The sequence below is a fragment of the Delphinus delphis genome, chromosome 13, assembly GCF_949987515.2.
Source record: "Delphinus delphis chromosome 13, mDelDel1.2, whole genome shotgun sequence".
NCBI classification, from domain to species: Eukaryota; Metazoa; Chordata; class Mammalia; order Artiodactyla; family Delphinidae; genus Delphinus; species Delphinus delphis.
In genome coordinates, this window is record NC_082695.1 from 25,603,330 (window position 1) to 25,715,494 (window position 112,165).

The window sequence follows — 112,165 nt, forward strand, 5'->3', positions numbered from 1 at the left end:
TACTATAACTGTGTTTCTATTAGTTGTATTGTATTTCTAAAGACCGTTTCCTGGTTTGTGTTACTGTATAATTTGGTGCATTTGGTTTCACAATGACTTTTTATTCTGTGTATTTTTTGCACATCTTTTCTAATAACATTACATATTCAGAGTTTGTCCTTTGATCTGATCTGAGATTTTCATATTTTTATATAGGAATTTTAGCTATTTATGTGTTTCTTATTTATTTACATTTCCCTTATTTGCTACACTTAGTTTCACTTTCCATCGTCTAATTTTCTTGTATTTTGATGTTGTTTTTTAATGATTCCTTGCCATTTCTTTTTTATTTACAACGTGAAGAAAGTGTCTAGCATACTTCTGGTTACATACTCTTGATTTTTGCTGTATGAATTACCTTCTTCCTTTTATCTCTTGTAATAATTTATAAGGTAGACATACAGCATTTTACACTGAAAAAATATCTGAAATTATATATATATTTTTTGATGTGGACCATTTTTAAAGTCTTTATTGAATTTGTTACAGTATTGCTTCTGTTTTATGTTTTGGTTTTTTGGCCGTGAGGCATATGGGATCTTAGCTCCTCGACCAGGGATCGAACCCACACCCCCTGCCTTGGAAGGTGAAGTCTTAACCACTGGACCGGCAGGGAAGTTCTATAATTTTTTAAAATAACCTTTTTCCTCATTTTATGTAAAACAAAGACTTAGTACCTTGCTCTTTCTACCCTCTTTCTTCCTATCTGATTGCATTAATCTGAGGTTAAACCCCCCTATTTTATTTAATTTTAATTTTTTTTTTTTTTTTTTTTTTTTGTGGTACGCGGGCCTCTCACTGTTGTGGCCTCTCCCGTTGCGGAGCCCAGCCGCTCCGCGGTATGTGGGATCTTCCCGGACCGGGGCACGAACCCGTGTCTCCTGCATCGGCAGGCGGACTCTCAACCACTGCGCCACCAGGGAAGCCCTAATTTTAATTTTTATTTTATTTATTTTTTTTCTTTTGCGGTACGCGGGCCTCTCACTGCTGTGGCCTCTCCCGTTGCGGAGCACAGGCTCTGGATGCACAGGCTCAGCGGCCATGGCTCACGGGCCCAGCCGCTCCGCGGCATGTGGGATCTTCCCGGACCGGGGCACGAACCCGCGCCCCCTGCATCGGCAGGCGGACTCTCAACAAGTGTGCCACCAGGGAAGCCCAAACCCCCTATTTTAAAAAATCGCTCTTTCTCAATTTTTTTCCTTTTGCATTTTGTTTGTTACTATAGCAACAACAATTATTTCAACTTATCAGCATCGGTCTCTACTGAGTGTTTTTATTCAGTTATCTCTCTATCTTTAGCTAGTTTCAAGGCTCATTGCCAGTTCTTTTCTCTTGTTTCATCATTCATGAGTTTCTGATTCATGTCCCGGTGATTTATTGTATGACTCTGAGCAATTTTTGCAAAAAAGGGAGTTAGTTGGGTCGTGTATTAGTCACAAACTCTTGTGGTTTCAAGTGACAGAATCCAAATTCAAATTGATTTCAGTTAAAAAAAAAGAGAATACATTGTCTCATGAACCTGTAAAGTCCAGGCTCAACTGAATACAGCCTCGAACTCTGTCATCAGGAAACTGTCTCCATCTCTGGACCCTGCTTTCCCCATCTCAGCTTCATTCTCCGAGGGCAGTTCTCACATGGTGGCATGTCTGGCCCCAGACTCGTACTCCCTGCCCTGGCACCCAGGCAGAAGGAGAGCACTCCTTTCCCAATTGTTTCTGCAGAAGTCTGGGCTGAGGGATTTCCCTGGCGGTCCAGTGGGTAAGACTCCACGCTCCCAATGCAGGGGGCCCGGGTTTGATCCCTAATCAGGGAACTAGATCCCGCATGCCGCAACTAAGAGCCTGCATGCTGCAACTAAGAGTCAGCATGCCACAACTAAAGTTCCCGCACATGGCAGCAAAGATCCCACCTGCCACAACTAAGACCCGGCGCAGTCAAATAAATAAATATATATTTTTAAAAGTCTGGGCTGGGCTTCCCTGGTGGCGCAGTGGTTAAGAATCCGCCTGCCAGTGCAGGGGACATGGGTTCGAGTCCTGATCCGGGAAGATCCCACATGCCGCGGAACAACTAAGCCCGTGCGCCACAACTACTGAGCCTGTGCTCTAGAGCCCGTGAGCCACAACTACTGAGCCCGCATGTTGCAACTACTGAAGCCCATGAGCCCGTGCTCCGCAACAAGAGGAGCCACCACAATGAGAAGCCTGTGCACCGCAATGCAGAGCACCCCCAGCTTGCTGCAACTAGAGAAAGCCTGCGTGCAGCAACAGAGACCCAACACAGCCATAAATAAATAAATAAATAAAAGTCTGGGCTGAGTGTCAATGGCCTGGATCAGGTCTCATACCTATCCTTTAAACCAACGTCTACGACTCTGATTGTGGAGCCCTGGATCACATTCTTACTCTTGACTTGGGGGTGGGGCCAGCCCTGCAAACCACATAAGGGTGTAAAAGGGACAGTTCACCAAAAAAAACCCCGGATTGTTGCTACCAGAAGGAGAAGGGGTCAATGCTGGGTAGGCAAAAAATAACAGATATCCATTGTTTTCTAAGATTCTAGATCTGTGAACTGTCACCACTCTAGAGAGACAATAAGGAAGACATCCAGGTGGCCAGCTGGCCATCTAAGCAGGGTCTTAGGCTTAGATAGTGGTTTAGCATGGTCTCACAGTGTTCCAGTGCCTCGTTCTCAGGTTCTCAGGTCTGTGCTTCTGGAAATCTGTTGTTGTCAGTCTAGCTAGATGATTGTCCCCTATGGGCCTGTCTCACGCCAGCCTGACTCAGCAGAGACAGATGTATATCTAAATCCCATCTTAGAGGGAACAGTAATTGCCAAAGGACCTAAACAGGGCTGTCTCCTGGTCAGTGCATTTTCCCTGTCAAAAACCACAAATGAAGCCAAACTCTAATCATAAGGTAGCTTAGTGACCACAGAACCAATCAAGAGAAGTTCTCTGGAGAAAGGTTATTGGCCAGATGCATCATGCCATGATAATATGGTGACTTTAAATGTCCATAAACACTGGAAGAATGAAGAGAGGACATATTACAAGGCTGAAAGGTAGGAAAGAACTGAGAGCTGCCTGGTCCGGCTGGAGCACAGGGGAGGGCAGGTGAGGACGGCAGGTAATGTTGTGTGTCAATTATACCTCAACTTAAAAAAAGCGAATAAAACAGTGCTTTTCAAAGTTTAATATCCATATGAACCACTGGGGAATCTTATTAAAATACAGACCCTGAATCAGTGGTCTGGGGCGGGGCCTGAGATGCTGCCTTCCAAACAAACCCCACATGATGCTGATGCTGCTGGTCTGGAGACCACACTTTGAGCAGCAACAATTTCCAAAATATTAAGAAATAGAATTTATAGGTGTTTGTGAGGGTTGGATGGGAAGAGGGGTTGGGAGCAAGGAAAAATGCATTGTTAAGGACCATCCCCAAACTTCCAGCTTGAGTATCTGGGTGGTGATGCAATCCACGAGTACAAGACGAGGAACAGGTTTGCGTGGGGTCGATAATAATGAGATAACATTTATTGGGTATATATTATGTGCCAGGTTCTTTACATATGCTGTCTTATTTATTCTGTACAATAGGGAGGTAGGTGCTATTATGATTTTCTTTTTTTTTTTTTGCTGTACGCGGGCCTCTCACTGTTGTGGCCTCTCCCGTTGCGGAGCACAGGCTCCAGATGCGCAGGCTCAGCGGCCATGGCTCACGGGCCCAGCCGCTCCATGGCATGTGGGATCTTCCCAGACCGGGGCACCAACCCATGTCCCCTGCATCAGCAGGCGGGCTCTCAACCACTGCGCCACCAGGGAAGCCCCCCTATTGTGATCTTTAAGAGTGAGGAAACTGAGGCCAAGGTCATACAGGTAGTAAGTGGAAGAGCCAAGATTCAAACTCTTTCTGGTAGTCTGAGGGCAGAACTCCTGCAGTTAACCATTGGCAGTTTGGAAATGTAAAGTTGAAGCCCCTGTAGGATGTCACAAGATGTCCAGGTGGACAAGCTGACCACATATTCTGACAGTTAAAGACCTGGGAGGAAGTGAGGCATCAGTGGGAATTAAACCATGTAAGAACGGCAACAACCTACCCTCTCAGAGTGCTGCCAGTCTTGTTCCATTTTCCTTTGGCATTTAATTATTACAGAGGAGGACTCTGAAGAAAACCACCTTTTAGCTCCTTAAATAAATAATCTTTCTTTTTTTTTTTTCTGATTGGATACTGTGTTCTTTATCCCTGAAATTTAAGAACTTTTCCAGGTTATGTCTTGAAGTTGGTTTCTGCTTATTAATTTTTCTGGATTCAGAGAACTCACTCAATTTTCCACTTCTACCTCAGATCTTTTTAGACCTAAGGCAAGTTTTCTTTTACTATAATTTAAGTTATTGTCTCTAATTGATTTGCTCTGTCTTCTTTGGGGGGTGCCTATAGTTTGACTCTCCGTGGTATTCTCCTGTACATTTTTTTCTCTCTTAAAGAATTTCATCACTGACTTTTTCTTCTATACTGCTGATTTGCTCTTCTACATTGTTAAGTCTGCTTTTTAGTGCTCCAACCATTGCTTTTACTTTGGCTATCATGGTTTTAATTTCATGGAACTCTCCATTTATCTTGGCCTGTTCTTTAAAAGATGCAATGTCCTCTTTTAGTTGAGAGTAAGAATTAGGTGTTTTCTGGAACTGGGCTCTGCTTCATGGACTAAATATATTGCAAAGGAGTAATTTTTGGCTCTAGCACTTTATTTTTCTCATATGCCACATATTTCTCTCCCCAGAGGGTTAAATTTTTTTTTTTTCCTTATTCACCTTTGATATTGTCTAGTTGATCTTTGTTGTTGATGCCTGGACGTCCAGGCTTACAAGATCACAATGTTGGACAATCAGGATGCAGGGTTCCCCACCTTTACTCCCCATCCAGAGATGGCCCGGGTGTCGGTTCAGAAGCAGTGGTTAGATCATCTTCTGTCTCATTGTTAGCTATTCTTGGCATTCACTTGCTTCAAGATTCCGACTTTTATTTTTCAACCTCTGGTGTCTGTGACTATTTCTGAGGCTCAGGGTGTTTGTCTCATATTCTCTAGATCTTGATGCTTTGGACTTCAGTGTTTCTATCTTTGCGTTTCTATTTCAGTATGTCCTATGTCTGAGACGCTGTCCATCTGTACCAATCTGAGTCTCAGTCTCTGAATCTCAATGTTTTTTTCAGTGTCTCAGCCCCGTACTCCCGAACCCCTTACTGATCTTTATATTTCATCATAGCACTTATCACAACTCGAGTCTCTCTCCCTCCCTCCCTTCCTCGCGACCCATCCATCCATCGATCCACATCTCCTTCTGCTGGAATGTAACTCGTGGCAGAGTGGACGCACAGGATCAGGGTAACTTGTTGAACGAGCCTCTGTCTGATCAGCGGGTCCCGTCCTGGCCTCTTGTCTCGGCCTCCACCTCTAGGTTTCACACTTTCTCAGGATGCAAATGTCTTTCTCGGTCTCGGTCACCCTTCCAGTTTCTGTCCGTGTATAGAGGACTCTAAGTCCGTGTGGGCCGCGGACTCGCACAGGCATGGCCAGGGCGCGCGGCAAGGTATGGTGAAGGTTCCTTTCCTAGGCCCCGCAGGCCCACTGGCTCAGCCTCCGCGTCCCCTGCGCCTAGGGGTCCGCCTCCCGCGAGTGCACGTGACCGCGTCCCGCAGAGCCGCCGCAGTGCCCCGCCCCGAGCGCGCGGCTTCCGCCGGCCGCGCAGCCCCGCCCCCGTGCGCGGGGAGCCAATCCGAGCGCACGTCTCCCGGCCCCGCCCGACGCCCTCATCGGCGCGCGCCCCTCCCTCCGCCTGCCGGCCCGCCCGTCAGTCAGTCAGGCAGGCAGTCGGTCCGAGCGGCTGGCTGCTCCTCGCTCTCCCGAGCGGCGGCCTCCCTCTTTCCTCCCGGCCAGCGGCGGCGGCGGCGGCTGCGGCGGCTGCAGCGGCGGCGGCGCGGTCCCCCGGGAGGCGCGGCGTGGGCCGAGCGGCGGCCGCGGAGCGTCGAGCCCAGCGCGGCGGCTGCGGCGGCCCGGCAGCCAACATGGCGGCGGCGGCGGCGGGCGCGGGCCCCGAGATGGTCCGCGGGCAGGTGTTCGACGTGGGGCCGCGCTACACGAATCTCTCTTACATCGGCGAGGGCGCCTACGGCATGGTGTGGTGAGTGTCCGCGCCCCGCAGCTCGGCCGCCCCTGCCTGGGCCTGGCGGACGCAGCCGCGGTCTCGCCCGGGCTTTGGCCCGGCCCCGGCCCCCGACCTCGGCCTCCACCTGGGCTGCGCCGTCGTCCGCGAGCTGGGGGCCTCGGGCCGGGCCGGGCCGTCGGGCCTGGGCGTTGCTCCTCGCTGGGCCCGAGGGGTGGAGGCTGGGGCCGGGACCCCGGGACCGGCAGCGAGGCGCCCCCGCCCCCAGTGTGCGCACAGCGCGGCCTCGAATTCCTTCGGATGCTCGTCGCGGCGTGTGTGCACAGCTCCGAAATAATCATATGATTTTCCTCCCCTCGCCTGCGTTTTCCGCGAACGGCTTTCGTTAAGTGCCTTCCGTGGTGCCAGGCGGGCTCTCCTACGCAGGCTTTCTAAAAGGCGTTAGTGGCACCAGTGTTCGTTGTGGAATATTTCAATCTTGAAGTCTTCAAAGGGTTTTTAATACCGTACTGCTAGCGTTTCAGGAAGGATAAGCCAGTATTGCTCTTTTGGTTTATTAAGGAGTCATTTGGAGTTGGGCCTAATTTTACTTGTTTTTCTCTTGCCCCGCGTGGGCTCTCTTACCAGCATAAAGGCATCCAGACGTTTTAGCACAATTACTGTGAACTTTCTCTGTTAATGCTTTAGTGGTCAGTATGTGTGTAGCTCTAATGGAGTTCTTGCAGAATCACATTCAGGCTCTCTCGTCTCGATCCAGCTCACCGAAGCGTTTGTGGAATCGGGGTGACAGTCTTGTTTTTCATTAGAACCACCTAGCTGTCGTGTTTTGTGCTGGTGAAGACCTGTGCAAGTGTAGACTCCCTTACACCGAAATTTTCTCGTGAGTGTGTCTTTTCTGTTGAACGAAGGAAGCGAACTAATATTTATTGAACACTTCGTGGCAGGTACTGTGCTAGGTCCATTATCTCATTTGAACAAACAGCTGGAGGGAGGGGAACGCGGTGATGTCTTTCAGATGAGAAAGTATTTCGAGGTGAAACCAGTTCCTAAGGTCATACAACTAAAGAGGCATACTTGAGATTGTGGACTGAGATCCTGTTTCAGTTGCTGCAGTTCTTTTCATTACACCCCACTTTCCTTAAATAGTGTTATTAATCATATTAGAATTTTAGGATGTTTTCCTCTTAGCATTTCTATTTCAGAAATGTATTCAAATTTGAATGATCATAATTTTAGAAATACCATAGAGCGCATGTTTTGCCAAGTGTTAGTTAAAATTATTTTTTAAAAAAAGACTTTAATTGAATCTTGAATATTTTCATACTCTTTAGGAGCAAAATGTTTCACAGTGCACAACTGTGAAAATTAACATGAACTCAGAGGCTTAGGAGCCAAAAGAGAAATTAAATTAGGTCAGGCCTAAAAGAAATAAGGTCCTAGAATGTAACGGAGAGAAAGAACTGCCCGCAGCATCACTTCTGTTGCACCTGCTGGTAAGTATCCCAGTAAACATGTCTCTGTATGAGAGGTTCAGAATTGCCCATCACGTCCTTCAGTCCTTTAAAATATGTACTAAAAAAAACTAGTTTTATGACATTTCAGTTGCAAGTTTTTTTTTAATTTCTTTTTAATCTGAAGCTGATTTAGATAATTTTCTGGTAATTTTCTGTCACTGCTGTAGGCTTATTTGACCTTCTCAGTCTCTGTCAGGTGAAATATCAAGTCCTCTTACTATGATGTTCTTTTCTTAAGTAAGATCCAAGTACAAATATTATTGGAATTAGAATCTGGGTCCAAATTATAGCTTTTTATCTTCAGGTTGATGATATTTATTTAATATAAGAATTTAATCTATGTTGTATGCTATTAGCATTTAGTAAATGTTGGTTAACAATGTTGAGTTTATGGAGGATTTCTTGATTGAAATGTTAATATTTGAATAGTGACATTTTTAAAAAATTAATGCTTCCAGAAGGATTTAAGGATTTTCAGGAAAAGAGGTTTTTCTTTTTTAATTTCCTGAATCAATTCATTAGGAATTTGCCTTTTTCTTGCAGAGTCCTTTCCTAATCATCAAGTGGAGGATATAAAGATGAAAAGTGGGGTTTGAATTGGGTCTTTAGGAGTGAGTGTGATTTTGATAGAAAGATAATAGGTGAAAGTGACAGTTTGAGCTGTGGAATCTAATCCTGGAAAAGTATTTAGGTGACAAACTTGTAGAGGACTCTAAAGGCAAAACTGAATTTGTTTGTATATTTGTGCAGTGGAGATGCATGAATGTTTTTGAAAAGAGGCAGGCACATGGTCAGTTTTGGAATTTGGTGGGACGATAGACCAACACTGGTGGAAATGACAGGAAAAAAAACAGGTGGGGAATCACCTAGGCTGTTGTAACCTTCTAGAGGTGAAGTAATATAGTGGGCATGGAAAATAGCAGATGGAGATGAGAGCCCTTATAAAGATAGAATCAATAACAGGGGCTCTTGTCAGAAGAGTGATGGACTTCTAATCATGGCAAGTGTGGGATGAAGCAGAGGATGATGAGTGAGGTCTTAATGGGTAAGAGGTGAGAGAGGTGGGATTTGGATTTGAGAGGGATTTCCAGGCTTGATGATATGGCATGGACATGGCTGTTAATTCCAAGGCTTCTAGCGTGGGAGCCTGGGAGGATGGTGGTGCTGTTATAAGAGAAGGAATACCATATAGGCAGAGGAGGTTTGCTGAGGAGAAATAGTGAGTTCTGGTTTGGACTTGTTAAGTTTGTGATGCCTTTAGGCCATTTAAGCTATATCCAGAAGGCATCTTGAAAATAAGAGGGAAGTAAAATCTGGAGATGAAAATTTGTGTAAGTGATAGTCTTGGGTGGAGGAGCACAGATTCTTTTTTTTAATTAATTAATTTTTGGCTGTGTTGGGTCTTCGTTGCTGCGTGCAGGCTTTCTGTAGTTGCAGCGAGCTGGGGCTACTGTTCGTTGCGGGGCACGGACTTCTCATTGCAGTGGCTTCTCTTGTTGCGGAGCACGGGCTCTAGGCACACTGGCTTGAGTAGTTGCGGTGCATGGGCTTAGTTGCTCTGTGGCATGTGGGATCTTCCCAGACCAGGGTTCAAACCCGTGTCCCCTGCATTGGCAGGCGGATTCTTAACCACTGTGCCACTAGGGAAGTCCAGAGGACAGATTCGTACTTGAGGTCATTGGTTAGGTGAAATTGCATGCATATGTTCTGTATGTTTACCTTTTTAGTGACACAATCCACAGCATTCATTAGATTTTCAAAGGGTCCATTATCCCAGAAAGGTTAAGAACCAGTGAGACAGAAGAGAAAGACCAAAGAGGTAGCTCTGGCAAACAAGTGCTTTTAATAGATGAGCAGAGGAAGAGGAAGCTCTGGACTGGTGAGATGTATAAGAATCAGGAAAAAAAAAAATAGTATGAAAGAGGAGAAATTGAAGCTCTTTGCTTGGTCATCTAATTAAGATAAGTATTTTGGATAAGTTCAGTTTGAAACACTTTCTAAAATGTGACTGAGAGGTCGTGGGGTCATCTCCATAGAGACACTAATTGAAGCCTTGAGAGTGGACAAGATGAGAAAAATGTGAGAGCTGAGCCAAAGGAATGCCTGACTTCAGGTGTCAATAGAGGGCAAGTTACAGAAGAGGACGGAGGAAATGTGGTCGGAGACCAGAGAACCAGAGTTCACACTATCAAAGGAGCCAAGGGAGGTCGTGGTCATTAGGGATTGGTTTAAATACTGTAGAGAGCACCATGCAGCTGGAAGAGCAGCTGTTAGATTTGTTAACTTTCAACTCTTCTAACAGATGGGCTGTCTTCTCTTCTCTGCCATCCTGTGTGTGGTTGAGTTTGCTCCTCACCATGCCTTCTCACAAGACTTCAGGATCAAGCGATTCTTGGCCAAGAAACAAAAGCAGAATCATCCCATTCACCAATGGATTCCAGTGAAAACTGGTAATAAAATCAGATACAACTCCAAGAGAAGACATTGGAGAAGAACCAAGCTGGGTCTATAAGGAGCCTTGCATATGAGGTGGCACACATATTTATGCTGCATCTTACCATGTCACTCTGAGAACATCACTACTGTCTGAACAGCTGGATGTGTTTTATTGCGAAAATGATTTTTCTCTTTGTGTGTTTGTGCACTAGTGCTTTGGCTCAGTAATAAATGTGTGAGACCTTAAAAAAACCCAAAAAACCAGATGGTTCCTACTAAAATTTCATTGTGATCACATTCCTGATGGTATAATATCCTGTCCTGTGAAGTTTTTTTGTCATTATGGCAGACTAATAGAACTTTTGTTACGTTTTGTTTTTTAAACATACATACATTAATTAATTAACATACATTAATTAATCCTCACACTGTCAAGGTGGTTACTTTAAGTAAGTGGGAATTTGAGACATAGAAGGGTTAACTTGCCCATGGACACCCAGCTCGCAAGTGATAGAGTATCCTAATCTGGTTCCTGAGTGATACTCAACCAAAGACCCAAGTTGAGAAAATACATGTTTTCAGTAACAGAAAATATCTGTTGTCTGCTTTTTGCTTGTGTCATGTTTTATTTTTTTTTTAATTAAAAAATTTTTTAAATTTATTTTTTGGCTGCCTTGGGTCTTCGTTGCTGCACGCAGGGGCTACTCTTTGTTGCAGTGTGCGGGCTTCTCATTACAGTGGCTTCTCTTGTTGCGGAGCACGGGCCCTAGGCGTGTGGGCTTCAGTAGTTGTGGCTCACGGGCTCTCTAGAGTGCATACTTAGTAGTTGTGGAGCACGGGCTTAGTTGCTCTGCAGCATGTGGGATCTTCCTGGACTAGGGCTCGAATCCATGTCCACTGCATTGACAGGCGGATTCTTAACCACTGTGCCACCAGGGAAACCCTGTGTCACGTTTTAGCTTTTTTTGTTTGTTTTTTTTTTTACATTTTAGCCTTTTAAAAAACCTTTCAGGGCTTCCCTGGTGGCACAGTGGTTGAGAGTCCGCCTGCCGGTGCAGGGGACACGGGTTCGTGCCCCGGTCCGGGAGGATCCCACATGCCACGGAGCGGCTGGGCCCGTGAGCCATGGCCGATGGGCCTGCGCGTCTGGAGCCTGTGCTCCGCAATGGGAGAGGCCACAGCAGTGAGAGACCCACGTACCGCCAAAAAACCAAAAACCTTTCATACGAGGTTATTCACTCAGAAAACTTTAACTGAGCACTTGTTATATGCTAGGATGCACATGGTCTCAGCCTTTTAGTACCCCTTAGTCCAGATAGTGGGATGGAGTTGGGCAGTAATGCAAAGAATGTACCAGTGTCATACAGAAGGGACGTGTGCAGTATTGTGAGGAAAAAAGAAGGCCTGAGTGACGGGGCTGTCTTTGTATGGCTTCACAAATTTTTGAGCTGGATGTTGATATGTGACTGGAAGTTTGCCTTGAGAAGTGCATTCTAGGTAGAGGAAGACGTACATGCAAAGGCACAGAAGTATGAAAACAGCACATCAGGTCAGGAAAACCAGGAGTTCTTTGGGAAGCTAGGGGTATGGGTTGAGTGCCTTCGGAAGAAAGCTGGAGTTGAGACAGTTGGGATGGGCCTGGCCAGATTCTGAAGGACATTGTTTACTGAGTTTAAACTTGATTTTTTAGGTGAAAGTCATTAGAGGATGCCCTTTTTCTGCCAGTTCCTCATCACATTTTGTGTTCCCTTCCTTGTCTCTCTTATGCTCTCTACCTGCTTGTGCTTATTTTCTCTTCTTTCTTCTTATCTAGGGGTATTCAGTGGGTGTGATTTTTACCCCCTCTCCAGTGGCATTTTGAAATGTATGTGGGTTAGGTTTTGTTTTTTGGTTGTTAAATTGATTGGGGAGTGTTATTGGCCTTCGGTGTGTGTATGGTCAAGGCAGATGTGCTGAACAACCTGCAGCTCACGGTGTAGTCCTGCACTGGAGGACCATCCTGCTAAGAGGCCAGCAGTATTTCCCTCCAACCCATCCCCAAGAAACACTGGGCCCTGTTCAAGTCCAGTTTTCCTCTAAGGTTCGTCTCCTCTGTAAACTTGTGCTTATTACTCTCTGCTGTAGTGCTCCCTCCTGCCCTCCCTGGAGCTCTGCTGGGGGTATTTGTACCACCTGTTTGAAAGGCAGGGCCAGCAGTAGTATATATCATCTATAAAGGCTCGAGACCTGGAAATGCATCTGGATTCAGATTCATAGTTTTGCTTGTTAACTGTTAATTTAACTTTTAATAAAAATGTCTCTTCTATGCTTTTTGGAGCTCAAAGATGTGAGGAGACCAGCTTAGATGAGCAGCAGAATATCCAGAGTTTCTGAACGGTTTTGAGTGCAGGTAAAACTCAAACAAAATTAAATTTATATTAATAACAGCCTGGTGGTTAGCTCTAAATGATAGGCCATTCCCATGAATTTAATGGGAATGCTCTCAATTCTCAAGTATTTATAAAAAGAGTCTCATGAAAAGCATCCAAGTTGAGTTTTCCCAGGAATCATCTATAATTTATTCCTCATCTCACATTAACATATCTACTAAATAAAAAACAACTGATTCCCCAACAAACATCTAGAGCTACCTCACCATTATGCATCCAGCCTGTTCCACCTGCCTAACCCAGAAATGCTTTTTCTCCCCGTTTGCTTCTCTTGGGGCTCCCATACATTGGAAAGTCAACAGGATAGACATTCTCCAAGATTTCTCTCAGATGCTGAGTCTTAGGGCAGGCTCTGGGTTCTGAACCCATCCACAGCTAGTAGGAGCTGGGAAGTGGAGTGTATGTATGGGTGGGGTCTGCATGGGATATGCCATGACCAACTGACTAACATTAGTTGATCTTGAGCAACTTCCTCTCCCTTTTTTTAAATTAATTAATTTATGGCTTCGTTGGGTCTTTGTTGCCGTGCACGCAAGCTTTCTCTAGTTGTGGTGAGCGGGAGCTACTCTTCGTTGTGGTGTGTGGGCTTCTCATTCTGGTGGCTTCTCTTGTTGCGGAGCACGGGCTCTAGGAGCACAGTCTTCAGTAGTTGTGGCACGCAGGCTCAGTAGTTGTGGCTCGTGGTCTCTAGAGCGCAGGCATAGTAGTTGTGACGCAAAGGCTTAGTTGCTCGCGATATGTGGGATCTTCCTGGACCAGGGATCCAACCTGTGTCCCTTGCATTGGCAGGTGGATTCTTTTTTTTTTTTTTTTTTTTTTTTTTTTTTTGCAGTATGCAGGCCTCTCACTGCTGTGGCCTCTCCCGTTGCAGAGCACAGGCTCTGGACGCACAGGCTCAGTGGCCATGGCTCACGGGCCCAGCCGCTCCACGGCATGTGGGATCTTCCCGGACCGGGGCACAAACCCGTGTCCTCTGCATCGGCAGGCGGACTCTCAACCACTGCGCCACCAGGGAAGCCCCTGGCAGGTGGATTCTTAACCACTACACCACCAGGGAAGTCTCCTCTCCCATTCTTTGATTTAACAGAGCATCTCCTGTGCCTACCCTGGTCCATGTTCCTGCCCTCCCTCAGGAATGTTGCAGTGCATTGTTGGAGACAGACTGATAAGGAAATAAATTACTGTGTCGTGTGGTAAAAACACTGTTCTGAGATCATTCTGGACAGAGCAACTAACTCCACTTGGGCTTCCCAGTTACTAATTAAATCAACAAATAGTGTATGTGTACACCAGGCACGCACTAGTTGTTTCACTACATTGGTAAACGAAACATCTAGCCCTCATGGTCTGTGGGTGCCTGGCTGAATGGGAGTGGCTTGAAGAGAGGATTAGAAAGGTTTGGTCAGGCCTTGGCTTTAGGTTCCTTCTAAGGAGTTTCCTTTTGGGAATTCCCTGGCAGTCCAGTGGTTAGGACTCCACGCTTCCATTATAGGGGACATGGGTTCGATCCCTGGTCAGGGAACTAAGATCCCACAACCCGCATGGTGTGGCCTAAATAGATAAATAAATAGTTTCCTTTTACTTCTTTTTTTTTATAGTACTTATCATAGACATGTCTAAGATACTTTTTTCAGTTTATTGATAAATCATTTAAGCCCAGAATTAAAGCCTTGAGGAAAATTATTTTCTGTACTATAAAGTTAAAGAACTTTCTAATACTGTTGTTCCAGAGTAATAGTTTACCTCGAGTGATTAGGTTATTCACGTGTGTTTGGCTAAGAGAGAGTTTTTAACTGAGTGGCTGGAAGGAATGTTCTTTGTTTTTCTTTTTTTAAAAATAAATTTATTTATTTTTGGCCGCATTGGGTCTTCATTGCTCCACGTGGGCTTACTCTAGTTGTGGTGAACTGGGGCTACTCTTTGTTGTGGTGCGTTGGCTTTTCGTTGCGGTGGCTTCTTTTGTTGCGGAGCACGGGCTCTAGGCACGCGGGCTTCAGTAGTTGTGGCACGTGGGCTCAGTAGTTGTTGCTCGCGGGCTCTAGGGCACAGGCTCAGTAGCTGTGGCGCATGGGCTTAGTTGCTCTGTGGCATGTGGGATCTTACTGGACCAGGTCTCGAACCCGTGTCCCCTGCATTGGCAGGCGGATTCTTAACCACTGCGCCACCAGCGAAGTCCTTAGACCAAATGTTAATGTTGCCACATTGTCATTGGGAATATTGGGAACACTGTCATTGGGGAATGTATAGTGAAAAATGTAGAGTTTCAGAGATAGGGAAATTCTTAAATAGAACTGATTAAAAGTAATTCTGGGGAAAAAGTAAGTACAGTCTTATTTATAGAACAAATAGTTTTAGCTGCATAGCTAAGGAAAATAAGCAAAACCATTACATTTCTCCAATTAGTACCTAAATTGCCACTGATCACAGGTCAGGCTTGCTAAGTAGAGAGTAAAACCTATAGAATGTACCTTGGTCACAAGGATTTATCTTGAGTCAGTAGCTAAGTTCAGGGTACTGTTACTTATTGCTTCAGTAGATATGTAAAAATGTTTAGTTTGGGGCTTATTTGAGATTTCCTTCCATTTTCAGTGTATCAGTGCTGAACCCATCCTCAAACTTGTATTTCCCTCATTACATCATCTTTCTGTTTCATGGTTGAAACAGATACTTTTTTTTTTTTAAAGGATCAATATAATCCTTTCCCATGAGTTAATTTTTACCTCAGGACTATATAGACATATAAAAATATTTGATGTTATGTTTCAGACCAGTGAGAAACCATTTGATAGGAATGCTAAGTAATCCATTATCTATTACCATTTCCAGGTATGTTCATTGAGCCATTCTACCTGTTGTGTGTTTTGCTGTTTTCAAGCATCCTTTCATGACAACTCTTATCCCTTAATTCAAGTGATGGTAAAAGTGGTATTCCCTTAAGAGTGTTGTAAATTATTTCTTTAGTCCAAAGAGCTGGAAAGAAAAGACTTTTTTTTTTTTTTTTTTTTTTTTGCGGTATGCGGGCCTCTCACTGTTGTGGCCTCTCCCGTTGCAGAGCTCCGGACACGCAGGCTCAGCAGCCATGGCTCACGGGCCTAGCTGCTCCACGGCATGTGGGATCTTCCTGGACCAGCACACGAACCCGTGTCCCCTGCATTGGCAGGCGGACTCTCAACCACTGCGCCACCAGGGAAGCCCGAAAAGACATTTTTGATTCTTTGTCCACTCTGACATAACTGTTGGAAAGAGCCATTTGTTTCCTGCCACAGAGAAAGTATAAGACAGAAATTAGTCATAAGAGGGCTAAAGTTTTATAGAAACTTTAGGAATGCTTCTGGATACCCCAGCAGGCAGAATGTAGCATTCAAGAACTGGTAGATGTTTATCTAGCATCCTAGAATGTAGTGCTTAACTATAAAAATGTAAATTGGAAAATATTTTGGCCTTATGTGGTTTTTGGCTTTAGCAGGAAAGCCTCTATTAAGATGCTGGCATTAGGCTGAGGTATATTTTATTTATTATATTTACAGAAATATCCATCACTTCTATTTTGTTTTTTTTAACATAAATAAGTGAATTTTCTCAAATGTCTTTTCTGCCTTAATGGAGGTGATCATATGGTTTTTCTCTCTTTAGCATTGAGGATCATACTAATGGATTTCCTTATATTGAATCTTCCTTGCGTTCTTAGAGTAAATCCTAGTTGGTTATGTTGTATTTTTCTTTTCAATTTTATTTTATTTATATTTTATACAGCAGGTTCTTATTAGTTGTGTATTTTATACATATTAGTGTATATATGTCAATTCCAGTCTCCCAATTCATCCCACAACCACCACCACCCCCTCACCACTTTCCCCCTTGGTGTCTATATGTTTGCTCTCTACATCTGTGTCTCTGTTTCTGCCCTGCAAACTGGTTCATCTGTACCATTTTTCTAGGTTCCACATGTATGCGTTAATATACGATATGTGTTTTTCTCTTTCTGACTTACTTAACTCTGTATGACAGTCTCTAGATCCATCCACATCACTACAAATGACCCAATTTCGTCCCTTTTTATGGCTGAGTAATATTCCATTGTATATATATGCCACATCTTCTTTATCCATTCATCTGTCGATGGGCATTTAAGTTGTTTCCATCACATGGCTCTTGTAAATAGTGCTGCAATGAACATTGGGGTGCATGTTTTTGAATTAAGGTTTTTTTGAATTATGGTTTTCTCTGGGTATATGCCCAATAGTGGGATTGCTGGGTCATATGGTAATTCTATTTTTAGTTTTTTAAGGAACCTCCGTACTGTTCTCCATAGTGGCTGTATCAATTTACATTCCCACCAGCAGTGCTAGAGGGTTCCCTTTTTTCCATACTCTCTCCAGCATTTGTTGTTTGTAGATTTTCTGATGATGCCTATTCTAACTGGTGTGAGGTGATAACACCTCATTGTAGTTTTGATTTGCATTTCACTAATCAGTGATGTTGAGCAGCTTTTCATGTGCTTCTTGGCCATCTGTATGTCTTCTTTGGAGAAATGTCTATTTAGGTCTTCTGCTTTTTTTTTTTTTTTTTTTTTTTGCGGTACGTGGGCCTCTCACTGTTGTGGCCTCTCTGGTTGCGGAGCACAGGCTCCGGACACGCAGGCTCAGCGGCCATGGCTCACAGGCCCAGCCGCTCCACGGCATGTGGGATCCTCCCAGACCGGGGCACAAACCCGTGTCCCCTGCATCGGCAGGCGGACTCTCAACCACTGCACCACCAGGGAAGCCCCCTTCTGCCTATTTTGTGATTGGGTTGTTTGTTTTTTTAATATTGAGCTCCATGAACTGTTTATATATTTTGTAGATTAATCCTTTGTCCATTGATTGCTTGCAAATATTACCTCCCATTCTGAGCGTTGTCTTTTCGTCTTGTTTGTAGTTTCCTTTGCTTTGCAAAAGCTTTTAAGTTTCATTAGGTCCCATTTGTTTATTTTGGGTTTTATTTCCATCACTGTAGGAGGTGGATCCAAAACGATCTTGCTGCTGTGATTTATGTGAAAGAGTGTTCTTCCTATGTTTTCCCCTAAGAGTTTCATAGTGTCCGGTCTTAAATTTAGGTCTCTAATCCATTTTGAGTTTATTTTTGTGTATGGTGTTAGGGAGTGTTCTAATTTCATTCTTTTACATGTAGCTCTCCAGTTTTCCCTGCACCACTTATTGAAGAGACTACTTTTCTCCATTGCATATCCTTGCCTCCTTTGTCATAGATTAGTTGACCAGAGGTGTGTGGGTTTATCTCTGGGCTTTCTATCCTGTTCCATTGATCCATATTTCTGTTTTTGTCCAGTACCATACTGTCTTGATTACTGTAGCTTTGTAATATAGTCTGAAGTCAGGGTCCTCCAGGTCCGTTTTTTCCCCTCAAGACTGCTTTGGCTATTTGGGGTCTTTTGTGTTTGCCATACAAATTTTAAAGGCTTTCAGTTATGTAAAAAATGCCACTGGTAATTTGATCAGGATTGCACTGAATCTGTAGATTGCTTTGAGTAGTGTAGTCATCTTCACAATATTGATTCTTCCAATCCAAGAACATGGTATATCTCTCCATCTGTTCGTCATCTTTGATTTCTTTCAACAGTGTTTTATAGTTTTCTGAGTACAGGTCTTTTATTTCCGTGGGTAGGTTTATTCCTAGGTATTTTATTTGGTTTGTTGCAATGGTGAATGCAATTGTTTCCTTAATTTCTCTTTCTGATCTTTTGTTGTTAGTGTATAGGAATGCAAGAGATTTGTGTGCATTAGTTTTGTATTCGCCAACTTTACCAAATTCATTGATTAGCTCTAGTAGTTTTCTGGTGGCATCTTTAGGATCTTATGATGCTTTGTATTTGTGCAGTATCCGTTATAACTTCTCCTTTTTCATTTCTGATTTTATTGATTTGAGTCCTCTCTCTCTCTTTCCTGATGAGTCTGGCTAATGGTTTATTAATTTTGTTTATCTTCTCAAAGAACCAGCTTTTAGTTTTATTGATCTTTGCTATTGTTTTCTTCGTTTCTGTTCCATTTATTTCTGCTCTGATCGTTATGATTTCTTTCCTTCTACTAATTTTGGGTTTTGTTTGTTCTCCTTTCTCTAATTCCTTTAGGTGTAAGCTTAGATTATTTTTTTGAGATTTTTCTTGTTTCTTGAGGTAGGCTTGTATTGCTGTAAATCTCCCTCTTAGAACTGCTTTTTCTGCATCCCATAGGTTTTGGATCGTTGTGTTTTCATTGTCATTTGTCTCTAGGTATTTTTTGATTTCCTCTTTGATTTCTTCAGTGATCTCTTGGTTATTTAGTAACGTATTGTTTAGCCTCCATGTGTTTGAGTTTTTTACCTTTTTTACCCTGTAATTGATTTCTAACCTTCCAGCATTGTGGTCGGAAAAGATGCTTGTTATGATTTCAGTTTTCTTAAATTTACCGAGGCCTGATTTGTGATCCAAGATATGATCTATCCTGGAGAATGTTCTGTGTGCACTTGAGAAGAAAATGTAATCTGTTTTTGGATGGAATGTCCTATAAATATCAATTAAATCTATCTGGTCTGTTGTGTCATTTGAAGCTTGTGTTTCCGTATTAATTTTCTGTCTGGATGATTTGTCCATTGGCGTAAGTGAGGTGTTAAAGTCCTGCATTATTATTGTGTTACTGTCAATTTTCTGTTTTATAGCTCTTAGCAGTTGCCTTATGTATTGAGGTGTTTCTGTGTTGGGTGCATATATATTTATAATTGTTATATCTTCTTGGATTGACCCCTTGATCATTATGTCGTGTCCCTCCTTGTGTCTTGTAACATTCTTTATTTTAAAGTCTATTTTATCTGATATGAGTATTGCTACTCCAGCTTTCTTTTGATTTCCATTTGCATGGAAATGGAAATCAAAAGAAACCATCTTTTGGAAACCATCCAAAAAACCATCCCCTCACTTTCAGTCTGTATGTGTCCCTAGGTCTGAAGTGGGTCTCTTGTAGACAGCATATATATGGGTCTTGTTTTTGTATCCATTCAGCAAGCCTGTGTCTTTTGGCTAGAACATTTAATCCATTCACGTTTAAGTTAATTATTGATTTGTATGTTCCTAATACCATTTTCTTAATTGTTATGGGTTTGTTTTTGTAGGGCCTTTTCTTCTCTTGTGTTTCCCACTTAGAGAAGTTCCTTTAGCTTTCGTTGTAGAGCTGGTTTGGTGGTGCTGAATTCTCTTAGCTTTTGCTTGTCTGTAAAGCTTTTGATTTCTACATCGAATGTGAATGAGATCCTTGCTGGGTAGAGTAATCTTGGTTGTAGGTTCTTCCCTTTCATCACTTTATCATGCCACTCCCTTCTGGCTTGTAGAGTTTCTGCTGAGAAATCAGCTGTTAACCTATGGAAGTTCCCTTGTATGTTATTTGTCATTTTTCCCTTGTTGTTTTCAATGATTTTTCTTTGTCTTTAATTTTTGTCAGTTTGACTACTATGTGTCTCAGCATGATTCACCTTGGGTTTATCCCGCCTGGGACTCTCTGCGCTTCTTGGACTTGGGTGGCTATTTCCTTTCCCATGTTAGGGAAGTTTTCGACTATAATCTCTTCAGATATTTTTTTGGGTCCTTTCTCTCTCTCTTCTCCTTCTGGGACCCCTATATTGCGAATGTTGTTCTGTTTACTGTTGTCCCAGAGGTCTCTTAAGGTGTCTTCATTTCTTTTCATTCGTTTTTTTCTTTATTCTGTTATTCTGTCTTCCAGGGCACTTATCTGTTCTTCTGCCTCAGTTATTCTGCTGTTGATTTCTTCTAGTGGTATTTTTCACTTCAGTTATTGTATTGTTCATCTCTGTTTGTTCTTTAATTTTTCTAGGTGTTTGTTCTTTAATTCTTCTAGGTCTTTGTTAAACGTGTCTTGCAACTTCTTGATCTTTGCTTCCATTCTTTTTCCAAGGTACTGGATCATCTTCACTATCATTATTCTGAATTCTTTTTCTGGAAGGTTGCCTGTCTCCACTTCATTAAGTTGTTTTTCTGAGGTTTTATCTTGTTCCTTCATATGGTACAAAGTCCTCTGCCTTTTCATTTTGTCTGTCTTTCTGTGAATGTGGTTTTCCTTCCACAGGCTGCAGGATTGTAGTTCTTCTTGCTTCTGGGGTCTGCCCTCTGGTGGATGAGGCTATCTAAGAGGCTTGTGCAAGCTTCCTGATGGGAGGGACTGGTGGTGGGTAGAGCTGGGTGTTGCTCTGGTGGGCAGAGCTCAGTAAAACTTTAATCCACTTGTCTGCTGATGGGTGGGGCTGGGTTCCCTCCCTGTTGGTTGTTTGGCCTGAGGCGACCCAGCACTGGAGCCTAATGGCTCTTTGGTGGGGATAATGGCGACTCTGGGAGGGCTCACACCAAGGAGCACTTCCCAGAACTTCTGCTGCCAGTGTCCTTGTCCCCACGGTGAGCCACAGCCATCCCCCGCCTCTGCAGGAGACCCTCCAACACTAGCAGGTAGGTCTGGTTCAGTCTCCTATGGTGTCACTGCTTCCCCTGGGTCCCGAAGCACACACTACTTTGTGTGTGCACTCCAAGAGTGGAGTCTCTGTTTCCCCCAGTCCTGTCAAAGTCCTGCAATCAAATCCCACTAGCCTTCAAAGTCTGATTCTCTAGGAATTCCGCCTCCCATTGACGGACCCGCAGGTTGGGAAGCCCGGACATGTGGCTCAGAACCTTCACTCCACTGGGTGGACTTCTGTGGTATAAGTGTTCTCCAGTTTGTGAGTCACCCACCCAGCAGTTACAGGATTTGATTTTATTGTGATTGCGCACCTCTTACTGTCTCATTGCGGCTTCTCCTTTGTCTCTGGATATGGGGTATCTTTTTTCGTGAATTCCAATGTCTTCCTGTCAGTGACTGTCCCGCAGCTAGTTGTGATTCTGGTGCTCGCAAGAGAGAGTGAGTGCACAGCCTTCTACTCCAACATTTTGAACCAATCCTGTATTCTTTTTTATATGTGCTGTTTAAAGAATAAGTTAAATATACATAATCACTGTGCAAATTTGAAAATAGAACACTGTCAGGACCTTAGAAATGTCTTATCAAATCCGCTTCTAGAGTTGACCACTATCCTCAATTTGGGTGATAATTGTTCTTTTCTGCCTCTCCCCCTTTTTATTTTTTACTTATTAAGAATTTTTTTTTAATTTTTTACTTTTATTGAAGTATAATATACATACAGAAATGTGCGCATATCATAAGATTACAGGTTGATAAATTTTCACAAACTAAGCACACCTATATAACTAACCAGTGTTCAGATAAACAGAACCCCAGCGCCTCAGAAGCTCCGCTTGGACTCCTTCCAGTTGCCATTCTCCAGGGGGAAGCTCTATCCTGATGTGTAACAGCATGGATTCATTTTGTTTTGTACTTCCCATGAATGGAGTCGTATAATATGTTTGTTCTCATTGGTAGCTGGCTTCTTTTATTCAGCATCATGTTTGTGTGGTTGTGGATTATTCATTCTCATTGCAGTATTGGTATTCCATGGTGTGACTATACCATAATTTATTTATCTGTCCTACTGTGAATATGCATTTGGGTTGTTTCCAGTTTTGGGGCATTATTATTAGCGCTACTATGACCATTTTAGTGCATGTGTTTTAGTGAACATGTGTGCAAATTTCTGTTGGGTGTATACCTAGGAGCAGAGTGGCTGCATCACAGGGTATGCATACATTCTACGTTAGTGGATGTTGCCAAGACATTTTCTGAAGTGGTTAAATTGTATTCATGCCCACTATCTGTGTATTAGAGTTCAGACTGCTCCGTATTCTGATCAACACATCATATTTTCTATCTTAGTTTTAGCCATTCTGGGGGGGCATGAAGTGGTATTTGTTGTGGGTTGGGTGTTGTTTGCATTTTCCTGATTATTTTAGCTCTGTTTTATATTAGCCTTTTGGCTATCTTGTGAAGTGTTTAGGTTGTTTGCATTTCTTTTCTATTGAGATTTTGGCCTTTTATTAAATAATAGGAGTTCTTTCTAGATACTGGACATGAGTCTTTTTTTAGGTTTATGTATTGCAAATACCTTCTCCACTTTGGGAGTTACCTTTTCATGCTCTTAAGGGAGTCTCTTTGATTCTGTGTCACAGATTTCAGTTCTCTGGTGAACGTCATCATTTTCTCAACTGCTTTCTGCTGGCAAGACTGGCAGGGTTCAGAAGGGCTGTTGGTGGGAGGAAGCTCCAGGGAAGCAGTAAGGAGCAGGCCCCTGGCCTGTATTGTGCCTGCATTGTGTCTGGTGCAGTTGTGCATGTTGTGAGATCACAGTTGGGAAGGTTAGAGGAGGTCTTTTCCCTTAGCTCAAGGGAAGGAAAGTAAGGGCACTAGAAGAACAGACATCACTGGAGAAACCATGGCAGACTGAGGGTATGTGACAGGTTTTTTTGCCAGGTGGCCTTAGCTTCTGAGTCAAGTAGGAGGTTAGGTCGGACATCTGCCAAGAGTGCATTGCCTGGAGGATCGAAGGCTTGGAAAGCATGGCGAAAGTTTGGGACAGCTCTCGTGTGCTTGAAAGTCAACCAGAGATGAAGCAAAGGACTGACCCAACTCCTTGAGAGTGAGGACTCTGTTCACTGCTGTCACCACAGTACCTAGTACACACATTGCACATAGTAGGTGCTCAGAAAATATTTGTCAAATCAGCCAGGTGGAATAGTACCAGTGATGGTATACTGAGGCTGAGCTAGCTAGCTGAGGCTGCTAGCTCTGTGCTGTCCTCACATTTCCATTTACTTCCCTATATTATTTGAATACCTGAATGAAAGAAGAAATAAAGTTCCTCGTGCCCCTTAGGCCTCTTTAAGAGCAGCAGGAACATATCTCTTTTATCAATTAGAAACTGCATTTAAAAATCTCATCTCTGGCACTAATAGCTGGGTGATTGACAGCATGTCATTTAACTTCTCAGAGTCTCATTTCACTCTTTGGTGAAACGGGGATCATGCCTTTTGAGTGCTGAAATGACTACATCAACTAAACCACTGTAATCCTGATCCATCTCAATATGGGTTTAGAAGATAAAGCATTGAAATGAATGATTGGGTGCAGGCTGAACACTGATGTAAGTAGGTAACTTGTGGAGCTTGTTTTGGGGTTTTAAAATTATTTTTTAATTGCAGTAAAATGCATATGACAGAATTTACCATCTTAACCATTTTTGAGTGTACAGTTCAGTAAAGTACATTCACTTTGCTGTATAACAGATCTGTAGAACTTTTTTATCTTGCAAAACTGAAACTACCCATTAACAGCTGTTCATTCTCCCCTCTCCTCAGCCCCTTTCAACAACCATTCTGCTTTCTCTGTGAATTTGACTACTCTAAGTACCTCATATAAGTGAGCATTAATGTCCTCAAGGTTCATTCATATTGTTGCAAATGGCAGGATTTTCTTTGTTATCCATTCATCCATTAATGAACAATTGAGTGGCTTTCACCTCTTGGCTGTTGTGAATAATGCTGCTATGAACGTAGATGTACAAATATCTCTAACACTCTGCTTTCAATTCTTTGGCTATATACCCAGAAGTGGAATGGTAATTCTGTATTTAATTTTTGGGAGAACTACCGTACTTTTTTTTTTTTAATTATTTATTTTTTGGCTGCACCAGGTTTTAGTTGTGGCATGTGGACTTCTTAGTTGTGGTGTGTAAACTCTTAATTGTAGCATGCATGCAAGATCTAGTTCCCCTAACAGGGATCAAACCTGGGTCCCCTGCATTGGGAGCATGGAGTCTTACCTACTGGACCACCAGGGAAGTGTCCCCTACCATACTGTTGTTTTTTTTTTTGGGGGGGGGGCTGCATTGGGTCTTTGTTGCTGCATGTGGGCTTCCTCTAGTTGTGGCGAGCGGGGGCTACTCTTCGTTGTGGTGCGCGTGCTTATTGAGGTGGCTTCCATTGTTGTGGAGCATGGGCTCTAGGTGCACAGGCTTCAGTAGTTGTGGTGCACAGGCTTAGTTGCTCCATGGCATGTGGAATCTTCCCGGGCCAGGGCTCGAACCTGTGTCCCCTGCATTGGCAGGTGGATTCTTAACCACTGAGCCACCAGGGAAGCCCTACCATTACTGTTTTTTAAAGCAGCTGTACCATTTTACATTCCCACCAACAGTGCACAGGGGTTCCAGTTTCTCCACATCCTCACCAGTACTGCTTTTCTGTTTTTTGATAGTTACCATCCTAATGTGTGTGAGGTGGAGAGTTTGTTTTGATGGGTCCTGTGCTCTGTGTGTTTGGTGTGCTGTCTGTCAGCACTAAATATTTGGAAGCTAAAGTGGGAGTGACTCTCAGCAAATATTGTGTTAAGCACTTGCTGGGATAAAAATATGAATAAAACACAACCCTTACCTCAGAGGAGCCTTTAGTAAATACAGTAGGGCGCTTACAACTTAGAAGTCTGTGTGTATATACACGTGTGTATGTATTTTCTCTTTGTTCCTAGACAATTATAAAAGTACTTCTTAAATCACATGGTCGTCTAGTATCACCATTGTTAATGAATTAATGATGCCAAGCATTGAAAGTTAACATTTATTTATTTATAAATTTTGTTTATTTATTTATTTATGGCTGTGCTTGGTCTTCATTGCTGCACACGGGCTTTCTCTAGTTGCAGCGAGCAGGGACTAGTCTTCGTTGCAGTGTGCGGGCTTCTCCTTGCACTGGCTTCTCTTGTTGTGGAGCACGGGCTCTAGGCGCATGGGCTCAGTAGTTGTGGCTCTCGGGCTTAGTTGCTCCGTGGCATGTGGGATCTTCCTGGACCAGGGCTTGAACCCATGTTCCCTGCATTGGCTGGCAGATTCTTAACCATTGGACCACCAGGGAAGTCCCTTATTTTATTTTGTTGCCACACTGCGCAGCTTCTGGGATCTTAGTTCCCCAACCAGGGATTGAACCCAGGCCCTCTGCAGTGAAAGTACAGAGTCCCAACTACTGGACCACCAGGGAATTCCCTATTTATTTATTTTTTAAATTGAAGTTTAGTTGATTTACAATGTTTGTTAGTTTCAGGTGTAGAAGAACATTTTATTTTTATTTCGTAGGTTTTCAGTGGAATTTTATAAGTCTTCAAGATGAGTTTTCCAATTAGACTAGACTTCATAAGTACTCTGATACCCATAATCCTGCAGGTGACTTTAGGAGACTCCTCCGTTTTCCTCAGCCCTGGGATGGGGCCTCCAGCGTCTGTCTGTTAGTTGTACTTATCTCAGGTGGCCTCCAAGATGAGGCTTACGGCCTCCCTGAGGGGAGAAGCTGGGCATTGCCCTCAAGTTCTCCATTATCCCTTGATGGAGCCAAGTGAGAGTCCCCAAAGGATAGTGTGTGCCGAGAAGGTGGGGAGAGCCCAGCCTGCTTCATCTGTGGGGAGTGGCCGGGGGGGCGGCAGGGATGAGAGGTACTTTCTCTGTTAAGTGGTCTCAGAATTGTCTGCATAGAAAGCATTCTTCTTTGTTCCTGGAGTTAGTATGAATTGTATTTTTTTTAAATGGTTTTAATGCATATGATGAAACTACCTAATTGCTTTTATGGTGGTCGAGTTTTTTTTATGAGAGGCCTTAGTTGAAGAAAAGCACTAATTATGGGTTATTATTCCTAATAGCAGTAATAAATAGTACTTTATCTTTAAAAATATTTCATTGAAATATACATTTAGCCAGGTACACAAATCTTTAATTGTTCAGCCCAGTGAGTTTTCACAGACTGAACACACCTGGGTAATTAGTACCCAGATCAAGAAGCAGAAGTGATAGGCATTCCAGAAGCCTGCTGTGTTCTTCCTTTTAGTCACTACCCACCCCTCACCCACCAGAATAGCCATTATCCTGACTTCTAACATGTTTGCCTGGCTTTGTATTTTATATAAATGGAATCATAAAGTATGTATTCTTTTGTGTGTGGTTTGTTTCACTCAACAGTTGTGAGAATCATATTGTGTGTATTTGTGGTTTAAAATTACTTTTTAAAGTATCCTACTTAACAACCTAGGAAAGGACTTTACCCATGGCTTTGCCATGCTCTTGATGCTCCAGTTCTGGAAGGAAGATGTTTTTAGGTGGTCTTCACATTCTCTTCATTCCTTTTCTAGACCAAATGACACCTACAGAGTTTTCTGTAATCTTGTTTTTCCTCATTTCATTTGTTGTAGTACTAATCTATTGCTGTGTAATAAATGCCCTACAACTTCGTGACTTAAAACATCAATAAACATTTGTTTTCTCACACTTTCTGTGAGTTAGGAATTGAGTGGGCCTAGCTGGGCAGTTCTGGCTCAGGGCCTCATGAGGTTGCAGCCAAGATTTCAGCTGGGTCTGGGGTATCTATCTGCTTCCTAGCTCACCCAGCTGACACACTGGCGCTGGTTGGTTGTGGTGGGGAGATGGGGAGTTAGGGCTCAAGTTTCTCTCAGTGGAGCCCTCTGCATAGGCTGCTTGAGTATCCTCACTACATCGTGGCTGGCTGTGCTCTTCCCAGAGAGCACCTTTTTATGACCTAGCCTCAGAAGACATACAGCATCACTTCCACCCCATTTTACTTGTAAAGCAAGTCACTAAGTCTGGCCTATATTCCAGGGGGAGGAGAATTAGGCTTTTGGAGGTTAGGGAAGTCATCTGCTATATAGACTCATCTAGTGGAACTGTAGCTAACACAGCTATATTTGGCTTTTAAACTCTCTAAAATAGAATAGAGGTTTTAATGAGATAGTTGGAAACTTAATGTCCCCTACCTTGAGTGGATACCACGTAAGCTGATCGCTATAGTGTAAGGTGGAGCTCAATGTTAAGTGTTGCTATCTTCTGTAACCATTTTACTGCAGTGTCCATTTCACATAAATATCACCTGTTCTTAAAAATGTGCTAATAATTCTTAGGGTTTTGACTCTTTACTGTATGAATTTATACAACTAAGCTTTAAAACTATAATACTTTTTTGTATAAAATACATAACATTTTAATACATTCTGACTAGATCTCCAAGGCTCAGCAGAGGTATAAAATGACACAGTTCAAGTAAATTATCAGGTATATCAGAAGTACAAATTTAAGGGGCTTAGTTGAAATATAGTGATCCTCAGAGGGCTGCTTGGTGACCCCTGTGCTCTGCCTCTGACAGGAGAGCTCTGCCTTGCCCTTTGCTGCAGCAAGTTCTATGCAACTTCTGCCTCTCTTGTCTCATCTCCAAATAACGGTCTGTACCCCCTCACACTGGCAACCCCTGAGTTCTTACTTCAGCAGAGCCAAGAAGGGAGGGGCCACGACCACTGGAATTGGTTCTAAGGGTTGGAACTCATCCCTCGGTCAGATATGTACAGGTCCACAGTCCACTTATGAGTGGGATTAGTGCTGTTTATAAAAGAGACCCCACAGAGCTTCCTGGTCCCTTCTACCATGTGAGGGTACAGTGGGAACTCTGCAAACCAGGAAGAGGGCCCTCACCCAACCATGCTGGCACTCTGTTCTCAGACTTACAGCCTCCAGAACTGTGAGAAATAAATTTCTGTAGTTTATAAGCTACCCAGTCTGTGTCTTTTTGGTTTTTTTAGCAGCCCAAATGTAAGACAATCCCTGTGTTTTCTTTAAAGAATTTTGTAGTTTTAGCTCTCACATTTAGGTCTTCGATCCATTTAGAGTTACTTTTTGTATATGGTATGGGGTAAGGGTCCAACTTCATACTTTTGCATGTGGCTATCCAGTTGTCCCAGTGTCATTTTTTTGTTTGTTTGTTTTTCGCGGTACGCGGGCCTCTCACCGCTGTGGCCTCTCCCGTTGCGGAGCACAGGCTCCGGACGCGCAGGCCCAGCGGCCATGGCTCATGGGCCCAGCCGCTCCACGGCATGTGGGATCCTCCCACACCGGGGCATGAACCCATGTCCCCTGCATCGGGAGGCGGACTCTCAACCACTGCGCCACCAGGGAAGCCCCAGTGTCATTTGTTGAAAAGACTGTCCTTTCCCCACTAAGTGGTCTTGGCACCCTTGTGGAGTATCAGTTTACCATAGACAAATGAGTTTATTTCCAGACTCTCCTCCATTCTGTTTGTTTATCCTTGTGCCAGTACCACACTGTCTTGATTACTTTCTTGATTACTTGCTTTGCAATAAGTTTTTTTTTTTTTTTTTTTTGTGGTACGCTGGCCTCTCACTGTTGTGCCCTCTCCCGTTGTGGAGCACAGGCTCCGGACGCGTAGGCTCGGCGGCCATGGCTCACAGGCCCAGCCGCTCCGCGGCATGTGGGATCCTCCCGGACCAGGGCACGAACCCGTGTCCCCTGTATCGGCAGGAGGACTCTCAACCATTGCGCCGCCAGGGAAGCCTTGCAATAAGTTTTTAAATTGGGCAGTGTGAGTCCTGTCACTTTGTCCTTCTTTTACAAGATTATTTTGGTTATTCTGGTTCCCTTGAGTTTCCATATGAATTTTAGGATCAGCTTGTCAACTTCTACAAAGAAAAGGCTGGTATTGTGATAGAGATAGTGTTGAATCTTTAGATCAACTTTGGGTATACTGCCATCTTAACAATATTTTGTCTCCTGATCCATGAACATGGGATGTTTTTCCATCTATTTAATTCTTTCAGCAAAGTTTTATAGTTTTAAGAGCATAAGTTTTACCTCTCTTTTGTTAGGTTTATTCCTAAGTATTTTGTTTTGATGGTATTGTGAATGGAAGTGTTTTCTTGATTTCATTTTTGTTTTTTTAAAAATAGATTTATTTATGTATTTATTTTTGGCTGCATTGGGTCTTCGTTGCTGTGTGCAGGATTTCTCTAGTTGCAGTGAGCGGGGGCTACTCTTCGTTGCAGTGCGCGGGCTTCTCATTGCGGTGGCCTCTCTTGTTGCGGAACACGGGCTCTAGGCGCGAGGGCTTCAGTAGTTGTGGTGCTCGGTCTCACTAGTCGTGGCTCGCGGGCTCTAGAGTGCAGGCTAACTGGTTGTGGCGTATGGGCTTAGTTGCTCCACGGCATGTGGGATCTTCCCGGACCAGGGCTCGAACCCATGTCCCCTGCATTGGCAGGCGGATTCTTAACCACTGTGCCACCAGGGAAGTCCTTTTCACTATTTTTAAATGATGCAGCTGTAAACATTTTAGCACAAACAGGACCCCACCCCCACCCCCTCTGAGTAACTTTCTTAGAACCTATTCCCCGAAAATGATTGACCAGGTCAAAGATAGGACTTCTGCAGATTGCTCTCCAGAAATAGCATTTGAATTTGTGCTGTCCCTGTTAATCTTTTTTTCCCACCCACATCCCCCCCCCACCCAGGCACCTGTCCCTGTTAATCTTTAAAAGTCCCTCTTTGCTCTGTGTCCCCCCACCCCAGCCCCGGTTCCCTCTTGCTGTGACAACATGGTATTATTCTTTTATTTATATGTAATTGAATAGAAATGAGATAAACCTTTTAGGTGCCTTGTTTTTGGTTATTTGTGAGGCCAAACTTTTTTCTAAGTTTTACTCACTTATCTGATGTTTGAACTGTATTCAAGTTATGGAACCGTTTATGCACTAGAAGCTAAGCATTAATGTTCTGAAAGCCTTTAAATTTTTTTCTGAAAGCTTTAAAAATATTTGTATAATCAAATTCATCAACTAATTGTTTGCTGTGTTCTTTTATTGCTTCAGAATTGGTGAAATACATGAAGGCCTTTAACCTTTAATTTAGTCTTTTAAGCTGTGTGGAAATGATTGCAGAGAAGAATGCTGCATTTATATGCTTTATGTATTTTATTCCATATTAAGAGTGTAATTTTAAAAGTATTAGACACCTTGTCTAATTTCACATGAGTTTTCATATTAAACTTAGAGGTATTTACCTGTGTCTTTCTGGAATCTGTTTGTTCCATTGGTCTAGTTTATTATTTTTAACTATAACCTGGTATTATAAGGCTTTTTACTCTTGTTTTGCCCAGATGTCTGCTCTTTAACTTCTTAGCAGGGCTTCTACCTTGAATCCTTGTCAGTTTTCATACTCTGGTGGAGTGGGTTGGCCAAGATAAAACGTATATATCATCAGGATGCCTTTTCTCTCCCTCTTCCCTACTCCCAGAACTCAGAGCTAGTTTTTCTCCTTGCTCTTGTGCCTGGTCTTGGTTGCTGGTAGCTCTCCAGAGTGAAGAGATTTTTCAGGTTGAACTCTGGGCCACGCTGTGCGGCTCTCGGGATAGGGATTGAACCCAGGCCCTAGTCAGTGAAAGCGCCAGTCCTAACCCCTGGACTGCCAGGGAATTCGTTGAACTCTTTAAGTGTTAGCCCCTGATATACCGATTTGAAAAAAGAATTTTTTTTTTTTTTTTAATGAGACCATGCTTTTTTTGAGGGGCGGTGATATCTAATTCCAGAACGTTTTTATCACCCCAAAAGGAAACCCTGCACCTAGCAGTCACTCCCCATATTTTCCCCAGTAATCAGCCCCTGTGCAGAAAGCCTCCTGCCAACGTGGAGCTGGGGGAAGGGGTGCCCTTTTACATTCCGGCTTCTTTTCACATGCATTTTACATTTTACTATTTTGTTAAGTTGTCAAGATTTACTTTTCAGAGTCATTAGTTGCTATTTGGCATTGGCTCTGTAAAATGAACTTGGCGAATAACCACCTTCACTTATTTTACTTCTCATAGTTGGGCCTGGGTGTGCATCATTTTCTCGTCTCTTTCTGCATTCTGAGATCTTCGTTTTTCCTCCTTTTGCCACTGGTTATTCTTCCTTTTTGAGCCTCTTCCTCTTGGATTTAACCCTGATTGGTAGGCACACTATTCTTTTATTCTTGCCAATGATATCTTTTTTGTTTTTAATTCAAAAAATATTATTTGATTATTTTCTCTCTGATTTTTATTTATTTATTTTCTAATTTTACTGTCTCTCTGATCTTAAACAGTTAATCTTAACTCTTTTTGTGGGCCTCTGTTATTGTAGCTTAATTCTTTTATTTTTATTTTTTGACCGTGGTGTGCGGCTTGCAGGGTCTTAGTTCCCTGATCAGGGATCAAATCTGTGCCCCCTGCAGTGGAAGCACAGAGTCCTAACCCCTGGACCGCCAGGAAAGTCCCTAATTCTTTTTTAATCTGTTTTCCAGCTCTGATGGTATCATCTGCACTCTCTTCCGTCTATTTAACTGATTTCTGTTATTGTTACCTTATAAATTATTATTTTTTAATTTACATTCTGCTTGACTTATTCTTTTTTTTTTAAATCCTGATTCTGCTATTTGCAGAATTCTTTTTTTATTTTAAATTCTTTTGTAATATGTCACGGTTCTGCGGAATATATTCTGGTCTGTTTTTATTTAGCATTCCCCTTGTGTGTAACACTTTAAATGTGTTTATGAGTCCCATTCTGTCTTTATCTCCATTCTTAGAGATGACTCTGCTAAGCCTGCTCCTTTTCTCCTGGACCTGTATTGTTTGTGCTTAGTGGCCACTCCCGCTCCTGGTTGCCCTTTAAAATTTGCTTGCTGTGTTCCTTCAGTTGAGTCTTATCTTTGTTCTTTGTTTATAACATGTTTATTTTGTTGAGTTTTGAAGGAGGCGGCATTCTGTACCACTTCTCACTTAGTGCTTCCCAAAGTTCTGTTGTGTAAGACTTTCTGGGCACATTTTTACATAATGGAAAGAACATAGAATTCAGAGGAAGGACCAAGTGTTAATCCTAGCCCTCGCATTGGGTAGCTTTGGCTAAGATATTTAGACTATATGGTAGGACTTAATTCTTTTAAAGTTTTATATAGTTGTTGTGTTCTTAAAAATTAGCACAATTTTTATATCTAATGGGAATATAAGGAAAATTAAAATAATACAGTGTACAGTGATGAACTGAAAATTGATATAATTATTAACTGATTTATTTTAAAATGATAATGAAATAATTAAAACATGAGATTGTTGGGCTTCCCTGGTGGTGCAGTGGTTAAGAGTCTGCCTGCCGATGCAGAGGACACGGGTTCGTGCCCCGGTCTGGGAGGATCCCACATGCCGCGGAGCGGCTGGGCCGGTGAGCCATGGCCGCTGAGCCTGTGCATCCGGAGCCTGTGCTCTGCAACGGGAGAGGCCACAACAGTGAGAGGCCCGCATACCACCAAAAAAAAAAAAAAAGAGAGAGAGATTGTTGGGCTGGAACTCTGATAAAATTGTTGTCACGTAGGTGGCAGTGGTATTGTTTGCATTTGTATTGAATTTATGAAGTGAGTTCGCAGATACTTATTCTTCCAAATAAGCCTATATATGAGAGATAAGTATTCTTTCCATTTTATGGGGGAGATATTGAGGTTCAGCAAGGTTAAGAGAATTGCCCATGGTTACAAGCACAGAGTTGTGACAGTGCAAGAACTTGAATTCAGATTCAGGACTTCCAAGACCAGGGCTTTTGTAACTTGACCCAAAATAAAACTTGATTAGTTTTAAGGTTGTTTCTTCAGATACTTGACAGTCTGTCACATGGGTAGATTTTTCGGAGTACAGGCCCTAGTTTCAGCAGTTGTCCTGGAGATCAGCTGTCACTCTGAGTGTGCGGAGGATCAGTGTTGGGAGTTACCTGGGGGCAGCCACTGTCTCTGGCAGTGTTCCTCTCTGTCTGGATCTTTGATTGTGTCTGGCAACAGATATATTTATTGGTCAAGGGCAAAAGTGAAGAGATAATATGGGGAGAAAAGAAAAGAAACTGATTTCAGAAATAAGATTTCCACAGTAACTTGAGCAATGAAACATTTGAGAAATTCTTGGTTGTGCTGACCAGGATCCTATGGAATTCTTGTCGGTCTCTGTTGTAGTTTCTTAGGACAGGGCCGAAACTAAGCTCATCACACGAGATGAATTGTGCCAAAGCACAGCAGTAGAGGGCTGCCGCTCGCTCAGGCAAAACAGCGCCGTCTGTCTGCTGTGGTAACTTTTATTAAAGCATTATCTAGATTTACACTTTAAGACTTGTTTTCTTAACATTTCAGAAGTGCCAAAGCAGCATCCTATGTTTTTATTAATTATACGAGCAATAATTGGCTTTCGTGAGCACCTGCTGTGCTTCCTCCTTGAGCGCAAAAACAGCACAAAGTTCCCACCATTATTTTGATTATACTGAAGTAGCACAAGGACATTTCCTTGCGTTCCCACCACTCTGATTATACTGAGGACATCTCATGGATCAGTGCCCAAAGCACTCAGTGCTTCTTTTGCAGGCCCCCGGTTTGCCGGGGCGGGGGGGGGGGGCGCTCGAAGCATTCAGAACTGTTCACAACTCTGGCTTATTCGCATGCCCCCCGGTTTGCCGGCGGGGGGGGCTCAAAGCAATCAGGACTGTTTGCAGTTCTGGCTTATTCGCCAGCCCCCAGTTTGCTGGGGGTGGGCTCATGGGTCACGTCTCCTTTCCATGTCCTCAGTTATCCCACTACAGTCTCTGAAGTCTTTGGGGATCCTTTGTGTACACTCTCAGATTATTGAAACACAGGGACTCAGGCCAGGACCTAAGGGAAGGAGGACTCAATTGAGGAATTGGGAAATTATCAAGAATCATGGCAGTGGCTCCATCATTCTCTCTTTTCACATTCTTCTCATTCTCTGTTCTCTTTTTAAAATCTTTGTTACACACATGCACACACAAATATACATTTATGCATATAATTTTAACAAAAGGATGTAATTTTTTATTTTGAGATAATTTTAGACTTAGAAAAAAGGTGCAAAAATAGTCTAGAGAGTTCCCATGTAACCACCTTTTCCTAATGTGAACATGGTGTATGTCTGTAGGAATGTCATCAAAACCAAGAAATTAAAACTGGTACAATACTAGATGCAGACCTTATTCACAGTTCCCATTTTCCCCTAATGTCATTTTTTCTTCCAGGTTCTCATTTTGCATTTAATTGTTGTGTCTCCTTAGTCTCTTCCAACTGTGACATTTCTTCAGCCTTCCTCTGTCTTTTATAACCGTGACACTTTTAATGAGTATTGGATTGTTGTTTTTGTAAATTTATTTATTGTATTTATTTATTTTTGGCTGTGTTGGGTCTTTGTTGCTGTGCGCGGGCTTTCTCTAGTTGTGAGCGGGAGCTACTCTTGGTCGCGGTGTGCGGGCTTCTCATTGCGGTGGCTTCTCTTGTTGCAGAGTATGGGCTCTAGGCCTGTAGGCTTCAGTAGTTATGGCACGCAGACTTCAGTAGTTGTGGCGCTCAGGCTTAGTTGCTCCACGGCATGTAGGATCTTCCCGGACCAAGGCTTGAACCTGTGTCCCCTGCATTGGCAGGTGGATTCTTAACCACTGCATCACCAGGGAAGCCCTGGACTGTTATTTTTGTAGGCTGTCCCTCAGTTTGTGTTTATCTGATGGTTTTTCATGCATGGAATGAGATTATGCAGTTTTAACAGAAGTGATGTGCCTTTCTTGATACATCACATCAGAGAGTTGGTGTTGTGGAGATATTTTATCCTTAGGGATGTTAACTTTAATCACCCGGTTAAGATGGGGTCCATCCATTTACCCCTTTGTAATTAATAAATATCTTAGAGGATGTACTTTGAGACTAAGCAGATGCCCTGTTTCTTCTCAGATTTCTACTCACTAGATTAAGCATCCATCCATGGACCTTTTTCTGAAAAAATTATTGTGGTATTTACCTAATGACAGTTTTTCTATTTTCCTCATTCCATCTGATTGGAGTGCCTCTGTGAGAAAGAGCTGTTCCTTCTCCCCACTGATTTATTCACTTACTTATTTGTGTCAGTATGAACTCATGGGTATTTGTTATATTCTGTAGGTTTGTAATCCAGTATTGTCATTTTTTATTTCAAATTGTTGCAACTTCGACCTTTGTTTGCTCCTTCAGAGTGACTGCTTTCAACAAACCCCACCCTTGTTTGAGTACCTTTTTAAGGGCAAAGTGTGCTCGTTGCTACTGGGGTGTAGTTGCTTCTAAGTCTTCTTAGTGAACAGAGCTGGGAAAATAGATGTGTGTACACCAACCCACACATACACACATCTGTATTTCTCTGTCTGTGTATATGTTAAAAACTATGAGTTCATACTGATGTCCCTGATTCCAATCCAACACCATGTGGTTTATTTTAGCCTTTCCTCTTGCTTGTATTCTTTCCCCAGCCTGGCTCTCATTATCTTCCATTTTGTTTGCTTATTTGTTCAGTCCCATTCTGTTTATACATAAAGTAGATGCAGAATTGCTAACCCATATCCTTGTGAGAAACATGTTCACTAATTAGATTACAGGATTTGTGTTCAGCCCTTTCCTGCTTTAGCTTTACAGCATGCAGTTAAAATACTGTTTTCTAAAGTTGCTTAGGCTGGTTTCTAGTTCCTCATGCCCTTCAGTGTGGTTATGTCATTGATTTGTAATACAGTTAGGTTCATTTGTTACTGTTGGTGTTCCATTTGGGGTTCTTCCCGTATCCTCATTCTTGTTTCTTTAGTTTTTTGAATATGTGATATGACTGTGACTTTCGGAGTAAGAGCTACACACAAGGTATACTCAAGGAACAGTCCCTCCCTTCTCATCCCTACCACCCTGTTCCCATCCTCCCCTTCACCACTTTCCCACTCATCCCCTGTATACAGTCGATCTCTTTAGTTCTGGGTTTATCCTTTCTATATTTCTGCTATACAGATAAGCAGATACATTTATGTTTTTTTATAACTCTTCTTTCTTATATGAAGGGTAGCATAGTATAAATCTTTTATACTTTGCTTTTTTACTTAACATTGTATCTTGGAACCACTCCGTGTTAGTTTGTAGATCTTTTTCATTCCTTTTTTACAGCTGCATAGTACTCCACCATGTGAGTGTATCATAGTTCATTCAGCCTTTCTCCAGTGTATGAGTATTTAGGTTGCTGCTAGTATTTTGCGGTTACAAATAATGTTGCGGTGAATTACCTTGTGCTTATGTATTTTCATATCACTGGAGATGTATGTTTAGGGTAGAATCCTAGGAGCAGGATTGCTGAATCAAAAGATAGGTGCAGATGTTTGATTTTGGTAAGGACTGTCCTACCAACCTGTCCAGAAGGGTTTATAACCTGTCTTCCCACCAGCAGTGTTTGAGAGTTAATTGCGTATATTTTATGATGCATACATATGAATGATTATCAGATTTTGTTCAGGGTCTTCCTTTCCTTATCTACTTCCTCTTCTATCATGATGGGTTGGGGAAAGAAAAAAACAACTCCAACTGTAGAAGGTTTTTTATTGGAAAGAAGTAAAATTAGTTTTCCAGCTCTGACTGGAGATTTTTTTACTGGTATTTTAGAGTTATGATTGTATGTTACAGTTTTCTACTTTACCTAGTTTAGCATCTGTTGTGTAACATCTCACTGTCTGCTTAGTTGTGCGGGCAGTTCTTTTCAGTTTAGATAATAATGCTGTTTGCTTCCAGTTTAAACACTTTTCCGTCTTCCATAGGTCTGGGTGGGTGTTAATATTTCTGACATTGGGGCAGTTCATGAGAAACTTGCATTTCTTGACTGACCTAAAGTTTCCATGATGGGGATGATCATCCGAGCCTTTCTTTCTCTGACTTGACTCATTGGGGTACAGTTTACAAAGGTGAGCAAGGGTGGCCTTACGAAGTAGATCATCCTCTTTCGGACTGTAGCTCCCTTTCCTCCTGCTCCTTCTCCCCTGTACCCCCACTTGAGATCCTCACCTTTATGGTTTCCTAATCTCCTAGTCCTGTCTGGCCTGGGTCTGGATCTGTCTGCTGACCTCTCCTCTCTTTTGACGACTCCACTCCCATTTTACGAGAACCCAACTGTTTATTTTGTCTGATCTTACAGGCTGATGGTATATGCTAAAGAAAATTACTGGATTGTCACGATCGACACTACTAAAAATCTCTGGATTCTCATTCCTGCTGGTCTCCAGCATATCTTGTTACTTGTCCCCATTCAGACCCTGATCTCACCTCCCTCCCCTCATGTTTGGTTTGCCTTTTCATCTCCTGCCTTCAGGTCTGCTCTCCCACACCTCATTTACAGGACATATTTGCCTCTTGTTTCAGAGGAGACAGGTTTTAGGTTTTGGCTTATCCTGATGAAGAAGATCTAAATAGCCAGATCCTTCAAAATGGATCGGCTCCCTTGGGAAGCAGAATGCTTTCTGTATCGTGGTCAGTACGATGATTTTTGTTTTTGTCCTCATTGTCTGCTGTCCTCAGCTTCTTTACAGTTGCCCCGTCAGAATCATGAGCCAAACCTTAGTTCATCACCAGCAAAAGGGCATAGCCAGTGGAGGACTACTGACCCTCGCATGGTGTAGTGGCTGAGAAACAGGGGTTTTGGAGGTCAGCACGCCTGGGATTAAATCCCAGTTCTGTTGGCTGCTGGTTGTGTAATCAGAGACAAGTTACTTGACTCCTCCCTTCTGCCATAGTTTCTTCACCTGTAAAGTAGGGGCTGTGCTTTACCGCCATAGGGTTGTGGTGAAGACAGCAAGTAAAGGTTTTTCTGAAGCTCTCAGCACTGTGCTGAGGGCTCAGTAAGCGGTGGTCATTATGGTTACTGAGGTCCTCTCTCAGTGTCTCACTCAACTTCAGGGCCAGAGGTGCGCAGAGCTGCCTGGGCGGCTACCCGGAATGCATAGCACTGGAGGAGACTCGATGCTCTTAGTCTTGGTTCAATACATATGGCTGTTCTCAGAGCTCACCGCGAGCCAGCCCGACCTGGACCGTCCTAGAATTCTTGGCCAGTGAAGGCAGAAGAGAATATCTGAGGAGGAAGGAAATGTAGGGGGATGATCCACAAGTGAGTAGTAGCCCATCTGCTTCATCAGGGTCTCTCTCATGACAAGTTCAGAGCATAGGTGAACTCCAAAGGTCATTTCTAAAGAGGAGTGCTTGGATTAGAGTACTGATTGGATCTGTTGCAGAGTACTAACTCTGACTTTGTGCTGCTCTAGTGTGCTTCAAATAACAGAGTTTATGGTTGTGGGGTTTTAGGATGATGATAGTCACGGTACTAAATTCTGATGGGGTATCTTAGATCTAGTAATAGAGACGCATTTTTCCTATTAATCGGAGAGAAATGTTTTTCATACTTTTTCCTTTAATAATTTGTGTACTTGAGCCCACCAAAAATTTGTAGAACCTTTACTGAGTATAAGTCACTACAAGTCTTCATCTTTCTATGGCTATATCTATGCATATATATGTATGTATGTACATTCAGTCATATAATTGGGTGTGGGTTTTTTTCCAGTCTCTTGTATACATATAAAAAATTTTTAAAGAAGTTTTGCACTTATGTTTGGAAGAAGCCTGAACACAGAATAATGGTATCTTCTTTTTGTAACTTGGCCAACACTATCAGGGCAGACATACAGGGCATAGCCAAGCTAGGACTAAAACTCAGACCTCCTGATTTGAAGTCTAGTTTTTTTTTCTGATGTTACTTTCTTTTTATGGTTTCATTGGATAAATTAATAAAAAATAATAAAGTAATTAAAAATGACTTCCACTTTTTTGGGGATGGTCTAATATCTTTCAGGCTTTTCATCTGCTGTTTTTGCAATCTTCATAACCCCATAGGCTTTCTTCATTTTTGAGTCAAGCAAATGGTTGCTCAGAGGTGTTGGGTAGTTCAGTGATGTCTCAGCTAGTAAGGGAATGGGCCAGAATTGGAACTCACCTGACTCTTTGGCCCCTGTTCTATTACTGAAGAGATTTAAAAATGCATATGTAGACAACCAAATTTGTTCAAGCTCTGGGCTGTATGGAGCACCTTTCCTAGAGAGGGTGCACATGTGTTCATGATATCAGATTTTAAGTTGCAATATCTGAAGTATTATTGGAGCACTCAGTCTTAAAATAATGTAAAATTATGATGGTTTTACAGCTAAAATGACTTTAGCTTTTATTTGCTCACTGAATGGTTCACACACTCTAAAGAAACCTTTGCACTGGCTTTCTTGGTTAGTAAATTATGAGAGAATCAGGCTAAAGGAACGAATACGTTTTCTTTTAAAGCTGTCATTTGTATTATCTACCTACTTACTTTTGGAACATTAATTTGGATCAGTCTAACTTACTTAGCATCTGAAGACAAGTTAATTTTTATCTGTGAAACAAAGTACTGTGGTTTTGTGTTCAGATAATTAAAGTGCACCGAAATGGGTAGCTTAGAGAACAGCTTAATAGCTTTCTCTAAAAATAACCCATTAACAGTTGATAGCATTTTAGTTGCTTAACAACGTGTACAGTATGTGGTGCTAATGCATGAGGAGATAGCTCCTTCATTAGACAAACTTTATTATCCACAAATATTATTGAGCCTCTGCTATGAAATGACTGTAATGACAGGGGGCTGGGGAGGATGGGGAGAAAGCCTGAATGTACCAGAAATGTTATATTTACGCCAAAGCCTCAGAAATGACTGTGGAAGCCTGGGCATTTATTCTAATGATGTTGCCATTGCTCAAAACCTGTTTGTAACACTTCCTATGAAATTGTCCTCAGTATGAGCATATGAACCATGAGAGAAAATCAGCCCCACAGTTTTGTAGCATAGCTCAGTTTTTAAAAATCACCTTTTGAGGTATAATTTTTTTCTTTTTCTTTGCGCTACGCGGGCCTCTCGCTATTGTGGCCTCTCCCTTTGTGGAGCACAGGCTCCGGACGCACAGGCTCAGCGGCCATGGCTCACGGGCCCAGCCGCTCCGCGGCATGTGGGATCTTCCCGGATCAGGGCACGAACCTGCGTCCCCTGCATCGGCAGGCAGACTCTCAACCACTGCGCCACCAGGGAAGCCCTGAGGTATAATTTATATACAACAAAATGGACCTTTTCTTTGTGCAAAGTTCAGTTGAGTCTTGGCAAATATATACCCTGTGTAACCGCCACCACAGTGGAGATATGGAACATTACATAACCCCAGGAAGAAGTACCCTTGTGCCCTTTGCTGTCAGTCTTCAGCTCAGGCAACCATGGATCAGTTTTCTATCACTGTAGATCAGCCTCAGCTTACCCAGCGTTTCAGATAAATGGAATTTAGAAGTCTTTGCTCTTTTTTGCCTGGCTTTTTCACTTAGCATAGGGTTTTCCAGGTTCATCCTTGTTGTCGCATGTAGTCATTTCCCTTTTGTTGGCTCAGTGCTCTTCCATTGCACGGTGACACACAGTTTGTTTACTCTTTCCTTGTTGATGACTATTTGGGTTGTTCCAAGTTTGTGACTGTTATGAATAAAGCTCCTACAAACATTTGTATACAAGTCTCTATGGATGTATATTTTCTTTATTTTTTAATTGAAGTAATTTGACATACAATATTTTATTAGTTTCATGTGTACCACATAGTGGTTTGACATTTGTATACATTGTGAAATGATCACCACAATAAGCACAGTTACCATCTGTCACCATACAAAGTCAATACAGTATCATTGACTGTATTCCCTATGTTGTATGTTGCATCCCCGTGACTTAATTATTTTATACCTGTAAGTTTGTACCTCTTGACCCCCTTTACCTGTTTCCCCCCCATCCCTACCCCCTACCCCTCTGGCAACCACCTGGGTTTTGTTTTGTTTGTTTTGTTTTTTAGATTCCATGTATAAGTGACATCATGTGGTATTTGTCTTTCTCTGTCTGACTTATTTCACTTAGTGTAATGCCCTCAAGGTCCGTCCATGTTGTGGCAGATTTCTTTCATTTTTACAGCTGACTGGTATTCCATTGTACACGTATACTACGTCTTCCTTATCCATTCATCCATTAGTGGACACCTAGGTTGTGTACGTATCTTGGCTATTGTCATAGACATATATTTTCATTTCTCTTGAGTAAATAATTAGGAGTGGAACTGCTGGGTTGTATGGTGAGTGTGCATTTAATTTTTCAGAAACCACCAAGCCTTTTCATAGTGATTGTACCATTTTGTAGTTCCACCTGCAGGGTATGAGAGTTCTAGCTTTTCTACAACCTCATCAGCACTTGGTATGGTCATTCTTTTTCATTTTAGCTATTCTAATGGGTATGTTATGTGGTTTTAATTTACAATTTCCCTTATGACATCATTCATCTTTGTGTGTGTGTATTGTCACACAAAAAATGTCTGTTCTTTTGCCTATTTAAAATTTTGGGTTGTTTGTCTTATTTTGAAGTTGTAAGAGTTCTTTATATACTCTAAATACAAGTCCTACATGTTGCAAATTTTTTCTCCCATATGCACAGCTCATTTTTGACCTTGACAGTATTATCTGGCCTGTTCACCCACCTTGCTCACTAGATCCCAGTCAGCACCTTTCCTTTTCAATCTCAGTAACTCCTCCTGTCTCCACTGTCGTCATCTTGTACATTCCAGAGGCTTTACCACTGCCCTTAGAGGTGTGCTGCTTTTTCTTTTTGTGAGTATTTTACTGATTTGAGAGTGCTGCTGGTTCACAGTGCCCTCGAGTCTGGGACGCCGAATGTTCTGCAGTGGGCGGCATGATTTCGTACAATGAACTGACTGGCTTAAAATGCCAGTTATGTGCTTGTTGCTTAGTCCAAGCCACTACCATCTCTTACTGGTGCTATTGCAGTGTTTCAAATGGTTTCTTTTTTCACTCTTTCCTTTTTACAATTTATTCTTCATATCACAGCTGGAGAGAGCATTTACAAATATAAATTGGGTACTTTTAGTCCTTCCTTAAAGTGGAAGTGCACTTAAGATGAGTCTTAAACCCTTAGCACAACTTCCAGGTCACAGCCTCATCCTGAGCCATGTGCTCTTGGCTTGGTATGTGCCCGCCACCAGTAGCCTTCTTTGGGGTCCACAGATTCACCTGCCTAACCTCTCTCTGTTCAGTAGAACACTTGCCTTCTCAGCTACCCGTCACCTGGCTAATTCCAGCCTGTCCTTCAGGTCTCTGTTTTAAATGCCACTTCCTTAGAGAGGAAGAGCCTTCCCTGAGCCCCTAATTTAAACCAAGTTCTCTAGTTATCCATGATGATGTTAATTATAGCATTTGCATTTTTTCTTAGTATCTATCATAATTTATCTATTTTTAATATATGTCTCCTTACCCCACCCCCCCTTTTCTTCCTTTGGCCTTGCCACGCATCTTATGGGATCTTAGTTCCCTGACGAGGAATTGAACCTGTGCCCCCTGCTGCACTAGACCACCAGGGAAGTCCCCTAATACATGTCTCTTTATATTTCCCCCATGTTGTATAAAGTTTATGAGAGTAAGGAATTTTCTGTTTTCGCTGTAGTATCCATAGCGCTTAACAGTGTAGACGATTAATGAATACCTGATAAAATTGATTTTAACATTTGAATGGTTTTAAGTTTATTCATCGTGCCTCCTTCAAGATCCCAACTGACATTTTTTATCTTGAGTACAAACTTCTATGTACTAGTTTTCTGTCTCTGCCATTTGCACTGAATCTGTAAATTGCCCTGATAATAAGAGTTCTTAATCTTTTTTGTGTCATGGATCTTTTAGGTAGTCAGTGAAACCTGTGGCTCCTTCTCAGATTAGTGGGTTGTTTTTTGGTTTGGTTTGGTTTTTTTAATCCAAAATATGTTTATTGGGATCGTTTCCCATTCATCTTGATTCAGGGTGCTTTTAGTGCTGCTTCCAACTGAAGGAGCATCCTTCTGTAAGCCTTGCTTTTTCCTCCTGTAGGCTGGCAGAGGACATTAGAGCAGCCAACACACAAAACTACTGTTTGTGCCTGGCTAGAGATGGTGGTGGTTTTATAGCATCCTGGGCATTTCACATCCATGAAGTAGGAGGTGGGGCTCTGCAGCAGGTGCTTCTTGTGTGTCCTATTCTGGCGAGCGATGCAGGAAATCCTTTGTGAGAGGCATGTTCTCCTGAGGAGGTCCTCACTGCCAGATCAGATTAGTGGTCTGAAATGAATAGAATAAATTATGTAAGGTTACCAAGGAAATCGGTTATGTTGAAGTACTGGTTTTTTTTAATATTAAGAAAATACATCTTTAATGTGTGTGCTTCTTTATTAATTCCTTAAATAGCAAGATCAAGCAGCAGATGTGACAACTACTGTAATTTCAAAGTAGTGAGACATATAAATATTTCGAGAATTACAACTGTAGGCTTTTTACTGGTCTTAATATTTCTCTGTTTAGCCTCCTTCAGTGTCTGGAAATACCTGTATTTCTGATAGTGTCACTCTCGTGGCTGGAGAATTCTTTCTGTTATCAGAATAAAGTACAGATTTGGGAATTGTCTTTACTAAAGGAATTTAGAGCCTGAACCAAGATGGCGGAGTAGAAGGACGTGCTCTCACTCCCTCTTGTCAGAACACCAGAATCACAACTAGCTGCGGGACAGTCATCGACAGGAAGACACTGGAACTCACCAAAAAAGATACCCCGCATCGAAAGACAAAGAAGAAGCCACAGTGAGACGGTAGGAGGGGCACAATCACAGTAAAATCAAATCCCATAACTGCTGGGTGGATGACTCACAGACCAGAGAACACTTACACCACAGAAGTCCACCCACTGGAGTGAGGGTTCTGAGCCCCACGTCAGGCTTCCCAACCTGGGGATCTGGCAACGGGAGGAGGAATTCCTAGAGAATCAGACTTTGAAGGCTAGTGGGATTTGATTGCAGGACTTCGACAGGACTGGGGGAAACAGAGACTCCACTCTTGGAGGGCACACACAAAGTAGTGTGTGCATTGGGACCCAGGGGAAGGAGTGACCCAAGGGAAGACTGAACCAGACCTACCTGCTAGTGTTGGAGGGTCTCCTGCAGAGGTGGGGGGTGGCTGTGGCTCACTGTGGGGACAAGGACACTGACAGCAGAAGTTCTGGGAAGTACTTCTTGGCGTGAGCCCTCTCAGAGTCAGCCATTAGCCCCACCAACGAGGCCAGGTAGGCTCCAGTGTTGGGTTCCCTCAGGCCAAACAACCAACAGGGAGGGAACCCAGCCCCAACCAACCAATCAGCCAAGCAGATTAAAGTTTTACTGAGCTCTGCCTACCAGAGCAACAGTCAGCTCTACCCACCACCAGTCCCTCCCATCAGGAAACTTGCACAAGCCTCTTAGATAGCCTCATCCACCAGAAGGCAGACAGCAGAAGCAAGAAGAACTACAATCCTGCAGCCTGTAGAACAAAAACCACATTCACAGAAAGATAGACAAGATGAAAAGGCAGAAGACTATGTACTAGATGAAGGAACAAGATAAAACCCCATAAAAACAACTAAATAAAGTGGAGACAGGCAACCTTTCAGAAAAAGAATTCAGAATAACGATAGTGAAGATGATCCAGGACCTGGGAAAAAGAATGGAGGCAAAGATTGAGAAGATGCAAGAAATGTTTAACAAAGACCTAGAAGAATTAAAGAACAAACAAACAGAGATGAACAATACAATAACTGAAATGAAAACTACACTAGAAGGAATCAGTAGCAGAACAACTGAGGCGGAAGAACAGATAAGTGACCTGGAAGACAGAATGGTGGAATTCACTGCTGCGGAACAGGATAGAGAAAAAAGAATGAAAAGAAATGAAGACACAGCCTAAGAGACCTCTGGGACAACATTAAACACAACAACATTCGCATTATAGGGATCCCAGAAAGAGAAGAGCGAGAGAAAGGACCAGAGAAAATATTTGAGGAGATGATAGTCGAAAACTTCCCTAACATGGGAAAGGAAGTAGCCACCCAAGTCCAAGAAGCGCAGAGAGTCCCATACATGATAAACCCAAGGAGAAACACGCCGAGACACATGGTAATCAAATTGGCAAAAATTAAAGACAAAGAAAAATTATTGAAAGCAGCAAGGGAAAAATGACAAATAACATACAAGGGAACGCCCATAAGATTAACAGCTGATTTCTCAGCAGAAACTCTACAAGCCAGAAGGGAGTGGCATGATATACTTAAATTGATGAAAGGGAAGAAACTACAACCAAGATTACTCTACCCAGCAAGGATCTCATTCACATTCGATGGAGAAATCAAAAGCTTTACAGACAAGCAAAAGCTAAGAGAACTCAGCACCACCAAACCAGCTCTACAACGAAAGCTAAAGGAACTTCTCTAAGTGGGAAACACAAGAGAAGAAAAGGCCCTACAAAAACAAACCCAAAACAACTTAGAAAATGGTCATAGGAACATACATATCGATAATTACCTTAAACATGAATGGATTAAATGCTCCAACCAAAAGACACAGGCTTGCTGAATGGATACAAAAACAAGACCCATATATATGCTGTCTACAAGAGACCCACTTCAGACCTAGGGACACATACAGACTGAAAGTGAGGGGGTGGAAAAAGATATTCAATGCAAATGGAAATCAAAAGAAAGCTGTAGTAGCAATACTCAATATCAGATAAAATACACTTTAAAATAAAGAATGTTACAAGAGACAAGGAGGGACACTACATAATGATCAAGGGGTCAATCCAAGAAGATATAACAATTACAAATATATGTTTACCCAACATAGGAGGACCTCAATACATAAAGCAACTACTAACAGCTATAAAAGGAAATCGACAGTAACACAATTAATAGTGGGGGACTTTAACACCTCACTTACACCATTGGACAGATCATCCAGACACAAAAGAAATAAGGAAACACAAGCTTTAATTTAAATGACACAAGAGACCAGATAGATTTAATTGATAATTATAAGACGTTCCATCCCAAAACAGCAGATTACACTTTCTTCTCAAGTGCGCACAGAACATTCTCCGGGATAGATCACATCTTGGTCACAAATCAAGCCTCAGTAAATTTAAGAAAATTGAAATCGTATCAAGCATCTTTTCTGACCACAACACTATGAGATTAGAAATGAATTACAGGGGAAAAAACATAAAAAACACAAACACATGGAGGCTAAACAATACGTTACTAAATAACCAAGAGATCACTGAAGAAATCAAAGAGGAAATCAAAAAATACGTAGAAGTCTTCCCTGGTGGCGCAGTGGTTGAGAGTCCGCCTGACGATGCAGGGGACGCGGGTTCGTGCCCTGGTCTGGGAGGATCCCACGTGCCGCGGAGCGGCTGGACACGTGGGCCATGGCCGCTGAGCCTGCGCATCCAGAGTCTGTGCTCCGCAACAGGAGGGGCCACAGCGGTGAGAGGCCTGCGTACCGCAAAAAAAAACAACGAAAAACAAAAAAACCTAGAGACAAATGACAATGAAAACACAATGATCCAAAACGTATGGGATGCGGCAAAAGCAGTCATAAGAGGGAAGTTTATAGCTATACAAGCCTACCTCAATAAACAAGAAAAATCTCAAATAAACAATCTAACCTTACACCTAAAGGAACTAGAGAAAGAAGAACAAACAAAACCCAAAGTTAGCAGAAGGAAAGAAATCATAAAGATCAGAGAAGAAATAAATGAAATAGAAACAAAGAAAACAATAGCAAAGATCAATAAAACTAAAAGCTGGTCCTTTGAGAAGATAAACAAAATTGATAAACCATTAGCCAGACTCATCAAGAAAAAGAGGGAGAGGACTCAAATCAATAAAATTAGAAATGAAAAAGGAGAAGTTACAACGGACACCGCAGAAATACAAAGCATCCTAAGAGACTACTACCAGCAACTCTATGCCAATAAAATGGACAACCTGGAAGAAATGGACAAATTCTTAGAAAGGTATAACCTTCCAAGACTGAACCAGGAAGAAATAGAAAATATGAACAGACCAATCACAAGTAATGAAATTGAAACTGTGATTAAAAATCTTCCAACAAATGAAAGTCCAGGACCAGATGGCTCCACAGGTGAATTCTATCAAATGTTTAGAGACGAGCTAACCCATCCTTCTCAAACTCTTCCAAAAAACTGCAGAGGAAGGAACACTCCCAAACTCATTCTGTGAAGCCACCATCATCACCCTGATAACCAAAACCAGACAAAGATACTACAAAAAAAGAAATTACAGACCAATATCACTGATGAATATAGATGCAAAAATCCTCAACAAAATACTAGCAAACAGAATCCAACAGCACATTAAAAGGATCATACACCATGATCAAGTGGGATTTATCCCAGGGATGCAAGGATTCTTCAGTATATGCAAATCAATCAATGTGATACACTACATGAACAAATTGAAGAAGAAAAACCATATAATCATCTCAATAGATGCAGAAAAAACTTCTGACAAAATTCAACACCAATTTATGCTAAAAAACCCTCCAGAAAGTGGGCATAGAGGGAACCTACCTCAACATAATAAAGGCCATATATGACAAACCCACAGCAAACATCATTCTCAGTGGTGAAAAACTGAAAGTATTTCCTCTAAGATCAGGAATGAGACAAGGATATCCACTCTCATCACTATTATTCAACATAGTTTTGGAAGTCCTAGCCATGGCAATCAGAGAAGAAAAATAAAAGGAATACAAATTGGAAAAGAAAAGTAAAACTGTCACTGTTTGCAGATGACATGATACTACGCATAGAGAATCCTAAAGATGCCACCAGAAAACTACTAGAGCTAATCAATGAATTTGGTAAAGTTGCAGGATACAAAATTAATGCACAGAAATCTCTTGTATTCCTATACACTAATGATGAAATATCTGAAAGAGAAATTAAGGAGACACTCCCAGTTACCATTGCAAAAAAAAGAATAAAATACTTAGGAATAAACCTACCTAGGGAGACAAAAGACCTGTGTGCAGAAAACTATAAGACACTGATGAAAGAAATGAAAGATGATACCAACAGATGGAGAGATATACCATGTTCTTGGGTTGGAAGAATCAATATTGTGAAGATGACTATACTACCCAAAGCTATCTACAGTCAATGCAATCCCTGTCAAATTACCCATGGCATTTTTTACGGAACTAGAACAAAAAATCTTAAAATTTGTATGGCGACACAAAAGACCTCGAATAGCCAAAACAGTCTTGAGGGAAAAAAACGGAGCTGGAGGAATCAAGAGTCCCTGACTTCAGACTATACTACAAAGCTGCAGTCATCAAGACAATATGGTACTGGTACAAAAACAGAAACACAGATCAATGGAACAAGATAGAAAGCCTAGAAATAAACCCATGCACCTCTGGTCAACTAATCTATGACAAAGGAGGCAAGGATATACAATGGAGAAAAGACAGTCTCTTCAATAAGTGGTGCTGGCAAAACATGTAAAAAAATGAAATCAGAACACTTCCTAACACCATACACAAAAATAAACTCAAAATGGATTCGAGACCTAAATGTAAGACGGGACACTGTAAAACTCTTGGAGGAAAACATAGAAAGAACACTCTTTGACATAAATCACAGCAAGATCTTTTTTGATCCACCTCCTAGAGTAATGGAAATAAAAACAAAAATAAACAAATGGGACCTAATGAAACTTCAGAGTTTTTTGCACGGCAAAGGAAACCATAAACAAGATGAAAAGACAACCCTCAGAATGGGAGAAAATATTTGCAAATGAATCAATGGACAGAGGATTAATCTCCAAAATATATAAACAGCTCATGCAGCTCAATATTAAGAAAACAAACAGCCCAATCCAAAAATGGGCAGAAGACCTAAATAGACATTTCTCCAAAGAAAACATACAGATGGCCAAGAAGCACATGAAAAGCTGCTCAGCGTCACTAATTATCAGAGAAATGCAAATCAAAACTACAATGAGGGATCACCTCACACCAGTTAGAATGGGCATCATCAGAAAATCTACAAACAACAAATGCTGGAGAGGATGTGGAGAAAAGGGAACCCTCCTGCACTGTTGGTGGGAATGTAAATTGATACAGCCACTATGGAGAACAGTATGGAGATTCCTTAAAAAACTAAAAATAGAATTACCATATGACCCAGCAATCCCACTACTGGGCATATACTCAGAGAAAACCATAATTCAAAAAGACACATGCACCCCAATGTTCATTGCAGCACTATTTACAATAGCCAGGTCATGGAAGCAACCTAAATGCCCATCGACAGACGAATGGATAAAGAAGGTGTGGTACATATATACAGTGGAATATTACTCAGCTATAAAAAGGAACGAAGTTGGGTCATTTGTTGAGACGTGGATGGATCTAGAGACTGTCATACAGAGTGAAGTAAGTCAGAAGGAGAAAAACAAATATTGTATATTAACGCGTATATGTGGAACCTAGAAAAATGGTACAGGTGAACCGGTTTGCAGAGCAGAAATTGAGACACAGATGTAGAGAACAAACGTATGGACACCAAGGGGGGAAAGCTGCGGGGGTGGGGGTGGTGAGATGAATTGGGCGATTGGGATTGACATGTATACACTGATGTGTTGTATAAAATTGATGACTAATAACTTGCTGTATAAAAAAATAAATAAAATTTTAAAATTAAAAAAAAAAAGAATAAAGTACAGATTTCTCAGCTTTCTTTGTGTGATGTTACCTTTTGCTTTTCGCCCAGATGAGCTCTAAACTCCAGCTGTACTGGACAACTTCGCACTTGTACCCAGCCTTCCATGCTTTAGTTCCTGTGGCTACTTCCTTCTGCAAGCCTTTCCTCATAGACTGCCTATTAAACCCTGCTGTGCTTTTTAACCCACCTTAAATAAATACCACCTTCTGAAAGAGGTTCACAGATATTAACATAGAGCAATGTCTGACACATAGTAAACACTCAGTAAGTTGTAGATATTATTAAATAAGAATTGTTCATAAGATTTCTTTTTATTATCACTACCCAACTATAAGTATCTTGAGTGATGTCCATATGAGAAACAAGACAGCACAATATATCAATAATTGTGAGTAAACATGATGTAAAGTGAAAATATGCCTCATATGTAATATACATCAAAAATAAAAGTCTTGACCTGGGGGAAACAAGACTTGAAAGTGCTGCATCAACCCTGTTAACTGTTGTTGCTGTTTGCACTGTAGTAAGTATGACTTTGAGAGGAGGAGGTGTGATCAGGAGTCGAGGGTGTGAAGAATTGGCAGTACAAGCCAGCCCTGTGGGCGGCTCCTCACACCCCACAGCCTTGGAGTGTGTGTGAGAATGCAGTAGCCGAATTGGAAGTGGAGCTGGTGTGGGCACCACCAGCACTGGAGAGTAGTGACCATGCTGAGCACCCTGCCATCAGGGCCATGGACAGACCCAGATATACCTAGAAAAAAAGCAGGAAAGTTCAGGATGGCGGGGGAAGGTCAATTTTATGAGACACGATCAGAGAACTTCTAACAGTGAAAGGAACTATACCACAAAAGTAAAGCTATTCAGATGAATAAAGTCTTAGGAATAAAGGTTCTTTCCTAAACTCTAATAACCAAATAACTAGAAATCCTGAAATTTTGGAATAATGCTTTTTTAAAGAATAAAGGGTACAGCTTTCATGGAGCAATTTGGAGCAGGCCTTTTTTTTCCTTCACATGCAAGACTGCTGTCATTCCAGGTGGCAAACGTAGTAGATTTGAAATGGCTCCTCTGTTTCTCAGAGTCCATAATATATCAAATTATTTCTGTATGTCCAAGTGGGAATCCGAAAATAATTCTTTTATAATCTCAGCTTAATACCATAGGTATCTGAATGCAGCTTCTCTCAGCTAATACTTGGGCATCAGCATAAGTTTTCACTCTCTGTTGTAATGACAGTCTCAGCTACTAAGTGGTGCCTGTTGCTAAGTTGGAAACCAGTGTAGAGAGAGCACTTGTATGTTTCTTTTTTCCTTGACATTTAGCACTTTTCTAGAAATATTTACTTTCCCTCGGATTTTGTACATGTGAAGTTGTTAGACTCCAATTAAATGTATGTTAATCTCCTTGACCTTGTCCCACAGCTCGCTGGTGCTCTGTTTCCCCCCGATGTCTCCATTGCATTACATTTTGGCTAGATTGTACTGCTGTGTCTTCTAGGTCACCAGGTTTTTCTTCAGTGTATAATCTCTTGCTAATTTCAACCGTTGTATTTTTTTCATCTCTAGAAGTTCATTTTGAGTCTGTCTTATACCTTCCACTTCTCTCTTTATATTGTGCTGTACATTCACGAACATATGGAGTATATTTATACCAGTACACATGATTGTCTACTAATTCTATCATCTCTACTTCCTAGGTATGTTTTTTTATTGGCTTTTCTCTTCATTATAGATTGTATTTTCCTGCTTTTTTGTTTTGTGGCTGTTGTTTTTACTGATTTACAGTATTTCAGATGTACAACAAAGTGATTCATTATATTCAGTATTTATGTTTTTTTCAGATTCTTTTCCATTATAGGTTATTGCAAGGTATTGAATATAGTTCCTGGGGATTTTTTATTTTTGGGGGGGTGGTTTGGATGTTGATTGGATGCAAGACACTGGATTTTACATTGAGTGCTAGGGCTTTTTTTGGTATTTCTTTAAATACTTTGGGACTTTTTTTTCTGGGATGCAGTTAAGTTACTTGGAACACTTTGATCCCTTGAAAACTCTCTTTTAAGCATTTTAGCTCTCTTTTAAGCATTTAGTCCAGAATAGCCTTTAGTCAAAGGCTAATTTAGCCCCAGTACTGAGTCAACACCTTTCTGAGGACTCAGTTTTTTGTCCTGGTGTGAGGAGGTCTTTACTGGAAAAGTGGTAGAAGAGGAACTGTTCCCAGCCTTGTTCCACATGGATTAGTCCATCTGCTCCTCTCTGGTGGCTCCTTCCCCAGCCTTGGAATTTGATCATGCACAAGCTCTGATCATTATCAGCTGGACACTCAGAGGGAACCCTCTGTGGATCTCCCCAACCTTCTCTGAAGTTCTCCTCTCCTGTACTCAGCCGCAGAAATTCTGAGTTGGACTCTCCAGATCTTGAATTCTGTCTCAACTCAGGGAGACTACCAGGCTCCATTTGGGTTTCCCTTCTGTTTACTGAAACCTGGAAACTCCAGGCAGTAAGCTGGGGCAGTCACAGGACTCAGCTTGCTGGCCTGTGTTGCCTGTTGCTGGGTGTCAGAAAACTGTTATTTCATAAATACTGTCTGGTTTTTTAAGTTAAGAAGCAAAAGCCTGTGAAGGTATTTAGAACTTTAGGAACTCATTTAAAAACTCAAGTTATTTCCTTCAAGCTGCCTTATCTTATATTACCCACCCCTCACTGGTTATTTTTTTCTCCCAACAGAATAGACAGAAATAGTAAGACAAAAATACAATTTAAATTACGTTTTAAATCACTCATGGTCCCATCATCCTAGCTTGTTCTGTATATTGCCTCTTCTAGATAAATATTTTTAAGCTGCAGTCCGTTGGTTTATTTTGAATCTCACCTTTAGTTAATACGATCTTCATACTTAGTTTAATGGCTGCATAGTGACCTGTTATATAAATATTCCATAATGTATTAATCCTTATGTTTGGCAATACAGGTTTTGTTCTTTTAGGTAGTTTTGCAGTAAATACCTTCAAATATCATACCTATTCTTAAGGATGCTCAAAGGGAGAAAGGCAGGTGGGATGATCTATTTATTTCAATCTGTAGTGAGATTTAGCCTATATTGGGTATTTAGTAAATGTTTGTCAAATGATTGAGGTGGAACATAACTTAAAGTTCAATTAGGTAAAGTTTTCAGTTACATTTTTAGGAATATTTTTGTTCCATTGGGCATTCATTTTTATTTTTATGGGGGGTTAAAGTAGATAATTATGAAATGTTTATGTTTCCTTCTACTTATTAAATTAAGCCCATATTTTCTACATGTTAATTATAATTATGTCATCAATTTTGGAGGTATAATTTAGTGGAAGACCTTCTTCAGATAAACTTTTATGTTGGAATAATTTTAGGTTTACAGAAAAGTTGCCAGGATAGTGCAGAGGGTTCCCGTAAGCCCCCACCCAGTTTCTGTTTCCCTTGATATTAACATCTTACATTACTGTATGCGCTTATCAAAACTGAGAAACCAGCATTGGTATAAAGAAATTTCAGACTTTATTTGGAATTTGCTTTTCCACTGATTTCCTTTTTCTGTTCCAGGATCCAATCCAGGATACTACATGCATTTAGTTGTTATGTCTGCCTGTCTCTCTGTGACTGTTTTCTCACTTTTCTTTTCATGACTTAAAGAGTACTCGTCAAGTATTTTGTAGAATATCCCTCAACTTGGGTTTGTCTGATGTTCTTCTCACTATTAGCCTGGGGTTACAGGTTTGGGAAAAGAATATCACAGAGATGAGCTCCCTTTCTCGCCTCATCCTATCAGGGAGTCACAGTGTCCACATGACGTCACTGGTAGTGGTAACTGATCGCCTGGTGGAGGTGGTATCTGCCAGGCTTCTCCACTGTAAAGTTACTGTCCTTCCCTCTTCACATTCTGTTCTTTTGTTTTTGTTTTTGTTTCTTGCGGTACGCAGGCCTCTCACTGTTGTGGCCTCTCCGGTTGTGGAGCACAGGCTCCAGACGCGCAGGCTCAGCGGCCATGGCTCACGGGCCCAGCCACTCCGCGGCATGTGGGATCTTCCTGGACCGGGGCACGAACCCGTGTCCCCTGCATCGGCAGGCGGACTCTCAACCACTGTGCCACCAACCAGGGAAGCCCACATTCTGTTCTTTTGAAGCAAGTCTCTAAGTTCAGCCTGCCCGCAAGGTGTGGGGGCTGGGAGAGATTGAGTCCCACCTCCTGGAGGGGAGAGGATCTATACATATTACTCCAAGTTCTTCTGTTAGGAGGATTTGTCTCTTCTCCACTGTTTGTTTCTCCCCTGTGAATTTGGTTACAGCTGCTAGAAAGAAGACATAAGTGATTTAGAACGTATAGTTCTGCCATTGAGGAATATAGTCTAATTGAATGGAGAGCATTTGAACAGGACCAAGCTAGGAAACATGAGGTTTATGAAGTAGGCACTACTTCTTGAGTTGCCTGTGGCCACTTTCTCCAAAGCTGTGGCTCCACCATCGTTCCAAGTTGGCTAAGACGGCTCCTGCCTGGTGCACTCCCCTCCCCATTCCATTCCTTCAATAAACTACTACCTGAGGGAACTTCATAAAAATACCGCCATGCTTAAAATCCCTGCCTAACATCTTTTGGTGCCTCCCCAGGGTAAAATTGTAGATATTTAAGCATGGCCTGGTTCCTGCTTATGCCTCCGGCTTCAACCCCATCCGTGTCCCCTTGAGTCCCACTCTCTTGCCACAGGTTCCCGCAGGCCTCTGTAGCTTTGCATGCACCTCTGCTTTGCCTGAAGTGTGTGCTGCCTTCTCACACCTGCCTAGTTTTGGGGAGTCTTCTTTTCACCCCACCTGGTCCGCCAGCCTTCGACCCACCCACTGCTTTCATAACAGCGTGTGCCTTTTGGTTGTTCCCTTGGATTTGCCAGTCATTCTCCTCCTCGCCTTCTTTAAAAGTAGTCACCTGTGCTGCTTCCACTCCTGTCCCCACTCCCCTCCACTTACTGCCACCCAGGGTACCACACATCAGCTGATTGCAGATTCATTGAATGCTTTCCAATTGTTGTGAAGCATTCCTGTTTGGAACTCTTTATAATCTTGGCTTCTGAAACACCACTCTCTCCTGGTGCTCATAGGTGCTTCCTCACTCTCTAGCTGGTTCCTCCTCCTCTGTCTGCTCCTGAGTTCTGTCATCAGACCTGTTTTCTCCACTTATCTCTCCTCAGTAGTTCAACCCTCTGTGGCTTCCATTAAAAATTCCCATATCTTACGCCTAACCTTGTTCTCTCTCTTTAATGCTGCTAGAAGCGCAGAGCCATCCGAATCACCTGCAAGCCTCCTCAGATCTTTAAATCAGGAAGTACAAGACTGTCATTGTCTTCCCCTACCCCCATCTTCATTTTGTGCCTCCCAAACCCAGGCCTGCCCCTCATGTTTTCTTTGCAAGGCCTGGGTCAGGAATACAAATGGAGCATCACATACCATATAAATCAAACTAAGAAACAAGAAATGTATTCTCCCCCCCACACCCCCGAGACATAAACTTTCTTAAAGACCTGGAAGATCAGGTTCAAATTGAAAAATCTTGGGCTTTTTAGAGTTGGGTGTCAGCAGTTCGAGGAGAGCAGGCCTCCAGCATAGCCCTCTTCTCTTCCCAGCCAGTGCTGTGCCCCCCCAACCCCCATGAGCTGGAGCTTGTGGACCCCCCAGCCCAACAGTTCACGCACCGTGTATACCCTGCAGATAGCTCCCCTTGGCCACCGCTTGTGGTACACACCCTGGAGGAGCATTCTGCTCGCTGCCTTGGGATTCTGGGGCTCCTGATGGCACATTCCCCGGACCCAATAATCACCACTGGGTGAGGAGGTGCCTGGTTGGGTGAGGTCCAGCTGTCCCCAGTAGATGGCCTGATTGTTTTCCTCTCCACATGTTGCCTCTCGCCTTCTCTGTGCCCTTGCTCCTCTTTCGAAAGCCTGCTCATCTTTCAGGGTATGGTTTCTACAGGCCTCATCTTCTTTTAATCCTCTCTTTGTTGCCCTTATTTGGACTTAATCTACCCAGCTTCTCCTTGGGTTTCAGAAGTGCTTTACTGTGATAAAAGCAGTGCATGCTGTCTGTTCCTGTCTCCTTCCCTCACTAAATTGCCAGTTTTTTAAGAGCAGGATCGCTGATTGGCTTTGCCCCCAGTACTAACACGAAGTCTCAGAAGTGGGAAGTGCTTGACAAGTGTGGCTTGAATCCACCACAGCTCTGGCGTCACCCTCCTGTTGTTGTGGTAACCCTGTCAAAACAGGAAATGAGGTTAGTTTAGCATGACTTGTTCATAATTGACTCATGCTGGTTCCCTTTTCTTCCCTAAGTGATCACAAAACATCTGTTAAATAATCTACTCCAGAATTTTGTGGGCTTCTACTTCCACATTAACTGGTCAAATATAGTTCTGGAATCTCTGTTCCCACCCACCCTGGCCCTGGAATTCACCATGCATTTGGAGAGCCCTGGCTCCTTTTTTTAATTGCTCTCTTAAGAATTGCTTGATGAACAATATACCAGTGTACAGTTTAAGTTTTGACATATTATACACCCATTAAGCTATCAAAACAATTAGATAATGAACATTCATTGCCTCCAAAAGTTATCTAGCTTCCATTTCCATTTGTGTAATCCCTCCCGCCCAGCAGCCCCAGGTAAACCCTTCTGACGTGCTTTGTGTCCTCATAGACTAGTTTGCATTTTATATAAGTAGAGGTACTTTTCTTTTGGTCTGGCTTTACTCAGCATAATTATTTTGAGATTCATCTGTGTTGTATATATCAACAGTTTGTTTCCTTTTATTGCTGAATAGTAGGAATCTACCGTTTTAAGAATTGAATGTGCTCACCTATTGGCCTGACCTCCCATTCCCCACCATTTATGTATCTTAGGATAGGATTCATCTGGGACTTGAAGCTGCATTTATGTAAGATGATTGGGTGCTCTCAATAGCTTGAGCTCAAGGGCACAGTAATAGTATAATCTTTGTATCCTGTTAATATAACCAAATGGCTGGATAAAAGTTCCCTCCTTTACTTAGGGGTGTGTGTGTGTGTCTGTGTGTGTGTGTGTCTGTCTGCGCCTCTCTCTGTGTTTTATTTATTTATTTACTTTAAATTTATTTATTATTTATTTTTGGTTGCATTGGGTCTTTGTTGCTGTGCGCAGGCTTTCTCTAGTTTCAGTGAGTGGGGGCTACTCTTCGTTGCGGTGCGTGGGCTTCTCATTGCAGTGGCTTCACTTGTGGAGCACGGGCTCTAGGTGCGCGGGCTTCAGTAGTTGTGGCACGCAGGCTCAGTAGTTGTGACTTGTGGGCTCTAGAGCGCAGGCTCAGTAGTTGTGGTGCACGGGCTTAGTTGCTCCGCAGCATGTGAGATCTTCCAGGACCAGGGCTCAAACCCGTGTCCCCTGCATTGGCAGGCGGGTTCTTAACCACTGCGCTACCAGGGACACCCTCTCTCTGTTTTAAATAACATACCCAGTTCCAATTTCATCACTGAGTGTCAGTCGGTACTGTTGGAGGGGCACATTGACCATAAGCCCCTCTCCCCAAGCAGTCTTATTCTCAAAGGCAAGTTTATGCCCGTGTTTGTTTGACTACCATGCTTCAGTAAAACTGGATATTTATTTATTTATTTTTAATTTTTAAATATTTATTTATTTATTTTTGGCTGCGTTGGGTCTTCGTTGCTGCGTGCGGGCCTTCTCTAGTTGCGGCAAGCGGGGGCTAGTCTTCCGTTGCAGCGCGCCGGCTTCTCATTGCAGTGGCTTCTCTTGTTGTGGAGCATGGGCTCTAGGCGTGTGGGCTTCAGGAGTTATGGCATGAGGGCTTAGTAGCTGTGGCTCATGGGCTCTAGAGCGCAGGCTCAGTAGTTGTGGCGCATGGGCTTAGTTGCTCCACGGCATGTGGGATCTTCCCGGACCAGGGCTTGAACCCGTTTCCCCTGCATTGGCAGGCGGATTCTTAACCACTGCGCCACCAGGGAAGCCCTGGTTATTTATAATGTTGAGTGTAAACCAGTATTTTATAACTATTTTAACCTGTGTTCTCTTTTGTTGAACTCAGGCTCTAAAATCTGAATTACCAAAAAAGTTTTGATTTCTAATAGTATTTACTCCCAGTGTTGAATAAGCTTGCTTGAACGACATATCCCTTTGCCTGTCTACCTAAAAATCAGTGGTTTGGGCCTTCTTGCAGCAAACCAAAGCAAAATAAGATTTGAGTAGCTATTCTTTTATTTAAGGAAATAGACGTCATTTCAAAGTGTTGGGGTACCCGAGTGCAATGTATAAATGGTGTGAGAAAGCTGAAGCTGAGTGAGACAAGGTCCCTCCTACAGCATAGTTTTGTGGTAGAGTCAGACAGATGCATCAGTAATTCTCAGTATAAGTAGACTGATAGATATCATTGTAGAAGCACAAACTTGAGAATAAACTTATTTTACTGTTTCCTGTTTCTAGCACTTACCCAGAGGAGACCAGAAGTAATGTCTTACTGCCCGTCCGTGTTCTTTCATTGCTTCGGTCAGTGGACCAGATGTTGATACTTGTTAATATGAAAAGCTCTTACAGAAAAGATTCAATAGAATATTGTTCATAAAGATAGTAGTAATATTCAAGATTCAAATTCATCATAAAATTGAAGATAAAATTATTATTGCTTCTGCTTGGAATTCTATTAAGTCAGACCTTCAGGACAACTTGGAAAGAACTGGGCCCTATGTTATGGCTGTGAAGGTATTTTTTGAACAATACTTTTTAGGTTTTGTTATAAGACTACCCAAACATCTTGATTAAATTTCTTGTGGGGGGGGGGAGAAATAGTCATGTCATTTTGCACGTAAGACAAAGTTGTTGCAAGCAATCAATGCATCCTCCTGCCCCACCTTTTTTTTTTTTTCTGCCCCACCTTTTAATTGAAGTATAGTTGACTTACAATATTAGTTTCAGATATACAGCATAGTGATTTAGTATTTTTACAGATTATGCTCCATTAGGAGTTATTACAAGATAATGGCTATAAGTCCCTGTGCTATGCAGTATATCCTTATTGCTCTCTTGGGTGCATTTTTGTTCGGGTTGAAGATGTGGTTGATGGTCAATTGATTGTTTCTGCTGAGTCAGTGGAATCTAATCCAACAGTAGGAAGTTGTTTTGGAGGCAGAAATGATTGCTCTCACCAGAATGCAGTTGCTGTTAAAAACAGTGGGAAAATGGCTTATGTGTGTCATACGCCCATGTTCCTGGATTTATGAAAATGGACATCTGTACAGTTCCCAGGGCCAGGCCCTCTGTTAGTTTTGAGATTCTGTGTGTGCTGCGTTTTGCCAGCCGCATCCTCCCTAGTTTAAGGCCTCTTTGTGGATTATACACATGCTGCCTTCACGTGTATGAAACAAGTATTTGCTCAGAGTGCTAAACATTTAATACTTTACCACCTTGTTCTGAGAACTGTTTTTAATGCCATCTCCCCTCCTCCCCTCCTTTTTTATTTATTTTTTTAGCTCTGCTTATGATAATGTCAACAAAGTTCGAGTAGCTATCAAGAAAATCAGCCCTTTTGAGCACCAGACCTACTGCCAGAGAACCCTGAGGGAGATAAAAATCTTACTGCGCTTCAGACATGAGAACATCATTGGAATCAATGATATTATTCGAGCACCAACCATCGAGCAGATGAAAGATGTGTATCCTTTTCAGGCAGCTGCTCCACTGCTCCGTCACCTGGTTGAGTAATGTAACTGGACGTGTCTGCACTTATAGGGGTGGAGGAAAAGTAATAAAGCACATTTAAGGGGAAACTGTACTTTGCTTGTCATTTACTGTAATACTTGCATCATTTACATTTTTTCTCTGATTCATTTTTTCATTTGTCAGTAACTGATTTTAGTATCTTTTTGGCAAATCCAATATTTTCTGTCAGTTTCAGTAAAGATTTCCTTTAAGTGTATAGTGGAAAATTTTGGAGAACACCTTTTCCAGTCACGTGTTTGCCACTCAAGGTATGGTTTGTTATGATGGTGAAAAGGAAAGAGCAGTCGACTGTGGAAGAGGGTGCCCTGTACAGCACCTGGTCAGGTCCAGACTGTCCTGATCTTAGCGCCATTTCACATTTGGGTCCAGTTTTCTTGTTTTTAAAACTGGCGTGCTCGCCCTCATGATCTACAAGGCTGGCTCAGCTCTGAAGTTGTGTGATTAACTATGACAAACATTTAGAAATCTGGACTAAGCAGGTAAAGGCTTGGGTAAAGGAGGCTGCCTGGGTAAAGACTGTGTTTGAAAGGTACAAGTGTGAAGTGTGCTGAGGAGGACCTGATGGGAGAAGGTTCCGGTTCTGGCCGCAGCAATGTTCCCACCAGTTTGCCCACTTTGCATTCTGCCCCTCCAGGGAGAGGCAGCTCACTATCTCCAGGCAGCCTTTCCATTTTTATTTTATTTATTTTTATTTTTATTATTATTTTTTAGCCTTTCCATTTTTAGACAGCTCTGTCACTAAGTTCTGATGATATTTTAAGTGAAATGCCTCCTCCTGCCATCTGTTGTCCTGCTTTACCTTTTGCCTTGAAAATCACATCTCTGTCAGATGACAAGTTTTCCAGTCATGTTTCCTTCAAATTCTGTACCATGTCTCATCTAGCATGAATCTGTAGATGTGTAATATTTACACAGAAATGAATAAAAGAAATGCAAAAACACTAATGAAATAATATCGTGGTGAAGTTAAAACCTAGCCGCTTTTATAATTTATTTTCTGTGGGAATGAATGAAGTTAGCCATAACTAAAATTTTATATGCTGAGAGACACGGATAGGCAGGAAAACAAGAGGAGCTCAACCAGGACAGGCCCCTTCCTAGCACAGCTTCCTACAGTCTTACACACTTATTTATACTCTTAACCTTAATTGAAGAGTGAAGCAAATAGACTGAGGGTTGAGTTTAGTAGCAAATGTGTTCTAGGCCTGTGTTTCCAAAAGTTTTATGGTTGATTTTTGTCGAGAAGGAGGGGGACAAGAAGGGAGGTAAAAGAACAGTGACGTTTTGAGTTGTTGCTAGGCCAGAGAGGAGGGAGTGCCTGGTGCTGGCCCCCACCCTCCCCCAGCCCTTTCCAACAACCCCAGAGGGCGTCTGTTGATGGTGGACAGCTTGGAGACCAGGACTCATCCACACCACCTGCGTCAGGTCTCCGCTAGCGCATCACTGCGCATATCAGGCAGGTGTGGTGCCTGCTGTCTCACAGGACCTAAGAAGGAGTTCACGACTTTCCGATTCCTTCTGTTGAGGTGTACCAAGTTTTCATCAGGTCCTCATTTCCCTCCCGAGCCTCATGATGTAATAATGGACCCTTTGGCTTCGTTTTGTTTTCAGTGCTTTGCTAAGTGTGACCAGCTATTTTGGTGTGTTACCTTAACCTTTCCAAACAGATATATAGTACAAGACCTCATGGAAACAGATCTCTACAAGCTCTTGAAGACGCAACACCTCAGCAACGACCATATCTGCTATTTTCTTTACCAGATCCTCAGAGGGTTAAAATATATCCATTCAGCTAACGTGCTGCACCGTGACCTCAAACCTTCCAACCTGCTGCTCAACACCACCTGCGATCTCAAGGTCAGCTTGGTTATTTACTCTTAGGGTGATATCTGTTGAAAAACTCATGTTACTGGGGCATGTTTATATTTATTGTTATTCAGATTTTAAATTACACCAGAAATACATGAAAACATTTATGGCAAAAAAAAATGCAAGTAAAGGGTGCTAGTTCTATTTTTCTTCTCCATCCCATTGCTCCTCCTTCTCCAGAGGTAACCACTGTAACAAATTGGTGTATTTTCATCCAAAGTTTTTTCTATGCTCTTACATACACATGTACTTTTTAACTTATATATGTAAATAGGATTATGTGTACATTAAAAGATCTATTTCATTGGTCACCTTTTTCTTCGATAAATTTTATACAGTAAACAGAAAACAGCAGAAAAGTTGACCTTAATGATTTCGATTCCTAAATAATGCATTCCCAATAAATAGGAAAACCCTAGATCCTTTATAGTCCTTAGAGTTCTCTTAAAAATGGACAGCATTGGGCTTCCCTGGTGGCGCAGTGGTTGAGAGTCCACCTGCCAATACAGGGGACACGGATTCGTGCCCCAGTCCGGGAAGATCCCACATGCCGCAGAGTGGCTAGGCCCGTGAGCCATGGCTGCTGAGCCTGCACGTCCGGAGCCTGTGCTCCGCAATGGGAGAGGCCACAACAGTGGGAGGCCCTCGTACTGCAAAAAAAAAAAAAAAAAAAAAAGGCAGCATTTATATATATTTCTATTTTAATACGTGGCAGAGCTAAATAAGGAGGGAGGTCTACAGCTGTCTCCGGTATGATGAAGGGAATGTGGATTCAGTCTAGTAAAAATGCATGTGAATTTAAGACCTAGATGAATGAAATGACATCCCATGTTCATGGATTGGAAGGCTTAATATTGTTAAGATGGCAGTACTTCCCAGTTTGATCTACAGGTTTAATGCAGTCCGTATCAGAGTCCCAGGTGGCTTTTTTTGCAGAAATGGGCAGGCTGATCCTGAAATGCATATAGAAATTCAAGAGACCCAGAATAGCCAAAACAATCTTATGAAAGAGCAAAGTTAGAGGACTCACACTTCCTGATTTTAAAACTTATTACAAAACTATAGTAATCAAGACATTGTGATACTGGCTAGGAGTAGGCATATAGCTCACTGGAGTAGAATTGAGTCAATAAATAAACCCATATGTTTTTGTTTTTTCATTCATTCATTCATTTATTTTCGGCTGCATTTGGTCTTTTTTTTTTTTCCCCGATATGCGGGCCTCTCACCATTGTGGCCTCTCCCGTTGCGGAGCACAGGCTCCGGGCACGCAGGCTCAGCGGCCATGGCTCACGGGCCCAGCCGCTCCACGGCATGTGGGATCTTCCCGGACCGGGGCACGAACCCATGTCCCCTGCATCGGCAGGTGGACTCTCAACCACTGTGCCACGAGGGAAGCCCTGCGTTTGGTCTTTGTTGCTGCGTACAGGCTTTCTGTAGTTGTGGCAAGTGGGAGCTACTCTTCATTGCGGTACACAGGCTTCTCATTGCAGTGGCTTGTCTTGTTGCAGAGCACAGGCTCTAGGTGCACGGGCTTCAGTAGTTGTGGCATACGTGCTCCGTAGTTGTGGCTTGCGGGCTCTAGAGCACAGGCTGAGTAGTTGTAGCACACAGGCTTAGTTGCTTCGCAGCATGTGGGATCTTCCCAGACCAGGGCTCAAACTCGTGTCCCCTGCATTGGCAGGCGGATTCTTAACCACTGCGCCACCAGGGAAGCCCCAACCCATATGTTTATGATCAACTGATTTTTGACAAGAGTGCCAGGATCATTCACTGGGGAAAGAATAGTCTTCACCAAATGGTGCTGGGACAATTGGATAACCACATGCAAAACAAAATGAGTTTGGGCCCCTCCCTGCCTGTACTATGTACAAAAATTAACTCAAAATGGATTAGAGATCTAAGTTTAAAGGCTGCAACTAGAATGCACTTAAAAAACACAGGAGTAGGGGCTTCCCTGGTAGCGCAGTGGTTGGGGGGTCCGCCTGCCGATGCAGGGGATGTGAGTTCGTTCCCCACGGCGGGAGAGGCCACAGCGGTGAGAGGCCCGCGTACCGCAAAAAAAAACACAAAAAACACAGGAGTAAATTCTTGCAAACTTGTGTTAGGCAGACTTCTTAGACATGACACCAAAAACACAAGCAACAACATTTTTTTTTTATAATGGATTTCAGGGAGTTCCCTGGTTGCCTAGTGGTTAGGACTCAGTGCTTTCACTGCTGTGGCCTGAGTTCAATCCCTGGTCGGGAACTGAGATCCTGTAAGCTGCGTGGCGTGGCGTGGCGTGGCGTGGCGTGGCATAGCCAAAAAAAAAAATATTTCATCAAGATGAGAAGCATGCACTACAAAGTAAATCATCAAGAGAGTGAAAAGACAACCCCCAGAATGAGAGAAAATATTTGTAAATCATATATGTGATAAGAGATTTATATCTAGAATATATGAAAAACTCTTACAGCTTAACAACTAAAAGATAAATGGCATAATTTAAAAGTGGGCAAAGAATCTGAAAAGACCAAGGATCTAACGAAGGTATACAAACAACCAATAAGTACATGAAAAGATGCTTGACATCATTAGTCAGTGGGGAAATGCAAATCAAAACCACAGTGAGATACCACTTCACACACACTACGATGATATAATCAGATGATAAGTGTCAGCAAGAATTCGGCCCCAGGTGTATACCTGAGTGGAATGAAAACATGCATCTGCACACAGACAGATATAGAAATATTCATAGTGGCGTAATAGCCCAAAGGAGGAAATAATTCAGATGTCCAAATGACAATGGATAAATAGAATGTGGTGGATCCATACAGTGTAATAAAAAGGAATGAAGTACTGATATGTGCTACAATATGGATGCATCTTTTTTTTTAATGGATTTTAATGAGTTATTTATGTTTTATTTTTGGCTGCATTGGGTCTTCATTGCTGCATGTGGGCTTTCTCTAGTTGCGGCTAGTGGGGGCTACTCTTTGTTGCAGTGCGCGGGCTTCTCATTGTGGTGGCTTCTCTTGTTGTGGAGCACGCATGGGCTCTAGGCACACAGGCTTCAGTAGTTGTGGCACATGGGCTTAGTCGTTGTGGCTTGTGGGCTCTAGAGCGCAGGCTCAGTAGTTGTGGCACACGGGCTTAGTAGCTCCACGGCATGTGGGATCTTCCCGGACCAAGGCTCGAACCCATTTCCCCTGCATTGGCAGGTGGATTCTTAACAACTGCGCCAACAGGGAAGCCCAATGTGGATGCATCTTGCAGACATTATTAAGTATGTGAGGGAAAGAAACCAGTCATAAAAGATCACGTATTGTAGAATAGATGTGTCTGTAGAGATGGAAGGTAGATGAGCAGTTGCTGTGGACTGGTGGGATTGGAGAGGCATTGGGAGAGACTGCTGATGGGCACAAGGTTTCTTTTTGAGGTTATAAAAATGTTCTAAACTTGGATAGTGGTAATGGTCATATAGCTCTGTGATATAATATCAAAAACCATTGAACTGCACACTTTAAACGGGAGAATTGTGTAGTATGTGAATTATATCTCAATAAATTTGTTTGAAAAGTACATATAGATGAATAGCAGTGATCATTTTGTGGACCTCACTTCCACAGACGTTCCTGTGGGAAGCTGTGTAAGGTATACCTGGCAAGGGAGGTGAGTGTCTGTCCCTGCAGTCTGAAAACTGATAGGTCAGGGGTCTGATAAGCAATAGATGATTGCAGTACTGTCTGCTGTAACGCACACAAAGGAGAGAGGTGAGTTGGTTCTGGCCAAGCTGTGAGGCATCAGGAAGGAGGATTGTCGTGCTGTCCCTCTCAGCATGTCAGGCTTGCAGTGGGCGAGTGGCTGTGTTGGGCGCAGGCAGAAGGAACAACAGAAATATAGTAAGAATAAGAAGTAAGGGACGAGTGTACCAACACTGAGGCCTGCGCTGTGTGGCTGCAGCTTTGGTGATCACTGAAGTGTTGATCATGAAGAGCCTTCTGGAACTATCTAAAAAGGCAGTGGGGGGTTTCCCTGGTGGCGCAGTGGTTGAGACTCTGCCTGCCAATGCAGGCGACATGGGTTCGTGCCCTGGTCCGGGAAGATCCCACATGCCGCGGAGCAGCTGGGCCCGTGAGCCATGGCCACTGAGCCTGCGCGTCCGGAGCCTGTGCTTCGCAACGGGAGAGGCCACAACAGTGAGAGGCCCGAATACCGCAAAAAAATAAAATAAAATAAAAAGGCAGTGGGTCCTGTCATCAGGCAGTCATCTTATCCGCTGTCGTTGGGTGTTTAAAGCAGGATGGCAGATGTCCTGTGAGACGTTGTGGAGGACAGCTTCCTGCATCAGATATGACTCGGTTGGACTCTGTCACCTCTTAGGATCCTTCTGAGTTAAATTCGTGTACTTCCTACATAGGGTGTAGCCAAATCCCTGTGCATGGATCTGTGCAAATGAGAGCCAGGTTGGCACACGAGGAATGGCCGTACTTTGTCGGCTCTTAGTGATTTTTTTGAAAAATTACAGTGAAGAGCGGCCAGGCAGCCCAGCTTCGTGAAGGCTCTCGGCGCGCCGCGGCCCCCAGGCACCCGGCACGCGCCCGCCCCACCTCCGCTGAGGGGGCGGCGAAGGAGGAGCCCAAGAGGAGATCGGCGAGGTTGTCAGCTAAACCGGCTCCTGCAAAAGTGGAAACGAAGCCAAAAAAGGCGGCAGGAAAGGATAAATCTTCTGACAAAAAAGTGCAAACTAAAGGGAAAAGGGGAGTGAAGGGAAAACAGCCTGAAATGGCTAACCAAGAGACTAAAGAAGACTTACCTGCAGAAAATGGAGAAACTAAAAATGAGGAGAGCCCAGCTTCTGATGAAGCAGGAGAGAAAGAAGCCAAGTCTGATTAATACCACACACCTTGTCCTATCAGTGGTCCGTTTCCCTTCTTGTACAATCCAGAGGAATATTTTTTATCAACTATTTTGTAAATGCAAGTTTTTTAGTAGCTCTAGAAACATTTTTAAAAAGGAAGGAATCCCACCTCATCCCACTTTTTAAGTGTAAATGCTTTTTTTTCAGAGGTGAAATCATTTGCTGATTTTATTTTTTGGTACAACCAGAAAATAGTGGGATATTAAATATGGGAGGCTTTGATTGTCTTGGGTGTCAGCTTAACATTCCACAGATGGAGGGTAGCTTTTATATCCTATAATACAAAGCATACTAAATGGCAGTTTGGAGTCAGTTGTCCATTTAATGTCTTAAACACTTTAAATTACTTCTCTTCCCACATTGTTTTTGGTAGAATTGTTTCCTAAAGCAAACCACTCACCCCTTGATCGTGACTCTCCTGGGCAGAATTTTGTGCACTCTGTAACATCTTTGGTCATGGTAGTCCAGTTCTTCTAGTAACTGTTAATGTGCTGTGACGATTGACAATTTGAGTATGTAGTGTATATGACATTAAATTGTGAATTAGTGGGACTTACGATGTAACAGCATATCAATATTTGAAGATATTGGTACTTGATATCCTTTGAAGGAAAATTTGCCCCCAAATTTTAAGCTGGAAAGTCACTGGAATAACTGTTCAGAAAAGAATCACAACTACATGATTTTTTAGGTTTTTGGTACATATGTTGAGAATTGTGTACAAATTGAAATGTCTGTGTACTGATCCTCAAAACAGCCAATAAAATCTCAATTATGAAAGAATTTCTTGAAGCACATGAAAAAAAAATTACAGTGAATATTTTTATGTCTCCTAGTGCTTTTTTTTTCTTTCTGTTTCTTATCACAGTCCTTTTATGGCAGATTGCTTTTGTTTGTTTTTGGAGAGCCATTGTTAATATTTTAAGTATGTAATATTTCTGGGAAAAGATGACTTTTACTTTGACTTGAAAATGCTCGTCCTTAAGAAGAAGCACAGAACTAGACTACTTTGTCTGTTGTCTCTTCACTGTTTGTGGACTTGTCTTTACCTCGGGCCATTTTATTCACTGCTCACCAAAAGGGACACCCACACTGATATATATGTCTTGTTGGCCGTCTGCACAATCCAGGCATTGTTTTCAAAACGCAATTTTAACACACACTCAGAAACACAATAGGATGTTTTAGATATTTACAGCAGTGAAATTCACCCACATTTCAAAATGTCCATGTGGGGTGTACATCATCCACATGGGCATGAATATTCAGGAGAGACTCTTATTCCAGAGATGAGTGTGGTATGTCACCGAGTCACCAATTTGCCGTGGGAGCGTGTCCAACAGCCAGGGCACGTGCACGTGGGAGGGTGGAGCTCTGGACTCACCGAATGCCCATCACATCCTCAGACCTTGCGGTGACCGTGATGCTGTCCCACGAGCCCTGTACCTAGAAAGTTTGTGACCAGTGGCCTTACTGACTTGTTATTTGGTCCTTTTTGAATTTTCAAGTAGGTAATGATGTCACATTTTCCATTAGCTTCTGTGTTACTAAGTATTTTCTAGTCTTGAGCCCTCAGGATATCAACTCTTCTCAGTGTCTTAGACCTTTAGTTTTTGGCTCTATAAACATGCTTTGTACTTGTTACCTGAAGCCCAGAGACCCAGCAGACACCAGCCTCTCAGGGCCCTCCTGAGACCCTCTCCTTGTAGGCTTCCTCTTTATTTCTGAGGGCCGCAGAAAAGCAAGGGCTGTAGACCCTATTTCGAGATTCTGCTCACATATTTTTAATGAAACTGCCAGGGGAGTGTGGTCTCCAGCAGTCCGTGTCCTCGCCGTTTGCGTACTGAGCCCCCAGCAGCCCCAGGAGGAGTTCCAGGCTGCTAGGCTCACAGCACATGTGGTTCTGGGTGTGCATGGGAAGGAGGACTTTGAAAGATACAAAATGAAACGTCTTTGGGGCTGGCTTTTGTTTTATGAGAATTTGAATTTGCTCAACCCAAAAAGTAGCCAAGTAGGAGTGATAGGTCATTTTATATTTCTTGTACTGTATCCTGGTTGTCTACCTTCCTTCTTATGGAATTGTAATGAATTTTATTACTTTTTTATTTTGAAGCCTTGACAGTTTTTTGGTTAATGCTGTATTAGCTTTCAGTGTTGTAGTGTTAAAGGAACTTTAAAGAATCCCATGAGCTTTCCATTGATGACCATGAGTGGAGTTGTGAAATCTTTCTTTTTTTTTTTAATATTTATTTATTTGGCTGCGCCGGGTCTTAGTTGCAGCACACGAGATCTTTGTCGTGTGCAGGATCTTTAGTTGCAGCATGTGGGATCTAGTTCCTGGACCAGGGATCGAACCCAGGCCCCCTGCATTGGGAGCGTGGAGTCTTAGGCACTGGACCACCAGGGAATTCCCGAGTTGTGCAATCTTGTAGAGGTCTAAACCCTACATCACCCTCTTTATTTTTTAAATTATAATCAAAAATTTTGAGAACCTGCTGGTTCTGTGCCTTATACTAGGAGTGGAGGATACAAGTAATGAAACACGATCCTCCTTATACTAGCTCACTATTCTGAAAATTGGTAACTAAAGGGAAAAAAGGATTAAACATTTTCCCTGTCTTTCCAGTGAGATCTGGGCATCAGGGTAAGAAAATAGCCCCAGTTGATGAATGATGGCTCTTCCTTAAAATAAATGCCAGCTAATAAATGCACAAGGAATAATAAAATTAGAGAAGTCGCCATTTTGCAGCCTCCAGTGACGTAATTGATTTGTGCCATATAATCCCTGGACCCTCTGCTCAGACTCCAGTCCCCTGGGTGGGCTGCCACCGCCTCCCCATGTGGACTCCCTGTTCACCTCACACCTAGACCGTGTCCTGATCTGAAGCCCTCTCTCAAGCCCACCAGGCTGCTGCGGTTCCTCCCAGCCCACAGTGACCCTCAGGCCACAGGACCCCTTCTGATGGCTTCCAGACAGGAGGAGCGACTGCCGCTTTAGTTCTTGTTTAAAGAAGGAGCTGTACTGCAGCGTTCCGCATGGAGAAGGAATGCTGCTAATTCTAAAACTTGGGCTTCCCTGGTGGCACAGTGGTTGAGAGTCCGCCTGCTGATGCAGGGGACATGAGTTTGTGCCCCGGTCTGGGAAGATCCCACATGCCGCAGAGCGGCTGGGCCCGTGAGCCGTGGCCACTGAGCCTGCGCATCTGGAGCCTGTGCTCCGCAACGGGAGAGGCCACCACAGTGAGAGGCCCGTGTACTGCAAAAAATAAAATAACTCTAAAACTTTTTCTTCTTCATCTTGCCACTCTGAACAATGCAGTTTTTTTTAACATTATTAAGTATTAATGTAAGATTTTACATTAATGGTAATGGTGTACCCTGGTTTTTACTTTTAAGAGATAATCAGTAGTTCAGATACTGTGAGAAGTGGTTAGTACTAGAGTCTCTTGCCAGTTAATCCACCTGAGTTGCTATGCTTCCTATAAACATTTGAAATAAGGCATTTATTCACCTGATGTTGAGAGCCCACTCCACTTAGGGATAAAAAGTTAGTTGAGTATTGCCTTTTTCTAGGGACTTATATTCCAGCTGTGGGGATGGGCATATATCCAGCTGTCATGGATTGTGGGTATGTGCTTACATATAATACATGTCAAACAAAGTATTACCGGAGTTCAGAAAAGTGAGCTGTTCGTGGGATTGGTGTTGGTTCCTGGGAAACCTCTCACAAGAGGTCACTTTCATGCTGGTATTTAGGGTCAGGCAATGGTGAGCATCAGGTCCTCAACTGAGAGGGCGTCACAGAGTCAGGAAGGGCATGGAACTGTTGGTAGGAGCAGATGTGGCACAGAGATAGATGGTGGTGGGAGACACCCGAGCAGACAGTGTGTGGAGGGTCTTTGCTTAAAGAATTTGGGCTTTATTTACTAGGCAGAGGGGATTGGTTAAAAGATTTTTGAGCCAGAAAGGTGATTTATGTTTCAGAAATAACACTCAGGCAGGAATTTCAAGGAGGAATCAGATTGCAGTCAGGTAAAGTGAGTCTCCCTAATTCCAGACAGACTAAGGCCCTTTCAGTTGAGATGTTGGAGGGGCAGCCAGTTGAAGAGCCACTTGGGGAGGTTTCAGCTGTGGGGCCACCCTTCCCTCACACACCCCCAGGCAGTTGCTCTGGTTTCCCAAGGTCTTCCTGTGGCTGGCATCTCTTCAGTGTTCCAGTGTCACTGCACGTGGGTCCTCCTCAGAGAGGGCTGCTCCGTCTTAATACGCACGCTGTCCGGCACCACTATGTTAGCTGTGTCTCGCTCTATAACAATCACCTCAAAATGTAGTGGCCTTCCAAAGAAGAAGAAATAGAGGATAAAAAGACCAAGTGAAGGCAGAACACAGAGGGTTTTTTGGGCAGTGAAACTATTTCTGTATGACAGTGTACTGGTGGATACATGTCATTACACACTTGTCAAAACTCATAGAATGTACAACACCACGAGTGAACCTGAAGGTAAACTGTGGACTTCAGGTGATAATGATGTGTCAGGGTAGGTTCCTCGACTGTAACAGATGTCCCGCTCTGGTGCAGGATGTTGATAGTAGGGGAGGCTCTGCCTGGCGGGGGAGGCAGGTGTACATGGGGAACTCTTTGTACTTTCTGCTGAATTCTGCTGTGAACCCAAAATGGCCCTAGAAAAAGAAAATCTGTTATTAAAAAAAAAAAAATGTAGTGGGCTTAAACAACAAGAATCATGTTTGAGTTCATAGTTTCTGCAGGTGAGGAGTTCAGTCAGGGTGCAGTGGTGGGCAGTGACTGGTCTCTGCTCCAGCCTCTGGGCCTCAGCTAGAAGATATGTGGGTGGAGCCTCAAGTCATCTCCCACAGGGCCTGGCAGTTGATGCCAAGGAACGGCCACGTGTAGCCCACGTGGCCTGGTGTCCTCACAACGTGGGCAGAGGGTTCCAAGTACCCCAGTGGAGAGAGCCAGGTAGAAGCCACATTGCATTTTATGATTTTGCCTCGGAAGTCTCACAGCATCACTTCCACTATATTCTGTTGGTTTAGGCAGTTACAAAGGTTTGGTCAGATTCAAGAGAAGGGAAGATAGATCCTGCCCTCTTTTTTTTTTTTTTTTTTTTTTTTTTGCGGTATGCAGGCCTCTCACTGTTGTGGCCTCTCCCGTTGCGGAGCACAGGCTTCGGATACGCAGGCTCAGCGGCCATGGCTCCCAGGCCCAGCCACTCAGCGGCATGTGGGATCTTCCCGGACTGGGGCACGAACCCATGTCCCCTGCATCGGCAGGCGGACTGTCAACCACTGTGCCACCAGGGAAGCCCGATCCTGCCCTCTTGATAAAAATTCAGCCAAAGATCTTGAAACAGGAGCGTGGGTAAGGGTTGTATTGATGATCCTCTTTAGAAAAATCCAGTCTGCCACAGCTGTGTTTAAAGTTACTCACACCACTTATCCTGTCTTTGTGTTTAAGAATCTCATAAAGCCTCCCAAAGTGCGGCTTCTGTTACTTTGTCCACGCTCCCAGAGGTGTGTGGAGACGTCAGCCTCGGTACTTGGCCTCACTGAGCTGGGAATTTCCTATATGCTGTTTTTCTTTTAATCTGGGATTTGTTTTGTGGTTCCACTGACCCACAAAAAGCTGTGGATGAAGTCTGGACCCATCCACGCTGTGTGGGGCTGAGTGTAGTAGAGGGCAGTGAAAGATCTGGGAATCCTGGTCAGGGACTTGCGGTGCATTTACTCTGCTGCTGAGATGCAGTATTTCTTCTCTGAGCACATGATTCAGAATATGGCTTCAAGTGTCCATTTACATGCAGAAGGCAGACCAAGTGCTGAGCTTTGATTGAACTTGAATCAGAGGATGAGGTGTTAGCCCTGAAAAAGAGAAACTGTGGGCTGTATTGAAAGTTGAAGCCACACGGAATTGACGTGAATTGGTTGTAGTCCAGCGTGGCAAATGGTGACTTCTGGATGGCTTAGAGGACCCACCTTTGCATGTAAGGAGAAATCGCTCCTCTCTTGCTTCCTGAGCTGGAATCACGCCTGCAGGGATTGTACTGCTAGTGAACTGAGTATTCCTGCAGTTTGTTTCATGGGACTTGGTAGAATAGGCTCTAAGGAAACAAATAGGGTGCAGGTATGTCGAAAGCCTCAAGATCAGTCAAGCTGAGGTTAGAGCTTACCACGGTCCCCCTGTAAAACTTATGACCCTCCATCAGCCCGATCCTCTGACAGGCCCGGGACTGTCGAGGGTGCGACGGCATCAGCAGGCTGGCCTGCTCGAGAGGTGAGGCTGGTGCTGGGGGGCACGGGGTGGTGATGAAGGCCAAGAGGGGACTGTCAGCTGCAAGAGGGTCCAGACAGCCTCACCATGCAGCTCTGTTAGGGTGCGCTTAGAGCGTAGCCTGTGGAAGAGCAACTGGGGAAGCAAATGTGGCATTGGCTCCTTTTGAAGATGCAGTGACAGTATGTCAAAAGACAGAAATTGGGCAACACAGATACGTCACTTCTCTTGAATGCTGCGGTCGAAGCAAGCAGCAGGGCCTGTGGGGTCAGAGGTGCCACATGGGGATGCCAGTGTCCAAGGCTAGAGAGAGACACTGGTGAAGTGGATGGGAGCATTCAGAATCTTTCTGAATTGTCGAGAACTTCAACTATGGGATATCTGAGCAGAGGTTGATGTCCATTTACGTCTCATGAGTATCTCTGAGGTGTGTCCCTTCCTCCTTATCCTATTTTTATGGCCTGAGCTCAGACCCTTTTCACTTCTTAGGTGAATTAAAGCAATAAGCCTCCAAAGTGATCTCTGTCTTCCAGGCTGCCTTCTGCTAGACTCTGGCCTGTCTTTGTTAACATCTCTCTCTCTTTCTCGGGTTAGTTCCCCAGGAGCTAGGAATTAAAATATCCTGCAATTGTACGAGATTAAATATGTTATAGTTACTTTCCTTATACATTGGAGCTGGAGTAGCACCAAAGCATTGAATGGTGAAAGGCCAGCACGTACTTTTGTGAGTCAGGAGAAATTAGAAGCTGGGTGTTTGTTTTTTTAAAAAAGATTCATCTTCAATATGTGAAATATCTTTTAAAGGTTTGGGAGTGGGTTTGGCTACGTGGAGGGGGAAGGAGGTAGGAAGAGCAAGTGGAGGACCAGCAGGAGGTCAGGTCTGCGGGGAGAGGAACTGATCCCATGGTGATCACCCCCAAGCGTCAGCAGCAGAGGTCTGGTCTCCTAGTTTCTAGTGGGTAGCCTTATTTTCTGAGCAGAACAGTTTTTGTCAAGTGGCCTAAGCAAGGTTGCTGTGGGATAAGCAGATAATGAGAGGTGAGGATACTGTCCTCTGAAGATGTGTTCTGTTCAAGGCTCCTCCAGCCTGTTCCTGTCTGATGCGCGGCAGCTGCCTTTCAGATCGTGGTGAGGATTAGGTAAGAGTGAGTGTGTAGAATTCCAAGAAGCATCTGCCACATAGGAATGGTAGCAGTTACTTGTCATCATTACTGCTGTTGTCTTTTTTGTGTTTATGATGTTTTGATGTTAAATTGGTTAGAATCTCTAAGAACGTGTCCTGTTATTTTCTCTCTTAGATCTGTGACTTTGGCTTGGCCCGTGTTGCAGATCCGGACCATGATCACACAGGGTTCCTGACGGAGTACGTTGCCACACGTTGGTACAGGGCTCCGGAAATTATGTTGAATTCCAAGGTAAGGACCAAGTTTGCATAAAAAGAAAACCAAGAGGCAAAAGAACTTTGGACGTGAGTTGCAGTAAGCCTCCCACTCAGTAAGTTTCTTTCAGCCTGGGTTGAGGCCTAGCCTGTCTGGTCAGAACCAAGGTATGTCTTTGTCTCCCATTCAACACTGAACTTCTGGGCCCTCGGCTGGGGTAGTGCTGATGTGTTACAGAGTTGGAGGGCCCGCCTCCCTAGTCACTGGTACAATGAATGTTCTGTGTCCCACCCCCTGGTCAGCTCTCCTGCAGTCCTACCTGGGGCAGCTTTCACTCCTGTGGCTGCCACTGCCAGGGTCAGGCTGGCTCTGTGTCAGAGATGAGCTCTGTATACGGTGTGTGTTTCTGTGAATGCGGACCAGAGCTTTTCTGTAAAGGTCAGACATACCTGATAATGAAGAATGCCTCTTTAGCAAAATTATAGTATAATTGGAAGAAAACATTGGTGTGGAAAAAATTGGAGCTGCTATAATTCTTTCAAAATTATGTGATGGTCCTGCTTCCAAATGGTAGTCCCTGCATCTGGATCAAAAGCACACTTCTAACAAGGTCTTTGTCTGGGTCATAAGGAATGATTGAAAAACTTACAAAAGCAAGAGAAAGTGAAGTACAACATCCTTGTTAGGTATATGAGCAACAGTGGCAAACAGTGAGGGCTGCTGTGGGGATTCAGTTTTGTTTTTTATTTGTTTTATCTTTTGGGCATGCCACACGGCATATGGAATGTTAGTTCCCTGACCAGGGGTCAAACCCGTGCCCCCTGCATTGACAGCACAGAGTCTTAACCACTGGACCACGAGGGAGGTCCTGGAGTTTCAGTATTTTTAATATATCATTTGAAAATAGTATTTGAATAAGGTGTCACATTTGAGAAGTTAAGTGCACCTGACATCTAATATCTAATCCTGTATCTCATATCTCAAGACAGATTCTTGATCTCAGTTCCATCTTCCATAATGTAACATTAATATACATGAAGAAAAGCTATAAAAATAGGGACTTCCCTGGTGGCTCAGTGGTTAAGACTCCACACTCCCAATGCAGGGGGCCTGGGTTTGATCCCTGGTCCAGGAACTAGATCCCTCATGCATGCCGCAACTAAGAGTTTGCATGCCACAACTAAGGAGCAGGCAAGCCACAACTAAGGAGCAGGCAAGTCCCAACTAAGGAGCCCGCCTGCCTCAACTAAGACCCAGTGCAACCAAAAAAAAAAAGAAAGAAAAAAGCTATAAAAACAAACTTTGGACCCCGTGTTCAGGTGTAGGAACCAGAAATCATCCTGAGAGGCTTCTTGGGAATGAAAAGAACAGGTGTAATTAGCCCATAGGCTGCATTCTCTTCCTCCATCCTTTACGAGTCAAAGGGCTTGGGATGTAGGTTGCTTTTGTGAGGAAACGGAATTTGTTTAAAGCAGTTAGTTATTCTTGATATCATACCTGTGTTTAGTTTAGCTATGGAAATAAAATTTCATTAAAATAAATTCCGTTGTAAAGAAGGATTTGGTGTAACAGATGTTTCAAAGGAGAAAATGTTGTGTTGATTCTCTCATAATTCTGTACGACAATCCCACACAACGGGTTCTTGCTGTGGATAGATGGGCCACGTGACAGCCTATCCACGCCAGAGGTGCCCATGTGTGCAGCAGTGCCTGCCACCTGGAAGGAAAGCTGTCCTTTGCGTCCTGGGGCCTTGTGGTCTTACAGCATCCGTCCCCATTTGAGCCGCTCCCCTGTCTTCACTTCTTGGCCACCCTCCAGGGGGAAGTAGCCAGGAGGGTGGCCTCTGTTTTTGCAGTTAACTGTAGTCAAAACTGAGTTTGAATCCTTTTTTTATTTATAGCACCTCTAGCCTGAGAATGTTACTTTTAGCAATGTATTCAGGATTTTCTTTTTTATTGATTTAGAACATTTTCACACCCACAGAAGAGAGTCCAGTGAACACCCATATTCCCCTTACAGCACGAGATGTTGACATCCTCTGCCTCCCTCTCTCTCCCGTCTCTTCTCTCTCTTCCCTTGTGTCAAACCCTCTGACACTTCACCAACATAAACCAGCACTGCACACCTCGACTGATGCTAGGAGTTCACTAATACTCCCGAAAAGGTGGTGTGCTTCCCCACAGCCGCGGTACCATGCGAGTGCCTGTGACGGCCGGCGCTCATTCAGTGCCATCCCAGTTGTGTGTGTCCCCCCCCATCTGGGACAGTCCTCCCGCCTTCCTGGCTTCTCCATGACACAGAATACTTGGCAGAGCACAGAGGTGGTGTTGTGCCCAGCGGGTCTCTTTCTGAATTCTTGGGACTGGCTCCTCCTGATTAGGTTTAGGTAACACGTTTCGGGCACAAACCCCACAGAGTCTTGGAAGCCATGTGTGTGGCCCCTCTGTTTCCTGGCAGCCTCTCCCCCAGGGGTGCGCCCTTGAGGACCATTGTCTCCATTGCAAAACGTGATTTTCTAAATTGATTATTTCTTTTACATTGATGAGCTGGCATTCATCTGTGAAGAAGAGGTTTCCCCCTTTTCTCTTTCTCTTCCTCTGACCCCTGTCTTTGTTTTGAAAACATGATTGTGGACTCATGGTGGCTGTGGGGGTTTTTTGTTTGTTTGCTGTCCATTATCTTTTTTTTTTAATATACTCATTTTCCCAGCTTTGGCCAGCTAGAGCGCTCTGTGTGTGTGTATTTGTAACATTTCATTTTGATAGAATTTTCAATTCGCAGAAACATTGCAAGAAAAGAAAAGGCAGGGGTTCTCAAACATTCCGTTCTCAAGACTCCTTCAGTGTCTGAATGTCTAAAAATTTATCCAAGACCCCAAGCAGGTTTTGTTTATGTGGGTTTTATTTATCAATATTTACTATATAGAAATTAAAACTGAAACTTTTCTTTTTTTTTGGCTGCGTTGGGTCTGTTGCAGGCTTTCTTTAGTGGCGATCAGGGGCTACTCTTCATTGTGGTGCACGGGATTCTCATTGCAGTGGCTTCTCTTGTTGTGGAGAACAGGCTCTAGGGCACATGGGCTCAGTAGTTGCAGCTTCCCAGACCAGGGCTTGAACCCATGTACCCTGCATTGGCAGGCGGATTCTTAACTGCTGAGCCACCAGTTTGGAGCCCCAAAACTGAAACTTTTTAAAGTATTTATTAATTTTTAAATTTATTTTAAAATAAATGTTAAAAAGTTAGATAGTTCTCATTTTAAAAATGTTTATTTTCCACAACAAAAACATTTTAGTGAGAAGAGTGGTGTTCTCATCTTTGCAAATCTCTTCAGCGTCTGGCTTGATTTGAACACTGCTGGATTCTCACCTGGTTCTGCATTCAGTCTGTCAAATATGTTGTTTTGGTGAAGTTAGCAAAGAGTTAGTGAAGAGTCTTCGCACGAAGCTCGGAAAGAGAGAGTTAGTAGTCTTTTCAGCTACTCTTGGCTCATCATTGATACCACACCAAAACCCAGCAGAGGAAAGGCTAATTGCCACGTGAAATCTGAAACCATGGCATCCATTGCTCTTCCTGACACCGACACCCATGCGTAATTCTGTAACACTGAGCGTTAGGGAAGCACGGTTCACTGTTGTCACGTTTCACGTATAATATCCTGTAATGTCATGTAACCTCTAGAAAAATCTCCTGTACACATGTGAGAGAATGAGTGAAGAGGAAAACAGAATCACAGTCGTATTATAGCAGAGGGAAGCCGCCTCACAGAGCTGATGGCTGGAACTGTCCACCCTTCACCTCAGATGCACACTCACCAGCTCTTTATGTTTTGTCCCATTTGCTTTTTCATTCTCTCTCTGTGTGCCTGTTTTTGTGAGTCATTTGAGAATGGATTATAGATGTGCACCTTTAGCACTAAGCATTTCACCGTGTGTGTCCTTAGAACAGTAGTTCGAATGTTCCCTGAGGACATTTGGTTGTGTTTAGAGACATTTTTGGTTCTCACAACTAGTAGGGGAGGTGCTGCCGGCATCGAGCAGTGAGAGGCCAGAGCAGTGGTGAGCACCCTGAGGTGCGCAAGCTGGCCCTCCAACAAAGACTTGTCCAGCCCAGAGCGGCAGCAGTGGAGGTGAGAAAGAAGGGTGTTCTCTCCCATGACCATAGTACAGTAATCAAAAGTGGGAAAATTAACAGTGATCCAATAGTAATGCCCCGTTTATATTCAGATTTTGGATATTGTCCCAATAATAACCTTTATAGCTTTTCTCAATATGTGTGCAAGGCTCACACGTTGCATTGTTGCTTTAGTTGCCTTTAATCTGAAATAGTTCCTCAGCCTTTCTTGACCTTGATGTTTTTGAAGGGTGCGGGTCAGCTACTTGTAGCACGTGCCTCAGTTTTGTGTCATGCATTTGGGGCGTGAATACCACAGAAAGAGTGTTTTCTTCTCAGCGCATCATCTGTCACATCAGGAGGCACACTTGGTTTGTGTCGGTATCGGTGAAGTTCTTGTTGATCTTTTGGTTAAGATGGCGTCCTCCAGGTCTCCACCATCATTATGGTTATAGTTACCGTTAACTATAGTAATAATAATTACCACGTTGGACTTCCCTGGTGGCGCAGTGGTTAAGAATCCGCCTGCCAATGCAGGGGATACAGCTTCGAGCCCTGGTCTGGGAAGATCCCACATGCCGCGGAGCAACTAAGCCTGTGCGCCACAACCACTGAGCCTGCGCTCTAGAGTCCGTGTGCCTAGAGCCTGTGCTCCGCAACAAGAGAAGCCATTGCAATGAGAAACCCGCGCACGGCAACAAAGAGTAGCCCCCACTCGCTGCAACTAGAGAAAGCCTGCGTGCAGCAACAAACACCCAACGCAGCCATAAATAAATGAATGAATGAATCAATCTACTAGGAAATTGTGGGAAGATACTTTAAATCTCTGTAATTTATTGATGAGAATTGTTTTGAAATTCAACCCATTTTATCAGAGCTGTAGATCTGATCATTAATTCTTTGATTTTCAAAAAATACTTTGCTATGTTTCCATAAGCTTTAATATTTGGATAAATTTTTTTCCCTCTAGCTTTTCTCCACATTTCTTCTTCTATTTATCACTATGCCTAAGCATTCCCCATAAAACTCAACTTATATAGTAACATCTTTTTTTTTTTTACTGTTGTATGATAATTCTTCCATGTCTTTTCACTGAACTCCTTTAAAAGAAAAAATATACCTGAAAAATCAATAGAAAAAGGAGATAAGCAATAGGGATCAGTGAGACATGATGGAGCCAGCACGTGCTTCTTTTCGGCAGAGATCATGGGTAATTGTTGTGTTTTGTTTTTAATGATTTTCAAAATGGATAAAGATATTCTGGAAATGTAGCAATGCCCCCCCACCTTTATAATTAATTTATTTGTTTTTTATTTTTATTTTTTGGCTGCTTTGGGCCTTCGTTGCTGCGCGCAGGCTTTCTGTAGTTGCGGCAAGTGGGGCTACTCTTTGTTGCGGTGCACAGGCTTCTCATTGTGGTGGCTTCTCTTGTTGCGGAGCATGGGCTGTAGGCGCCCGGGCTTCAGTAATTGTGGCTTGCGGGCTCTAGAGTGCAGGCTCAGTAGTTGTATTGTAGCACACGGGCTTAGTTGATCTGTGGCATGTGGGATCTTCCCGGACCAGGGCTCAAACACGTGTCCCCTGCATTGGCAGGCGGATTCTTAACCACTGCACCACCAGGGAAGTCCAGGTTTCCAAAATAAGTGGGCCACAAATGTCCTAAAGCAATCAGTGGTTGTTTCTATTTTTTTCTTTTTCCAGCTTCAGCTTACAAGGATTCTGATTCTTTCTCTCAAATCATTTGAAAAAAGAAATGAAGTAGGGCTTCCCTGGTGGCGCAGTGGTTGAGAGTCCGCCTGCCGATGCAGGGGACATGGGTTCATGCCCCGGTCCGGGAAGATCCCACATGCCGCGGAGCGGCTGGGCCCGTGAGCCATGGCCGCTGAGCCTGCACGTCCGGAGCCTGCGCTCCGCAACAGGAGAGGCCACAACAGTGAGAGGCCCGCGTACCGCAAAAAAAAAAAAAAAAAAAAAGATATAAAGTATACTGCAGAAATTCTAACTTAACAAGTTAATCAACTTTGAAGAGAGAAATAAAATCAAGCAATCTGGGTTGTTTAGTGTCTTATAAGAAAGTCAAATGATATTTGTCTCTCCATGGTCCCTTATTTCTGAATTATAGAGCCAGAGGAGAAGCTGACACTCCAGCAGCCCTGTGTCTGTCATGCAGAAAGGTCTCGTTGTGTCATGGAACAGCAGAGGTCATTCTCCATCTTTTCTCCTTTCCACTGCAGGGCTACACCAAGTCCATTGATATTTGGTCTGTAGGCTGCATCCTGGCAGAGATGCTCTCCAACAGGCCCATCTTCCCGGGGAAGCATTACCTCGACCAGCTGAACCACATTCTGGGTAAGGTTCGTGAGCATTCTGGGGACCCACTGTGTACATCAGAGTACCCTCAGGAAATTAAGAAGAGTTCCAGCAACTCTTCAGCCTGTGATGGACATGAGCTTTTTTTAAATCTTCCTTGATTTAAAACATTAAGGACTTTGTAAAAAGCATTGGGAGGTAGTGAGAAGACATTGAATGTCAGTGCCCATTCTGCCCCACTGCTGATGGTATGCAGTTGGTTTACCTTGGTCTTGATAATTAACAGCTGATTATTTTATCTGATAGGTATTCTTGGATCCCCATCCCAGGAAGACCTGAATTGTATAATAAATTTAAAAGCTAGGAACTATTTGCTTTCTCTTCCGCACAAAAATAAGGTGCCATGGAACAGGCTGTTCCCAAATGCTGACTCCAAAGGTAAATGTGATTTCATTGATTATTTTTCTTAGGCTTAGCTTTTATTTGTTTCTTTGTCTTATTCATTAAAGCAGTAGGTCACTAGTCTGTGGCTGTTGGATAATGCCTTATTTGGTGCTCACTCTTCATTGCTTTCTTCCCTCTTATTTAGGAGCGGTAGCCATAGGGTAAGGGAGTCTGGAGGTGACTGTTTAGTTTTCCACGTTTTAGTTTCTTTGCTACTTTTTAACTTGGATTAAGTTCAATTTTTTAAGGTCATCTTGTCATTTGATCATTTTGAAAGTCAGGTTTATCACAGAATAATTCACATACAGTAAAATTCACCCTTTCTAGTTGTGCAAGTCTTTGAATTTTAACAAACATATGCAGTCCTGTAACTTCACCACAGTCAAGTTTTGGAGCATTCCCATTGTCCCGAAAAGTTGCTTTGTGCCCCTTCGTAGTCAGTTCCCTCGCCTAGTCCCTGGCAATCAACATCTGATCTGGTTCCTGTCCCTATGGCTTTACCTTTTCCAGAATGTCATAGAATTGCAATTATGTAATATGTAGCCTTTTATGTCTGGATTCTTCCAGTCAGCAGAATGCATTTCAGATTTAGATTTATCTGTACTGGTGCCTATGGCAGTCTCCTCAGCAAATGATGCTGGAACAATTAGACATTTGTGTGCAAAAAATAAGTAACATGGACCTAAATAGAAGGAGTAAAGCTATTAAGCTTTGAGAAAAAACCAGGATAGAATCTTCATGGCCTTAGGTTGGGTGAAGATATCTTAGATATGTTCCAAGAGCATGTTCCATAACAGAGAAAGGTCATACATTCGATTTTAGTCTTTGATATCTTTTTTGTTTTGTTTTGTTTTTTTGTTTGTTTGTTTTGCGGTACGCGGGCCTCTCATTGCTGTGGCCTCTCCCGTTGCAGAGCATAGGCTCCGGACGTGCAGGCCCAGTGGCCATGGCTCACGGGCCCAGCCGCTCTACGGCATGTGGGATCTTCCCGGACTGGGGCACGAACCCGTGTCCCCTACATCAGCAGGCGGACTCTCAACCACTGTGCCACCAGGGAAGCCCCTCTTTTTAATTTATTTTATTTTATTTTTTGCAGTATGCGGGCCTCTCACTGTTGTGGCCTCTCCCGTTGCAGAGCGCAGGCCCAGCGGCCATGGCTCACGGGCCCAGCCGCTCCGCGGCATGTGGGATCTTCCCGGACCGGGGCACGAACCCGTGTCCCCTGCATTGGCAGGTGGACTCTCAACCACTGCGCCACCAGGGAAGCCCCAGTCTTTGATATCTTATAAGTTAATTTTGTTTAATAATTATATTATCCTTCATTCCTGCTTAACATGTACCTGTTAAATATATTAGGCAGCTATTTTTTTTTACCTTTATGCTGTCATAAAAGTGTGGTAGGCAGAATAATGACCCCATGCCCAAAGATGTCCGTGTCCTAATTCCCGGAAACTGAATCCATGTTAGGTTACATGACAGAGAGGAGTAAGATTACTCATCAGCTAACTTTAAGGTGGGGAAATTAGCATGGGTTGTCCAGGTGAGCCTGTTGTCATCACAGGAGTCCTTAGAGTGGAAGGAAGAGGTCAGAGGAGGGAACCCAAGAACAGCTTGCTGACATGTTGGTGCAGTGATATTACAATATTTACATCCAGTCTGCTGTTGACTGAATTTTAGCTTTTTCTAATATGTGTGTATGCATATGTATGTGTGTGTGTGTACATATGTGTGTATTTTTTAACGTTAACAACGATTTACTTAGATGTTAAATTTGTTTTATGTGTTGACCTGAGCCAAGTTTCAGAAGCACTTGGTTTAAAATTGAATTTCTTTTGGATATAAGAGGAACTGTCTTTTAAACTCTCTGATATAAAGGTAGTGTATGATTATGGTAGACAGTTTGGACATATAGAAAAAATAAGTCAGAGAATAAGAAATAGTCTTAATTATCAGAATCCCAAAATAACCTTTAATGTTTGCTCTACCAAAGTGTGCACAGCTTCTACCTATTTAGTTATAGTTATATAATGTATTCTAGTTGCAGAATTTTCAAAATTAGAATTTCCCATGCCTTGCACATGTTGCTGATTAGATTGGCTTGTGTGCTGTATCGTCCATCCCAAGCATGTTACCTAGATCTGATTTCCTGAGTTGCCTTTTTTAAGAGGTGTGTACATAACAAAACTGTATAATTAAGACCTTACAAGAAACAGAACTCTTAGGCTTTTCTCCTGTTTGTTTCCTCATTCTTTTCTCTAGTTAGTCATAATTTGCATCAAATTATTTGAGGGTTTTTTAGCTTATTTTCCTTAGGTTAAGGTCATGAACTTTGAGATTGGTTCGTTCAGGTAATAATTAACCCCACTAAAATCCAGTTAAATTTGAATTGTAGGTATTGGGTGAATATAATGAAAAAGCGGGGAAGAACTATACATAGAATCAAGTGGAAAGATGGAGTTTAGTGCTGAAATGGGCATAAAATATCATGTGTCCAGAGCACAGGCTTTACAGCCAGACCTCCCTGGTTCAGTCCACAGCCCAGCCGCTTACCAGCTGAGCATCCTTTGGACGAACTACTTAACCTCTCTGGGCCTCTGTTTTCCCATTTATAAAATATTAGTACCTGCATCACAGGGTTGTGTGAATGTATATACTACTGGTTTTGGTAGGACTAGGTTCTGAGATCTCAAGACAAAGTTTTTCATTTATATATCTTGGGTCCTTTCTATGTCTCTGTAATAAAGAATGGGTACATAACATTCCCTTGTGGGTGGCCTGTAGTGTCTTTCACAACCTCATGTTGGACATTGACATTTACATCAGTTATCTGTTGCTGTGCAACAAACCTCTCCACAACCCCGGGCCTTCAGATCACCCCATATGATGCTGCACACCTGAAACTTAGAAACAGTTCAGTCAAACCAAACCAAACCAAAACTAGGTTAATGTGGCACCTTGTGAAATAAGATATAGAAGAGGATCTTACTAAAATTGACCCTTATTATCAAAAATTTTAAAAACCCGACCAGCACATATTTGTTCCAAAGCCCACGGGGCTTGGTGCAGCTGGGCGGGTCTGCTCGGCTCGCCTCATGCTGCATGGCCTAAGGGTGCCTCACAGCACCTAGCACCCTGTTGGCTCTCGTCCTGCAGTGGACCAGACTGGGTTTCTCATGCTGGCAACAGCATTCCAAAAGAACCAGAGCAGGAGCTGCAAGGTCTCTCCTGGCTGGGTCTCAGAAATGGACATTTCTGCCACAGTCCGTTGGTCAGAGCACATCACAAGGTCAGGCCCGACTCAAGAGGGGGAGAAATGAATCCACCCCTTCATGGGAGGAGCTGCAAAGAAATGGGGGCCATATTTATATGCCACCAGGTTGCTTCTGGTTTCTTAGTACAGCATTGGTAAATGTATTCATTTAATAAATAGATGGGTGTCTGTTCTAAGGCCCTGGACATAGAACAGCAATAAGACAGATTTAAGAACCTGCATGCAGGTAGCTAATAGTCTAGATTTGCATGAAAATAACAGGAAGAAATGAATGGAAGACCTCGGGGATCTCAAGAAATTAAAACTTTCAAGCTGAAACACTGGCGCTTTTAAGTCTGGTCAATAGTATTGGGTTGGCCAAAATGTTTGTTCACATTTTTCCATAAGATCTTATGGGAAAACCCAAGTGAACTCAAATAGTTCACAGAAAAGGAAATGTAAATGTCTCTTAAATATAGGAAAAGGGACTCATTGTTATTTATTATATGAGATATGAACATTGAAAGGTCAGTAATTCCATTTTTTTCCCACTCATCACAGTAGCAAGAATCACAGAGTTTGATAATCCACTGTGTGGTCAAGGCAGGGGATCTTCTCAGAGGCAGCTGGTGGAGTGTGAATCTGTGGAGTCTCTCTGAAAGGCAGCTTGGCAATTCTGTCACATGTCTTTTGTTCCAGCAATTCTGGGTATTGCACTTTTGGGTTTGCCAACCAAATGGGGGGGAAGTGACATTTTAATTTGTTTTTCTTTAATTAAGAGTGAGGTTGAATATTTTTTCACATGTTTGTTGGAAATTTCTGACTGCTGAGTCCCTTGAACCAGTAGTATTGTAGATTTTTCTTCAAAGGAAGCTAGCTTAGGATTCTCTCCAAAATTACTCCTGTGAGGGGGAAGAAATGATTATTCTTCAGCAGATGGTACTGGGCTAGTTGAATAGCTGTTTGGAAGAAAACCAATTTAAATCACTATTCACACATCAAAGTGAATTCCAAAACAATTGATGAGCAAATACTTTTAAAAAAATCATACTATTAAAAACTAGCGATATTTAGAGCATTCAGTATTTTTCTGATCTCTGCGTGGGGGAAGAATATCTTCCTAAGCTTTAAAAACAAACCAAGGTGGCGCAGTGGATGAGAATCTGCCTGCCAGTGCAGGGGACGCGGGTTCAATCCCTGGTCTGGGAAGATCCCACATGCTGCGGAGCAATTAAGCCTGTGTGCTACAACTACTGAGGCTGCACTCTAGAACCTGCATGCTGCAACTACTGAAGCCCACGCACCTAGAACCCGTGTTCCGCAACAAGAGAAGCCACCGCAAGGAGAAGCCTGCGCACCGCAATGAAGAGTAGCCCCACACTCGCCACAACTAGAGAAAGCCCGTGCGCGGCAACAAAGACCCAACGCAACCAAAAATAAATTAATTAATTAAAAAAAAAAAGACAAACATAAATGAAAGGTAGTAGATTTAAAAGTTTAAAATTTAAACTAGATTAGACCAGGTGTGGACAAATAGGTATAATTTGTTCTAGATTGAATAACATCTAAAGAATCCCTGTCCTGTTTTGTTGATGGCCACACACATGGTGGTTAGGTCCTGTGCTCTACAATTGGCCTCCTGAGTGCAGACTTGTGACCTCACTTTTTCACATTTTCCTCATCTCAAAATTGGGGCAAGTTTTACCTACCTCATAGGATAATTGGGAAGGTTGAGAGCTAAGAATATTAGGCAGGGTTAAGAGCAGTAGTTCTTAATGTTAGACTTCTCGTTAATGTTATTAGTGTTTAAAGAGCAGAGAGAACTCTAAGACATCAGTGGATAAAATACATGAGCCAAAGGACAAGAACACACAACTTCCACGAAGAGGTACTGAGCCGAGGGTCACTGTGGGAGGAGCCAGTCGGGAGTTAGCAGTTGCGAGTTTAGTCTGGGCCGTGTTAAATTGTTAGAAACGGCTTCCCTGGTGGCACAGTGGTTACGAATCTGCCTGCCAATGCAGAAGACACGAGTTCGAGCCCTGCTCCGGGAAGATCCCACATGCCGCGGAGCAGCTACGCCTGTGCGTCAAAACTACTGAGCCTATGCTCTAGAGCCTGCGAGCCACAACTACTGAGCCTGCGTGCCACAAGTACTGAAGCCCACAGGCCTAGAGCCTGTGCTCCACAACAAGAGAAGCCACCACAGTGAGAAGCCCACACGGAACAATGAAGACCCAACGCAGCCAAGAATAAATAAATAAATTTTTTAAAAAATTGTTAGAAACAACCTCAGCGCTAACTGTTCATTGTTCATGGATCAGAGTCAACTGATACATCTACTCAAAGGAATATTATATCAAGTCCCTAAAAGTGATTTTTACAAAGTTTTTGTAGCATGGGAAAATACTAATGAGCAGAGTTGACTGAGGAGATAACACAGCCTTTGTTATGTATAATATGATCTTAACTGTGTGAAAGAAGATGCACAGGGAAATTCTACAAAATGTGTCCAGAGATGAGCAGTGGTTCCCACTGAGCAATGGGGCTGTGGGCGTGGGGTGAGTCATCACAGACTGGAGGGTCGGCTCTTTGAGGCCTTCTCTGTCCACTTCATGAGAACCCACTGGGACTGGCCTTGGCCTGAAGAAGGACTTCACCGGCTCTCGGAACCGACAGGCCCAGCCGGGCTTTGATTCCAGGCGTAGCTCCTTTGGCCACAATCTGGACTTTGTCATTCAGCATTGCCTTCCTCTGTTCCATCTTTCTTGTTAACCAGCCTCTTTTCTCATGGTGACACGATGGCCACCAGCATCTCCAGGCTCACGCTGACCTGTTTCCTGATAGTTTTAGCCCAAGTGTGGGGCTGACACTCACTGCCTCTGTGTCCACACCCTTGACAGTCACCGTGGCCAAGAGAACCTGGTGAATGTGGCCGAGCTGGTGTCACCGCTCCCACGGGCAATCCTGAGAGCTCCCCCATGGCAAGTGCAGCTCCGTGTGGTTAGAGGTCAGGTGCGCAAAGCCAGCAGACGGCTGTCAGCGCGTAAAGAAAGATGAGGAATTCTGTTCTCTTGGTCCCACTTTTGTTTTTCGTTTTTTAGTTTTTGGGGGTTTTTTTTGGCCATGCCATGCAGCATGCGGGATTTTAGTTCCCCGACCAGGGGTCAAACTGGTATCTCCTGCAGTGGAAGAGCGGAGTATTAACCACTGGACTGCCAGGGAATTCCCCTATTTTTTGAAATTTTAAAAAATGCCGTTCTTGTGAGAAGTCTGTGTCCATTTCTCAGATAACCTGGTATTTGAAAAGCCTCCAGACTTTATTACTGCTCCTGTAAATGCATATACATATATATGTTCTCAATGGGATAAGCTGTATTCTATTTCATTACCTACAGAGAGTCTCTGTATACAGAGAGTGAGAGTCCTGAGCTGACAGTAGATTTAGGAGTTTTTTAACAGATGGCATTTGAAATCCTGGAAGAGGCTGGGGAGGTGAAGAGTGAGATGTGTAAGGAACTGGACAAGAATCTTCCCTGGGCAGTGCAGGAGGGATGGGGATTCTCGCAACCTGTAGAGGAGATGGACACAGATAATGCCTTGTGAGAATGTGGCCGAGTTCAGCACCTCCACATGGCATAGAGGCCTCCAGTTCAGGTCATGGGTGACCACATAAGAGGAATGGGAACATGGAGACAGAAAGGACTGGGCCAGGTGAGGGCAGCAGGGAGGATCGGCTTTGGGTGGGGAGAGGGTCTCCTCTTTGAACAGAAGGATGCATGTGGATCTGGTGGAGGAATGCCCAGGAAGGTCACCCCTGGGGATATTGATTTTCTCAGAAAGTTGTGCTGAGAGGAATGAGGGCCGGTGGGCAGGAAGGGCATGATCCACCCATGTGAGTAGAGAAGGGCTGACCAGGGCTTTCCCCGAGCTCTTGGGGACCATGATAAGATTAAAGATCTTGAGTTTTTGTGGCTCAGCAGTTCTTGGTAGTATGCTCCTTAGACCTCTAAGGTCCCCAAGATCCTTCCAGGGGGTTGGTGAGGTGAAAACTCCTTTCATGATGACACTGAGGCATCCTGCACCCTGTCCCTTGTGCTGCCATCTGTGCTCAGTGCAGGGCGAGGCGGCAGTGCCAGCCTCCCAGCTAAAACCAGGGCAGCTGCGTGTGAGGTGCCTTTGGTTAAGCAGCACAGAGAAGTCGCTTTGTTGTGTCCTGTCCTTTGTGCCAGTCTTTTTAGTGTTCCATGTGACAGCGCGGGATAAGTGCACGCAGAACACATCTGCCACGTACTGAGTGCAGTGGTTTCCTCAAAGGATGGTGCTGTGCAGTTGTTTGAATTGTGAGTTGAATTCGCTGCTTTTTAATAATTGATCCTCAGTTTTCAAGAGTAGGGCTCTGAGATCAGAAAGTTTGAGAAGCACTGTTGCGGTGGCACAGTCTGCACAGGTGGGCTTTTTCTCTGCCTCTGCTCAGAAATTCGAGCTGAGGATGGAAATGACAGATGGCAACCTTAATCTGGGATCAGAGTGTTGCTGGGTAGGTGAGACGGCCCCAGAGCAGTGCTGCCAGCCGGGTGACCCGCCCCAGGACCTGGAAGGAGAAGTGACTGATGAGCCGGAAGGGTGGGGTCATGTTGCTGCACACCCCCCGGAGTTAGACGGGAGGTGTGGGCTCATGGCCGCCACCAGGGAGAGTCAGGATCGTGGTCAGATGTCATCCTGGCCTTGAAGGGGCTTCAGTCTTTTAGGGAAAATAAAATCTGCATCCTATGCACAGCCAGTGTGATTCATACGTCGGAGTGGTGCCAGCGGGATGCTGAGCATGTGGGAGGAGGGAGGCCGGGCTCTCTGACTGTGGGAGCAGCACCTGCCAGCTGCTTCCCATCTCCCCCCCTCCCCTCCTGTAGCTGCAAGCAGTGCAGAAATAGCGCTGCAGTCAAAAGAGGCTGGAGAGCCAGTCAGTTTTCAAGTAGAAAAAAAAAATTTAAAAAGCTCTTTTCTTTTGAAAGTGTTGCCTAGGATTGAACTTGAAGGAACTGAAAGGTCTGTTTTAGGAGTGTGTCAGCTGCAGAGCATCCAGTTGCCTTGGAGTGCATCCCTCCTTAATATCAACAAGACTTGGAATTTAAAAATAATGCTGTTAGACTCTTGACTGTGGCTGGGCCCTCGGCTTCTCCTGACATGGATGGAGGTTATCTGATCTCAAGGCATTCCTTGGGGAAATGTCTGTGAGCTCTAGGGGAGGGGGGCGGGAGCGGGAATTGAGGTCGGTTTTAGTGCCTGTGTTAGGTATGGTAGGGCTCTGAGGCCCAGCAGGTGTGTTCGCCCATCTACCAGTTTGAAAATGTACTATTTGTAGAAATTCATTATGTGGGCTTTAAAAAAAACGTACTGTTTTTCACACTTCACTTTATGGACATGAAAAAAGTCCTTTGTTGTGTGGAATTTCTTATGTCCATCACACAGTGTACCACATCGATGATCTCCTGATTGAAGGTGAGTAGGGGTGGTGTGCAGGGATGTGCACGTGGGGGCCACAACTTCGGGCAGTGGGGCACTCCGCCCACTCGCTCTCTCCTGGCGACTTCCTGGCCAGCTGCCAGCTGCTCTCCATCGGGGAGCACATTTCCTAGTGACTACAGTGATTTTCCATCACCGTTCTTTATCCTAGAGCTTAGAGTCGGGTGCTCATTTGCAGATGGACGAGGTTGATAACCTAATAAGAAACTATCACCGTGAGTAACAAGGCTTCATTAAGTAGATGCCAGTGCTTTTGTTTTTGTTAGTGTCAATACATTTTCTAAAAATGTGTGTTCCTAATAATTACCTGGTAGGTTTTTTTTTGCGGTACGCGGGCCTCTCACTGTTGCGGCCTCTCACTGTTGCGGCCTCTCCCGTTGCGGAGCACAGGCTCCGGACGCTCAGGCTCAGCGGCCATGGCTCACGGGCCCAGCCGCTCCGCGGCATGTGGGATCTTCCCAGAGCGGGGCACGAACCCGTGTCCCCTGCATCGGCAGGCAGACTCTCAACCACTGCGCCACCATGGAAGCCCTACCTAGTAGTTGTTAGATTTATTTCTTGGAGCCCTTGGATTTCTCAGGGGTGTCTCAGGGCCGTGAGCACCACTGGTCTGAGCATTGTTAAATAAAAGGAGATAGTTTTAAAAGAAGCCCTCTTTGTTACCTCTTTACCAGAACAGTGATGTCTTTTCTAGCATGTATTCTCCCTCATTGAAACCTACTTCTGACACTAAATACAGGAAGTATTTTGTCACATGACCCTTAACCCTGGTCCCAGCCACTGTCAGCCGTGCCCCTTGGCTGTCCTCGCGGCCTGAGGTTGTGCCTAGATACTCTGTAGAGGCCCCAGGGCAGGCTGCTCATTGGCCACCGCCTCCGGCTTGTTCCTGTTGGCCCTGCACTTGCTGCCTTGCTGCATTGTCGGCATGAAAAAGGTGGTCAGGGCTGAACTGCCGGCCAGGTCGAGAGAATACTTGTAGTTTGGGGCCTTGGAGAAAGACGCCAGGCTGCAGAGCAGGCCAGGGGGCCTGTGCTTTATACATGCCTCTCAGCCAGGACCTGGAAGGAGGAGGCTGAAACCACATGGGAGGCAGTGACCATTGCAGAACTGACTTTGGAGTTGACTTAAGAGCGGTACATACATAAAACCTCTGCTTTTGACCCTGCGAGCAGAGCTGTGATTTAGGACAAGGCCAGGTTTTGGGGGCAGACTTGGGCTTGAATCCTGGCCACTATGTGGAGCCTTTGCTGAGCATATCACCTTCCTGAGTCTGGGTCTCTACTAACAGGTGCTCAGACTCAAGCTCAGAGATGGAACAGGCACCCCTGGGTGGTGGGGGCTCCTTTAGCTCGGTTGTCTTGTGGGTCAGTGGACTTAAACAGGAAGACGAGAGAGTATTTCATTGACTTTTTCTTTGGCTTCTCACCTCTTCAAAACCTTTCTCTTTGTAGCTCTGGATTTACTGGACAAGATGTTGACGTTCAACCCTCATAAGAGGATTGAGGTGGAACAGGCTCTGGCCCACCCGTACCTGGAGCAGTACTACGACCCAAGTGACGAGGTGAGAGCCTGCACCCCCCCGGCTGAGTGGCCCTGCCATCATGTGCCTGAGACTAGTGCTGTCCCCACAGCCTGAAACCCCTTCCTTTAGGTCCCCTGCACCGGGTGGGGCCGGGGAAATGGAAGGGGAGGGGAGCACAGGCAGGAAAGGGATCCCAGGACTGTGATCATGGCCTGTGGCAGGAAGAGACATGGAACTGCAGGGCCCACCCTGAGGGTGGAGGGGAGGAGGGGACAGGTCAGCCAGGACAGTCCCACCAGAGCTTGGTGGCTTCGTGTCTGCCTCCGTGTGTGCCTCCCTAGAGACACGAGAGCCTGTCGTGATGAGGAATGCTGGTCGCAGAGGTGCGTGCGCGAGTCTCCAGTGCACACCGGGCATGCAGGTGAAGGTGCTGCATGTCGGGCATCTTCTGTCCAAAAGTCCCCGTTCCTTGGCTCTTTGATTCCTCTGGGGACTCACTTTTAACTTTGTTCTCTGGAGGATAATGAAGGAAAGTGCAGTAGGAACCAGAAATGTGGATCTTTCTAGTTGAGGTTCAAATGCATAGACAGTAAGCCTTCACACTCCTGTTTTTTAAAAAGGGAGAACCAAGAGGAATGTGTTAAAGGGGAAATGGAAGAGGAAAGGAAGAACTAACTACAAAAGTGAAAAGCAGTTACATGAAAAAGAGAAAGAGGAAATCAAACATATATCAGTCAGCTTCCCCTTCCACAGCCTTTCCCGGAAACAGTTGACGCAACCTCCGTGGTACATAACAGAGGAGCAGCTGAAAACATGGGACCTGGGGCTCTTACTGCCCTGTGAGCTGGCGGTTTCCTAAGCCCCACGTCCTACTTTCAGGCTGGGGTGGTACCCCACACCCAAAGGGGGCCAGGCGGATTAGAAGGGTGGCATGTGTAGGGTCCCGTACGTCGAGCCCTCCTTCAGGGAGAGGAGCTGCTTGTTTTTCTCTTTTCCCCCTTTCAAGAGGCCAGGGCCTAGCGCAGAGTTTGGGGTGCACGTTTCCTTTCCCTTAATACATGGTGTGAGGGTGACATGGATAAGGTCTGGGGTGCCTGGTAACAGCTGTATCATCATCAGGTTCTGTAACATTGCATTCGTTTGGAGGGGGTTGCTTACAAATCAAAATATTAACTGACTACCTCTTTTGTCGTTGAGTATGCATGGAGGTTTTTTGATATGAATAGACAGTATTAGATTTCTGGTTATTTATAGAGAAAGTATACTAAAGAAAAGCAAAAACTTGCAGAAAAATACAAGAAAGATCACTTTGTAGTCTTGTTATGCGGTTATCATTATTAAAATTTTGGAGTGTTTCCTTCTCAGTCTTATATTTCTATATCTAAATTTTAAAAATAGAGTTCATTCTGTTTAACACAAATATGGGCATTTTGCCATGATTTTCACCTTCCTTGCGGCTTCACTTTTTAATGGCTCTGTATTACTTCTTCATATAAAGATACCGTAATGTATGTAATCAAATGCATTTATTCAAGTATTGAGGGTCTTGATTGTATACACATACTACCACCAGCAGCAGCCCTCCCATCACAGCAGATTCCTGTGGCTGCCATGTGCATGCAGTGCCTGAAGACATTGGAGAATCATGTGGGGACGCTCCCTCTCACTGGTTCAGGGCTCTCGGGAGGTGCACTTCCGTGACTGGGGTGCAGCACAGGGCTGCTCATCACAGGTGCCAGTCCTGCCATCTCAGTTCGAAAGCCTGAGCTATGGTCTTTCTGTGGAGCAGTGAATGACTGCCTCAGCCGCAACCACTTTTGTCTAAACGTTCTATTTTCTTTTCAAGCCCATCGCCGAAGCACCATTCAAGTTTGACATGGAATTGGATGACTTGCCCAAGGAAAAGCTCAAAGAACTCATTTTTGAAGAGACCGCTAGATTCCAGCCAGGATACAGATCTTAAATTTCTCAGGTACCTGGAGCTTTAACCATATAGTAAATCCTAGCAGAGGAGACAGGTAAAAAGTGTTCAAAAAGAGGAAACACAGATCTCAATTTTAGAGAATATACGGAACGGGAGAGAGAGTGGGGCTTGTTGTGTTAGAACTCTGTAGAAATGAGCAGTGAGATAAAGAATTATGACCAAGGGTTGAGGCACCTGCTGGGGAAATGCTTTGGACAGACCAGCCCGGGGCAGCTGGATGGCCTGGCAGTGGGGTCTGCAGACAGGTGACCGAGGGGGCTCCAGGCAGGGTTACGAAGTGGGGGATTCTGCAGCAGTGGGCATTGGGGATTCTCAGCTGGATCTTAAGTCCATTCTCTCCTGCCTGGGCCTTTTTATTTATTTTCACATACTGGGGTCAGGCTGAGGGTTGGTCTGAGGTTGCCTGTGTTGGGCAGCGTCCAGGCTTGAGATCAGAAGCTGCTTGAGCTATTTCACACAGAGGGTGTGTGATCAGTCAGGAGGCTGTGGAAGGGCTGGAGAGCAAGAGCGGGGCGGTGGGGCTTCCTGCAGACGGGGGTCTGCAGGGGCTGAGGGGAAGCGATGTGAGCCAGCATCTGTCTGGTCAGCAGGCCCGGAGGGTGCCGGGCCCCTGCCAGAACTGCAGCTGTTAGAGCATCACCATTGCTGAGGAGGGTCAGGAGCCCGACTGCCACTGACCCAGGGACCTCAGGGGCCTGAGTCACCACCACCCTCCAGTACCTCTGAAACCCAGAACCACCCCTCCCGAAGAGCCATGTGTCACTAGAGGCAGAAGAAGGAAGGCTTTTCCTCTCAGTGCCTGCCACTGGCAGTCCCACCAGAAGCAGCTGCCAAGGACAGGCAGCGGTGCTAAGGCAGGGTCCCAGCCCCGGAGCTCAGATCAGGGGATAGGGAAGGGCGGAAGGGGGGCTACAAGCAGATGCGATCAGCTCACCTACTCACAGAGCCACCAGGGCTGGACCAGGGCAGAGGAGAGGGTGGGAGAGGAGCTTCCAGACCTGGGGCTCAGACTGGGGTGTGGTCGGGAGAAGCAGTGACTGCAGGGGAGTGAGGGGAGCAGAGCCTAAAAGACCCCGATTCCCTAACCAAGCAAGGGAGGGGGACTGGCAGGCCCTTGCTGGGACACACTGGAGGCCAGACTCCAAGCCCGAGCACATGTGCCCCTAGCAGCCAACCTTCAGGAAGTGTCTGAGCAGGAAGGGGAGATGCCGCAGGGGACAGAGAGGCCAGTCCAGTGGGGTTGGAAGCGTTCATCCGTCCACACCTCACATCAGGACAATCTCTTGAAGAATTTGTTGCACACAAGGCACTGTGCGGTCATTCACCAACAGAAGGAAAGCGGCCCCTGGGACCCAGCCGTTTTCACCCCTTCCTGGCCTCTCTGCCTGCGTTCACAGTGGGGGGATTGTCTCTGCCAGGGGCCTGCTCTTCCGTCCCCGTGTCCGTGCCAGGTCAGCCTGGCTGCGTTGGGTGAATAAGCTTTTGGCTGGCTCTTTACAAATTAGGCCACTGACCCCTGGCCTGGAAGGTCGAGCTGAGCAACTTTCTGTATGGTCCCTTCCATGGGTTGCTTTCCTGTGTGTTCATGGCCCCTGATTTCCCTGCCTTCTGGTTTCAGGGCATACATGCTGTGTGCTCACCCCAGTGAGCAGAACAGACAGGACTGAACGTGGCCCCCGAGGAGCACGTGGCCTGAGAGGGGAGAAAGACACAGACCATCATGCACATCTTTGGTGTAGAACATCTGGGGGTGATGGAGCTATCAGTTTGTCATTGTTCATTTAATCCCTGTCACGTACTTTAGTGCCGGGTAGGAGGGAACGGATGGGTAAGACCCAGGCTTTGCTTTCTAGCAGCCTGATGGCAGGACCCGGGGAGTCAGGCCCAGCATTGTGGTGCTGCACCAGGGGAGGGTTCGACCCCAAAGATGCAGAGCGCTGGTGGGGCGCCCCGCTGGTGGGGAGGGGCCCGCCTCTCCTCACAGGTGGTCTCAGGTCCTGAAGTGTCAGGGCATCTGACACTGGGCAGTCTGGGTGGCGGGACCTCGGCAGGGACTTGTGGGGTGGCTGGTCAGGCAGCAGGCACAGGGGAACGTGACAGTGACTAGGGTCCTGGGCCACAGGACAAGGCTGCTGACTGGATGCCTACTGGAGGCCATTAGCACACGGGGACCAAGCCCACCCGGGGCCCACCCCAGCTCTGAGTATCCAGGGTTGGGGCCTGTCACCAGTGGAGGCGGTGGCAGGGGGGTTGCTCTGTGTTTAGTTCACTTCCTCCAGGCACACAGAAGGCACAGAATGTGCTTGTAGCCTGATTTTTTCCCCAAACGTTTTTTAAATGACAATTTTTACCTATTCTGAGAAGTTGAGGGTTTTACAGTAGACACCCATATTCCCACCACCCCGATCCTATGATTAACGTTTTATTATACTTTCTTTGCCTTTTCACGTATCTGTCCATGCATTCCTCCATCTGCCCATCAATCCATCTTGTTTTTTTCTGTGCATTTCAAAGGAAATTTCCAACATCTAGACTGACTTATAATTTAGTCATCTAGGATAGAAGAGTGAGTGCAGAGGAGGGTGGGTTGGGGGCGTTGTTAAGCTCTGGGCCAGGTTCTTTCACAGACATTGCCTTTTGATGATCACAGCAGCGTTTTCTGAAGTCAGCACACAGCCCAGGTCTACGCTTGACGAAACTGAAGGAGTGTGTTTAAGCATTTTGCTCAAGATTATACATCGGTGGCAAAACTAGGCAGAGAGTCCAGGTCCTTTAGACTCAGAAATCTTTTTTCGCCTGGATTTGCTCCCCAGGGAGGTGGAGGGACCGGGGTGTGAGTTCCCAGTCTGCAGCGAGGGCGGAACTGCACAGAGGAGACCCTGGAGGTGTTGGTGCTGTGACACACGGGGCCGCCGGGGAAACGTGCTCATACAGCTGTGGGGGCTTTGCTGGAGGGGACAGCAGGGACCGCTCCAGAGGAGACCCTAGGTGTCCCCTGCTCGCTGATGTTCTTAGTGGCGGCTCTGAGTGATTGTAAAGGGTCAAAGTATGTTCATTATATTTTGTTTAAAGAGCTCTATTTTAGAAATGTTTTCACTGGAAAGGTAAAAAGGTATAAGTGGTTAATACATTGTGACAAGTCTCCGATTCCTCCAGCCTTGGGTCTCAGCCTCATCCTTACAGACCATCTCCTTACCTGCTTCCCTGAGAAGCTGGGAGAGAGGAGGTGGTGCCTGCCTTTCTTCCTCCTTCTCCAGCCCGTCGCTGGACTTTCTCGGGGGGTGGTGGGGGACTGATTACTAGGGGCATTAATCTGTTGTTTCCCTTTGGTTTCATTAAAGATAAAAGCATTTAGGGCAGTTTTAGTTTTCTGCCAGCTGCTAGGTGTGGCTGCAGTTCATGGTGGCACGCCTCTAGGGGGAGGTCACGTCTTGTCCCCCGAGCTCGTCTCCCCGAGCAGCAGACAAGGACTATCCACCTGGCAGTGCCTGTGAGCCAGGTGACACCTGCCGGTGGGCGTTTAACAGGCCACCTCTCCAGGGGAAGGAAGGTCTGCTTTGCTCGCATCCTGACACACTCGATTACCCTCATGCTGTCTCCACGCGGCTTCGTCGTGAGACAGAGAACGTGCGCTTCTCCTCCCCAGGATGGTCCTCGGGGTGGAGGGAATTCCCACGTCCACCCACGCCCCACCCCCAGCCGTCTGTGCTCACAGCCAAGAACTGCTAGTCTGGAAACAGGTGGAGTGGATTTAACCCAGAATATAATTTCCTCAAGTAAAATAGAGATGTTAGGAGAGTGATGGGGGACCTCAGGGGCCTCCTGAGGGATCCTCGGACATCTGCAGGGCCAGGGGGGCCTGGCGGGACAGCAGCCATTGGGTCGCCTCCTGCACTTCCAGGGTCCAGGCCCACCAGCTTCACGCTTCCTACCAGCACTTGGTTGTGCTTGTTGTGCTTAGTCACAGAAAACTTGAGCATTAAAAAAAAAAACACTTTCTGCCTCCTGTGTGGTTGATTCTGACCTACCTGCTCATCCAGAGAGAGAGACGTGCTGAGAATAGGAGGCAGAAGCGTTTTCCACTTCACACATGTGTTTACAAAGATTCTCAGACTCTGGTTTGGACCGTTGGTTAATGGCATCTGGGGAACACTGACGCCGGCCTGGCTGTGAGCGAGCGTGCGTGTCTCCCCCTGAGTATTCTGGAAACATCCTCTGTGAAACGTCTGAGAGAAAAGGTGCCCGGGGATGGGGGCGTGGAGGCAAGCCCACCCTTGAGGAGCCTCGGGTGTGACTCGTGCCACGTGGTTCTGAGGGAGATGACCTTTTCTGCAGGAGTGTTTTTCCTTTGCTTTTTCACTATTCCGTTTTCCTAGCACTGCTGCTGCTGCTTTTCCCACGTGGTTCACCCTTAGCTCACAGTCGGTCTGTCTGTTTCCCAACAGGACACGGGCTCCGAGGACGGGCCACGCGCAGGCATCGCTGTTCTTCCTCCCAGCTCCTGACCCCAGGCCCGTCTCCAGCCTGTCTCGGCGTGTCCACCTGACTCCTTTGAGCCATTCGGAGGGGCAGTTTCTGGTAGTTGTGGCTTTTATGCTTTCAAAGAATTCCTTCAGTCCAGAGAACTGTTCCTGGCACCCCTGTGTGTGTCGCCCTCCGGTGACCTGTGGCAGTATGTACTTCAGGGCACCTACTGCTCACCTTGCTTTAGTCACTAATCGCTTTCTGGTTTGAAAGATGCAGTGGTTCCACCCTCCCTAGTCCTCCCTCCCGATGCCCTGCTGACCCCGCCCTCACCGTCGGTCACTGCGTCTCACCTTCCGGGAGGGTGGCCGCTCCTCGGGCACTTTAAGGCAGTGACGGCCCCTCTTTGCACTCCTCTCCCACCCTGCCGGGGCCCCTGCAGCTCGTGCTCCCGCCCCTGGACCCTGTGGGTGCTCGTCAGCACCTCTCCTTTTGTCATATTAATCTCTAGCAGATGTAAGGTATATGTACTGCTTGCCCAACTTTTAGAAAATTCAGCCCTTTTTCTAAATAAAAGGAAGAAATCCTGCATCGGGCAGTTCCACCTGTACCATTTACAGGGGCACAGCACTTGCCAAAATGTGTTATATACAGTTCTGGGTGTTTGCAAGACTTATGCAAAAAGACGTAAAGTGGCAGCTTCTCTCGGGATTTGGTGAGAGGTGTGCGAGGTCATGCAGGCTGCCCAGGTGGTGTGGGGCTGAGCTCCACGCCCAGTGGGCACAGGTGCCACGGGCGCTGTAGCCACGCTCGTTGCCTGAGGGTCTAGCGGAGAGGAACACTGCGTCTTTCAATGAGAAAGTGTACACTTCCTTTTCCTCCTACAGCATGTCAGCATCTCAAGTTCATTTTCAACCTACGATATAACAGTTTGTAATAAAGCCTCCGTGAGCTCACGACTGGAGCACTGTTCTTTCGTCAAGTGCTCGCTCACGTCTCTGATGTCACCGAGCTCAGGCCGTCAGGAGCAGCTAGCACTAGGTCCTGCGTGCAAGGAGCCCTAGCCCCTGCCCTCCTGAGCCCTCTAGTGTTTGTTCCCGCCGCCGCACCCTGTGGTGTGGACTCGGTGTTCTGTCCCCGTGCGGTGCCTCCTCTTGACTCCCCCACTGCTCTGTGTGGTGAGAAATCTGCCTTGTTCAGTAATTACTGTACCCTCGCATGACTGTTACAGCTTTCTGTGCGGAGATGACTGTCCCAAGTGCCACATGCCTATGATTGAAACAAAAAATCTATTGTTACCTCTGAGTTGTGTTCCACGGAAAATGCTATCCAGCAGATCACTTAGGAAAAATAATTCTATTTTTAGCTTTTCATTTCTCAGCTGTCCTTTTTTTCTTGTTTGATTTTTGACAGCAATGGAGAATGGGTTATATAAAGACTGCCTGCTAATATGAACAGCAATGCACTTGTAATTCATGGAAATAAATGTACATCTTCTATCTTCATATTCATGTTAAGATTCGGTGTTGATTTCCTCTGGATTAGCGGGTCCAAATGGACAGTCAGGCTCAGTCTGTGCTTTAGAACAGAGAGGCTTGCAGGCCTCCCCTTCCCACCAGGCACTGCCCGAACACTTAGCTTTACGTCAGGTGATTTAGAAAGCATTTCTGGAGGGTTCTTTTTTCCTTCCACACAGCAGAGAATCAATTCTGACATGTTCGTTTCTTCAGATCATAGGTCTACAGTGTTCTGTCAGGCTCTGATGAAGCAGCCCAAATGTCTCAGGTTGGATTCTCTGATTCTTTCTAAAGAGGGCCGGCCTGTGTCCCAGTTGAGTGCTGGAAAGGGCTCCACCCCCCCACCCCCCACCCCCCAGCCCAGCGTGCTGGTGCTCACACCTCACGGGCCAGAGCAGGTGGCTGACTCATCCTCAGAAATCAAAACTACATCTAGGTTTTTGCCCTGAGATACGTGATTTTCACCTCCATGCACAGAGCTGCCTTGTGAAGGTCCACACAGCATTGAAAAGATACAGAGATTTGACTGTTCCTCGATACATTTTTAAAGGAGCATTGATAGTTTTATTGCTCTTGTTTCTTTGTACTTTTTAAATGGAATGTTAGCAGTATTATGAGGTTAACCTGCAGTCCTCTAACTAGAAAGAAAGCCATAGCCTTGGTTACTAATCCCTGGGGACTCTAGACTCTTTCCCCCCCCCCCCTCACTGGTACCATGGAGTCAGATGGGCATGAAACCACTAACTGCATCCTAGAGTCCCTGTAGCCACAGGTTGTGTGCTTTTTACTAATCATGCTAAACTTGGTTTAACAGGTCAGGAATTGTCTTAACCAAGGTACCTGTGAAAAGTACTAGCTGTTAGGTGTGAAAGACTCATCATTTGGATATTTCATCTCTAAAAATGTACAGGTTAGGTCATCTAAATTCATGCTGGTGATCCCGAATGCCTCCATTACTGCTCCACGCAGATAAGTTTCAGACTGATGGCTTTTTTGGTGTCTAAAATGTAAGCAAAAAATTCCTGTCGAAACATTCCAGTCCTTTCACTTAGTATGAAACAAAATACCTAGCAAGCCAGCAGGATGGACTTGAGAGAACTCAGGAGGACTGTGCAGACACAGCCTTCAAAGCTGGTAGAGACACGCAGACCGTGGACATGAGGGTAGAAGATCACTGCGTTGGTGTGCGGTGTGTTCACGTGACTCCTGCTACTGCATGCACAGCGACGGGTGTGGCGGGGCCACAGTAGTCGGTGGCTGTCCCTGAGGCAGACAGGTGTACTGCCTATGACAAGCCGAGTAACAGTCATGCGCAGACCATTCAGAGGAGACTGACCTTTATTTGCTTACGTGTTAATACAGATTTTAAATTGGTAATTTTTCTATAGTATGGTAATAGTATGTTAATACACATACATATGCACACATGCTTTGGGTCCTTCCATGATACTTTTATATTTGTAAATCAATGTTTTGGAGCAATCCCAAGTTTAAGGGAAATATTTTTGTAAATGTAGTGGTTTTGAAAATCTGAGCAGTCCTTTTGCTTATGTTTTAAAGCATTTGTGCTTTAAAATTGTTGTGCTGGTGTTTGAAATATGATCCTCCTAGTACAGATGAGAGGCATGTCCCAGCAGAGGAAGCGCTGTCTTCCTCACTGCAGCCAGCTTGGCATCGTGGGTCAGAGACGGGAAATCCAGAGGGATGCTGTAGGCTTGCACCAGCTTCCCTGAAGCTCGTGGCCTTTTCTGTGCTGTTTATCCGTGTAGAGCACTCAAGATCTGAAACTGCTTTGTTACCTGCTTTGTACTGTTGGTGCCTTCTTGGTATTGTACCCCAAAACTCTGCATAGATTATTTAGTATAATGGTAAGCTAAAAACAAATGTTAAGGGAAGATTTTATTAAGAATCTGAATGTTTATTCATTATATTGTTACAACTTAACATTTATTTGTGGTATTTGTGATTTGGTTAATCTGTATAAAAATTGTAAGTAGAAAGGTTTATATTTCATCTTAATTCTTTTGATGTTGTAAACGTACTTTTTAAAAGATGGATTATTTGACTGTTTATGGCACCTAACTTGTAAAAAAACAAAAACTACAAAAAAATTAGAATCATTAAATTGTGTCCGTGTTACCAAAATAACATAGTACTGTGCATGTCTAGTTTAACTGGAATTTCATACATGAAGATATGGAGTCACCTGGTCCTTTATTACATTTCCCAAGCAAGTGCGTCTTCTGGTTTGACTTTGCTCGTAGAACATGGCGGTAGTACCGTCAGCTGGTGCTCTGGAGGCACTGGAATCTTAGTCTGTCCAGAGTGGTCTTCAGACCTTTGGCCGTAGGGGGAGAAGGCATTGCCACACGCATCTCCTCTCATCTCCCTGAACTTAAGCGACCCCCGCTGCTGGGCAGGTGTCACTGGCCGCCTCTTTTCAGACCAAGAAATCATGACCACGGGAGGGACTGTTGGACATTTGGTTCCTGTCACTGTTGGGCATCGTGCAGTGGCTTATTGACGAGAAAAGATACCAGCAGTGTCCACGGTGAGACAGCAGGAGCTCGGCTCTGGGCCTCGGACCCACAGCTGCACCGTGGAGCTGGCACACTCGCCTTGAGCACGGTGAAGGTTATATACAGATACTTCAAGTGCCTAGCGTAGTACCTCCAAGCAAGCGGTAAATCTTCCTAAATGTTTTTTTATTTCTTTAAGTTTTGTTGTGAGGCAGCATGAGAGTGTCTGCTAAGCAAACTATTTTCTGTTCATCTGAGAGGAAAACTGCCCCAAACGTTCTTCAGGCAAATGAGCGGATCCCACCTGAACTGGGAGTTTCTGAGGGGTGTTTGAAGCACTGGTATTGCATTTGCTTTCCCTGGAGAGGTGAACACGCTTTGCTGTTGTCCCAATCCTTTAGACGATTCAAATGATCCTCCTGTTAGTGGACACAGGAGTCTGATAACCCTACGTTCCCCATTTTAATCGTGAGCCCCGGCTTTAGCAGCAGTGCAGCCATTCTGGTTGGCACTGTAGATGGCATCTCGGCTGGCCCAGTTCACTGTGTTCAGTCAGAACCAGAGTGTCCAGGGCTGACCGTGACTGCAGAGCAGGTGGAGATGGGAGGGAGCGGGAGAGGAGCTGGGGTGTCTGCAGAGGAGTAGCCGAGCGAGGCCTGGTGTCATGGGGGCTTGGCCACCTGCAGGGCTGAGGCTGGGGGTGTGGGTCCAGGCAGACCCAGGCCATGGGGGCGCTTTCTTTGAGTCCAGCGCCAAGGATGGCTGAGGACAAAGCTCATCTTCTAGATGGGGTGGCAGTGCTCACGACATGTCTGTCCAGGTGAAATGGGAACGGTGTCGTGAGGAGGAGGAGGAGATCCGAGGAGGCCTGCAGTGGAGCTGACCTGAGGGGCCACGTCATCAGCGGTGACCCACGGCTGGACGATACGGGGCCTGGGAGAGACGGCTGAGTGACAGCCACGGCCACCAAGGCTGCACAGGCACCTGCCACTGCTGAGCATGCGTGGCGGGAGGTACAGGAAGGTAGGAGGGGATCTGATGCTGTCATACCCGGGTCCTGTGCAAATGAGGCTCCTGGGGCTCGCCAGGTCACCCTTGGGGGGTGACAACAGTGAGGGGAGGGGAGAGACCCATCACCTTGAGCTGTGACCACCCCTGGAAGACTCCGGTCATGCAGACCTTCTGCCGGCCTCAAGGCTGATCTGCTCGCAGTGGACTGGGTGCCAGGCCCTGCCTGCCGGGAAATCCGTGAAGTTGCCGGCCTGGGAGGGAAGGGGGACCTCTCAGCCAGAAGAGGCCCAGAGGACCGGAGTCTACCAGCTGTGCGATAATGACCATGTCTGTGCAGGTCCACAAAGATGTGTGGATTTAAAATCTGAATGATGACAACAGGAATGTGAAAACGAGTCATTTTTATCAGAAAGCAAAGTTTTGTCTTTTTCTGAGCAGATCAGGGAGACCCTGCAGGTCATCCTCACTCCCTCACTTTTAAATCAGCCTCCTGATTTAAAAGTGCAGGAAACAAGCTCGGCCTGGTGCTCTGTGATGGCCTAGTTGGGTGGGATGGTGGGGGAGGTCCAAGAGGGAGGGAATGTGTGTATGCATGTGGCTGATTCACTTTGCTGTGTGGCAGAAACAGCATTGTAAAGCAATCGTATTCTAATAAAAACAAAATATATTTTAAAAAGGGCAGGAAACATTGTTAAGACCACTGAGAAGTACAAATAGGGAGTGGGGGGATAGATGATAAGGAAGAAGAGCTTGTAAGGATGGAGAATGAAGTGTCCAGTGTTGATGCAGCGTCTGGCAAGGGCATGTCTGCAGAGGCAGCTGCGTCGTCTGTGAACATGCTGGTTCAGAAGGAAACGCTGGGCCAAGCAGGTTGCAAGGAGGAGGAGGTGACCGTCAGAGGAGGCCTCCCCTGGCCAGGAGGTACAGGGGGGCTCAGAACAGGCGGGGGGTGTGTGCTGCCACCAGGGTACATTCCCTGAAAAGACAAGTAGCAGACAGTGCAGACAGAGCATGTGGGTGAAGTCAGGAGGACGAAAAAGGCAGATGATGGATGTCATGACGGCCAAGCAAACAGGACGCCTAGTCTGCTGTCTCCCAGACGGAGGCTGGGCACGGGGCCCCTCCCTGACCGCCCACTGGGTCGTGGGATGGCCCGGCCGCTCCACAAGGAACAAGGTCTTAGAATAGCCTGGAGCCTAAGAGTTTTGGAGGGATCACAGGCTCGTCTCGCCCTTTTTCAGATGTGGTGGCTTAGACTGGCCTGGCCAGAGACACGTAGCTGGGTGACTGTGGGGTCTGACCCCATCCCCCACGGTGGCCAGCGAGGGCGCCGACCTGGAATGACCTGTAATGTGCATTCTCTAGTTTCCCACACTGGCTGCTGCAGGTGCGGGTATTCAGCCCACCCACCCACCGCTTGATTTAAAATCGTGCGGCCATCAGGGTGGGATGCCCCGCCTGGGTTCAGAGGACGCAGGTCCACAGGCAGCAGGGGCTCCAAAAGGCAGGCAGACTCACCCCTAGTCCCCTGAGCTCCCGCTGTCTGGCCGCTGAGCCGTTGGCCAGGCCCACTTTGGTCCCTGCTGGGGGGAGGGGCGCAGCCTGGTGGGGGAGGGGTGGGAAGAGATGGAAGCCTAAGCCTGACCCTGTAGCTGAGGTACTTCAGGCCCTTGGGGTCTCCACTGGTGAAATTGGGATGGTGGCTCCCAGGACTCAGGAGGGCGGGTGTGTCCTGCATCTGCAGTGGGTTCCACACCGATGCTTCCCCCCTCCCCCCCACACCTTCCTTGTCATTTGTGTTTTGCTGCTTGGCTTTGCCTTTTGTTTTTCCTTGAATTAACAGGTGTACATTTCTGGTTCTGGAAGCAGTATCAGGCCCCCAAGGGAGCTTGCCCCCATCCCTCTGGTCCTCGACACCACATCCCCACCTCTATCCACTTGGACAGCAGCCACGAGCCTCGGGGATGAGATCCCCAGGTCATGGTAATCTCCTACTCAAAACCTCTCCCCTCCTGTGGAGGGTCTGCCTTACTGCCCACCTACTGCTCCAGCCCCATGACCCCACGCCCTTCCTGGTTCTTCCCTCCAAGCCCACCCACTGTCCTGGCTCCAGTGTCAGAACAAACTGGAGGCTGGAGACCACAGGCAGGGAGCAGAGAGCTGAGGCCCCCCCAGGATGGAGGCCAAGCCCCCCTTCGTGACAGCCCTGCCACCGGAACTGAAGAAGAACTAAAGAATTGCACACTTTGACCAGCATCTCCCCATTCCCCCCACCCCCTAGCCCCTGGTAACCATTCTATTCTAGTTCATGACAGCTCATCGTTTTCATCACTGAAGAAGAGTTCACTGTATGGGGCTTCCCTGGTGGCGCAGTGGTTGAGAGTCCGCCTGCCGATGCAGGGGACACGGGTTCATGCCCCGGTCCGGGAAGATCCCACATGCCATGGAGCGGCTGGGCCCGTGAGCCATGGCTGCTGAGCCTGCGTGTCCGGAGCCTGTGCTCTGCAACGGGAGAGGCTACAACAGTGAGAGGCCCACGTACCGCAAAACAAACAAACAAAGTTCACTGTATGGATGGACCAGTTTGTTTATCCGTTCACCTACAGAAGGACATCTTGGTTGCTTCCAGTTTGGGGCAATAATAAAGTTGCTATAAACACTTGTGTGCAAGTTTCTGTGTGGACATAGGTTTTCAAGTCATTCAGGTAAATACCAAGGACCACAACTGCACCAGGCACAGGTTTAAGGAAGAAATTATATGGATTCTCTAAAGTTTATTCCAGAAAATAGAAGCAGAGGGAACACACCTAACTCATTCTATGAGGCCATCATTACCTTAATACCAAAACCAGATAAAGACATTACAAGAAAGGAAACTACAAACCAGTATCTTTTATGAATGTAGATGCAGAAGTGCTCAACCAAACACTAGAAAATGGAATCCAATAATGTATAAAAAGAATTATATGCCATGACCAAATGGATTTATTCCAGGCATGCAAGGCTGGTTCAATTCTTGGAAATCAGTGGACGTGAGCCATCACATCAACAAGCTAAAGAAAACTCATATGAGCACATCAATAAATGCAGAAAAAACATTTGACAAAATCAAACACCCATTCATCATTAAAATTCAGCAAATTAGGAATAGAGGGGAACTTGCTCAACTTGTTAAAAAGCATCTATAAAAAACCTACAGGTCACATGATAATGAGAAACTGCATGCTTTCCTCCCCAAGATGAGGAACAAGGTGAGGATGTCTCCTTTCACCACTCCTGTTAAACATTGTACTGAAAGAAAAAAAAAATCCTTGTTTCTTGTACCAGTGAAATTATCCTTCAAAAATGGAGAAATAGGGACTTCCCTGGCAGTCCAGCGGTTAAGACTCCACACTTCCCCTGCAGGGGGCACAGGTTTGATCCCTGGTCAGGGAACTAGAATCCCTCATGCTGTGTGGTGTGGCCAAAAAAAAAAAAGAAAGACTTTCTTAGACAAAAACTAAAGGAGTTTATTGCTGGTAGATCTGCTTTGCAAAAAACGTTTAAGAATTCTTCAGAGAAAAGGAAAATGATACAGATCAGAAATTTAGATCCATATAAGCATTTAAAATATTACAGTCCTCTCCTTGCTTGTGTGACTTCTGACAAGAAGTCTGCTGTGATTCCTATCCTTGTTTCTCTATAGTTAAGAGAGTTTGTTTGTTTGTTGTTTGTTTTATTCTGGCTTCTTTCAAGATACCCTCTTGGTCTTTGGTTTTCTGCAGCTTGGATATGATATACGTGCATGGAGATTTTTGGGTATTTATCCCATTCAGTGTTGTCTGAGATTCCTGGAATCACGATTTGTTTTGTCATTAATTTTGGAATATTCTCAGCCATTATTACTTTAACCATTTCTTCTGCCCACCTTTCCTTCTGGAATTCCAATTGTGTACATGTTATACCTTTTACAGTTGTCCCACAGTTCTTGAACATTCTGGTTTGTTTTTTTTTTTTTTTTCATTCTTTTTTCTCTGTGTTTTACTTTGAGAAGTTTCTAGTGGCATATCTTCAAGTTCACTGACGCTTTCCTCAGTGGCATCCAATCTACATATGAGCCCATGAAAGGCGTTCTCCATTTCTGTTAGGTTTTTTTTCCCTAGAATTTTCTTTTGATTCTTTCTTAGCATTTCCATCTCTCTGCTTCCATTACTCATCTGTTTCTGCATGTTGTCCATGTTTTCCATTAGAGCCCTTAGCATATTAATTGTAAGTGTTTTAAATTCCCAGTCCAGTAATTCCAAAATCTCATGTCTAGGTCTGGTTCTGATGCTTCCTTTGCTCTTCAGACTGTGTTTTTCCTTTTCTCTCAGCACATGGGTAACTTTCTGTTGAAAGTCAGACACAATCTATTGGGTAATAGAAATGGGGTAGACCGGCCTTTAGTGTGAGGTTTTTGTTTTTCTGGCTAGAGGTAAGGCTCTGCTTACTGTTTGTTCAGCTGTAGGTGTCAGAGGCTGAAATGTGCTCCAGTATCCCTGCTTTGTTTCCCCTGTTGTCCCTGGGTTTCCCTAGAGACTCCTCCTTCTTAGGTGGAATCTGAGCCTTGCAGTTCTTTCAGCGGTAATTCTCTGCAGTATACAGGAGCCCTGTTGATCAGTCAGAAGAAACGGAGGGAGAGGAAGCATTTTCTGATCATATGATTAGGTCTCAGTCTCCTAGTGGGCCTGTGACCCTCACAAGTGCTTCTCGGGGCTTTTTGGCCCCCTTAAGTAAGACAGAAAGGCTAGGGAGGTGATTTAGGTCTACCCTTCCCCTGTGTCGGATGAAGCTCTGAGAAAGTCCTCTCCCTTCCTTGCTAGCTGACCGACCTTGTGGAGAACAATCTGGGCATGTTTCCCGATGGTAATTTCCCCCGTCCCTAGTCATGCACAGGGGACTTTGCTTCAGTCTTCACTGTGAGAACCTGGTGGGGTTCCTTGGAGGTAAAACTTGTGAAAGTGTGGGGCCCTCTTAGACTGGGTCCCTGTGACTTTTTAACTTTCAAGCCAGTCCACTCAGCCTCCAGCATTTCTTCGATGGTAACATCTTTGATGTTACCATTTATGGGGTCATTTGAGTGTTCCTGCCAGTTCCTGGCCCTGTGGCTTTTGTTGCTGGTAAGCTGTGATTCTCTCTTCCAGTTTGTGGGGTTGGGGTTGTCCTGTGACAACCATCTGATGGATCTAGAAGTCACAGTTTATTCAGCTTTTTTCTTGTTGTGAGGGCAGGTGATGACTTCCAAGCTCTTTACATGTTGAAGCTAAAACTGGAAGTTAGTTTTGCACTTGCTGCCCTTCCTAACAAAGGCATCTAGAAGGGCAAGGAGTTGGCGCAGCAGATGTAGCTGTAGAAAACTGTTAAGTCCAGTGTCTTGGACAAACTGGAGGATTGGAGAAAAACATGTCCACGTCTGATTTCAACACAGACCCATAAGGACAACAGTGCAGGAGACACCACGGGAGCCAGGGGCACATCTGCCATGGGGACCCAACAAGAAAAGTCTATTTTCCAAAACATAAAAGAAGCTCAAAAATACAAACACCTTGCCTCATTCCCAGCTGATAGGCGATCAAAGAACATTGTCTGCTTACAAGAGGAAAAGTACCCAGTGTCATTAGTCAATAGGGAAATGCAAATGAAAATAAAGACACAGTGCCGTTTTGTGCACACCCTACTTTCTGGGGGTTTTGTTGTTGGTGGTTTGTTTTTTTGTTTTTTTAAGCAAAGGTGAAATTATAAAAGCCGAACATTGTGAGGTTGTAAGGCATTGCTAACAGTGCTGTAAATGAATATGTCCGGCAGAGTGACAGGAACAAATCAGAAGATGTGTTTTGACTCAGTAATTCCTTTACTGGGATTTTTTTCCCAGACAGTAATTCTAGGGAGAACGGCCACGTGTACAGAGGTGTTTGTCCAGCATTATTTGTAAGAGCAGAAAGAAGGTCAGTAGCCTGCATGCCCAGCATTAGGGAATGATCTAGGGGACTTAGCGAGTGGACACAGCGGTGACAGAGTCCGCGTGTCCTCACTCACCTCCCCTTCCCCGACATGCAAAGCCAAGCCTCACTGGGGAATCAGGTAGCTTTCTGTCCACTCCTCTGGAGTGACTTTGCCTCTTTTCTCATCCACTTGCCAGGAAGTTCCTGGAAAGCATGCTGCGTGGTTTGCTCGTTCGGGTATGGCCGTCGCCTCTCTCAGACTCTGGTACAGAGAAAGTCTCTACTGAAGCCTGATGCTCAAAATAATGGGCTGTGGACCAGCAGCATCACTGTCACCTGGAGCCCATTCAAAAGCAGAATCTCTGCTATAAGGTGGCAAACTTGACGGTATGTTTATTTTCCCACAATTAAACATTAAAATGCAGAATCTCAGGCCCCACCTCAGACATACTGCATTTCGGCAAACGTTTTAACAAATTCCCAGGTGATTTGTTTAAATTTTGAAAGTCTCTGTCCATTGATTATACAGTTATTCTCAAAATATAAATTTCCATCGTTAGTTACAATTTCTCGTTAAAACGCAGCCTTGATTTTTCTCCCTCACTGCGAGAGGCTGGTTTTAACTTCTCTCGGACCCCTTCATTTGGACCAAGAATGGAGAAATCACAGCAGCAGCTGACAGGCTCCAAGGACAGCAGGATGCCATGGCAACAGCTTCCATCGGTAATTTAATTTCATCTCTGCTTTTACATCTTTCTTTCATCAGTCCTGAAGCTGGGAAATTTTTTTAATTTGGAAGGAACGTAAGATGGCTTGTGGTTGCTATGCCGACAGCAGCTACTTCCTGATGGGCTGGAATATCACACAGGAAACCAGCAACGACGGCATAGATTTTAGACCTCAAGGGGCTACAGCGAACCTTCGTCCCCTCTCTTGGCTGAGGGCTCCAGGCCCCACAGCCACACACCAGCCTGCCTTGAATTCCCTACGCAGGCTGCTTGGCCAGGCTACCCAGGGGTCTTAGGCAGACAGGGATGGAAGGCAGGTGGGGGGACCCTGTTGGAGAATTGCTTTTGGTCTTTGTCTACCCCTAAAACCCAGTGTATTTGCTTGCTGGGGCCGCGATAACAAAGCACCACAGACTGGGCAGCTTAAACAGCAGGATTTATATCTCACGGTCTGGAGGCTGGGAGTCTCAGATCAGGGTGTCCGCCAGTTTGGTTTCTCCTGAGGCCTCTCTCCTTGGCTTGTAGACAGTCATCTTCTCCCTGTGTCCCTGTATGATCACCCTCTGTGTCTCCATCTTCTTATTTTATAAGGACATCAGTCAGACTAGATTAGCCCACTGTAATGGCCTCATTTTAATCTAATCACCTTTAAAGACCCCCATCTCCAAGTATAGTCACATCTGGGGGGACACAGTTCAGCCCGTTGACACCCACCTGACTGGGTCCTCGCGGAGGCTGCCTGCACCCCTGCCTCTGGGACACAGCTGAGAAGGAACCAAGCCCCTGCCCTCCGTGGCTGGTGTCCAGGTGAGGGGAGGGGGCAAGAAACCAAACCAAGAAGATGCTTGCTGGGGGGTGTTAAGGAGGGAAAACAAGTCCAGGGGATGTGAGGGGGTGAGTGGTGGACATGGTTGTCCCCCGAGCTTGGAGGGCATGGGGACACATTTGAGAAGAATCCCGGGAATGAGGGGCCTTCGGGAGAGGGGATGGCAGGTGCGGAGTCCCAGAGATGAGACGGAGCAGAATGGCAGGAGGCGCTGTGTCTGGAGGCGGTGAGCAAGGGGGGGCTTCCTGGGAAAGAACTTACCATCACCCCTTGCTTCTGGGAGGTGGTCTCTCAGCCCTCACAAGAGCGTCCATTTGCCTGGGGGACTGGAGCCTGAGATCAGTAAGTCATGCCTGTGTGATGGAGCCCCAGGAAGAACTCTGCCCTGACCCTGTGAAGGCCGAGTTTAATCTGGATCCTTTCTCTGCTGTAAACTGAAACCATGAGTGTGTAACACTTTCCACGAGTCCTTCTCTGAGACGGTCAAACCTGAGGGTCATCTTGGAGACCCCAAGCCTGCAGTTGGTGTCGGAAGTCCTCTCCCAACGTCCAGCTGCCTCAAAGCTTGAGGGGACAGAAGCGGGAAGTTAGGGGAGCTGGGGACCAGCCATGCCACGTGGGGCATTGGAGGGACTCTGGCTTTTAGTCTGTGCAAAGCAGAAAGCTCCTGGGAGCTTTCAGAGGTGGCGGATCTGGTTGTTGTTTTAAAAGCATCTGTCCACAGAGAACACAGTTAAGGAGGCAAAGCCTGCAGCTCAGGGCCACGTGGGCTGGGGCAAGGATCTAGACGAGAGGAGTGTGGTGTGGCCCTGGGCGTGGGGGCGGCTGTGGGGTGTGATGGGGAGAGAGGAGGTGAGGGGCTGGGGGTTCTGGCCGGTGCTGGGAGGGGGCAGCACCTTCTGCCGAGGTGAGGAAGAAGGCAGCTTGATGGAGGGTGTGCAGAGCTTGAGGTCTCATGGACCTCTGAGGGGGATGCAGTCGGCAGCTGGACGTGAGCCTGGAGTGCGGGGCTCAAGGGAGTTGTCTGTGCTGGGAGCTGTTGGGGCCCCATCCTCAGGAGGGTGGGAGAGCCGGTGACGCGGGGCCAGAGAGGAGGAGAGAGCAGAGCCCGGGACCAGAGTGAGAAAGCGGTTAAAGAAGGTGACCAGCTGAGTGAAATGCTGCTCGGACTGTCCTGTCAGATGTGGCTAGGATCAGACCCGAGGTTTGGTGGGGAGGGTGGGATGGGAATCTCAGAGTGGGAGGAGCCGGGCTGGCTCTGCAGGGTTGCGGGGAAGCATGGTGACAGCGGAGAGGGGTGTGGAGATGACAGCAGGTCCCATAATCTGCTGGGACCACCCAGGGAGGAGGGGACCGAGGATACAGTAGAAAGGGTGTGTGCACTGGTGGACCACATGGACTGGTGGTGGCAGGTGGGCAGGGAGACGGCTGGGAGCAGGACACAGCAGAGGGGGAGGAGCAGAAGGAGGGAGGAGTGCCATCCAGGAAGGGGGCTTAGACGGACACAAGAGGTGTGGCAGGTAGGGTAGCCAGGAGGAGGGCACTGCCCCGGAACCCAGTCTCCCCGAGCCACGCAGAGTCCCATCCACCCGGGACAGGGTCTTCCCAGAAAGTTTGTGGTGTGAGAAGGGGGCTGAGGCAGGAGGTGAGACATGAGGGTGGGTAGGTGGGGGGGGACAGTGAGTGTGGCCCTGAGTGTGGTGACAGCGGCTGTGGTGGGGACGCCAGCAGGAGGGGGCCAGGGAGCAGAGTGGTGTCCCAGAGCGGGCTGCCCGTAACTGAGGGTATGGAGGGTGGTGACCAGGCAGTGGGTGGCAGCCTGCTGGCTGTGGCGGATGGAGGGCTTGTGAAATTG

The 112,165-nt window shown here is 44.8% G+C and overlaps 1 protein-coding gene and 1 pseudogene across 4 annotated transcripts; both read left to right on the forward strand.

Annotated features, from left to right (window-relative positions):
- The first annotated feature begins 5,911 nt into the window (after positions 1–5,911).
- MAPK1 (mitogen-activated protein kinase 1) lies at positions 5,912–101,414 on the forward strand. 4 transcript variants are annotated; one of them, XM_060028486.1, is made up of 11 exons: positions 6,123–6,220; positions 10,019–10,245; positions 58,410–58,472; positions 59,453–59,635; positions 61,370–61,559; positions 74,065–74,181; positions 80,490–80,604; positions 80,872–81,003; positions 91,231–91,340; positions 93,148–93,273; positions 97,731–101,414. In XM_060028486.1, the coding sequence occupies exons 2-10, from the start codon at positions 10,241–10,243 to the stop codon at positions 93,262–93,264; spliced, it is 1,032 nt and encodes a 343-aa protein (XP_059884469.1). In that variant the 5' UTR covers positions 6,123–6,220; positions 10,019–10,240; the 3' UTR covers positions 93,265–93,273; positions 97,731–101,414. The 4 variants fall into 4 exon arrangements, with proteins under 4 accessions (XP_059884467.1, XP_059884468.1, XP_059884469.1 ...); XM_060028484.1 differs by lacking the exon at positions 10,019–10,245 and having other exon boundaries at positions 5,912–6,220; XM_060028487.1 differs by lacking the exons at positions 6,123–6,220; positions 10,019–10,245 and adding an exon at positions 56,034–56,216.
- LOC132436376 (non-histone chromosomal protein HMG-14 pseudogene) lies at positions 66,081–67,334 on the forward strand (annotated as a pseudogene).
- Positions 101,415–112,165: the final 10,751 nt, after the last annotated feature.

Excerpts from the sequence above, each read along its gene's own strand:
- MAPK1 (XM_060028484.1), top strand. The coding sequence starts at position 6,105 with ATGGCGGCGGCGGCGGCGGGCGCGGGCCCCGAGATGGTCCGCGGGCAG. Across the intron at positions 6,221-58,409 it reads GGCGCCTACGGCATGGTGTG|CACTTACCCAGAGGAGACCA; the intron begins GTGAGTGTCCGC and ends TCCTGTTTCTAG. Across the intron at positions 58,473-59,452 it reads CGTGTTCTTTCATTGCTTCG|CTCTGCTTATGATAATGTCA; the intron begins GTCAGTGGACCA and ends TTATTTTTTTAG.